The sequence below is a fragment of the Glycine max genome, chromosome 12 (assembly GCF_000004515.6).
Source record: "Glycine max cultivar Williams 82 chromosome 12, Glycine_max_v4.0, whole genome shotgun sequence".
Taxonomy (NCBI): domain Eukaryota; kingdom Viridiplantae; phylum Streptophyta; class Magnoliopsida; order Fabales; family Fabaceae; genus Glycine; species Glycine max.
In genome coordinates this window covers 22,276-143,737 of record NC_038248.2, presented here as the reverse complement: position 1 = coordinate 143,737, position 121,462 = coordinate 22,276, and the positions used below count along the sequence as shown (strand labels likewise).

At 33.1% G+C, this 121,462-nt stretch overlaps 14 protein-coding genes across 27 annotated transcripts in view; 6 read left to right on the top strand and 8 right to left on the bottom strand.

Moving 5' to 3' along the window:
- Positions 1-2,709: 2,709 nt before the first annotated feature.
- LOC100794623 (patellin-3) lies at positions 2,710-5,480 on the bottom strand. The gene is made up of 3 exons (XM_003540007.5): positions 3,664-5,480; positions 3,447-3,588; positions 2,710-3,355 (listed from the first exon to the last, which is right to left on the bottom strand). The coding sequence occupies exons 1-3, from the start codon at positions 5,085-5,087 to the stop codon at positions 3,101-3,103; spliced, it is 1,821 nt and encodes a 606-aa protein (XP_003540055.1). The 5' UTR covers positions 5,088-5,480; the 3' UTR covers positions 2,710-3,100.
- A 6,714-nt stretch (positions 5,481-12,194) lies between these two features.
- LOC100776720 (protein NRT1/ PTR FAMILY 5.10) lies at positions 12,195-14,712 on the bottom strand. Its single transcript, XM_003539974.5, has 3 exons — positions 14,134-14,712; positions 13,399-13,910; positions 12,195-13,146 (listed from the first exon to the last, which is right to left on the bottom strand). Exons 1-3 carry the CDS (start codon positions 14,479-14,481, stop codon positions 12,324-12,326), a joined length of 1,683 nt encoding a protein of 560 aa, XP_003540022.1. The 5' UTR covers positions 14,482-14,712; the 3' UTR covers positions 12,195-12,323.
- Positions 14,713-18,111: 3,399 nt separating this feature from the next.
- PM27 (seed maturation protein PM27) lies at positions 18,112-19,534 on the bottom strand. Of its 2 annotated transcripts, none has more exons than XM_006591858.3 (2): positions 18,674-19,534; positions 18,112-18,576 (listed from the first exon to the last, which is right to left on the bottom strand). In XM_006591858.3, exons 1-2 carry the CDS (start codon positions 19,496-19,498, stop codon positions 18,313-18,315), a joined length of 1,089 nt encoding a protein of 362 aa, XP_006591921.2. In that variant the 5' UTR covers positions 19,499-19,534; the 3' UTR covers positions 18,112-18,312.
- Positions 19,535-24,665: 5,131 nt separating this feature from the next.
- Positions 24,666-28,523, top strand: LOC100778133 (FT-interacting protein 7). The gene has a single exon (XM_003539897.4). It carries the CDS (start codon positions 25,259-25,261, stop codon positions 28,289-28,291), a length of 3,033 nt encoding a protein of 1,010 aa, XP_003539945.1. The 5' UTR covers positions 24,666-25,258; the 3' UTR covers positions 28,292-28,523.
- A 192-nt stretch (positions 28,524-28,715) lies between these two features.
- LOC100798865 (threonylcarbamoyladenosine tRNA methylthiotransferase) lies at positions 28,716-33,293 on the bottom strand. Of its 2 annotated transcripts, XM_003539854.5 has the most exons (11): positions 33,078-33,293; positions 32,955-32,993; positions 32,792-32,883; positions 32,374-32,623; positions 32,134-32,253; positions 31,966-32,041; positions 31,599-31,807; positions 31,413-31,521; positions 30,958-31,050; positions 29,825-29,985; positions 28,716-29,337 (listed from the first exon to the last, which is right to left on the bottom strand). In XM_003539854.5, exons 1-11 carry the CDS (start codon positions 33,222-33,224, stop codon positions 28,804-28,806), a joined length of 1,830 nt encoding a protein of 609 aa, XP_003539902.1. In that variant the 5' UTR covers positions 33,225-33,293; the 3' UTR covers positions 28,716-28,803. The 2 variants fall into 2 exon arrangements, with proteins under 2 accessions (XP_003539902.1, XP_025980565.1); XM_026124780.2 differs by having other exon boundaries at positions 32,955-33,290.
- A 4,109-nt stretch (positions 33,294-37,402) lies between these two features.
- Positions 37,403-41,278, bottom strand: LOC100801535 (E3 ubiquitin-protein ligase ORTHRUS 2). The gene is made up of 9 exons (XM_006591878.4): positions 40,714-41,278; positions 39,862-40,403; positions 39,668-39,793; positions 39,159-39,258; positions 39,005-39,066; positions 38,818-38,920; positions 38,507-38,657; positions 38,173-38,387; positions 37,403-38,045 (listed from the first exon to the last, which is right to left on the bottom strand). Exons 1-9 carry the CDS (start codon positions 41,146-41,148, stop codon positions 37,665-37,667), a joined length of 2,115 nt encoding a protein of 704 aa, XP_006591941.1. The 5' UTR covers positions 41,149-41,278; the 3' UTR covers positions 37,403-37,664.
- Positions 41,279-47,924: 6,646 nt separating this feature from the next.
- Positions 47,925-59,815, top strand: LOC100800092 (phosphatidylinositol-3-phosphatase SAC1). Of its 2 annotated transcripts, XM_006591876.4 has the most exons (17): positions 47,932-48,125; positions 48,197-48,401; positions 48,478-48,643; positions 48,717-48,945; positions 50,195-50,271; positions 51,514-51,546; positions 53,051-53,238; positions 53,344-53,441; positions 53,598-53,731; positions 53,847-53,978; positions 55,000-55,384; positions 55,499-55,620; positions 55,809-55,919; positions 56,071-56,283; positions 57,731-57,910; positions 58,497-58,608; positions 59,470-59,815. In XM_006591876.4, exons 1-17 carry the CDS (start codon positions 48,006-48,008, stop codon positions 59,716-59,718), a joined length of 2,754 nt encoding a protein of 917 aa, XP_006591939.1. In that variant the 5' UTR covers positions 47,932-48,005; the 3' UTR covers positions 59,719-59,815. The 2 variants fall into 2 exon arrangements, with proteins under 2 accessions (XP_003539820.1, XP_006591939.1); XM_003539772.5 differs by lacking the exon at positions 51,514-51,546 and having other exon boundaries at positions 47,925-48,125.
- A 538-nt stretch (positions 59,816-60,353) lies between these two features.
- LOC100800995 (pentatricopeptide repeat-containing protein At3g09040, mitochondrial) lies at positions 60,354-64,757 on the top strand. Its single transcript, XM_003540511.5, has one exon. The coding sequence runs from the start codon at positions 60,854-60,856 to the stop codon at positions 63,602-63,604; it is 2,751 nt and encodes a 916-aa protein (XP_003540559.1). The 5' UTR covers positions 60,354-60,853; the 3' UTR covers positions 63,605-64,757.
- A 3,453-nt stretch (positions 64,758-68,210) lies between these two features.
- Positions 68,211-69,199, top strand: LOC100819309 (NAD(P)H-quinone oxidoreductase subunit T, chloroplastic). Its single transcript, XM_003539638.5, has 2 exons — positions 68,211-68,656; positions 68,748-69,199. Exons 1-2 carry the CDS (start codon positions 68,325-68,327, stop codon positions 69,172-69,174), a joined length of 759 nt encoding a protein of 252 aa, XP_003539686.1. The 5' UTR covers positions 68,211-68,324; the 3' UTR covers positions 69,175-69,199.
- A 1,810-nt stretch (positions 69,200-71,009) lies between these two features.
- Positions 71,010-80,633, bottom strand: LOC100797084 (ran-binding protein M homolog). 2 transcript variants are annotated; one of them, XM_006591874.4, is made up of 10 exons: positions 80,115-80,633; positions 79,902-80,051; positions 79,733-79,819; positions 79,503-79,548; positions 77,307-77,383; positions 74,444-74,609; positions 73,208-73,276; positions 72,518-72,577; positions 72,101-72,187; positions 71,010-71,568 (listed from the first exon to the last, which is right to left on the bottom strand). In XM_006591874.4, exons 1-10 carry the CDS (start codon positions 80,477-80,479, stop codon positions 71,293-71,295), a joined length of 1,383 nt encoding a protein of 460 aa, XP_006591937.1. In that variant the 5' UTR covers positions 80,480-80,633; the 3' UTR covers positions 71,010-71,292. The 2 variants fall into 2 exon arrangements, with proteins under 2 accessions (XP_006591937.1, XP_006591938.1); XM_006591875.4 differs by having other exon boundaries at positions 74,444-74,606.
- A 3,923-nt stretch (positions 80,634-84,556) lies between these two features.
- On the bottom strand, positions 84,557-85,868 carry LOC100820550 (putative L18p/L5e ribosomal protein). Its single transcript, NM_001253083.2, has 2 exons — positions 85,626-85,868; positions 84,557-85,115 (listed from the first exon to the last, which is right to left on the bottom strand). The coding sequence occupies exons 1-2, from the start codon at positions 85,821-85,823 to the stop codon at positions 84,720-84,722; spliced, it is 594 nt and encodes a 197-aa protein (NP_001240012.1). The 5' UTR covers positions 85,824-85,868; the 3' UTR covers positions 84,557-84,719.
- A 4,866-nt stretch (positions 85,869-90,734) lies between these two features.
- LOC100807910 (immune-associated nucleotide-binding protein 9-like) lies at positions 90,735-96,022 on the top strand. Of its 3 annotated transcripts, none has more exons than XM_006591839.4 (6): positions 90,735-90,816; positions 91,286-91,548; positions 91,644-91,921; positions 93,266-93,430; positions 93,511-93,645; positions 95,591-96,022. In XM_006591839.4, the coding sequence occupies exons 2-6, from the start codon at positions 91,317-91,319 to the stop codon at positions 95,789-95,791; spliced, it is 1,011 nt and encodes a 336-aa protein (XP_006591902.1). In that variant the 5' UTR covers positions 90,735-90,816; positions 91,286-91,316; the 3' UTR covers positions 95,792-96,022. The 3 variants fall into 3 exon arrangements, with proteins under 3 accessions (XP_006591902.1, XP_006591901.1, NP_001242800.2); XM_006591838.4 differs by having other exon boundaries at positions 90,752-90,816; positions 91,306-91,548; NM_001255871.3 differs by having other exon boundaries at positions 90,753-90,816; positions 91,301-91,548.
- A 4,780-nt stretch (positions 96,023-100,802) lies between these two features.
- On the bottom strand, positions 100,803-116,564 carry LOC100799920 (uncharacterized). Of its 8 annotated transcripts, none has more exons than XM_003540264.5 (7): positions 115,519-116,517; positions 114,032-114,163; positions 108,882-108,951; positions 106,594-106,850; positions 104,287-104,409; positions 103,695-103,752; positions 100,803-101,311 (listed from the first exon to the last, which is right to left on the bottom strand). In XM_003540264.5, the coding sequence occupies exons 2-7, from the start codon at positions 114,116-114,118 to the stop codon at positions 100,854-100,856; spliced, it is 1,053 nt and encodes a 350-aa protein (XP_003540312.1). In that variant the 5' UTR covers positions 114,119-114,163; positions 115,519-116,517; the 3' UTR covers positions 100,803-100,853. The 8 variants fall into 8 exon arrangements, with proteins under 8 accessions (XP_003540312.1, XP_006591934.1, XP_040863444.1 ...); XM_006591871.4 differs by having other exon boundaries at positions 115,964-116,517; XM_041007510.1 differs by having other exon boundaries at positions 103,695-103,746; positions 115,519-116,516.
- A 3,570-nt stretch (positions 116,565-120,134) lies between these two features.
- Positions 120,135-121,462, top strand: part of LOC102670158 (uncharacterized) — a 5,595-nt gene continuing 4,267 nt past the window's right edge. Inside the window, exons 1-2 of the mRNA XM_041007518.1 lie at positions 120,135-120,248; positions 121,436-121,462. The exon at positions 121,436-121,462 is cut by the window's right edge and continues 48 nt beyond it. Coding sequence (XP_040863452.1) covers positions 120,135-120,248; positions 121,436-121,462 — 141 coding nt within the window. The remainder of the gene's footprint in view (positions 120,249-121,435) is intronic.

The following is a 121,462-nucleotide window of genomic DNA, read 5'->3' as shown; positions in this document are numbered from 1 at the left end:
GTGTCATCACCCTTTCCTTGGAGTTTTTAATAATGGACTAAAGCAAACTTCCAGTTGTACATAAATCAAAACCCAATGCATTTCAAAACAAAACCTAGCTGGGAATCTCTCTTTATATTATAGTAAGAGATTTTCAAATCCTTATCATTGTCTAACAATGATATCTTTCGTCAATTGAATCCCTCCAACTGCTAAAATCTTCGCTGGTCCAATGTTTTATTGTTTTGCAGATGTCGGGGACACTTTATTCTTATTTTCAAAAATTAAAATACAAAAAAAAACTTATTTGAATACTTTAATATTTTAAAGCTTATGTTTTCTTAATTTTTTTATTGAAGGAAAAAAAATTGAGAACATGTTTTTAATTATTTTTGCTCTCCTTAATTTAAATTTTATGAATTCTCTGTTTTTATTGTCATTGCCAATTTTCCATTGAAGTATTTTTAAGTTTTTAAACTTATTTTCAAAACAAAATTTATCAAGTAAAATTGTTAATAATTTCTTCTGTAATCTAAGTCTATAGTCAAGGAGCTCCAAATTTCTTAGCTCCATCATTTATTTGGATTGCATTCTTTTACACTTTTTTGTGAAGTAAAAAAATTTTATACATTTCAATATTTTTAGATTCATTAAATTATTCTCTTGGAAATGATTAAATCAACCTTTGGCATCGCTATTTCATCCTTTCAATTCATATAGATGAATTTGGTGATAATTTTACATTTGTGACGAAATAATTTAAAAAGTAAAAGACTAATGCAATAATATTTTAATAAATGAACAATTAATTTAGTGATAATTTTTAAATATAAAAGCTTGATAGCCTATCCAATTAAAATATATTTATTTATTTTTTATTTCTCCTAAAGGTCGTCGATGAGAGAAGGGTGGAATGCGTAATATTATAGATTTTAGTTACTGAAAGAATTGTTAAACTAGAAGGCTAATGCCAGAAGTTTTAATATGATTAAACCTCCCACCAAAGATTAATCCTATAGTCTATCCTTTAGGTCAAATTTTATGAAAATTCCTCAGAATTTCACTAGACAGCCAAAGATTCAAACTATGATGTCACAATTAAAAAATGTTAGAAGGCTAATTCTATTTATTTGTTTTAATTTAACATTTTATTTTAATTTCTTTTTAAAAAATAATGATAGAAATTATATCTTAATTTTTTTATTTATTTTACTACTAATATATTTTAAGTTTCTGATAAAATCCACTATAAATAATGTTGTGATAATTGTTAGTAGAAAACTTTCCTTTTAATTCTACTGGTTTAAGGGTCAAATTTCAGGGAGGCCCATTTCATGAAACGGTCACTGTGAACAATGAATATCACAACGGAACTCTGGTTTAGTTGGAAACCTTTTTTTAAAGAAGAAAAAAAAGGAGAGTTTGAATCCAATGTTGCTCGTAATAGTTTTGGCTAAATTACAATTTTGATTTATTTCATTCTTGATCTACAATTTTTTTTTCTCTAGATTTTAGTGTCTGCATTTTAAAAAATACATAATTTTAGTTAAATTTCAATTTTATATATGTTTTTTCTTTTATTTTAGTCCAATTAAATTTTAGACCTAACTTATTCATTTTAAAGAACTTGCTTATTTCTTGTTTTAGTTTTGTTTCCACATGGCTACGAGCGAATAGCGTCCAACCCTTCCTTAATGGCTATTGGATGTTTTAATTGATTTATCTTTGTATTCTATTGAATTTTCTTCTTGATTATTTTTTTTTATAAACTTTTTTATGCAAAACGTTTAATCATCATTTTTCATAATATAAAAGTTTAGGAAATAACTAAAAGGTGAACTTAATCATTAGAACCATTGGAAAATAACTTAGACTTCAAATATGAAAGTATGTTTTATCCCTTTAAAAAATCAATGAATTAACAAAGAACATAAGAGTTTAATTGATTATAACAATCACATAAGTAACGTGAATTCAGTTACATACATTTCTGCATTGTGAAAGAGAACAAAGATTAACTTAAGTTAGTTCACCTTCAAAGAAATATAATAAAATCACTTAATAAGATAGTTCACTTTCAAAGAAATATAATAAAATCACTTAATAAGATAGTTAACTCTGATAGCAAATAACTATGTGGATTATATTAGGGAGTTTTCTCATTTCAAACTTAAGTCGAAGTAGATGATAAGTCCTACTAATCTTGAGAACAAACAATATAAATCGTCACTAAATTTAATGTTAGTAACTACATTAATTATTATTTTTAATTGTGATGAATTAATTTAAGGAGATATTTGGTAGGCGGAAAAAAATTTCGTGCCTGAAAATCATAATTCATTAAATTCCTATAAATCATGATTTATAAGTATAATCGATTTGATTGGTTGTAAATATCTTTTAAGAATATTTATATAAATTTTCAGAGAATCAAAGATTTGAAAGTTTTACCTGTTAGAATAACAAGAGTAACGTAATATTTTTTAATGAAATACAAAAAAAATCAAAATTCTCAGGTTTAAATTTCCAGAAAATTAAAAATTTGTACCCTAACAAACGTCCCCAAAAAGAATATGACGGTAGTGAAAACTTAATGTCAATTCATCCCCTCTCTATGTAGATCAATGTAGCCTTCTAAACTAAATAATAATATGGAAGAATTAAGCAGGCAAAACTGGCAAGCAAAGCAGTAAATAGATTTTCAAGTATAACCCTTTAAGGAAAAAAAAATAACAGAAACAATGAAGCAAATTTGAATTATATACGGGAATAAGGAATACATGATCGCATTTAAACAAACTTTACAGGCATAAAAGTATATCACCATGCAAACAGACATTAATTGTTTCATGTACAAATGAAGCCCGTCCAGATAATGATCCCTCCTTCGCCCAGTCAAAGCAGCAAAGGTTTTATCCAATTCCAAAAACCAAATAAAGAAGACAGGAAATTACTGTAAGCTTTTAATGAAATAGCCCAAACCCAGACTTGAAACAAAATAATAAAGCAAATGAAGAAAAGAAGAACCCCGTATGAAAGAATTAAGTCCCTCGCCCCACCCACCAATGTTGTTGTGGTTGTAATGATGAATATAACAGTAACAGTAACATCCTTATTCAAGTTACTCTGCAATGGGTTTGGTCTTGGACCTGTAGAGGAGTTTCTTCTTCTTGGATGTTTGGTTGTCTATGGTGAGTACAATCTTGCCAGGTTCACCAATTTTGAAACCGTTGGTAAGAACGGTCTCATCAGCGGGAGCAATTTTCCTGCTCTTGTGTACTATGACAGTGTATCCATCCTCAGCGCTGGGCACAAATTCAGCTCCATAGCTGACATCCCAACCCACCACTCGGATTTCCCAAACAAGATGGCTTTTCTGCAACAACAAAAGAAGAAAAGATTGATCGGTACAAAACAACTATGTCATGAATGTACGGACGTGTAGGGGAGACCAGAGGATGACAGACCTCAGAAACAGGGAACTCAACAGAATGTTTGGTAGCGGGTTTAATAGTAAACTCCGTAACAGGGTAAGCAGAGGTGAATTCCTGTTCAGCCTCTCTGCTAAGACCACCGTATTGAACCGGGACCAGCTCCGGAGCTATATATCTGTAAGGTGGGATGAGAATGTTAGTGGAGAAAGGGTATAGATGAGAGAGAGAGAGAGAGAGAGAGAGACTAGACCTGAAAAGGGTATCAGCAGATTTGGAAGGGCCAGCAAAAACAAATTTACTCTTGGTCCTCTGTGTGAAGAAGGGACTGATCATCCTAGAAAAGGCAAGGTACCACCAGGGGACATTGATGAATATCTGCTTGGCAACGAACTCAGGGTAGTTGTCCTGAAGCAGTTGAAGGGCCTGATTGGTGGCCTGCCTCAGTTCCCTCTTGCCCAGTCCGGGAGAGTTCTTAAGGTCGTTCACCTGAACTATTGTCGATATCCCATTCGGAGAGAAGTCAAGGCTTCTAACGCTCTTCTCCAACGACTGAATCCTCCACCTTATGAACTTGTTCCTCTTTTCCTCGTCCAAAAACGTCTTGCTGTACAACTCCTTGTCCTCAAACTCCCCAAAGACGTTGTAGTACACCGGGTGCCCTTCTTTGTCGTATCCATCCTTGAACACCACCTTCTCCCAATCACTTCCAAGATCTTCCTCCACTAGACCCTCTATTCCAAATTCCTTTCTCCATCGCACCGTGTTTCTTATCATGTTCAAGGCCTCCTTCACCTTGAAATCCCTTGCCCTAAGAAACTTTAGCAGAATCACATCGCTCCTCTCGTCCCCCAGCAGGGGAATTCCCCATATCTCAACTTCCTCTGGAACAACCTCCCGACCTTTTTCTTCTTCTTTCACTTCACTTTCCTTCTTCTCTTCCCTCACTTCTACTTCCACTTCTTTCTTTTCTTCTGTCACTTCTGTTTCCTTCTTCTCTTCGATCACTTCCACTTCTTTCTTTCCTTCGGTCACTTCCACTTCCTTCTTCTCTTCCGTCACTTCAACTTCCTTCTTCTCTTCTACTATCACTTCCGCTTCCTTCTTCTCTTCCGTCACTTCAACTTCCTTCTTCTCTTCCGTCACTTCCCCTTCCTTCTTCTCTTCTTTCACTTCTGCTTCCTTCTTCTCTTCTGTTACTTCAATTTCCTTCTTCTCTTCCGTCACTTCCACTTCCTTCTTCTCTTCTATGACTTCAGCTTCCTTCTTCTCTTCTGTTACTTCAATTTCCTTCTTCTCTTCCGTCACTTCCACTTCCTTCTTCTCTTCTATGACTTCAGCTTCCTTCTTCCCTTCTGTCACTTCAACTTCCTCCTTCTTCTCTGCTGCTGGTTTCTTCTTCTCCGGTTCTGGCTTGGGAGCAGTTAGCTCATGGTTGTTGAGCGCTTCTTGAACAAGCTTCTTGAGCTCATCAAGGGCTTTCTTCTGCGCCTCGGGGAGGTCGCCAACCACGTTGGTCTCCTCCTTGAACGAAACCGACTGGGAAATCTTGTCTTCTACACCACTCTGGGCCTTCTCTGCTTCGATGTTTTCAGCTTCGGCTTCAGATGGTGGGTTCTCCGCAGGAACAGCGACCACTTCTTCAGCGGAGGCTGGTTTTTGGGGTTCCTCGGCCATGGATGATTGGATAGAAATAAAAATAGAAGAAAAGACAGAATGAGTTTGATTGAGGGTTGAGTTGAAGTTGAAAGGGAAGACAAGAGTTGCTTCAAAAAGAGACCAGACTCATGGGCAATGCTAGAAACCAGTCTGTCATGCCAGCAGATACACCACTTTGTGGGTCCCCCTTAATCATTTCTTTTTTCTTTCCCTTTCCACATTTTTAAACCAACCCACAACATTTACATTTTTTCTTTTACCAAATTCACTTCATAAATCATACTATATGTCATCCATTCATTATAAACTTCCATTAAACCAATCCCTGTTTTTGCATTTTCTTTTTCATTCTTCGATAATTACCTCTAGTTGTAAGCAAACAACCTATGCTCACCAAAGAATAATTTTATTTTAGTGGGGATCAGAATCAACTTTATTTTCAAAATAATAATATTCATAATATCAACGTCAACACAAACGTTCCATTGTCTCCTTTCCCAAGTAACATTGCTTCAAACGTTATCGATATTCAATGCCGTGTTATCATTAACATGATTTAAAAAAATATCACGGCCACCACCAACACCAATCAAACTTCAAATTGTGGAAAGGTACAATGTTCTCCTCTCCTCTGTCTGCATTTTAAAAAACCACCATTCCCATGCTTCACCGAACATAATTTCCTTCTTTTAATTTTCACCTGAACAAATAAAATTTCAATGCTCTAAAAGGTGCTTCTCTTCCTTCAAACACAGTATCTTTGCGCATTTGAAATTTTGTCAAAACCAAATAATTCAAATTGAAAATAATTAAATATAACAATTTCTTCAAATCTATTTTAGGTTCTGAGCTCGCCTGAACCTGACCACAGTTTTGTTCTTCTAGAAAAAGGTCTTATTACAAATAGTGAGAATAGTTCCTACAAGGACTTGTTTGGATGAAAATTCTTAAAACAGTTAAAAATAGAAAAACGAAAAACGTGTTTGGATTATTATGATAATCTGTAAAGCCTGTGCCTTTGGTTCAGTCCCGGCTGACCATAATATCGACGGGTTTGTCTGACCATTTGATCTTGGAAGCCTATATATGTGATTGAAGTTCAAGGTGAATCAATTAAGCCACTGCCCCCAAATGGTCAAAGAAACAGTCACTGTTCAATTTCAAAGTTCAGAAGCCATGCCAATGATGCCATGGTAAAACAAAAGTTGCAGAAAACGAAAGTGAGAAGGAAAGACCAACCAAAAGCAATTAGAATCTACTTTACTTGTTTAAGAAAACATATATTAAGTATGTAAAAAAAAATTCACTAAAGATATCTCATCATTAGTTCTTTTCGAGATAATGAGATTATTTAAGTGAATTTTATTTTTTTCTGAGATTTTTTTTATTAACACATGATCAGAAATTAAATTATGACTATAGCTTAAAGAATTTATCTATTTTAAAAAAACACTTTTTAAAATAAGTTAAGCAAAAGAAAATATGTTTATTTTCTTATTTTATCTATGGAAAATTTTCTGTTTTAGAACACATATACTGATAACCGATTCAAATAACTAAAAGAGAAAAAAATTATTTCATTAATCCAACATACTTTTTCTTCTAATGCTACTGAGTACTGACACTACACATTTAGTTGAAAAAAATTATATCACATTTAAAGTATTTAAATGTTTGAGGTATATAATAATAAGTTTAGGCACTTCATTTCATTAAGTTATGGTAAATAAAAATAAGTTCCAGACAAGCCTTTTGTGGGAAAATGTTCTGTCCACAAGCACAATCACCGTGCACCGTGGTATCTACTTTCGGAGAGAGATAATACAAATGTCTAAGGTGTGATAATAATATTGTATAGAGACGAGAAAACAAAACAAAAGTCTAAGGTTTGAGTAACGATGATATCCATTTTTAAGCTAAACCTATACACTTGAGCACTAAGATCTATAAATAAATGCCACAAACCAAGTTGAGACGTGTTAGTAAGATACTCTTTTTCACATATTTTATTTTATAATAAATAATAAATAGTATGTTATTGTTATTCATTTTAATAGCTTGTTAATTAAAAGGAAAAATTGTAATGCTACTTCTATATTTCAAAAAATTAACTTACGGGAGCAAGTTGTGATTAAAACCATAAAGCAGAATAGCAGATTAGAATCATTGACTTTATGAGCAATAGACTGTTAAAGATGGTGGGAACGAAGCTCAAGCATTCTCATTTCTCAGGCTATCTTTTCACTCCGCTTTTTAATAATTTAATATATATTATATTTTAATTTCTTCTAATACAAACAAGTCTTTTAAAGTCAAATTTCTCCTTTTCTGACTAAACATTATCAGTGTTTACTTTAAATTTCAAAGGATAAAATACAGATTACATAGGTTTTAAAAGTTGATCGTATGAATATATCTACTCTTCCTATATTTCAAAGGATAAAATACAGATTACATAGGTTTTAAAAGTTGATCGTATGAATATATCTACTCTTCCTATATTTCAAAATTTGCTATCTTAGTTATTAGAATTAATTTTAATAATTAATCGTTAAATTTTAAACATTAATTAAACTAAATAATTAACTAATATTTTCTTAAAAATTATTTGAGAAAAAATCAGAATCATAATCTTTAGAGTCAATGACACATTTTTTTACTATTCAACAATTAAAATTAACATTTAAAATTTAACCATTATCGGTTAAAATAAGCTTTAGAGATTAAGATAATAAATTTTAAAATATAAGAAGACCTGGATTAAAAAATAAGATGGAGGGTTTAGTGAAATAGATAAAATAAAAAGATAGATTTTACAATTAAATCCTATTAAAATCTATAAATTGATAATACGGTATTTCATATTATTTGACATATCTATGTTAAAATAAACTAAAATATTGCATATTTTAATCTATTAGAAGAAAATTATGAAATTTTAAAATAAAAGCAAATTATATATTTAAAGCTTCTTTCAAAAATGTAATTTACTTTTGATTTATTTTTTCAAATTTGATACTTATAAGTATTTTATTAAATATATTATAAACTCATCAGTTAATAAATATTAAGCACCACAAAAATTCTCATAACCTTTTTCACTTTTTCTGAAAATTATTTATCTTTCTAACATTTGGCGTCGTAAAGTTTTCTAATAAACAAAGATTATAGTTTTTTTAAGAAAAAATTTGTAATAATATTACTTTTCAAGGAGCCATAAATATTTATTTTTTTAAATAGCAGTTAGAATTGAATCAACTATCTTAGACATGATTCTATTTCTGCCTAAGTGTAACACAACATTACCAAAAAAACAAGTCTGATTGATGAAAAAGAAGATATGATTTTATTCTACTATATAGTATGATTTAATGACTTCGCGTATATCCAAATAATTTAATGAACTATATGCTTTTATTTATCGATCAACTATCGTTCTGTAAGAAAAAAAAAAATCAATCATCTGTCGTGTACGTAAACAAATACTACGTATAGTCAATTTCTTTTAAAAAAATTGTCTACTCCCCAATTTCATTATTGAAAAGCCTGAAGTTCAATTTGATTCTTCATATTTGTGATTCCGTTCACAGACTTTATATTAGTGTAATAATTAAAACAACTATGTATATCCTTTATAAAAAAAAGTATATGGAGAATTATTAAAAAAATAACGATTATTTATTTTATTATTAAAAATACATATTATCATTTGATTAAAAAAACTCTCGCGAATGATATGAAAAATGTGTTCTAAATTTTAACGTATTATTAATATTCTTATCCATTCATTAGCAAGACAAGATAAAATAAGAGGTCTTGATTTATGCTATTATACTAATTCAAATCTTATTTAAATTATCAAGTGATATAACTCAGTTAATTAAGTAAAATATGTCATTGTTATAAATTTTTTATTCTCACTTTGATTCTTACGTGTAAAAAAAATCATTTAAAGTTAATTTAGCATGTCAAAACTTTAAATTTTAAAATTAGTATCCTAAGATAAATTCAAGTTATGTTTTAGATCATCGACCTAACTTAATTTAATATTTTCTATATTTTTAAAATACGTACTTTTTGAATAGTGATTAACTGATAATAACTTTTCCAAACTTAATAAATAATATTTTACATAATATAATATTACTGTATATAAAAATTATTTACAAAAGTATATATTTATTTGTGCTTTATACTTTTCAATTCCATGATTTAGTTATTTATAATTTTAAAAATATTACGCTAATAAGTTGGTTTAACTAAATTTTATTTTATATATTATCTTTTTTAATGAATTGAGTTTAAATTAAAATAAAATAATCATGTTAAGTCATATGAGGATGAAAAGTTTGTCTCATAAATAATCGTACGAAATACACAAATTATGTTATTTTTTTATTTGTAAAAATTAAATACAAATATTGAAAAATTTATATCAACTCACACAATCTATTTAATCAAAAAATGAGGTTGGTACTACTCATAAAACAACTATATTGTTAAAGTAAGAATGAATAAATTAAAATAATACATATAATCTAAATCAAGAAGAAAAAAATTTCGCTGTGATTTTTTATGCTATTTTATTAATTAAAATTGAAATTCACTGCTTTTATATAAATTATAATTATAATATAAGATTTGTAGAGTAAGATTTTTTCCCTACTCTCTTATTTGAATACTGATTATATATATAGAGATATGCATTACGACTTTTACTCATAATCATCAAGAATAATAAGATATACTTTTCTTATTTCTAAGTAATTTTAATTTAATTTTAAATATAAATATTTAAATAATAAAAATATCATAAAATTAATTTTTTTCCTAAGAATATAATTGAATTATATATTTTTTAAGTAGTCCATATCATATTTTATTTAACATATATTTAAGTAGTAAATAAGAGATGTTTCTTAATCTACTTTTATATTATAAATTTAAATGTAGAATCTGGAAAGTGTCATTCTCATTCTTCCCACTATCATAACTATTTTTTTTTTATATTATCTTTCTTTTATCATTTAGATTTAGAAGTGTATTTCACATATTATTCCTGCATTTATATAAAAAAAAAACTATTTCAATTATCTCAAATTACCCTTTTTTTCTCTACTTGTACAATTAATATTCTTAAATGTTTATTCTTTTCATGTAGATCGATGTAATATGTGAGATAATGATATTTTTAGTTGTTGAATTTTTTTTTTCAAGTTTTCAATTTTAGTCTTAAAACTAAATTTTAACTGATATTAGTATCCGAACTTTTATCCATTAATGATTTTAGTTTTTATCATCAAATATTATTGTTAATGAATAACGTGACATTAATTAATTAATTAATTTATTATATTTCGTGACAGTTACCTTTCTAATGATTCAAAATTATCGAAAAAATAATAGAGTGTGGATAGATTATTTTAAAATATTTATTTATAAAAGTAATCCAAAATGATTCATCAAGATGAAAAGAATATATTTTATGTAGTATGGACACGTATCCCTAACCTCAATATGTTCTTCTGGAACAGCCTGTCATTGGATTATAATCTTGACATTATCATGATGCAACCCTAACACAGCACAGCCCTTAGCAGGCAACAAACAAGAGAGACATGCATTATTATATTATTACAAGGGAAGAAAGATGTATTGTGCGTCTGTCTGTTAATTAAAAGAGTAACTATACATAAATGATTATTTATTTTAAATATCGGGTTGTTAATGACAAGTTGAATGTTTATAAAATATTTTGTAATTTAAAACTCTAAAACAAAACAAGGGGGCTTTATTTGTCTTTTTGCACATAGAGTTGACATGGACCTTTCTTGCTTCTTGAAGCACCCCAAACCTATTGGCTGTCTCGATGGATGGATATTTTCTTTCTCTTTGGGTAAAATTATTCGCTCTAAGACAAAACCCAAAACGTCTTAAAGACATTTTAGAAAGAAAGAGGTAGGTTACTTGCCTAAGACTAATTCCCTTAAGCTTTGCTTGCATCATATATTGGACTTGATAAGCGTCCAATTGTAATGGATAAGTCTCAAATTAATAATAGAATCACACATTTTCAACTTTCGCTATCCTTATAATTTCCAAGTTTCTTCTCAGCTTCATTCAGAAATATTTCTTCTACAGCCACTATTGCACTCAGTGTATGCGTATCCGACTTCTCTTTCAGTATGAATCACTTTCAATTTGTTTTAATTTTAAAACAATATAACAATTTTAATCATACCTTTACTTAATCATCATCATAAACATAAAAGCTTTTTGTTAACACGCACGTTTATAAGATTTTTTTATAATCCAAATGACATTTACAGATGATTAGAAACGACTAAACGAAAGACTAATTATTTGTAACCTTATCAAAGTTGTAAACTATTAGGGTTACGTCGGCCTTCAAAAAATAATATATTAAGTAAACAGTTCAAACTAAGACTTGTAAAACTTAATAAACTCATCCACATAATCACATCCCTAATTAAGCATGATAGTTTATTTGCAATATTTTTTCATTAAATAAAACACTTTTTAATTATTTTTCTAAAATTAAAAAATTTTAACCCTTAAATCTTATATTTTAATTTATTTTGTTTCCATTAAAACAATTTTTTTAAAAAAATAAAATTTATAATTATTTGACATATTACATAAAGATACAAACACTTGTAGCTTACCAATATTAAGTTGGTGTAACCGAAACTTGACTTAAATTTTTTGAGGTCTAAATTTTGTATATGAAAAAAACATAATTAGAAAAAAAATTCAACTAAAAGTTGTTAGTTAAGTATTTCATAAAAAATTAGTTGTAGATAAAATTGATAAATATTTTACATATATAATTTTATTTTCATTAAAATAATTTTTCTTTAGATATTTTTAAATTTATAATTATTTGACATATTACTTAAAGATCCAGATACTTGTACCTTACCAATATTACATTGGTCTAAGTAAAACTTAACTTAATCCTTTTGAGGTCTAAATTTTATATATAAAAAATATATATAATTAGGAAAAAAAAACTCTATTAAAAGTTGTTAGCTAGGTGTTACTAAAAAATTAATTATTGATAAATATTTTACATGTATAATATGGGAAAAAAGAACCCGTATCTTGAACAGAATGCAAATGAATTGACAATTCCCCAGGTCCAGAGGTTTTTATACACAAATACTCGTACCTTATACAGAATATAATTTTTCATCCCATACAGTAAAGCTAAAATTGACAGAACCGGACAATTCACAATTCTCGTCTGATTCCTTGGTGATTGTAAATGTAGGATTTAGCAGAGCAAATGAACAAGGCCAATCCCATTACACTGAGTCCAGCAAGTAGCCAATAAAAGTAATCAACATGCGCCTTATTCAGATTATTGGCAAACCAACTGTCTTGTCCATCTTTGCCAGACAGTTTCTCTATCACAGAAATGAGAAAGCCACTTATAAAGCTCCCAACACCAAAGATGCTCAAGTAGAGAGCAAGACCCATGCTTCTTAGTTCATTTGGGACCTGGTCATAGAAAAATTCCTGCAGACCAACCATGGTAAAAACTTCAGAGACTCCGAACAAGAAATATTGGGGAATCAACCACCATATACTCATTGGAACAGTTGCATTAGGTTCATCAACAACACCAGACTCTTGAGCTGTTTTCAATCTTTTCATCTCAACAAGGGCTGCAAATACTATGGTAAATATGGATATAGATATTCCAGTCCCAATTCTTTGCAGCATTGTGATTCCTGAGGGTTTGCCAGTAATAGCTCTTGCCATTGGCACAAATAGGCGGTCATAGATGGGGCTGAACAGAACAATGGCCACAGTGACAAGCGTTTGAAGAGAAGCAGCGGGTATGTCAAAGCCAGGAAATATTGTTCTCTCCATAGTAATCCCTTGCTTGGTAAAGAACGTAGGAACTTGAGCAAACACCACAGCATAAACCAGAGTTGTAGCCCAAATAGGAACCAGCCTTAGTACTGCTTTTGCTTCTTCCACCTCACTAAGGCTACAACTCTCGTCTTCTATAGAATCCTCTGGCGCTAACAATGCTTTGTTGAGGAACCTGCCAATGTGGAGAACACTAATTAAATAGTTCATCAAAATAGTATTTTCAATGAGCTCGGCTAAATGTTGCTATTTATTACAATTTATTGCATAAGACTCTATAAAGGAAGTTGCATAAAGCATAAAAGCAAAACTCAAATTGGACTATAAGGGGGTATTCCATCATATTTGCTGCTTTAAGAATGCAAATAATTAGAATGACAGACTACCAAACAATTAAACAAGCAGAACTTAGCATTGTGATTCTTACTCAAATTGTTCTGCTTTGACAGCTGTGCTTGATAGGGTGGATCGGCGATTTCTTATAGCAGCAACAAATACACGGCCAATTCTGAGAAAGGGGCTTTTGCCACGCTGCTGAATGTTAAACCTGTAGGTCACTGTTCCAAGCATGAAAACAAGCAATGCAATAATCATGGCAACACAAGGAATTCCAAATCCAAGAACCCAACTTAGGTTATCTTGTATATAGTTCAAGATGGAAAGAGTTGCCATGCAACCTGCACACATAGTAAAATACCACCAATTAAAGAAAGAGCTTCTATCTTTGTACTCCTTTGGATGTTTTTCATCGAATTGATCTGCACCAAAAGCCTGAACACAGGGCTTATGTCCACCTTGCCCAATGGCGACCAAATAAAGAGAGATAAAGAACAAAACTATTTGCGACTGAGGAGAGCATGATTTGAATTCATTGCCAACCTGGCACTCAGAACCGGTGGGAGAGGGAAGCATAGCTGATAGTGTTAACAAGCCTAGTCCCTGTAATTCACATTAAGCCATGGATTAGCACGAAACAATGCAAGAACACATGATTCAGAATGAAAATTCGTTCTTTTTTGTAGTTTTCTTAAACAGTATTTTTTCGGTTCATAAAAAAAAAGAGCGTCAGGAAAATAGAAACAGATTAAATTAAATTTTTATTTGAATGACAGAGATGACATATAGTGTGTAAAATGGACTTACTAATAGAAAGGATAATTACCAAAATATAGATGAAGGAAGCGAGTATTATAGTGCGGTAGCGGCCGAGAAGAGAATCAGCAAGGAAAGCCCCAAAGAGAGGAAGCAAGGAAGCAGTTCCTGACCAGATATTAACATTCTCGGCGGCGGTGGCAGTAGTCTGATGGAGTGGGCCCGTGAGGTAGGTTATGAGGTTCCCCTGAATCCCATAATATGCAATCCTCTCCGCCACTTCCACACCTATGATAAACCCAGCGGATCTCCATGACCCAGATTTCGATCTCACCGAGGCTCCACCTCTGTAGTCAACAGCCTCCAGAACCGGAAGGGGACTTTCACCTTCAACCTCCTCCGTTTCCCAATTCTCCATCCTCCTATTCTTCTCACTCTTGCTACTAGCTTACCCTCATCGCATCTCTTCACCTGTTCAAAACGTGCTTGCTCTGTTAATTTCGGCAACCACGTTAAAGGGCAATTTCTTCTAAATTCTGATTAGTTGGACAGCATGACACACAAATACCAAATAGGAGACAGCATATTTACACTGATACCCTATAATTTGACTGAAGTAGTACTCCTGAATCATGTGGCAACTATGTGTATGTTATGTGCCTGTTTGATATGTCAGATAAATTAATTGAGTAAAAATTGATTTTTAACATATTTTTACATGTCTGATCTTAACTTAGAAAAAAATTTAAAACTAATTTTAAATTAAAATAATTTTGTAATTTTTGTGTTCAACCTAAAATTTTATATTGGATTTTATTTTTAATTTGATTTTATAATAAAAATATTTAAACATAAATTATATTACTTTAAAATTAATTTTTTTAACGTGAATCCAAACACACATATTATAATATTATATTATAGTATTTTATTCGATTGCTTTTCTAACTTATCAAAAAGAAAATAAAACATCCTACTCTAGAAGGAAACATAACTTAAACAAAAAGGAATTCACCTCTCAGTACACATGGTTGCAACTTGCAATTATATACTACTTTGTAGTCGTGTTTCAAAATTTGCTTAATGGTATGCACAACAGCACAAGTGAATAGCAAGAATGATGAATATATGACAAACCTTTTTTTTAGCTTGAGTAAGATTGAAGGTATCCATGACGAAATTAGTGAAAAGTGTCATAGAGTATATACTTCTTACACAGGTAGAATCCTTAAGGTACCGTTGAGTAGAACAGAATTATTATTTTTTAACAAATAGAATTAAGATTAAAATTTTGAATTAAACTATAGTGTACAAATATGAGATTCATACTAAATTTTATAACTTTTTTCTAATTTCTCTTCTCCTTTCACACAATTGAACACTCCCTAACCGTTCAATGCCCAAGTTCTTTTTTTTATGAGCAATGCCCAAGTTCTTCTCCTTCCACTTTATTGTTTTTTACTTTTTAATTAATACTAATATAGATAATAAGAACAGCTTATTTTTGAAAAAAAATTATCTAAAAAATCAAAGATAATATTAAGAAATTATAACAATTCGCACATCCTACTTAATCAATTAAGTAAAGATTCCTTAACATTTATTTTTAAATTGAATAATATTAAGTGCATGTTTGAGTATCCATTACAAATAAGTGTCCATAGCAAAATAAAGTTTGTAAAAGTATTCTTATCTTTCTTTTTTTTCTTTATGTTTGAAGTAGATCATTAGATTTGATCTCAAAATTTATACACAACAAATTAAACTAAAAATCAAATACACTCTAAATTTCAAAAAACAATATCATTGGATTTAAATTTATAGTTGTATTAAAAAAAAACACATTCAATTATCTTCTATCATTTATCATTAATGGATAACTTTCATATTGTAAAAATTTAAATTGTTTCTAGATATTTTTCAATAATATTAAAAATAAACAAAATTGTTAATATAAATTTTTTGACATAAAAAAAATCTGTCCCAAATTTATCCGGTGTTTTTAAGAAAGACAAATTGTTATGTTGGATGAAGTTTTTATCTTTAATAGTATGTTTGGTTAGAGAGGAAAGAAAAAACTTAAATTTAAATTGAATAGAAGGTGAAAAAAAACAAATCGTTTCCACTTCATCGTGCTCCGTATCTCCCTTTCCTTGGTTAGCTTTTTCGTTTGTTTAGCTTTATTAGAAAATTTTTACTTTTGCCGGAACCTTTATGATAGAGGGGTTTCAAAGTTTGTACATTTGATGTTTCTTTTTTTTCCCAAAGCCCAATAAAATAACTTGGTTCTTAGAGTCATCTGGTTTGTTTACCTCTAAATATATTAAGCAATGTCTGGTTCATAATCCTTCAAGCCTTGAATTGTGTTTCTCCAACACTTTTTTGAGCGTGAAGTCTTTCTCCAAGGTTAAGGTCAATGCTTGGACTCCGGTAATTTATGGTATTTAACAATTAACACTAAGGATCTATTATGGTCATGGAAACATACTTTCTGTGGGAGCTTTAGGATTGGCCTGCTGCCATAGGACCCTTTCGTTCTACCCACTATCATAGAGGTTTTGGGGAAGACAATGACGAACAAGCTTTAGGGAACTCTACTAAAGATCCATTTGTAATTTTGAATAAATTTTAACTAATAATAGGAGATTCTGTTGCTAGCATAAAGTGTAAATTTCTGAGTTCGAGACAGTTATGCAATGCCTGTAGATTTGTTTTTTTTGGCAGTAAATTAGCTCGCCGCTGTGTTTAATGTAGCGGTTGCTTTTGTTCTTGTAGCAAACAAATACTGCAGATATGTTAGATGAGGCTGTAGCGTATGCCAAGTTTCTACAAAAGCAAATTGAGGTACTCTCATTTGCGTGACTAGATTTATGCTTGTGACTTCATTTTCTCTGGTGTTTTCTCACACAATATATTCACGATTTATCTTGCCCCTGGGCTTGCTGCGACCAATCTTTCACGAATTGAGAAACTTGAAACATTGCAGGAACTGACAGAACACCAACGGAGGTGTAAATGCGTGGTTCAAGAGTAAATTGCTGATTGTTCCATGCAGTGCTTGGCTTATGAATTATCAGAATTTTTTATGTTCTGATGAAGATCAACCATACACTCTGGATGCCAATTAAACTTAATATATTCGGATAACTTAAAAGATGCATATATTATACATGTTGGGGGTGGCACTGCCAAGTTCGAGACGAATCCATTACAAACAGAATTACCTTAGAGTGGTATAATTGTATTGTAGTGTTGGACAACTCTTAAGATACACAAATCTGCAAAGTTAATTGCCACTTGGACTTGTCTTTTACATAGATATACACATAACCATATGTGGAATTTTTTATCACCAGGTTCTGCCGATATATAGCTGATAGATTTTTGCATTAGTCTATTCATTTGTTATTTTATTTTATAATATTAGCCATATTTTATTGGCATAAGTACTATATTTACATTAGACCAAACGCGGGTATATTAACATCATCCTAATTAATATACGAAACTTTCTAGTATAGAACCCCTTTCCGCAGCGTACTTCAACTAAGGTGTCTCAACACCTTCACATATACTTTCTCGGACTAAACAATGTAATTAGAAAAAACTGAAGATTTCTCCCTGTAATTAATTTTAAAGTTGTTTTTAAAACTAATTTTAACCGATTTTAAAATGAATTTTACTTCTTAAAATTAGTTTTAAAATTGATTTTCAACTAAATTATAATAACAAAACTCCTACTCAGATCCATAAAAGTTGCCTGATTAAAATATCGGGTTGAATTTAAATACTAAGGTTGAAGTAAGCCCATTTCGTATGTATAGGGTATTAAGGTGGTCTGTCTGAAACAAACAAGTTTTACTGCCCAAAGGAAATTGGAATTTGTCTCCCACCCGATCTTCAGAGGGAAGCAGAATCACAATCACCCAAGATGAGTGTGTTTACTTTGGTAATTAGAGTTGGATCCGATATAATCTTCAATTTCTGATGCATGTTTAACATTGTGCTCGTGGCAGGACCGAGAATTTTAGTATCCATTTAACCATGATTAAAGCAAAGTAACAAGAGTTTTACACTTAACACAAATTAAATACAGGGAGTGGTAAACACTGTATTGTTCCCAAAGCTAAAAGATACAAAAATCTAGAGACTGAAGTATTTGCAAATATCAACAAACATGATAGAAACAGAAAAGAAACACAGAAAACAAGTGATTAGTAGAAAAGACAAAAGGAACGTAGTATTTGGTTTAGCAAATATGGGGAAGTCGTTGAGCCAAATAAACGAGATGCCAAGTAAGAGACATGAGATTGAGGATATTGAGGAATGAGGAGTAGGAATTGAGTTTCTTGAGCTTGTCATTGAGCTTGATTATCCTTGTTCTGACTGCATCCTGGTCTGCGGTCGTGGAAGCTGGCTCTTTAGTTCTGCTACTCACATCTTCTGATCTGCCTCTTCCTTCCTCTTTTTCTATCTTTATCCTCTCGAACATCAACTGAATAAACCACAATTTCTAATTTCTTCAAGATATGTATAATTAATAAAAGTAAAAGTAGGGAGAAATTGGGAGCTATAGCAAAATGAAAGACGAGACAGGTTGATATGGGTACCTTGGTGGCCCGAGGCTCCAAGTAAAGAGAATTGAAGAAAAGTGTGACAAGGGAGGCCAGAAGATTATATGCTTGCAATAAGTCAGACTTGTTGGAGAGCAAGGTGTTTCTATGGGCCAAGACATGGGCGAATAAAGCGACCCCGATGCTATAAGACATGGCCCTGAAATAAACAGGATATATTTTACTCTGCACCACTGCAAATTGTTGCCTTGCCATAGCCCTGGACTGCACATAGCTGGAGATGAACGTAACCCACACACACATCCCATAAGCCGTGGAAAACCCCAACATGTTAGCCACCCCCATCAAAGAATTAAGGCTCTGCCTCTCCAAAGATCCTGCTATTAGACGCTTGAATGCATCTTTGGCGTTTGACACGTTACAGGCAATATGGTTCTTGGCTGTTTCTACAGTGTTTTGGGCGTATTCGTGGACATGACGGGCTTTATCATACACTCTCTCTTTGGTTTTACCAGCAACTTGGCGTGCTGCCTCCTTGTTGGCGGCAATCTCGTCCTTCTTCTCATGGATGACCTCTTGAGACTTCTCCATTGCATCCACGATTTTGTGCTTGCATTTTCCATAGGCGTCGCAAATGGGATCTTTAAGATTAGCATGCGTAGGTTGTTCTGGTGATATTGAGATTTTGGTGTTCTGATGGCCACCTTGGTCGTATTCAACCACGACAACTCTGTGCCCTTCTTTGACGATGGTGCTCGCTGCTGCCAGTGAAGTTAACACCAGACTCAGACTCAGCCCTATGACATTCATCATCATTGCTTCTTTTGTTTGCTCGTTGCTGTTTTTAGGATTCAATTCCATTTTAACAAGTCTGGGACTCGGTCACGTCGCATGCTCGGTTAGTATTACACGCCGCCACGTGTCATGCACCTTCTCCACGTGTCCACCTATCATTCTTCGTGTCGCCGTCACCACTCTACTCTAGACTCTACCGGATTCATTTCATTACACCCTTTTTCTTTTTCTTACAATATTCATTATCAAACAACTTTTACTCTTGCTTTTTAACAATTTCAAAACAAACAAATTTACGCTCATGCTACCATAAAGCATTCAAAATTTTTATTATTTATTTTCTGAATAAACCATTTTACTTTAGAAATATCATTTTTCCTTTATCTATAACTTTTGCATAGACTTATCCAAATTTTGTCTCTTAAGTGTAAGGTATCTCTATAGATTAAAGTTATGGGACTAATGTCTTAGAAAAGTAAAATATTAATTAAAGAGTCTTTTATCAATACATACTACTCTGATCCTATAATTAGAAATTGAACTCCTACTATATTTTAAAAGATCTAACTATTACTCACTTATATTTTTATCTTGAAGCAAATTAAGTTAAATTATAATGGGATGGGTATACTATCAGTCAATTATAAATGATTTTACAAAACAAATATAATAAATAGCCTCATAATATAGAATAATTTATGATTAAAAAAACAATATAAAAACTTTTATACTGTCAACATTCTAATGAAATTCATTCAAAATAATGAGTTACAATCACTTACAAAATTTGAAAATACTAACTCTTTCTACATATATATTATCACAACTAGATGCGACATGTCTAGAAACAATTAATTAGACATGTAACCAACTATTTTAGAACAATGGCCCTCTAAATATTTTATTATAACTGACAAAGAAGATTAATACAGACATCTGGCTCAACTGGTCCCGGGGACGTTCTAGTACTTTTTCCTTATGATAATGATAATGAAGCAGAGCCTCTTTTGATTCATAAAATCCTTTTGGTGAATCTTTGATTCATAAATCTAAGACTACTATATAACAACTGCAATGTTATAGCAGATGCCGGCTGCTTGAATGCAATCCTATTAACGAGACTTTGGAGTCGAGCCCAACAAAACAGCCCAACCCAGCAAAATATAATTCGGTCCATTACAGCGGTGATACACACGGGAAATATAATATAAAAACCATTTAAATGATTTCCCTTAATAATTTTTTAGTATTATATCATAAGTATGAAATATTTACTGACATTAACGATTATTATTAGTCTGTGCTAAAGAACTTGATTGATCGATTGATCACTATTAGTAAATTTTTTCTCTTAATTGTATTATTTTTTCCATTTATAAAACTCCATTCAAATGTCTTATTTAAAAATTCTGAAACATACAAGTATGATAAGTAATTGAAAGAGTTGAGAATGAGATTTCAATCCTTATTCCCTTTCTTCCGAGATGAGATGGTATCAGAATTATTAATGATTAAATAATCTAGAGTGTTTTTTATCCTCTTATAAAAAAGTTAAATCTAAGAAAAAAATATATATGTGGACTCATCCGAACTCTAATTAGAAAAAAAAACACGGTGGAAATACGACATAGAAAATCATTAATGTAAACTGGCGGTCCTTAAAAAAAAATCCCTACAGAGAAACAAACAACTTGAGAGAAAAAATAGACAAAAGCAAGCCTTTAAAAAATATAATATTTTTCACGTATTATTGCATTTATATGTAATGATGAAATATTATATTATTTAACGAGCTTAATAACGTATATAATTGTGAATATTATTAAAATTTGAAATTAGATGCAAGTTTAAAAACTTTAAAATTGTTTTTTTGAACACATATAATAATTATAATAGATTGGATGAAATTAACGTTTGATTGTATATAGTAGTAGATAGATATAATAAGGAGGAAGAGATGAGACCCAAAAAGCTGGCATGCATGTGGAGCTAAACCTATTCGGCTTCCTGATATTTAAGAAAGACGATACATCACTTTCAGAATTTCATTTATTCACAGTAATAACAGATTTTTATAAGAAATAAATTTCTGTTCCCAGCCTCAGCTAGCGCATCTATCTAAAGAAAACTAGTCTTAACTTATTATTGCAATTTGCTCTTATATATTAAACCCTCCAGTGTTTGGTCCCTTTGGCTTCTTTGAATTACTTCTTCCATCCCCATATAATTGGCCTTTGAGCCTTTGAGCTTTTACATTAAAATAGTTCGGGCCCTATTTAAAAATGACAATTAGTTCAATGATCTAATTAAAAAAGCTGCAAATCTTTGTAGCCTGTATTTGCATTCCTATAAATTCTAAACTGGTTGAAAAAACTAAAAATACTGAGCCTAGGACCTACAAAAGTGAAAAATAATGACCCGCAGAAGCCAGAAAGTTGGCTTGGAGATATTATTAATTTTTTAATTAGGTCTTTAAATTGTTGTTTTTTTAATTGAGTCTCTAAATTTATATTTATTTTCTAATTAATTTCCTGTTGAGTTATTGTTGGACCTAATTAAAAAATAAATATAAGTTCAAAAATCCAATTGAAAGAATTATTTTTAAGAACTAAGTAAAATGTGATAAAAGTTTAGAAAGTATAAAACCTTTTCTAAACAAATATATACACAGGTATATACCAGCAATTATAGTTTTTTTTTTAAGAGTACCAGTAGTTATATTTAGTTAATATAAATTTTGTCTAAATAAAATCAAATTAGAGAAGAAAGGTTTTTGAAAATTTGACGTAGTAAAATAGTTTTATATAATCGTGCATCTAACCACAGACTATTAATATTATGATACGTTTATTAATTTTTAAATAATTATTTTATAATAATTAATATTAATAATAATTTATGATTGGATAATAATATAAAATTATTTTAAGTAGATAAACTCATTATAGTATAAATATTTGTTACTAATTTTAGTAACTATATAATAGGCTGATGCTATATCTTTTTTATTAGTATATATACGCTGGTGGTATATGTTATTTTTTTTTATATATATTTATATTATATATAAGTAGAAAATGAGATTAGGTTTACTTTCAACGAATATGAAGAGTTAATTATCCCTTAATTTAGAATGTCTAATTTAATTAACTAGTTAAGCATGTATAAATTTTTAAATATTTATCTTCGATTCTTACATATATAAAAAAAATTGTGTGAGCTGAATAATGTAATCATCATAATGTGAGGTTTGCTAACTCTTTTTTAAAACTACATAAGTATAAACATTTATCATCATAGCAGTTATACAATGAATATGCTAGAATAAATTAATTTTATGATTTTTCAAATGATATTGATATAGCTTCTTTTTTTTTTTACTTTTTTAATGGATTATGTAACTGTTTCATTATTAAAAAAATAAATACAACAATAATTATATAAAATAAATTCTTAATACATGGTGGAATAATTATACAGTAATTATATATTAATTTTTTTTACAATGCCTATATTAAAATTTAAGCTACAAATACTTTACAAATAAGAATATCCAGTTTGAAATGCAAATAAAACAATAATGACTAGAATTATTTGCTGAAACTAATGTCTATTGGTATGGAGGACTTAAAACACTTCTGGATCACATGTGAATTTCTTTCTCTCTGTCAATGGATAGTTCCGTTTCCGTCGGCGATTGGAGCAATATTTGACTGCTTGAAAAGTTATGTCCCTTTGGACTTATCTTATAAATATAACTTTATAATTACAAACAACAACAGAGAAAGAAAGGAGAAGCACACAGACACGCAAAAGAATGTTATGGTATACTGCTTCTCCTTTGGCTTGGACGTGGACATAAACCTTAGCTATTAAGAAAGCTGGTCACTTCAGTTAATCACTAGTGTTTCTTGTACACACGTTAAAAAAACACCATAAATATCACTATTAACTTAAGTTGGGTTTGGATTAATAGAAATGTGATTAAATAAAATTCAATTATTTAAAATAGGATAACTTGAAGTATAACATAATGAAATAACATGTTTATTTCATTATTTACATGATAATTAAATTAGCTTGTCTTGGTAGGTTTCTCCAAAAAAAACTTCTAATAAAAAAAAGTTTACTTATAAGCTAAAATTAACTTTTGTATTAGTTAATTTATAAAACTTCTCTTATTTTTTAAAGTTATACCAGAGAACTTTAAAAAAAAAAAAGGTTTAATAGAGAGAAATGAGCCGTAAAAACCTTATTTTCAGGAATTAAAAGGGACAAAAAAGAATAAATAAAATATCAATAGAATATCTTAATAAAAAAGAATAAATAAAATATAAAACAAAAAAAAGAAATAAATAAAATGAGGGATAGACACCGTAAATGCGAAACCGACACGCACGTTTCCAAGTGGAAATAAAAAGGTTTGGGACCAGTATGAGTATGACAAAAGCAAACCTGCCCCCTCTCAAGTTTAGTTGATTCTGATTCAACATTTAATAAAGTTCTTTTATTTTTTAATAATAACATTGTAGTTAAACTTTTAGTTCTGCTTACTAGATTAACTATTTGAATTAAATTTCCGTGACTTGAGTTTTTTTATTTTTAATGAATTAGGCAAGGGTTTTGTGCTTTTTATTATTACAAATTTAAAGAAGCTTTTGGTTCTGTTTAGTAACCTCAGGCCAAACTGATTTAAACAGGATTTTTATATGGACTTATTAGAGTGAGTTTGAGTACAAATTGGAATCATGTTGAACATGACTCTATTAAAATTTTCCCTTCACTTTCAGGTTTATTACAATGTATGTAAAAATATTAAACAGACAATCAAATACATACATAATAAATTTGTAAAAATCAGGCACTGTGTATATTTTTTTTATTGATTATCATATGAAAACTGATAAATTGAAGGAAAAGAAGACAATCAAATGTTACATTTACGGATTACGTGCATATTTGAATTTCAGTTTTATAAAAGGAAAAGATTTAAATAGTTTTACAAATTTCATTTTAATCCAAAATTCTGGTTGGAGTTAAAAAAAAACAAACATGTAGATATCATCAAGCAGAATAATTATTTTGCCGACCTTTTGGACAAGATTCACAGGTTGGGGTGAGCGGGTAAGGTTAAGGACATCATCCCCAACACAACCGAGTCGAATAATGGATCCGCCTTAATTCCTTTGAAAGGGAGATATCCTATCAAAAGTGAAATCTGCTTTTTCTTTCAAAATTATTTATTTATTAAGCATTAACAGTGCTTGAATGTTTTCGTAGCTTCCATATGACCCACTATATTATTTTAATATCATCCACCTAAACTTTATCTCCATCTTCAACCCCACGTTATTATTAATCCAAAACCAACACCACCAGCATTAATATTTAACTCTAGAAAACATTTAACACCACCTCAGCCAGAAAAACAGGCCAAAAATGTGGTATTAATATACAGAACAGAACTATTATGTTACACATAAATCTAAAAACAAAATTAAAGAAGTAAGTAAATGTGTGCATGTTTTTGTTTTGGATGGTAAGTTGTGGGCGTCTAATATTCTCTCTCTAAGCAAAGAGACGTAGAAGTAGCCACTTGAATCTCTCCCCGGTAGAAAGGCACATGAAGGAAGGGGCCACCAAACCAAACCAAACAGCAATAGCATATGCCATTTCTCTCTGTAACAAAAGTTTCTGTCTTCACACTCCAAATGAGAAGCATATCTCATCACCAATCATCACTGCTACAGCTTACTCGTCTCCCTGCCCTGCCAGTGCCTTCACTTCACTTGCACTCTTTAGATCATAATTGAATTGAATTTGTTGATGATGAACAGACTGGTGGTAGAAGTTGTGGAGGCTAGCGACCTGATGCCCAAAGATGGGGAAGGGTCAGCTAGCCCCTTTGTAGAGGTAAAGTTGGATGAGCAGCAGCACAGCACTGAAACAAAGCACAAAGACCTGAATCCTTGTTGGAATGAAAAGTTTGTGTTCAACATCAATAACCCCAGAGATCTTGCGCACAAGACAATTGAAGTGGTTGTATACAATCACAACGATGGGAACCACAATAACTTCCTCGGAAGGGTGAGACTTTCAGGCGCCTCTATCCCTCTATCGGAGTCCCAGGCTCGTGTGGAACGCTACCCACTTGAGAAACGTGGCCTCTTCTCAAACATCAGGGGAGATATTGCTCTCAGATGTTATGCGGTGCATGATCATGCTGATGCTGAGGAACACCATCACCCCCAAGTAGACACTCCTGCTGCTGAGGAGGCGTATCAGGGCACTCCCTTTCAAGAAATAAACCCCAACATCAACATGGTGCTAGATGAGGAAAGCGTGGTTGGTGACGGGGACAAGAATAAGAAGAAGAAGATGAAAAAGAAAGAGAAGGAAGTCAGGACTTTTCACTCTATTCCAGCAGCAGCGAAGGCATACCCGGCGCCGGCAATGGAAACAACGCAAAGGAGGGTTGATTTTGCAAAAGCTGGGCCACCCAATGTAATGTTAATGCAGCAGATCCCTAGGCAAAATCCTGAGTATTCGTTGGTGGAGACTAGTCCACCACTGGCGGCTCGTTTGCGCTATAGAGGAGGAGGAGGAGGGGACAAGATATCCACCACCTACGACTTAGTGGAACAGATGAATTACTTGTACGTGAATGTCGTCAAGGCTAGGGATCTACCTGTCATGGATATAACTGGAAGCCTTGACCCTTATGTGGAAGTCAAGCTTGGTAACTACAAGGGCCTGACCAAGCACTTGGACAAGAACCAGAACCCTGTCTGGAAGCAAATCTTTGCCTTCTCCAAGGACAGGTTGCAGTCCAATTTGCTTGAAGTCACCGTCAAGGATAAGGACATTGGCAAGGATGATTTTGTGGGGAGAGTTATGTTTGATCTCACCGAGGTTCCTCTTCGGGTACCCCCTGACAGCCCCTTGGCTCCTCAATGGTACAGACTGGAGGACAAGAAGGGCCAAAAAATTCATAATAACGGGGAAATCATGCTTGCGGTTTGGATGGGAACTCAAGCGGATGAGTCCTTCCCGGAGGCCTGGCACTCTGATGCTCACAACGTTAGTCACTCCAACCTTTCAAACACCCGCTCAAAGGTCTACTTCTCCCCCAAGCTTTACTATCTTAGAGTTCAAGTAATCGAGGCTCAGGATCTCGTTCCTTCCGAAAAAGGAAGGCCCCCTGACTCCCTTGTTAGAGTGCAGCTAGGGAATCAGATGAGATTCACCCGGCCTTCTCAAATTAGAGGCACCAACCCTGTTTGGAATGACGAGCTTATGTTTGTGGCCGCCGAGCCATTTGAGGATTTTATCATTGTCACTGTTGAGGACAAAGTTGGTCCTAATGTTGAAATCTTAGGAAGGGAGATCATATCCGTCAGAAGTGTTCTTCCCAGACACGAGTCCAGCAAGAAGCTCCCCGATTCTCGTTGGTTCAATTTACACAGGCCCAATGCGGTTGGCGAGGAAGAAACACAGAAAAAGAAGGAGAAATTCTCAAGCAAGATTCACCTCCGAGTGTGTCTTGAGGCCGGCTACCACGTGCTTGATGAGTCCACGCATTTCAGCAGTGATCTTCAGCCATCCTCCAAACATTTGAGGAAGAAAAACATTGGAATTCTCGAACTTGGGATCCTGAGTGCCCGCAATTTGCTGCCCATGAAGGCCAGGGAAGGGAGGACTACTGATGCATACTGTGTGGCCAAGTATGGCAACAAATGGGTTCGAACCAGAACTCTGCTTGATACTCTCTCCCCTCGATGGAATGAGCAATATACCTGGGAGGTTCATGATCCGTGCACTGTCATCACAGTTGGGGTTTTTGACAACCACCACATCAATGGGAGCAGTGATGCCAGAGATCAGAGAATTGGAAAGGTGAGAATCAGGTTGTCAACTCTGGAGACTGATAGGGTGTATACTCATTTTTATCCTCTGCTGGTTCTCCAACCCAATGGCCTGAAGAAGAATGGAGAGCTTCACTTGGCAGTGAGATTCACTTGCACCGCATGGGTTAACATGGTAGCCCAGTATGGTAGGCCTTTACTGCCCAAAATGCATTATGTCCAACCAATACCCGTCAGGCACATAGATTGGCTCCGCCACCAGGCCATGCAGATTGTGGCAGCTCGCCTATCTAGAGCCGAGCCACCCCTTAGGCGTGAAGCAGTTGAGTACATGCTCGACGTTGACTACCACATGTGGAGTCTAAGGAGAAGCAAAGCCAACTTTCAACGCATAATGTCACTCCTCAAAGGAGTTACAGCTATTTGCAAATGGTTTGATGACATCTGTACCTGGAGAAACCCAATCACAACCTGCCTTGTTCACGTCTTGTTCTTGATACTGGTTTGCTACCCGGAATTGATACTGCCCACCATTTTTCTTTACTTGTTTGTAATTGGTATTTGGAATTACCGGTTCAGGCCAAGGCATCCACCCCACATGGATGCTAGGCTTTCACAAGCAGAAGCTGCTCACCCAGATGAACTGGACGAGGAATTTGACACTTTTCCAACAACAAAACCTTCAGATATTGTGAGAATGAGGTATGACAGATTGCGGAGTGTGGCAGGTAGAGTGCAGACTGTGGTTGGAGATTTGGCTACTCAAGGAGAAAGAGCTCAAGCCATACTTGGTTGGAGAGACTCCAGAGCTACATCCATCTTCATCATCTTCTCACTCATTTGGGCTGTTTTCATTTACATTACTCCCTTCCAAGTCGTTGCAATTCTAGTTGGCCTCTATATGCTACGTCATCCTCGGTTTAGGAGCAAGATGCCATCGGTACCAGTTAATTTCTTCAAGAGATTGCCTTCCAAATCAGATATGCTGATATGATGACCCGCTTCTGTTTCTCTTTTCTTTTTATCCATCATCCACCACCTAATAACGTATGAATAAACACACCTTCACCATTACAACACGTAAATTAAAGAGGGTACATCAAATATGTGCACATACATAGTACCCCTCCAATTTCATTAGCAAAAACACACTTTCATTGTATGAAAGTATATATGTAAATCCCAAAGCTTCAGTTTCAGCTATGAAAATAAATATTCTTCGTGCTCGTAACAGCTTTATTTAAATTACCTAGTGCTGTACTTCCTAATATTTTTAACCACGCAAAAAATAAATGGCCAGTCACGGTGAGCTATAACAAGCTAGTTCGTTCGTTCTCATAAATCATGCCCCAAAGGGTTTTCTATGAATCATATCATATATCAATACAACTGCCGTAAAACCTAAAGCAAGATGCGGATACATGTGAAAACACTTAATAAAATCCGAGCAATTTGTACAAGTCAAAATTTTGGAACGACAGATTGATTCGGAAAAACTAAAACCTTTTATTGGGACCAAATAACTCTAAACATAACAGCTACTACTAGAGCCATAATCGTCAAGATGCTGATAGATATTCCACCCAAAAGAACCTTATCAACGAAGTCCCACTTCCTCATGATTCCTTCTTGCTTTTTAACAGATCCCGAGGCAAGCTCACTCTCAACCGTTTTGTGCAGATGCTCCCGCTTCCTCAGCATCCATCCAATGAAATTTCTTTTGCTTTGGTTCTGTGGCACTGCACTGCCTCTTGAATTATCATTATTTTCGAGAGTACCCTGACCACAACAGATGTCATTTCCACAGGCACAATATTCTGGCTCTTCTGAAAATCCACCAGTCTTGGCTGAGTTACCGCAATCCTGATTAGGAACCAGCTTGTTTAGAGCTTTATTGTCACTTACAGGGTTCACTGTCTCAATTACATCCCCAAAAACTGACCACCTTCCCACGGATGTTATCTTAACCATAGCTGAAGTTCCCAGCATATTGTCTGGAGCAAGTACAAGAACTTGTATATATCCTTTTGTATGACCAACCTTCGGCATTGACAAATAAAATAATTAGATCCCTGTCTTTCAAAAAAGAAAGCCGATGAAAAAAAAAAAAAGAAACTGAAGATTTTTAAGTCCATGGAAAGAAGCAAGGCATGTTTGCAAACTAAACCAACTAGTCTCAAGGATTGTTTGTATTTTGAAACACACTAGACGATTATCAAAAGAACAGTTTAGCTTGGAAACAAAAAATTGTGCTATTCAATATTACTCTTGATAAATGGAATGGGAAAAAAAACAGACAGATTAGGAAAACCTCATATGACGCTTGCCCTAAACTTCTTTCTTTGGCACTTTAGCAGGTTCATGGCAATAAAAATATTCAATATTGAGATACCAGAAATCAGAGTTCAGGCTTCAGCCACAGCCACAACCATAAATGAATTGGATGCAACAAATGACATACTTTAATGGAATACATTTAAAAGCAACAAAAATAAATCATGATTCAAGATCTACTACGCTGTCTTACCAAGTGAACTCCATCAGATGCAATATCAGTAATCCAAATTCTTTCCACTTTGCCTTCCATCCCAGAGTATGGTGTGAAGGATTCAAAGACATTTGTCAGTTCACGGCTTCTTCTCTTAACCACATTACTTGGAACCTTTTTCATCCTTGCAGCAGGTGTCCCTATCATTTTGTAGTATTATTATTATTTGTCAGGGGTTAGGAAATTATTTTAAAATGAAAATAGAGAAATACCGTGGCATATGCATCTTATATAAATGCTATCAGACCTTTGGTAGTAATTTAGATGGTCTAATTTTCCAAGCACCAAAATTTAAACCAGGCGAATGCAAATTTCCCAACAGCTCCAATCCCACCCCACCCGACCCCAGTATTGAAATTACTTTTTTACCCCAACATCACAGCATGTTGCCTAAAGTTGCTATACGCTACTTAAGTAAACAGAGAGTACAATTTATCTGTGCAAATGTACAGTACACTAAATTCAGATGATTATCAAGAAAAGCAATTATCCAAAATCACCTAAGATAGAGAGATGGGGAGAGAAAAAATAGAAATATGCAAATCACAAATCATGTATCAACTATCATTAATCAACAAAAATACGTCTTTTTTTTTATTTGTTCATAACAATTAGAAAAGATGTTATTGACAAAACAATAGCTCAGACAAGCACCTCTCAGCAGTCATCCAAAAGGATTGTGACCCTTCATACTGAGTTAGTAGCATACAATAACACCTAGAAAATGGGTAAAATGAAAGATGGAAGAACCAAGAACTTCTAATTGCTGCTTAACGCATATATTAAGACTACAATTATTAGGAGCACTTTTTGATCGAAAGAAACATTCCAGTACAATTTGGGGTTGTGTTTCAGTTTACAAGGCTGTCACAAGTGTGGGGTTTGGGACGGTCAGAAATACAGAACCTTACAAGCATGGTTGCAACTGGTAAGGCAGCAACTACCCCCCACACCCCTCCAAAATAAATAAGAAAAACAAACACAGCACCCTGTGGATCTAAGACATCATAAACTTACTTTCACAATGTACTACAGACTTGGTACCTAGTTTGATTTCATCCTTAAAATGATGTTAATTGTTGCATTCAATATTAAGTTGTCAGATCGCAAACCTGGTCGAGGATAAAATTGTGAAATATGAACTTGAGGTAACTTGTACTCTTTAATAAGGTTGATAGTTTGCAAAAAATCTTCATCAGTTTCACCTGAAAAGGCACAAGAAATAAGTGTTACTAAGATCAAGATCAATGTTTGATACATTCCAGACTATCTATATGAATTCCAAATCATTTCAATCACATAGAGTATAAACATAAAGACTAATTGAATATTGTTTCACATTTCCAGTCCATAAATAACACCCCAAGTCCCCAATTATAATGTCAATTTAACATGTCATTTATTATTAAATTTTATAAGAATCTCATGCTTAGATTACAGCGACATGTTTTCATACAAAATGAATCATAATTTCAAGAGTTATTTTACACAAGACATTTATTGCTCAAAATTATGCATGTCAGGAAACGGTATGTAACAGAACACATAACAAAGATCATCCGCTAACCAGGAAATCCACATATTATATCAGTGGCAATCTGCATCTCTGGCACAAGCTCAGTTAGAGTATCTACAACAGTCCTGAACTCGCTCACAGTATATTCTCGATTCATTGCCTGATACATTCAGATTAGTTAATATATTATTTAGCATATTATTGTATACAATCTTATCAATAATTTTTATGACTTACACTCAAAATGGTATCACTTCCAGATTGAACCGGTACATGCAGAAAAGAGTAAACACATGGATGGCGCAAAATCTCAGCAATCTCCTTCAAGTGTTCAAGTATATATGGTGGATTAGTCATTCCAATACGCAACATTGTGCTTGCATCAGCTGGTAGTTCTGCTACTAAGGCATTCAATAATGTTGGAAGATTGACACCAATGTCACGACCTGTAAAACATCATAACCCAAGAAAATAAAACCCACACTCAATTTTATATCATTTTGAACAACCTGAACTGCTTTGAGGTGTACACATAAGATCAAGTCCGCAACTATCTTAAATTAGTGAAAGATATTGAAGGACTCCAACCAACATTAGAAATTACCATATGCTCCAGTGTCTTCACTGCTAAGCCATATCTCTTTAACCCCTTCAGATATGACAGATTTTACACGCCCAACCTTCATTAATTACGGATTAATATATGTAAGCAAACTGAAAATATATAGGTGATCCCCAGCATACATATATAGCTGACTGTGATAGTACTTACAAGGCTATCAATTGTGTAACTTCCTAGGTGACCCCGAGCATGCTTTGTCTTGCAATAAGTGCAAGCACCTAAACAACCAACATTAATAGGAAGAATCTCAACAAACTTGTTCTTCCTTACCTGTTACAGAAGAATTATGAACCCCCAGAATAATTTGCAAAATCAAGTTAATTTAGAAAACAAAAAATATACATGATAATTGGGATCCATAGGAATAATAAAATAAGTTGGAATTCAAACCTTTGGAAGGTCAAGTGCTGGCAATTTCTTACGGGTCAAAAGACGCACTTCATGACCTTTTAAAGTCTCCTCTACAATTTCAACAACACGATCGATTTGCTGGACTCCAACTATGCTGATTCCTTCGAGCTCTTTCAAATCCCGACTTCCTTGAGGGACACAACCAGCAACAACTAGTGGTTTATTTGAAGATTTTCCTTTCGATATGATGGTATCCATAGCAGATTGACTTGGGGATTTGACCGTGCAACTGCAGCAATGAGATTTTGTTTTCATAAGTATAAATGGTTATGCATTAATGTAATTGTTTGCTTAGCTAAAAAAAGACAAGTCCAATTCCTCTAATGCGTCCATAGGCATAAATCACATAACCTCAGGAGCTAAAGTGTATGTGTATGAAGTAAAGAGAGGGACTGACGTGTTGATGAGCCAGAGATCTGCATGGTCAGGATCATCGCTCAATGAATAGCCAAAAGCAGAAAGCTGACCAGCCATATATTCACTGTCACTCTGTTCAAATCAAAGATGAAATCGTAATAAATTCTAAGATAGGATAGGATGTAGAAGGGGGCAGCACTTGCCTGGTTATGAGAGCAGCCAAAGGTCTTTATGAAGATAGTCTGTGCAGAGGGAACAAAGAATAAGAAGAAGAAAGAAGAAGAAGAAGAAGAAGAAGGAGGAGGCAATGAGGTAGGGAAGGGTACCTGAGTGCCAGGGATTGCAGGTGAAGGCGAAAGCGAAGAAGAAGAGAGTTGATTCCGCTTTGTCCCCACGCCAACAGCCGCTGCTAATGGCAAACGAAAGCCCGGTGGAGTTGCACTTCCAATCAGCAAATCCTCAATGTCCTCCATCCCCTCTCCCTCAGCCCCTCTTCTCCAAACAAAACGCTTTATATTAACACTGCTCTGCTCGCCCTACAAAACCTATTTTCACTTTTATTTCTTTCTATTTTCTTATGGATCTTTCCTTCTGTACCAATCTTAATTTTTTCCATAATATTTCTAGTCATTTTAATCCTTACATGCTATGAATAATGCTATTATTATTATTATTAGGAACTGTATTTTTAAATTAAAAGTAAAAAAGAAAAAACAGTTGAAGAATGTAGTTATATATTTTGGAGGTTCACAAAGAAATGAAAACAATTATATATTGAAAGATAATTTAAAAATGAGAAATATGTATATTAAAATCGATAGTTTTTTTAATTATTATTAGTAGGGGAGTATTTTGTATATTTCTCTGTTTTTTTTAAAAAAAACAAATAAAAGAGGGAGAGAGAAAAAAAAAGTAAGTTAATTAAACTATGAGAATGAACAGCTAGTTATATAGTATCTTAATAAAAAAATTATGAATAAAAATGTCTAACAAAAATTATTCAAATATTATTATTAACAAAGATTGCAATATAATCTTAAATAAAAGGTAATCAAATTGTAAATGATTCATCCTAATTCAAAAGAACTTTCATTAAACAATCATATTATTAGCAACAGCATTAAATTATCACGAAATCGAATGTATTCGAACTTGGGCTAGATTTTATTAATTATTAATACGTATCAAGAATATTTTACAATTTTGATAGTAAACACTACTACGCATAATAATAAAATAAAGAGGACTCTGTCAAAAAAAAAAAAAAAACAGAGGAAATTCACCAGGAGTTAATAAAGGAAATTCACCAAGAGTTACTAAATGGAATTGGTGGAACTTGTTTAAATCGCATTTACGGTAAGTTATGAGTACTCCTTTTGTGCGTGCTTAGATTAATTTGTATTACTTTAAACAAGCATACATCCATTTTGTATCTTTTGATTTTATTTTTTTATAATTTATGTTTCTCTTTTCTTGTTAACTAACTTCCCTTTTGTTGCAGTACTATGCTATGGGAATTGCTCCGGTTAATGGTAGTGAGTAAACCTCAGTCAGCAGCTCCTGCTCCGGTGTATCATCGACCACTTCAAAGACAGGAAAGGTCAAGGTTTATAATTTTTCCTCGTTAACACACCTCAAACCTCACTTTGCAAAACACTTGTTGACGTTTACCTACCATTGCCTGTGTTAAGCAAACGTCAATAAAACATTGGCGCCTGTATGTATGGTGGTAGTAGGATCAGTTGTTTTCCTGTTATACTACTTTTTTGTTGGAAAGAAAACATTGTCTGCTATGTCACAACCAATGAAGATTAATTAGAATTACAGGAAACGGCATTTTCTTTTTCTCTTTAAATTAAGATAATAGTTTTCTTGTCTCTTATAATTGCTTCATCTGTATCTATTTCTTTTATTAATAATTGTTTCATTTGTATCTATAGGTGTATTCACATTCACACAATAAAATGGAATGGTATATTATTTATTCCTTTCTCTCTCATCTACTTTATGCACTACAAGTTTCCAGTCTTTCATTTCACCACCCTAGACCTAGGATATTTCTAAGGTGGGAAACCTTTGAATGTCTCCCATCATGGGAGAGTCTTTTACTACCGCCGTAAGGTTTCATTAATTTTAAATCAATGCAATTATTATTTTTCTTTCTTCTTTTATCTTTTTCTTTTCCTTTTACTGATTTGTCCTCAAGGCTTTCTTCCCACTGAGAATGTTCTCACTGGCCATCAACTTGCCCACCACCACCTCTTCTCGTGAACCACCGCACTCTTAACCGGTTCCTTTTCGAGCCCAAACCATCGTCAAAATTCATCGTTAATCTCTCACCATCATTCGTCGGTTTGATGAGCATTATCATCATCAAAATTTTGCTCGGTTAGGTTAATAAATTGTCCAATGCAGCAAGTTTTCTTTCCAATAAAAGATTTTTTGCTCGTGAAATTATGCCCGGAAGATAATTAGACCAAGAAATATGGATCTAACACAGCACTGCTCCACTGTGGGACAATAAAATTGTTACCTGCATCATAAACACGGAAAGTATGAAATCCAAAGGAAGTGGATAATCTAGTCTCTTGAAAGTTGAAAATAATCAGAGCATGATATTGTGTAGGATGAACATGAGTGCGCCCTTTATATGACTAAACGCTTATTAAACCAATACAGATCCGAAGCAGCCAAGAGTGTGGGAGAAAAATAGCAAGTTGGGTACCTTAAAAGCCAGCTAACTCCAATCACTGGATACTGTCAAGAAATCGTCATTTTCTTCACTCACATAAGAATAGCTAAATATGCCGACTGACAAGCAAATAGACATCTATATACTACATAATAATGTAAGTATAATAATTAAGCATTCCCTTCTACTTTGGTGAACCACAAAGCAATTTTTCATGGGAGCATTGGTACACATATCCTAAATTTTAAAAATCTTAGAATCATAAGTTTACCTGACATTAGATTGAAAATTTTAAAAACGGAAGTGAATCGACATATTACACCCCTTTGAGTTTTTAAATTGATTAACTGTCACTAATGAGGAAATAACACCCATTTGCCCTAGGTACTTTTGCAAACCCTACATGGAAATTTGCATAAAACAAATAATGAAAAACTATTGGTTGATAATAGGAAGTACCTTGGATGAAGCAACATATCCCAGAAGGGTAGCCAGCCAGATCGGGTGTACTACAAGGTGAGGAGGCAGCTAAAGCAAACGTAAGCCCGGCCAGGTACGCTTGCACATCTAAGTGTAGTTCCTTCACGTAAAATGTTCTGCATTAAAACTAAAGTCAAGAACTAAAGTCAGCATAAGAGCATAAACTAACTGGATGGGAAATTGGCAGCTGCTGCACGTGGATCAAAACTGTCAAAGAATCAGGGGAGCCATTATTCAATGATCAGCAAATTTTTCTTAAAAGTGAATGACAAATAAATATAGTAATATGTCTACTCAAGGAACTTCTATAATGGATTAGCTTTAAAAACTTGTTTTAGTGTGTCTATGCTCTAAAAAGCATAAAACTTAGAAGAATGTCTTGCAAGCACGCATAGTAAATTGAGCATAATAAACACATCTTGTTGGCTACACCACACAATTTACCATCCAGAGAATCCAAAAAGAATTATTGATAGAGAGAACTTGAGAGCCATTTTGATGTTCTATAAACAAGAACTCACAGGGTCACCAACTACCCACGGAAGAAACCATGAGGTAGAATCTGCTCCGATGCTCCCAGACTTAACAGCATATCGTCCTAACCTGTAGAAGATAAAGTTAGTGTGGCTATTGAAGGTTACGAATGTGCCAAGTTCTGGCTTACCACTTGTAAAGTGAAAGCCAAGGGCTGCTTATGATGCTTCTCTTTGTGATGTCCAAGTATCAGAACGTGAACACTAGATATTGTTTATCCTGATTTCATTTTCACATCTATTGCCACCTTTCAACACACCAAACCCTGAAATTTTCCCGCTGACTACACCAACACCGAAATGAAAGATTTGGCACTTAGACTCTGCCTCAACTTACAATTCCATTGAAACTCATTCCAACTTGGGATTAGGGTTAATACGCAATAGCAAGTTTCATATTTTTAACTTTCAGAATACAAATTAATGGATCAGACTAATCAGCATTTAAAAATTATACTGATCCTAAAATGAAAAGGGTAGTAATATTTTGATATCTTTCAGCTCATGTGTATTATAAACGTGTTTGTTCTTTATTGATCTTCGTGAGAAGGATAAAAAGTAGCCGTTCAAATTTCCCGGCACCACAGAACAAGCTATTAGGAACCGAATAATTCTGAGTGCCAAGAACTTCATGCACTTGATCTATCATCTTACAGCAACTTCATTAGTCCAATACCCAAACAATTTTGGGTTGAGAAATCTCACCAAGCCGCACATTCTTTCTAATAATTATCAGGCTTTATACCACCTGATATAGGGAATTGCACAAGTCTCTATGGGCTGAGATTGAATCACAATAAACTTGCAGATAATATTCGCACAAATCTCAAATATTTGTCTAAAAACTCAACCGTGATATGTTAGGGAGCAGTTATCACTTATCAACAATCATGCTCATACCAAAATATAAACACTAGAGATGAAGTCAGCAAAATAACTCAATAGATACTAAAAAAAAGGTCTTTGATTTGATTTGGTTTTTTTAAGGTCTTTGATAGTTCCATTTCCCATAAAACCATGAACATTCACAAAAGGGTGATAACAAACTAAGAAAGTAAACTAAAACGAAAAGAGTATAACTTGATACAATGATAGTCCTTATAGCATTTCTAAGACTAATACTGAACCATCAGCAAAATAAAGAGAATCATGTTGCAATCCAACAAGCTGAAGGTCTAGTTGTTAAAATTCCTCAGTCTATGAAGATTTCATTGAGGATGGAGAGGACTTGATGAAGAATCATTTTCTTCATGCAATTCTTCCTCTGTTGTTTTGTAATTTTTACCTCTTTTTTCCATTTTATCATCAGGCGATTGATTTCCATAATCACCTTTCTTTCTCTTTCCATTGCACTTCATTGCTGGATCTGGCTCCTTATTGGTGGTATCTTCAAGTTCACCAACATCAGATCCTTCAGGTAGACCATTCAACTCCTGCACAGAATTTTTGTTTCTGGAGTCAGTATCTTCATCCTTGCCAGCACCATCATCCTGTAATCCATCTGCATCTTCACTTGACTCCACCGATTCTCCAATTTCTTCGACCTTGGCTTTCAATGACTCAATTGCACTCTTCAAATCTATGTCAACCTGTTATACAAACCCACCAGCAGACCAGACGACTTTATAATAAATCTAAGCTGTATTCTTAGCACAGAGACTTAAGGAAAGCATAATGGTAAATTGGTAATTTAGATCCCAGATATGACATGTGTACCTGAATGTTCTGAAGATAATCAGAAATGTCAATAGAACAAGAAGGACATTTCATCACATTTTTTTGGGACCGAAGTGTTCTCCCACCCTTACTTCTCTCCTTCACAAAAGCCTGACCAGCAAATTCACCTTCCAAACAGGACTTGCAGAAGTTATGAGCACACGGTGTTGTCACTGGTGAAACCATAACCTCCTTGCATATCATGCACGAGAACCCTGCAGGCACAAGAGAATGGTAAGATATGAACGTATTAATGGATATCCCTAAGAGAGAATATCAACCATTTAATTGAAAGGTCGAATGTTGAACATTACAGAATATATTATTAATGTACCTCTCTGCAATTGTTCCTTGATTGACTTAAGTTGGAATTTCTTTACTTCTTTATTTGACTTTGCCCTTGCTACCTCTACGGGTTCAACATTTTGTACCTTTTGTCTGCTGGGAGGCGGTGGTTTCTTCCATTTCCAACGAGAATCCTCCTCCTAAATAAATATTAAATATATTTAAAAAATTCTAATTGTATTGTATGATCTATATTTTAGATGTTATAACCTTGTACACATGTTGAGAAGAAAAGAAATGAGCATCCAATGTATATACAAGTATTTGAAAAGGATAATGGACTACTCGATAATCACTCACATCAAAATCCCAAGATGGAGATTCGGTCCTTTCATGTATGACTGTAGCCTTTTTCAGCTCACGAATGACCGGCAAGGGTCTGGGCCTATCTCCATGATCATCACTGTGTTTCCATTTGAGATAACTTTGTAAATAGAATGCCAAAAGATGTTGCATCAAATGTGCTACAGAATAGAAGAATAGATACCTTGTCCAAGGGGCAGGTTCATTGTCACACCTGACGAATAGATACCGGCAAACTTTGAAACCCTAGTTAGGAAAATGTCATCAGATACTCAGCATGAATTCAAGCAGCAGGCAGGTAGGCAAACAAACGATATCATAAAATTGCACATATCTACCTGCAACCCTGCTATCTGCCAGCACTTTTCAATTCTATAAATTCCATCGTACCGCACACCAGTCTCAGGGGCATATGAGGATCGCTTTTCTTTGTGAGATCTGCGCCAGTGTGTAAAGATGACAGTGTGAATTATTAAAGTTCCAAATATATTGATTTAATGAAAGCTCTCATGTTTAATTGAGCAAGGTAGCCATATATATGAAACAGTTCCAACCAAATTTAGCCACGGATAATAAGACCCAATGATCGGTCAGGTTGACCAGTTGCAGTTAGTTCATAAATAAATAGTCATGCATTTAGAATTGAGATATCAATTTTGCAAATGTGCATTAGCAATTTAATGAAAGTTGATCATGCTGAAAAGTTAAATGAGGAATAAATCTTATGCAATCCAATATTATCTAAGCTTCAATAAGTAAGAAGTAATAAGTGGCGCATAGCTTTAATTTTTTCAATTGAACTTGAGCCAAAATGAAGTAAGCAGAAAAGAATGGATGGTGAGGTAACCTGACAACTCGAACGGGATAACCCTGGAGACAGCTAACTTGAAGTGCACGGTTGTATTTCTCAAACTTCTGGTCAAAAGAGTGACTCTTGTTTGTGCGTTTGTTGCCGCTAAGATCCTTACCGCCGCTGCAAATGCAAATGCAAAGAGTGAATGAGAAAGTAAAAAGAAATGGTAGAAGGTAGTAGGTAGCTACCTTCCGGTGTAGAGAAACCATTCTCCATGGTCCTCGTCATCAACATAACCACCAGAAAGAACAACAGATTGTGCACCGCGGTCTGATTGTCCAGCAATGCCACCCACAGGGACGAAGTGAGCACCCCATTGCCTGCATTCGAGTCTGTCTCTCCAGCTTTCACCTACCAGCAGACCTTGATTCCGCAGAGGGTCATTCTCTGCCGTGATTGGACCAAAATGATCCGTAGGCACTGTCACGAATATTTTACCGCTAGCCGCATTGGCACGACCACTCCTCTGTGCGCGTTCAGTGGTGAATGGCTCATCAGGTCTATCTTGATTGTGAAGGAAATGGTTAACACTCCTCACTCCTCCTCGGCCACTACCACTACTGTTTGAAGCCTGCCTCGCCATTCGTATTGCAAACACCAGTGCAGAATTGATACGGGGCTGGCTTGTCATCTTGGCCGGAATAATCTGCCGGCATTTGGCACAATTCCTCTTCCCTTGCCGAACCCATTTCTCAAAGCACTTCAAACAGAAACTGTGCCCACACGGACTCTGCCACACCACACCAAACATTATTAATATAATAATAGAATCCACCACAACGCAATTAATTTATTTACTCCACACACCATACATACCATGAACGTGTTAATGAATTAAATTAATAGAGGAAAGAAAAAGTAGAGTGATGTGAAAGGGATCTAGCTAGGTAGGTTGTGAGTGAATTATTGTAAACCTGACATTGTTTTCCATTCCCAGATAAAAAAAAAAAAAGAGTAATGAGAAAGGGGGGTAATGGTAGGCCGCAGGAATGAAAGTGATTGGCGTTACAAATTAAATAATGAGAAGAGAAAGAACGAACCGTGACGGGTCTCTCCGGTAACTGGATACAGATGGAGCAGTTGAGAGATCTGGAGAGAATATCCGATAAGGATGATTTATTCTCTTGTTCGTCGTCGTCGTCGTCGTCTGCGGGAGCCTTTCCAGTCAAAAGCTCTTGACGTTTTCGGGCCTTGTCGTGTTGGGTGAGAGAAGCGTCATTTTCAACGGCCAGCATTGCAGCCACCAGTTGGTTGCGGGCGGGAGCGGGGACTGGTGGAACGTCAGAGTCCAGAATGGAACAATCAGGGCATAGCCATCGTGCGGTGGCGGACAGAGTGGGTGGAGGGGCGAACAGGCAGGGCACGTGCCAAGGGGTGTCACACGTGACGCATAACAGTCTCTCTTCTTGCCCCGGCAAGCCCTTGCACACCATACACGCGCCTTCGCTGTCACACGGAAGCTGCTGCATACTCATTCTGACTGAGTGTTTTTAGTTTGGTGTTTGCCTTGCCTTCGCTGGTTTTTTATATTACAAGAGAGAGAAAGTGAGCGGGTTGTGACAAGAGTGAGAGTGGTTTTGAATTCAATATGCCCTTTCATCACCTCACGCATCTACTGTCCTTCAAAATAACCTATTTATGAATAATCTTAAATCATCACAATACCCTTTTACTCTTTCACCCTAATAGGCAAAATTTTAAATTTGATTTCTATTTATTTTATAATTGTAAATTTGATCCAATAATTTAATTTATAAATTTAATTTTTTTAATTTTTTGCAGTCTTATTATTTGAGTCCATCCCCAAAATTAGAGTTGACTATTAATTGTTTGTTTTGACCATTACGTTTATATTGGGTGTTGACGTTAATTAGGCATATAATATCTAATAAAAGTATAATAAGTGACAATCAATATTGATAAGTTGCCCTTAATGTTCAATTTTAAGTTGATGCCTGAAATAAAAGGATTATAAAGAATTAAATGACTAAATTCATGAATTAAATTATATAGGAATCAAATTTGTAATTTTAAGACAAGCAGAGAATCAAATTTAAAATTTTACCCTTTTTTATCATTTTTGTCTCTACGTAAATCAATAATAATTTTGATTTTTAAAGAGTCTAAAAAATTTTCAAAATCATCTAATTCATCATATATAATAAATTTATTAATTTTTAAATAATTATTTTAAAATAATTCAAATATGATAATCAATAAACATTTAACTTATTTCAAATGTGTGTGTGAATTGCATTCAATCATGTCATATGAATGCTAAAATGAATAACAAACATTAAACAATGTGTAGCCTTGTTTTGTTTTGATTTATGATCGTGATAAACGGTAAAGTATTGTATGTGTACAATAAATGAATGACTATTAATGCCTTATTATTTTACATTAAAAATCACATTTTTATCCCAACAAATTATTTTGTAATGTATTAAATATTAATTATTAATAAATTAATTGTAAAGTTTTATTTATCTGCTTGTAAATAAAGTAAGGTAACATTTCTCTCTTACTCTTGTCATAAACAAAATCAAATAAGAGAATTTTCATTTCAACTTAATAAGCATCCATTATTAGTGTAAAAGATTTTGTATTATCAAGAAAAAGATTATTTTATATGATTTTTAGAATAATTATTATAAAAATTATAAACTTGTTATACACATCAATTTATAATTAAATGATAATATAAAATATATTATTTTATATAATTAATCCGTCTATTATTTGTTCTTCCTATTCTCCATCTCTTTCTTTTTCCTATATTTTAAGCCAAACGTTGTAAAATTCTGCAATAATTAGATTGTAATAAGCATACATTATTAGTGTAGAAGGTTTTATATGATCAAACAATAAAAAAAATATTTTAATTTTTAAAATAATGTCTATAATATTTTTATGAGGGGCATAAATAATTATTACCTTGTAAAAATATTTTCCCCTTTGGTGTGAATCTTGGATTCTCAATTCTTAAAACGTTTTTGTGGAAAACATAATTAAAAAATGATTCTTGTAAATGTTAAATTCCTAAAAATAATTTTTAAAATCGTTACGCCGTGAAACTTTTTAAAAAAATCTCCCAACCAAATACCCCAAAGTAATGTTATATTCTCATATTAATCTTTTAATACTTTATAAATAATATATTAAATATATTTGATGTATTCGAAACATAAAAAGCATTAGATGTTTGTCATATATAAAGTAAAAGAATCAATATTATATATTTTTAGCTTTTTCTCGACCAGCCGTTTGTTTTGTTGTCTTTTTCTATGATATATATTTTTTTTCTTTTGCGATGACAGATTAGCATTTAAAATGTTGAAATTGAATATTTTAAATATTTAACAACAATTAATGACTGACTTGTTTTTCATTGTTTGTTTGAGATAGTTCAAAACATGCCTCATTAAAGAAAATAATAAATAATTTTTTATTAAATTAAGAGCATAATGTTTATACAATACTAATACAAATTTTTTATACTAACAACAATTTAAAAATCATTTGAAGTTTTAAGATTTTTTTTCTCTAAATCATAAGTATTTTTCATAAAAAAAATTATATTTAAGTTATATATAATCACTATGAAGGACAACTAACGACCATTTTAAAATTACTTTGAAGTTTAAAGTTATGATTGACTTGGTGCGTCTTCTACCTACATAAGATCATTTTTAAGTTAAAATTAAAAATAAGAATTTTAAAATAAAATAAAATAAAATTTATCTTTTATCTTTTTTAAAAAATAATTAGAAGTTCCTTTTAAATTAAAAATTATTTTATAAAGTTTTTAGAATTGTTTAATTTCACTTAATACTCGTTATCTCATTCAATTAAAACATATTATAAACCAAAAAAATATATATCATGTGAAACTAGCTTTATTTACAAAAAAAATTATTTTAACCATAAAAAAATAAAACAAACAAAATAAGGAATGAGTTACAAAGAATGAAAAAAGTATGGATGTTCATAAGTTTGGAACCAACACGAGAAATCAAACTGAGCCAATTTCTTTGGTTCGAATTTTAATCTAATATGATCTAACTTACCGATCAAACTCAATGGTGATTAATTTGTGTATTAGATTTGTAATTTAAACCCAAACCAAATCAATAATGTAATTTTCTCCATTATTAAATATTATGCATAGCAAGAGACTCAATTAATCTAAATCAAACCAATATGTTCTTAATTTGATTTGGTTCAGATTGTAAAAAAAATGAAAAATCTAAACAAATTCAAACTAATAAAAACTGAGTGGTTCAAATTTTATTTTTCTAAACTTTGATCGAAATCGTTCCTTAAAAAAAAAATACTTTCATCTAAACAAACTTATCAACACCCTAAAAAATAGAGTTATTTTGAATTGAATTTTAACATTAATATCAATTAACTGAACACCGTTCCATCACGTCACCCACTTATTCAATTCCCTTCCTTTTTATAATAATCATTTATGACTGTTTTAAATGACCATGCTGCCTTTTCTCTTTTTCCTTTGACCAAAATATGATTTTACTTCCTACTAACTCTCTTTTTTTTCACTTTTACTAGTATAATAACACGTGTCTTGTACAAAAATTAAAACTATAATATACAAATTTTGATGTTATTATAATTTTTTAATGTATTTTTCAATTTAATATCAATATAACTTAACAATTTTTTACATAAAATATTTATGAATATTGATATAAAGTCAAATCATTTTATATTTACAATGTCTTATATCATTTTAATTTGTGTTAACGAGAAAATTTCTACATTATTAATATTCAAATTAATTTGTATTAATGAATTTTTTTATACATTTAATATTAAACGTTGTGAATAACTAGACATTTTGAACAATTGTTAGTTTTCTACATTTAACATTCAAATTAATGAGAAAGATGGTATTAATGTGTCAACGAGAAAATTTTGTAGATTTAATGTTCAAATAATTATGAATATTTGAACATTAGACATTGTGAATAATTAGACACTTTTAATTTTTATTAATGAGAAAATTTTCTACTCTTTTTCAAATAAAACTATCATTTTTTTTTCTACATGGAAAATTAGACATTGTTAATATATATTCATTTTGTGAAAATAATAAATATAAATTTCTACATGGAAATTTTCTAATATTATTTACCTTAATTTAAAATATTTTTCATTTGAATATACTATAATATTTAATCAAAATATATATTAATATTATCAACTAATTTGAATAAAAAAACAATATAGATTGATTATAAGTATCATAATTAATTCAAATTAAAATATATATTCCCAATTAATTTTTTATATAATTATATGTTTATTAATTTAAAAATAGTTGCATTTCCGTAGAATAAATTAAAATATATCCTAATTGAAATTATCCTAATTTATATAATTATGTATTTTGATTTAAAAAATAGTTTTACATAAATTTTTTATTAATATTAAATTGAAAAATATTTTCTTAATAATATTAATATCATTTTTCATTTTAAAAGAGTCATTATTTTTTAAATTTTTTAAAAAATTGAAAATTAAATAAATACAGATATTTATACTAAATACAAATATATATTAAAAATATTTAACTAAATTGTAATGCAGTTTTTTACTCTAAAATTTAAATAATTTTAAATCTTTGTTTAGATATTAATATGCTTTGATGTAAATTTTATTCATTTGAAAAAGTTAAATTTATTCTATTCGGAGATTAAAAATATGAATGAAAACATATTAAGATTTTGAAGTAATACATAAATCATATATTTCTTTGGTGAATTAAAAAAATTATTTGAAAATACATTAATATTTAAGTCATAAATATAAATATGGATAACCTAAAGTAAAAATACACCATACAAAAATACCACGGCGAAAGACAACACAACATGCAAAAATGAATATTTTACGTCAAAGCATATTAATATCTAAATATAGATTTAAAAATATTTAACTAAATTGTAATGTTATTGTTCACTCTAATATTGTCCTTCTTAATTCCAGTAGTAACACAAGATTTCTTCAAATGATGATAATTTCTCGTAGTTCTTTTTTAATAGTATAATAAAATCAACATAAAATTAATAAAATCTTCCAATAAGAATCAACTAATATTAGTGGTATCAACTAATAAAATTAACATAAATCATTCCAACGTATATTATTAGTATCAGTTAGTAAAATAAACATAAATTTTGCAAGATTTCTTAATTTAGATTTAATATAAAATTGAATTGGAATATCCATCAGTAATATCAATTAATTTGACTTAGTAATATCAATTCATAAAATTAGCATAAATCTTGCAATTTTTTTTAAATTTTAAATATGATATAAAATTGAATTAAAATATATATTAATATTATAAATTAATTTGAATAAGAATATATAGTCTGGTTATTAATTTAAATATTCAGGTCGCAAATATTTAAATATGATATAAAATCGAATAAGAATATATTCGAGTAATATAAATTAATTTGAATAAGAATATACAGTTGTGTTGTTAGTTTAAATGTTCAAATCACAAATATTTTATTGATCATAGTTACCTTAATTACTATAATTATAATTTTTATGAGCTAAAAAATAAAATAAATTTTTTGATAACATTTTGACAAAAAAATATTTAATATGGTGATATCACATGACATTCATTTACATAGAAAAATCTTCATTTATAATAATTATTTTTATCCTAAAAATTATATAAATGATTATTTGCAATTAAATTATAGTATAAAATTACTTATATTATTCTTGTATGATCATTAAACTATATTTTTTATAGCTTTTGTTTGCTACTCACCAAAGCATTCATTACATATTTAATATTTCTTGTTTCACTCAAGCACATTTGTTGTGTTTGAAGGTTTATTTTTATTTATTTTTTATAAAATTAGCTTTTTAGTCCCTCTAATATAATGGTTTGTTTTCATTTTGGTGCCCTTAATTTTTTATTCCTATTTTAGTTATTATAATTTTTTATATTTTAATTCCTATAATTTTTTCTTATTTGATCTTAGTCCTTTGATGAGTTAGACATCTCCTAAATTTAATAGACAAAACCTAAAAACATAATAAAAGCAATATATATATATATAATAGAAACCAAAAAAAAAAGTCAAAACCAAAAGTTATTTAAGTGAACGAAAGACGAAATTGGTTAAGTTTTTCAAAAAAATAATTCAAAACAAATTTTTAATAATGAATCCATTATGATTAAATGGTTAAATTTTATTGGACGGTGAAAAAAGATTTTACACTAACTATATTTCCTCTTAATATATTTTATGAAAACTTCAATGCAAAAAGTTGAATTGATAAAACTAAACGACCATAAAACATTGTTAAAGGTGTAAGTTTACCAAGTTTAACATTTCACATCAATTAATATTGTCCTTGTATGCATAGACACAATGATTTTATCATGATTAAAACTATTAAGCTATGACTAAATAATATGTTTACCAATTCAATGATCCACTTTTACGAATAGGACAAAATTTAAGTACAGTAACTTTCAATTAGAACTTGATATTAACAAGTCGCACAATAAACATTAACATTAAAGTTCAAATGATCGGTAATACTTTGAACACACATCCATTGAGAGAGTTTGAAGTCTCCTCCCTACCTTTCAGCCCAAATCCTTGGCAATCAAAACATCTACACGACGCAATGCAAATATCGAATCCAGTGAAAATCCTCCAGATTTTGAAGCAAAAGCAATTTCCCATCATATATTATGTTCGTGTTTAAATATATGATTATTTTTTTAGTTATCTTTTATATAATTATTTTTTATTAAAATATCTTTAATTGCTTTACAATAAATAATATAAATTAAAAAGATAAATGTATTTTTCTTATAAGAATCAAAGATGACTAATACATGTTAATTAATTGGATAAAAAGTAATTAAATAAAAAGAGAACGATAACGAATCTCATTAATTTTAAGGGTAATTGTGAAAAAATAATATAAATTACTAATAAAATGTTACTAATTAAATTGACCTATTTTCTTAAATAGTGGAATTGGTTAATTAAGCTTGAAGCTTGAAGGTAATATATTGCTATAAATTAAAATATAAAATAATAAAATATTTAATTAATTTAAATAAAATAATAATATTAAAAATAATTGAATTAATAACTTAGTACATAATAATTTATTAAAAGATGATTGGCTTAACGAGGATTTTAAATTTATCTGTCTCTTATAAATTTTCCAACGTGCCTTGTTCCCATCCTTATGGTAGCGGAAGAGTATTTATTGAAAGTTGAAAGAAAACATAAGGCAATGGATTGGGTATGAGATGGTGAAATCCGGGAATAGGAATATGGAATCAACCGCAAAAGTTCACCCTTCCAATGATCCTGAACTCGATCCCGACTCTTACGCCCTCGAGAAGTTCAGACTATACGAAACCAGAGCGGTAGGTAATTGGATTTTGTTATTATTCATCCATTCATCACCAAATCGAATATTTTGTAATTGGAATTGCAGAGGTTTTACCTGATCGGTAGTGATCGGAACAAGAGGTTCTTCCGGGTGTTGAAAATCGATCGGTCAGAGGCGTCTGATCTGAATATCAGCCAAGACCCCGTGCTGTATTCTCCCCAGGAAATCAAGAGCTTGCTTCAGCGGATTGCTGAAGGTAACAGGGCCACTGGCGGCCTCACTTTTGTCGCTAAGGTTTTCGGGATTGCCGGTTAGTACTAATCATTTCTATTCTATTCTATTCCCCTGCCTCCCGGAATCATTTATCTTTTATACTTCCTCTCCAGGCTGCATCAAGTTTCTCGAGTCCTACTATTTGATTCTCGTTACCAAGCGCAGACAAATTGGTTCTATTTGTGGCCATGCAATCTATAGCATCAAGGAGAGCCAATTGATAGCGATTCCGCATGTTTCAATTCAATCTGATTTAGCCCACTCTAAGACTGAGCTCAGGTCCAACCCCGACTACTTATAACTTCTTCCATTCCTAAACAACACAAATTAACATTACCTCTTCTTACTACAGGTACAAAAAGCTTTTGTCTAGTGTCGATTTGACCAACGATTTTTTCTTTAGTTACACTTACCCTATAATGCAAAGTTTGCAAAAGAACGTCTCCTCCAGCTCCAGTCAAGAGGGAGGGATGCCATATGATAATATATTTGTTTGGAATGCCTATTTGACACAAGCAATCAGATCAAGATGCAATAACACCATTTGGACCATAGCTTTAGTTCATGGTCATTTTAGGCAGGTTTGTTGCTTCCTTTCTGCTGTCTGCTATTCATCAATGTAAGCTTTTTTGGACCATGCATTTTCATTAGATCCATGATAAGATGAACATTGTGTGAACTTTACAATTGTTGGAACTTGGGATAGAATAAACACGTGGTTGGGTTCAATAATCAAATAACAAAATGCCTTCATTCTCCCTGTCTTGGTTTGATCACTTGGATGAGAATGAGGTTGGCAGATACACTGTAGTCCTTGCCACCAATTCTTCTATTTCTTTTGCAGGTTTGTCATTCATCAATATCTTAGAGTCTATATCTCACCACACCACCGTTGAATCTTTTCTGAATTCAATGGCTTGGCTTACTGCTTAATCGTATGATAATGGCCTGGTAAAAGTTTGTTTCTGTATTGACCAATTAGACAGAATTTCAGGTTCCTGTATTATTTACTTTAATGCAATAATTACTGCCAAGTGCTGGGGTAACAGTGATGGCTGAGAACAGAATACATTATTGGTTGATGGGATGGGATGCAGTTGATGGTAATTGGAAGAAATGAGATTTGTCAAAAAAACTTGTCTACTCTAAAACTTATTTCCGTAATAACTCACCTTAAACATATTTTTTAGAAATATTGATTTCAAAACCATTTTGAAGTCATTTTTTATGAATAAAAACACAAAAAATGGAACCATACAAACCCTTGGCTTTCTTGACTATGTTTGTCACTTCATTCAGTTGATAGCGGGATTCGGTCTTTAGATTCCATTAGGGTGTTTTCCTGTAAATCCCATTTCTTGTGCCTTATATTCACTTTCCAACAAATAATCACAATTTTATTTTTAGATTCAAATATGAATTCCGTTAGAGAGAAAATAGGGAAAGTACTACCATATGGTTATAATATATGCTCCAAAATTTGCAAAGCAAGAAGGGAGGGGAAATAATCAATAATGCAGCAACGCTTGGGAGATTTAGTTCATTGACTTCATTCAATCATGCCTTTTGATGTAAATGATCTTCTATGCCTCAGAAGAGCTATCTAAGTGTTTCATTTCAACAATTTGTTTCCTTTTGGAAATATAATTGGTCCACATGATTATATAGTTTCTATTTATACAAATTTAGATTTAGATACATACACATACAGATATGCTTCGTTGCCTTTCCCCCCCACTTTTATCATGTGATTTTGTTGTACTGTCAATTAGTTTTACTATCCACAGTGATTGCCATTGTATAACCAATTTAGGATTTTAAAAATGGCAGATTCGTCTATCAATTTTTGGGAGGGACTTCAGTGTTTCCTTGATTTCTAGACGATCAAGACATTTTGCAGGGACGCGGTATGTTCTTGTTTTGATATTTCATTCATGTTCCACTTATTATACAATTGATTCAGATGCCATGAAATAATTGTGATAATTTAAATTAGATAAGTATTCTCTAAGTTTTCGTGTTATATTTTAATTTTGTCATTAGAACTGTTCTGTTAAATTTGTAGCCACATATGATTGTTCTTTTTAAATATATAATAACTTAAGATTGCTCCTCCTCTCTCTCTCTCTCTCTCTCTGTGATCGAAGGTTAAGGGAACTATTTTTTTTTTTTGTGAATTGTTAATGGAACAATTTGGTACACTGAATATGTTTCCAACTTCTCATCTTATTATTGAAGCAGTTTTCTATGGGGTTTGAATGACTAGACCACTGCTAACAATAGTGGTTGATAGGATGGATAATAGTTGTAGTTCCTTCAAAAGTGAAAAAAATACTCATTAGAGACCAAGTCAAACCATATTATAAACTGCTTTTGGTTTGTTTTGTTAGATAAGGAAGGATATTCTAAATTTCTAATGTTTGAAGATTGTACTGACGTAGGGTATCCTTACAAGTCTTAGTCCTTTCCTACATTTGATTATAAAGAATTTAAGTTGTCTGGTGTTTATGCTCTTTTATCCAAATGATTACAGAAATGAGTAAAGAATTTCTAGCTTTCATTTAGATTTCTAAAAACATGAAAGTTTGGAAGGATGTTTGACTTCCAAAGTTTCAAAGCTAGAAACTGGGCAACCACAATGGAGGACAATCAAGTTGAGGAAAAGCTGTTGTAGTATAAGGATGAGAAAGAGGATCAAGGGGTCTTGCTTTGTGGACCATTGAAGGATTTAAGCAAAGACTGTAAAAATTGAATCTGCTTGTGTATAAGTATAATAAATTCTCCATGTATTAGATTAATTGATTTTATCCAGTGATAAGGTTAGAAATTCCTTGTGAGTCAATTTATAAGGATTTGATTCTTCAAAAATCATAAATATGTTGGTATGGGGAGTCTAATCAACCAAAGCTCATCACATGAAGGCTGTTTGTGCTAGGTTGACTTCTTATGGGCTTTTAGCCTTGATGTCTGAGCATCTAAATACCCAAATTCATTGCACGTGTGTTCCACTTCAATGTGCAATTTGTATAAAACACATATCATGTTCTAAGTGACAAATTATGTTTGTGTCTTTCAAACTCAACGTTTTGGATAGCATTTATACAGTAAGTTTTACCCCCATAGGCAATTATTTGCTGTGATTTGTCCAGGGAAGGATTGAAGGAGGAGGAGCAACAAACCAGGTTAGCTTCTTATTCTCTCTTTGCGATGGATACCTCTATAAGGTTATCCTTTATTGGAGAATTTGGGAAGATTTGCTTTGTTCCTCATTCATGTTAGACGCATCATCATCATCTTTCTCTCTTTCTTCTTGAGAGAATATTCTTAGTTTCTTTCTTTCTTTTCATGATTCTTTGCTCTTGTTTCTCACCACCTTTGTCCATCTCTCATTTAAATGGCTCTGTTTTTCCTATATGTTTCACATTCCTAGTTATTCTGAAATATCTTGTGTTTGAGACTGCCTTTATCTGATGCCATCTCAGTCATTGCCTTTGAACTTGTGTATGATTTATTTTTCACCTTCTCATTCCCCTCTGATGATACATATTACACAACTGTTTTCTTTTCTCCTCTTTTGATTGGTCTCATGCTCCTTTCCATTACCTTGATCTGTTTATCACAACTGTCTGTTTTAAAGGAACTTGAATATTGCTCTTTATTTATGCTGAAGGTATGTTGAATTGTTTTGAAAAGAAATGAGTTCTTTTCTCTAAAAAAAATCATTTCAACGTCTTCCTTGCGGGGTAAATGTGCTTTGGAAATGATTGGGAAAACTATTATTACTGTAGTCCACATTCCCCTTCTTTCTGTAGACCTAGGTTTCATTCTTAGTTTTAGATTATTTTTTTTTCAGTAACCCATTGTTTCCTACTTGTTTACCAAATTTCTAAGTGGTTTGTACTTTGTAAAAAAGGTGTAGCTTTATACTTCCTAGCAAAGAATTTAAACTCATGATCTCTGCTTAATCATTAAGTCTTAAAAAAGTTGCGTAGATTTGGGGGCCTGTTATTTTGATTCTCTTGCCTAACTCGGTTTATCATTCCTCTATTTTTTTCAAGTTGTCCTTTTTTGCAAGGAGAAATTATGGTGTGCAATTGTTTAGGCTGTGATGCTGGTAGTAGTTGTATATATTTTGTATATTTGACTAATTATAGGCTTTGCATTGTATGGTGTCATTTAATGTAATGATTAGTACCGTATTTGTTGGTGTGCTTTGCAAAGAATCTCTTATATGTTGAGTTTTGTGACATTGGATTGTTTTTCCTAGAGCTTATCATTATTGTTATGGCAGGGGAGACTTCTACTCTATAGTAAATAAGTTTCTGCAGAAGTATAATTTGTTATCATATTTTAATTGTTCTCTAGTGTTCTATTCTATATATTTTACTTTTTTACTGTGGTTGCTGAACAAAAGCTTTTTCTATTGTGGCTTATCATCTAGAGCAGAGAGTCCACTGTACACTATTGGTTGAACATTTGCTTGTTGATGCTTGTTTTCTTCATATTAAGCAGATTTGTGCTGGTTGGATTGGAATATATAGCAGTGATTAAACATGACAATATTCTTTGATATCAGGAATTATCTGTATTTTGCAATTTGCAATGATATTTGGTTTTACATTGTGTCTATCTGGCTAAAATAATAATGGTTGGATTATTTTTCTTTGTCATGAATTGTTTCTGCAGGTACTTGAAAAGGGGTGTGAATGATCGGGGGAGGGTTGCTAATGATGTTGAGACAGAGCAGATTGTCCTTGATGAAGAATCAGGCTCTTGCAAGGGAAAGATGAGTTCAGTTGTGCAAATGCGTGGATCAATACCACTTTTCTGGTCACAAGAAGCATCAAGATTTAGCCCCAAGCCTGATATAATTTGTATGAGAGTAGTTGAGATTAATATTTATCCTGTTCATTGTTAAATTCTATGCTGTTATAATACATCTAGCTCTCTTTTGACGCCCCCCACGTTTTGACTTCCAGTGCAGAGGTATGATCCAACATACCAAGCAACAAAATTGCATTTTGAAGACCTAGCTAAGAGATATGGCAATCCAATTATTGTTCTGAATTTGATTAAGGTAATTCCTCATATAAAAATAGTTAGTGCATTAACAAATATGAATTTACATGTTTTTTTTATTCCTTTCCCATTTTTTCTTTGCATTAATGAATTGCTTCTTTTATAAAAAGATAATTTATACTTTCTTGTTACTCATCTAAATGATGAAATACAGACAGTTGAGAAGCGGCCTCGAGAAATGATGTTGAGGCGTGAATTTGCAAATGCTGTTGGGTATCTGAACCAAATTCTACCAGTGGAGAACCATCTTAGATTTATTCACTGGGATTTTCACAAGTTTGCAAAGAGGTAAGCATGTTACGCTTTATCTTTTTGTCTCACAGTAGCAGTCTCTTCATTTTTTTTTTTTTGCATTTCAAATTTAAATCTGACTATTTCCTATTCTTCTCTGTCATTTTCAAAGCAAGTCTGCCAATGTTTTGGCAGTTTTAGGAGCTGTAGCAAGTGAAGCGCTTGATTTAACTGGTTTTTACTACAGTGGTAAACCCAGCATCATTAAGAGAGCCAACAAGAGCAATCAAACAAGCACAGGGAGGTATGTCCATCATTGAAATTGTTACTTAACATTAAAACAGTCTTTTTCTTGTTTCTTCATGTAAGTTTTAGTTGAACCATAACTCTTAACTTGAAAGAAAGCAAAGATATGAAAAATGCAGGGATCTGTGACCTTTTCCCCTTCATAACTTTTGTTATGAGGTTTAACGACATGTTGTTCTAGAGACAGACTCGCTGTTATATATGCTCTTTCCACAATTAGAGGATATAGAACTAGTAGTCTCCATTAAAATGATAAAATGATTGAATAAGCTCATATCCTTTCTTTTCATTTTTTGGATCTTATACTTAAGATTTCCTGTGTTATCTATTTTTGGATTTTGAACTAGAAGATTGCTTTGGATAATCAGTTTTCGATGACTGAGGGGAAACTTGATTTAACCTGTAATGAATAATGATGATTGCTGGCAATACTGAACTGCTAGGTCTTAGTAGCAAGGCCACCCAAGAAATAATAGCATTATACGTCTTAGTAGCAATGCCACCCAAGAAATAATAGGCATTACACCAGTAGTCAACTATCTATGTTATCTCTCCTATTAGGGCCTTTAAGCCTAGGCTCCATTTTGGGGGATAAGATGTAGTTTAAAACTGTAATTTGATTCTGGTTTTATATTTGTATTGCACAAGGATTTATAAAGTAAATTGTAATTTTACATTTAAGTCTATGTTGTTGATTAGATGTATGATTTAGATTTTATAATAACACATAATATTGTTACCATAACTTCAAACTTAAATGCATAAATAATTCAATGAGTATTTTATTTTGATGGTGGTAAGGTAACAACACTTGTGGCTATATCAGTAGAGTCTCTACTGGAAAAATGGAAAATGTTAGAGATTTAATATAAAATCATTGATGCCAGTGTTATTTCCAGGTGATTCTTATTTTTACTGAATATTATTGCAGTTCTATTTTATAATTGTAAAGGTGCAAGATGCTACTTTAGAGAAAGGAAGTTCTATTTTTATTTTCAACTCATTATGTATTTTTATAGGGATACTTCACTGAGAGATCTGAGAGCTAGTTCTGTGGATCTTGTGAGGATTGGGAACAGTAATGAAATGCTAAATTCTGTGGTTAATCAAGACAAAGAGACTGACATGAACCATAAGAATAAAAAAGATAATTTTGGTAGTGATGCACCACATTTTCAGAGTGGAGTTCTCCGTACTAACTGCATTGACTGCTTGGACCGTACAAATGTTGCCCAGTATGCATATGGTCTTCAAGCTTTAGGACGCCAGCTCCATGCAATGGGTTTGACTGATGTTCCAAAAGTGGATCCTGATAGTAGTATTGCTGCAGCTCTAATGGATATGTATCAAAGTATGGGAGATGCTCTTGCCCAGCAATACGGTGGCTCTGCTGCTCACAATACTGTATGACATATTTTGTGGGATTCTAAATTTATGTAATCTGCTGACTACTCTTGCTTATTTGCATCTTCTTCTGCAGCTGTTGTGATATATGTAACATATTTTGGTGGATGACAGGTGTTTCCAGAGAGGCAGGGAAAGTGGAAAGCAACAACACAATCAAGAGAATTTTTAAAATCCATAAAACGATACTATAGCAATGCTTACACAGATGGTGAAAAACAAGATGCAATAAACTTGTATTATTCCTTCCACCTATTTTATCTCAATAGTTTTCTTTTCCTTTCCTAGATGGAATTCATAGTTCATCTTTAGTAAGATTTTATATATTTAGGTTTCTAATGTTCAAATACTCGTCCCTTAATTAATCCTGTCTTGAATAAATAATAAATAATTTTAAACATTTAAGACATTGTTCTATTGCCAGGTTTTTAGGTTACTTCCAACCACAGGAAGGGAAACCTGCGCTCTGGGAGCTGGATTCAGATTATTATCTCCATGTATCTGGGATTGGGGATGATCTAATTCCTGAGAAGTGGTGAGTCCTCGTTAAAATGGCTGGTATTAAAATCAGTGGCGTGCTTCTATGATACGTTACATTCGGCATTGGTTTTCTCATTTTTGTATTGCATATATTTTTTATTGTTTATTTTCCCTATCAATCTTCAATTTCTTCCTGAATTTTGCAGTTCTGAACCAAATCTCAGTTCTTCTGGAAGAGGTGGAATGATATTCACGCCTATACCAGCTTGCAGAGAAGACTTCTCTCGCATAAAGTTGACATCATTTGACAAGTTAATTGAAAAGACCTGTAGTACAATTAAAAATGTAAGACTATGCCGTGAGCCGGATCAGAGACCAGGTGGGGTTTCTGGAAACAGTGGTGTAGCACCTGATGCAGCGTAATTTCTCTTTTCTGAGTTGCTGTTTAATGATTTTACTTCTGAATTTTATTTTGGTTTAATTACTCTGCAGCGTGATAGAACATTATGGCGGAAGTTGATCCATGTAGCCGACCCCACCTAGTGGGATAAGGCGTTGTTGTTGTTGTTGTTGTTGTTGTTAATTACTCTGCAGGTCCCTGAACTTTTACCAAATTTTTAATTATGTCCCGGGAACTTTTTTCCCCTTTCAATTGGATAAAAGTTCAAGGACCCAATTGAAACAAAAAAAGGTTCAGGGACATATTTGAAAATGACAAATAGTTCAAGGACCTAATTAAAAAATTGTGAATCTCTCCAAGCTAGTCTTTTCACCCCTGCATGTTCTAAACTTGTTGAAGAACCTAAGAATACTGAGTTTAGAACCTGCAAAAGTGAGAATACAAGCCTACAAAGGTGAGAATACAAGCCTACAAAGGTTGGTAATTTTTAATTAGGTCCTTGAACTTTTTCATTTTTAAATAAGGCCCTGAATATTTTTTTTCAATTAGGTCCCTGAACTTATTTTTTTTAATTAGGTCTAACATGGACCTAATTAATAAATACATACAAGTTCAGGGAACCAATTGAAAGAAAAAAAAAGTTCAGGGGACCTAATTAAAAAATTTAGTAAAAGTTCAGGAACCTGCAGAGTAATTAAACCTTTTGTTTTCCTTTTTACTGATTGCTGTCCTTTTCTCATTATGCATATGTAAATACTAGAATTTTTCCTGCCATTCCATTTAAAACCAGATTCATGTAGCTTTGCTTCTTGTTGATTTAAGACAACAGTTGCTTATATTTGTCTCTTCTTTCCTGCTTCTTAATACTTGCTTCACTGAGATTTGTTGTTTCTGTTATTTTTTCAAAAATTGAATTAGTCACATGCTGTATTTCCTGTGCTTTACCTTATGTCCCTTCAACTTATTTTTATCTCAATGCAGAGTTGTGTACTACATAGTTTTTCTTTGGTTGTTTTCCGCTTGCCTCTTATATTTTGTAATTATGGACAATTTGCAGTGTGTTTGGCTAAGATTTTCAAAAAACTTTGATTCCCAATGCACTTTTCACACTTTTTCAGTAGCATTTATAGGAGTTTATTATTCCTTTTGCTCAACTCCCACTGGCTTTGAACAACATCTAATATAAACAAACCATTAATTAGTTTGTTAATTTCAGTACCATGATTGGTAGAAGATAATCTCTCTTATCTGTAAGCGTAGAGTCTTCATTTCTAGATCAATGTAAATTTCTTGCTTAAACTTAGTTGCTGTGTCAGCCACCCCTTCCACCCTAACCACATATATTCTCATTTTGGATGGGAAAAAGTGGGCAGAATGTCTGACTAGTGTGAGTAGCAAAAGGTATTCTGAGCTGTAGGTAACTTGAGGTAATTTTGTTGAGTCACTGATTGCCTGCTGATTCCCAGTGAGATACAGCTCAAAAGCCCAAATTGGCTTTTCGGCCAGAGAAAGTATGAAGAGGGTTCCTCTGCTGCAAAAGTTGCTTCTTGTGAATCTGACGTTGAAGGATCTCATGCTAATGGCTTTTGTGACTTGAATTGGCTTTCCTCTGGCAATGCTATGAATGAAGAAGATGTTTTCCAAAGGTATGTATCTCAAAAGTGCATCATCCTTCCAAGACTTTGATGCACCTTCCATTTTATGCTTTGATGTTCAGTATCCCATTTGGTCATTTTTCTATTGGCAAACATTTTCACTTTAGGTCACCACTAACCCATTTGTATGTTTACTTAGGGCATTGTGATTTGTTAGCTTTAGACAGAGCTGAGATATGCTGATTAACTGACCAAGCTTAGTGCATTTGAATCTGATTTGTTAAGTGGAGCTAGAGCTGTTAATATTTTAAATGGCCACATATAATTCTAAACCTAGTTAATTTTCTGCAATTAGCAATAACCATGTCACAGTTGATTTAAATTATGATTCATGAAAGAATTTCCTTTAAAAGTTTATTAAGTGCAACTCTGGGTCTACTATATTCAAAACTACCAGAAAACAAAATTGTTTTATTACCACTAAATATTCCTCATTGGTTGAGAATCCTGTGTTGTCCGTTTGGAAGTATATGACCACTGTAGACAGTCCCACATTCTTCATTCTCATTTTATGCTTTTAGTTTTTTCAGTTTACAGACGATGGCATGATTCTCCTTTTATAATCTTGATTTTGTAGGTACCTTACAATGACCTCAGCAAATGAGGCCAACGGTTGGTATGGAGGTAGTCTCCTTGGTGATCAAGATGAAAACAGTGAGATATATGAACATTATGCAGAGTTATGTCAGGTATGTAACTTAACATGAATAATGATAATGCACACACTATTATGAATCTAGACTTAATTGAAGAAACACTAACCATTGCTTGCTTCAAAGTAGGCACTATAATAGAGGTACAGACCTCTACTTTAGTTTAACTACCTGCTGGGTTAATTGGTAATGTTTTTAATAGGAACTGAAACTTCTATTGAAATGATATAGAGAAGTCAGAGAACTGAGCTTTGATTACAATGTAATGAGCAAAAAATTGTGGAAACTGTAGAAGAAAGAAATATCTAGGAGAAGAGAGACTGTTCTGCCCAATAGCAATTGTCACCTAGAACGACAAAATACCCCCCTCTCCCCTCCAGACACGCTTTTTTGCATGATTCCACGCACTTCGTTACCAATGCTCTTGTGACAGCTGTCCATTCTTTAGAAGCCTCCACTGCCTCTCAAACAGAATTCCTATTCCTAATTAAGCACTATTCCTTTTCTTCTTTCTCTAGTAGACATTATCGTGGGCCCATCAGTTGTCTTTAATTTTTTTGTTGCAAATCGTGTTGGTGGGGGTAAAAAAACAATTGTGTGACTGATCAACCTATTGTATACTGTACAGACATATGAAAGGATCTTCTTGGTCTTGTCGTAATGGGGGGCATGGTGAAGAATAATAAATCCAAGGTCTGACTCAGCATCGAGTTCTAGCTGTGCAACCCAACATGCAAGAAATATATAAAGAAAGAAATAAACAACTAAATATGAAATGAGGCAGACAGATAAAAGAATAATAAATCTACACTAGGACGTCTTGTGTTATTCTTGTCTATGCATGTTTGCTGGTAAAATGTAGTTTTTACCCTCACCATCCTTGGCATATATATGCAGGGACCTGCCTTGGAACTTTTCCAAAATGACCCTGATAGGGAGCAACACTATGCAGATGCTTTAAGCACGAGTTCATATGAAATTGTTAATGATGCTGCCGTTGCAGCAGAAATGGAAGCAACTCTAAAGGAGTATGACCAAGTTGGTGCTGACCTTGGGATCATTCCCAAATCTTGTAAATTCTTTGCTGATGATCCGAGCTGGCTGACGAGATGGTTAACTGGGGACGAAAAAGTACCAAGGATATGATGGGACATTATTTTGACATGTGTAATTTGAACACTTATTTCTGTACTATTTTAACTCGCAGCTCCTTATACGAAAGTCATTGTTCTAAGTTTTCTAATCAATTGCCTGGCCTTAGAAATTTGCTTTTTTTTTTTTAAATGCATTTTCTCTCTCTCTCTCTCTCTATTTTCCCTTGATTAGTTCCTATTTTCGGTCCTATAATTTCACAAATTTTAGATTTTTGTTTCTATACTTTTCACTCTATTTAGGTTTTAGTTCTTACATTTTATTCTATTTATGTTTTGATCCTCATAATATAGCCATTGGTTCCACTGATTGGTCTTTAAAGGGCAAATATTTTGGCATGTTATTGATAATAGGGATTAAAATCAAAATATTTAAAACTTCAAGACGAAAAATTAAAATCACGGTAGACTTTAGCACTAAAATATTATATATATATATATATATATATATATATATATATATATATATATATCTTTTATACCTAAAAATTAAAAGGAAACAAATATTAGAGCTTGTTGGACTTGATTTTTTTTAATTTTATTTGGTTTAAATTTTTAATTAATAATTATAAAAAAATTTGCTTTAAAGAAAAATATGTATATTGTTTTACAAAGGAATGGTCATTAACTTGAGCTAATTAAGTATAATTTTTTAATCAATAAATGTTAATTTATTAGTTTTTTTTAGAAATGTCAATTGAAAGAATTCAAATTCGATTTCTCATCACTCTCTTCTTTTTTGTTCCTTCACCCTTTCTTAATCATTTGAACAACCTTATATTTCCTGATAATCAAGTATAGGTATACCTTTACAGGGGTTTAATTTATTTATGAAGACATTTTTGGAGGGAAACCAAGCTTGTAGTTGTGGGAGTAAGGGATTGGCATTGTAGAGGATGAATGGAGTCTATCCACATGTGTAAAACTTAGATAATGTAAAAGAATACATTTATGTGTGAATAAGGTTATAAATAACGAGCTTAATGGTTAGTAGTAATGATGTAAAATAATTTTTCGTTGTGAGGCAATAAAGTCTAAGAAATTTACCGGGAAGGAACATGTTTGAATTGAAAGGAACCGCAACTTGATATGTAATTGGAATTAGAAAGAGAGCAGAGAAGGGGATATAGATGCGCGTGGCAGCTGGAGTGAAATGTTTGTTGAGAGTCAGACAATGGAATTGGAGAGTTCAGGGGACGAAGCATTACTCTAGCGAAAGGGTCCTTCAGTTTTATGCTTCTTTCATGAATTCAGGGCATTCCCCTGACCAATTCACTTTCGCAGTCACTTTGTCCGCTTGTGCAAAACTCCAGAATCTTCATTTGGGCAGGGCAGTTCACTCTTGTGTAATTAAGAGCGGCCTTGAATCCACCTCCTTCTGTCAAGGCGCTCTTATCCATCTCTACGCCAAATGCAACTCACTCACTTGTGCTCGCACCATATTCGCATCTGCACCATTCCCCCACCTCCACACTGTTTCTTGGACCGCTTTAATCTCTGGCTACGTTCAAGCCGGCTTGCCCCACGAGGCACTCCACATATTTGACAAAATGCGCAACAGTGCTGTTCCAGACCAAGTGGCGCTTGTCACCGTCTTAAATGCTTACATCTCTTTAGGAAAGCTGGATGATGCCTGCCAATTGTTTCAACAGATGCCCATCCCCATCCGCAATGTTGTCGCATGGAATGTCATGATTTCTGGTCATGCCAAGACAGCCCATTATGAGGAGGCTCTTGCCTTCTTTCATCAAATGAGTAAGCATGGGGTCAAATCCTCAAGATCCACACTCGCAAGTGTTTTAAGTGCAATTGCCAGCTTAGCTGCCCTCAATCATGGCTTGCTAGTTCATGCACATGCTATTAAGCAAGGTTTTGAATCCAGTATATATGTTGCAAGTTCTTTGATCAATATGTATGGTAAGTGTCAAATGCCAGATGATGCACGCCAAGTATTTGATGCTATATCTCAGAAAAATATGATTGTCTGGAATGCCATGCTTGGAGTTTATTCACAGAATGGCTTTTTAAGTAATGTCATGGAGTTGTTTTTGGATATGATATCTTGTGGCATTCACCCAGATGAATTTACCTACACTAGCATTTTGAGCACATGCGCATGCTTTGAATATCTAGAAGTTGGCCGCCAGTTGCATTCAGCTATTATCAAGAAAAGATTTACCTCCAATTTATTTGTCAACAATGCGTTGATAGATATGTATGCTAAGGCTGGGGCTTTGAAGGAAGCCGGCAAACACTTTGAGCACATGACATACCGAGATCATATTTCCTGGAATGCCATTATTGTTGGATATGTGCAAGAAGAAGTGGAAGCTGGTGCTTTTAGTTTGTTTCGGAGAATGATTTTAGATGGTATTGTACCTGACGAGGTATCTTTGGCCAGTATACTTAGTGCTTGTGGAAATATTAAGGTACTAGAAGCAGGACAGCAGTTCCATTGCCTGTCAGTTAAGTTGGGTCTTGAAACAAACCTTTTTGCTGGAAGTTCTCTTATTGACATGTATTCCAAGTGCGGGGATATCAAAGATGCACATAAAACTTATTCTAGCATGCCTGAGCGGAGTGTGGTCTCTGTGAATGCTCTGATTGCAGGATATGCTCTAAAAAACACAAAAGAATCTATTAATCTTCTTCATGAGATGCAGATATTGGGACTGAAGCCATCTGAGATTACATTTGCAAGCCTCATAGATGTTTGTAAGGGTTCTGCCAAGGTAATTTTAGGCTTGCAGATCCATTGTGCTATAGTGAAGAGGGGTCTTTTATGTGGTAGTGAATTCTTAGGGACCTCTTTGTTGGGCATGTATATGGACTCACAAAGGCTTGCAGATGCAAACATTCTTTTCTCGGAGTTTTCTAGCCTTAAAAGCATTGTAATGTGGACCGCTTTAATTTCAGGACATATTCAAAATGAGTGCAGTGATGTGGCCTTAAACTTGTATCGAGAAATGCGTGACAACAATATCTCACCTGACCAAGCAACATTTGTTACTGTTCTTCAAGCTTGTGCTCTCTTATCCTCGTTGCATGATGGTAGAGAGATACATTCTCTAATCTTCCATACTGGTTTTGACTTGGATGAGTTAACCAGCAGTGCCCTTGTAGACATGTATGCAAAATGTGGGGATGTAAAAAGTTCTGTTCAAGTTTTTGAAGAATTGGCTACTAAAAAGGATGTGATTTCTTGGAATTCAATGATAGTTGGATTTGCCAAAAACGGTTATGCAAAATGCGCCCTGAAGGTCTTCGATGAAATGACTCAATCATGCATTACCCCAGATGATGTCACATTTCTTGGAGTGCTTACCGCTTGTAGCCATGCAGGGTGGGTTTATGAGGGTCGTCAAATTTTTGATGTCATGGTAAATTATTATGGCATTGAGCCCCGAGTAGATCACTATGCCTGCATGGTTGATCTTCTTGGTAGGTGGGGTTTTCTCAAAGAAGCTGAAGAGTTCATTGACAAACTTGAAGTTGAACCCAATGCTATGATTTGGGCCAATTTATTGGGTGCTTGCAGAATACATGGGGATGAAAAAAGGGGACAGAGGGCAGCTAAGAAACTTATTGAACTAGAACCCCAAAGTTCTTCTCCATATGTACTGCTTTCTAATATGTATGCTGCATCAGGAAATTGGGATGAAGCTAGATCTTTGAGGAGAACAATGATAAAGAAAGATATCCAAAAGATTCCTGGGTGTAGCTGGATTGTAGTCGGGCAAGAGACAAACCTATTTGTTGCGGGTGATATATCGCATTCTAGTTATGATGAAATTTCAAAAGCATTAAAGCATCTGACAGCACTAATTAAAGACAACAACAGATTCCAGGACATTGTAATTTCCTGGGTTGGTCAAATTTAGTTATTCAATATGATCGGAAGTCAAGTGATCAACTCAGATTTGTTTCTTGACACAAAAGAACCTTACATAAAGGAAATAATCATAAAGGATGAGTATGGATTTATTGTTGTTTTTTGGTAAACAGTAGCAGTATTATTTGCAGTCAAAGATGCTTGATAAGTAGTCTTTTTACTCTGGATATTTATTGCTGTGAACAATATCATGGAAAATGAGAACTATAGAAGACCAAAAAGGTACTGTCATATGGCAATATAGGCGTTTCTTCTAGAATCTGACTTAGAACTTGGAAGATGTGTTTTCATAAAGCGCTACAGAAAATGCACAATTAGAGGAGGATTTGAAAGATTTTTTTTTTCTTAAATATTTGTGATACAGTAATATCTTGTGGACTGAACTTGTTTGGTGGAGGAAGGTTCTGCCAAGAAGTTTGAAGCTTATGAAAGGAACCATCCTCATGAATAGTAAATTGAAGATGAATTATAGTGATCAAGGCACCATAATTTTATCTTATATTACAAGACAAATGTACCACTACTCTGCATCAAGTATCTTGTAGATGCTCTAAGATACATGCGCATGCGTACAGACTAACATTTTCTAGAGGCTGAACTTTTTATGGCAAAGCAGTCTTGGTAAGAGAAATTTTTAGGTGTCTAAGGGAAAAGAGTTTTCCCTTGCTATGTGCTATTGAATGTGTATCACCTTATCATATCGTTGAAAATGTAGTGGATTGGATTGGATATAGATATAGTGACCCACATAACTTAGGTGGTACACATTCAGTAGTATAGAGCAAAAGAAATTTCTTATTCCCAAAGTAGCTTGAAGTTTCTCCTTGTTTTATGTACGTCACAGATGGTGTTGGAAGAGAAAACAGCTTTTATTACAATTTATCAAAGTTTTGGTTTTCAAGCTTGCTTGCGGTTATTGTAAATGGTTCTAAAGCATTACCAGACTGAGTCTCAAGTGTATTAGACGACCCTATATATCTTTTCCTTTAAATTGCTAGTAAGTGTGTCACTCTATTGGAAGCTATTGGCTTCTATTGGAAGTTGGTGAAAAGAAATGGGATGCAACATGATAGAATCTATTTTATCCAATTCTATCCAATATTCTCATTTTCTTCCCTTCGAATTTGGGGTATGATATGGAATCACTCTGACAGTGTTATAAGGCTTCTCCTTCCATCCATCCACATTCCAAACAACGGTATGGAAACTTTATTCCATTTTGATAAAATATTCAAATAATGATATGATTATTTTTACTTTATTATATTCCATTCTATTTTACCTATTTATTTTTAGTTAGACTCATATTTAGATATCCAAACATAATCAAAGTTTCACGGTGTTATGTCTAATTTGAATCCAACAACTGAAAGAGTTTCATTACTTTACCGGTTTACCTCATCTTACATTGTATGTGGCGTATTTTCCTGTTGGTGAGATGATAATAAATGTGACTGTATCTTGGTTAGTTTTTCTCATCATTTCCCATTGCTATATCTTCCTTTGTGGAGTTCGTTATTGAATATGAGTAGTCATTGCATTTCAAGTATCATGGCCCACTGCTGATCAAAAAACAAAAAAGTATCATGGCCCACACTTATCCATTTTAACCAAAAGCAATACTTAATCACTTACGTGGGATAAACCTTCTTTTCATATATATATATATATATATATATATATATATATATATATATATATATATATATATATATATATATATATATATATATATATATATATCTCGCGTCTTACAGGGAGAGAGTATATATATATATATATATATATATATATATATATATATATATATATATATATATATATATATATATATATATATATATATATATATATATTTCACGTCTTTCAGGTGAAAAGTTTATCATCCATAAATTTAATAGGTGGTTTCAACGTTTGTGCGCATGTTTCTGAGGAATTGTTCTTCGTCAATGTTACAGATATATTTGTTTATTTCCTTTCGTTTGTCTATTCCAGAATGTTGATTATATAGTTTGCGTAGTCAAGTTTGTGACTAGGGCAGGGACAGGGGTAGCTTTTTTTTTTTTTTAGATAAATAGGGACAGGGGTAGCTGTTAAGTTACTCCTTAGTGTGTGTTTGGGAAAAAGTTATGTTCAACTCAATCAACGTTTTTTTCAATCTAACACAAGAGCTCAAGTTTCATGCATAGGAAAATGCAAATTGACGTTTGGAAGCCTTGAAATGGAAATCCAAATGCACCCTTAGTTATGCCTTGTTTATCTATTATGAGCTACCCCTTAAAGAATTTGGCCAAACGGAAGTCAAAATCTGACCAAAATTTTACAAATGGAATTAGTCTATGCAATTAGGGATGATAATGGTATTCGACTCCATGGGTACCACAAAAATTACTTATGATGGGTAAGATAAGGGTGTTGCTAAGTGCACCCAGCATAGAAAACTAATTTTTCAAAATGCCCTTCATACGGATTACGTGATCCGTACTCATACGGATCAAGTGATTCGTAAGTGTTTTTTTTTTAAAATTTAAAAATATATTTTATGAATTAATTTAAAATTAATAGTCTAAGCAGGAGTCAAACTTGTGACTTCCATATTATTATTACAACACTTTAACCAACTAAACTAATAAGTCAATTATGATATAAAATAAATAATGTTGTTATATATAACAATTAAATTTCTAATGTATATTTAATGCGCATGTAAATTTAAATAATAAGTTTTGTGACAATTAATTTGATATAACTTATATGATTAGCTAATCTGTATGTTTTTTTAATTTATTAATAAATTAGTTTTTTAAATAGTAAATGTTTTTTATTTATAAAAGAAATACGGATTATATAATCCGTATGAGTTATATCAAAATTAATTGTCACGAAATTAATTATTTAAATTTACATTAGAAATTTTAATGTTATATATAACAACATTATTTATTTTATAACATAATTGACCTATTAGCTCAATTGGTTAAAGCGTTATATGGATCACATATACATATAACATATAAGTTATATGTAATCGATATGAAAGGCATTTTGGGGAATTTATTTTCTATGCTGGGTGCACAAGTAATATTCTAGTGCACCTAGAACACCCATAAGATAAATATTCACTTAATGGATATAGGATAAGGTATGGATAACTACTCACAATGTTTTGTTTTGGGCAGCATATAAGTTGGCTTGGATGCATCCATGTCACTCTTATTTACACATAACATTCACACAAATATCAAATGTTATAGATTTAAATTTACTAGAAATTATTAAAAATCACAAAATATTATGAGTTCTCCCTTCTTATTTAATGAGTCACACTCATTATTTTGTTATTTTAAATAAATTTCAACCAATAATAAAAAATTTGTTTCTAAATTCTAATAAATTTTACTAATTAATAAATTGAAAAAAGAAAAAAATTAAGATAGATTTTATCTTTCATATTTTTGGTCTCTTTCTGTTATATTTCATCTTAAAATCAATTGGGCTTGGAGCGTGAACAATAAGGAATGAATAATGTGAGAAGTCTAACTCAACCCCAAAAGCTAGTTCAAGGGGGTTGGGGTTGCTCCTCACTTATATATTATAATATAGGATTATTTTTAGTCGATGTGGGATTTGGATTATTTCCAACACAAAGTGATGTTGGGAAAGACCGAAGTCCCACATCGGCTGCCTCACTCCTTGTAACCAATTAACATTAAGTGAAGTTGTACAACAGATATATCTGCACTTATGTTTTTTCTTTAATAAGAGTAATAACCATGTAGATTAATGCTTGTATAGAAAACTTGTTACATAATATTTAGTTTTCCTTTATTTCAAGTTAGTATTAAAATATATCCTCATTTCATTGTTGGGTCGCTAAGTTGTCACACTTCAATTCATTGTCTTAGGTGTGAGGAGAGTATTTAAAAATCTTTTTAATTGCAATCACTCATATCTTTCCTTAATTGCAACTTATAAGAGGTTGTTGTAATTAGAAATAGTTATCTTTAGAAAGGTTGAATAAAATATCATAGAATGTACCTATAAGATATCAACTTTCAAGTAGTTAAATTTCATATAAACTATAGATATATTCAATGTAAGAACTTATAAAACTTAGAAATATGTCATCCTATAAACTAATTGATTTTCTTGATAAAATTGTATTTTGTAGAATTTATGATTTTTGTATTAAATTAATTTTAAATATTTATAGCTTTCTATTTATAAAATACCCAATTTTTTTTAAAAAAGTTACATAAACTTATTATACATCACTATCAATATCATATATAATAAAAAGATAAAAAAAAATGAGAGAAATCTATCATATGTGAAAAAAAATAAAAATACTTTTGTAAAATTTTACCGTAAATAGAAAAAATTAAAAAAAATATAATAAACGTTCATGACAAAAAGAGAAGAAATATAAAATTTTTAAAAAAGTTAACATTTTGAAGAACACTACTACACGTCGTATATCTAAAAATTATTAAAAAAAACTAATTTATCAAACAAGTTTTTAACCGATTATAGAAATTAACTGAAGTGTGTTGGCAGGTTAACTTTATAAAGTATAAACTAATTGTAAGAGTTGAAAAATTAGATTGGTGAATTGAGTTTGGAAGATGGTAGATAACAAGGCAGAGTTTGAAAGCTGAACCACAGAAAATGGAGAGTGAAGGCAGACCACGAATGAAAGGTATTATGATATGGTGGAAGAGACACAAATGAAAGGTATTGTGGTATTACCGCTCTGTTCTCCCATGGCAGCTCCTCTGCAGGTTGTATTATACGGAAATCAGCCTCACCCAGAAGCCAAGTTTTTGTTTTTGAGGAGTACTGGTCGTTGCACTAATTTTCAGGTTCACTCCTCTCGCAGAGCACCCCCTGGTGTTGACACCAGAATCCATTGGGAAAACGAAGATGAAGGTTGGATCGGAGGTACCAATACCAAACACCAACAAACCCACAAACCCAATAACATGTTACAGGCTGATGACTTTCCAGATCTCCTCTCTGCTTCTTTAGGTTCTCATTACGAGTGAGTCACTCTCTGCTCTGCTCTATAACTAACTAACTAGTTATCTTTTCCTGACATGATGACTCATTCAAATATCAATGGACACTACCAGATTCTTAGGCGTATCACCAGATGCGGATTTAGAAGAAATTAAAGTTGCTTATCGGAAACTGTCAAAGGAGTATCATCCCGACACAACTTCCCTCCCTCTCAAAACTGCCTCAGAAAAGTTCATGAAATTAAGAGAGGTTTACAACGTTCTTAGCAATGAAGAGAGTCGGAAATTCTATGACTGGACCCTTGCTCAAGAGGTTGCAAGCCGCCACGCAGAGAAGATGAAAATGAAATTAGAGGATCCTCGCGAGCAACAACTCAAGAACTGGGAACCTGTTCCAGACATGGTTGACCGCCTTGGTGGAAGGAATATGAAGCTTAGTGATCAGGCAGTTTCTGCCATCACTATTGATCTTTTCATCATTGTTTTTGCCATATGTTGTATCATATATGTAATTTTCTTTAAAGAACCCTATTACTACTAATTAGTTAACCAATTATAACACCGTATATGTTATACAACAGAATCAATTACTAATATAAAACATTTCAAGATTTCTCCACAATGGGAAAACCATAACATTTTTTAGTTCCTAACAATAGTAGTAGAGTAGCACTAAGTTTTAAAATTAGATAGAATTAATTTTGAAAGTAAGAAAATTTCCTCTCTTAAGTTGAGTCTAGAATTTCTTATTGACATGCATTCCCAGTAAGATGCACGTAAAATTTATTCTAGCATGCCTCAGCGGAGTGTGGTCTCCATGAATGCTCTGATTGCAAGATATGCTCTAAAAAACACAAAAGAAACTATTAATCTTCCATGAGATGTAGATATCGGAACAGAAGCTATCTGAGATTACATTTGCAAGAGTTCTGCCAAGGTAATTTTAGGCATGCGGATTCATTGTGCTATAGTGATTTATGTGGTACCGAATTCTTAGGGACCTCTTTGTTGCGCATGTATATGAACTCACAAAGGCTTGCAGATGCAAACATTCTTTTCTGAGTGTTTACTAACCTTAAAAGCACTGTAAGGTGGACCACTTTAATTTCAGGACACACTCAAAATGAGTGCAGCGATGTGCCCTTAAACTTGTATTGAGAAATGCATGACAACATTTGACTTCGAGCTGGTGCTCTCTTATCCTCCTTTCATGATGGTAGAGAGATAAATTCTCTAACTTTCCGTTCTGGTTTAAACTTGGATTAGATGATGCCACATTCCTTGGAGTGCTTACCGCCTGTAGCCGCGCAGGGTGGTTTTATGGCAAACTACTACATGGCATTGAGCCCAAAGCATATTGTTATTGTTAGAAATATTTTGTAAAATAAATAGTGAGAACTCGCAAAGAAATTAACAATGTAGAAAAATAATCATTTAAATTCATAAATTGAGAATGCCTATGTATATAGGCTTACAATCAATCTGAAATTCCTAAACAATCTAATCTTCTATCTTAATTATTTGAAATTTAAATTAATTAACTTAAACAAAACATAAAAAAAAACAAAATCAACAACAATAACAAAATCATCATCAAAAACTTATTCAAAATTCAAGTGAGACAATATCTCAAATCTAACTGTTAAGCTTCCACGGCTGATCTTCAAGGTAGGTGGGGTTTTCTCAAAGAAGTTGGAGTTAATTGAGAAAGTGGAAGTTGAACTCTATGCTGTGATTTCGGCAAATTTATTGGGTAGAACTGTCATTTTGGCCCTAGTCCCTGGGCCAGTCTCACTTGAGTTGAAAACTAAACTAAATTAAATTCAACCCGGTACTTACACATGCACTTTTTTTACCAGTTCTCTCATGGTTTCCACAACAGTTCCTGCTTGATAAATTTATAATTGATGAATTTATGTACATGGTTTCAATGGAAAAACAGGAGAAAAAAAAACATAAATAGTTTAATTTGTAAATAAACATGTACTTGAGGAATTTTCAATCCATGTTTGAACCATGTTATATCCAAAATAATATAGGATAAGCGCAAGGATTCGAAATTTCCTAATCATGGTATAGTGCCAAATTTTAGAATTAAATAGAATTAATTTGATGTTAAAAGGAGCTGATTGTGAAAGTTTGCTAAAAGTTTCCCATTGCCACATCAAAATAACCCAAGCTTCCCCTACAATTGCGTTTCTGAATGGTCCGGATTCAACGCACATTCAGTAGATGTAACTATCATTTCCAAAATATTTCATTGAATCACAAATTCACAATAATAGGACGGGCTAACGGCGCAAGTGATTTACTCTACAATAATATACACATTTGCCCATGCTTCCAAACATGCTAACATCTATCTATCAACAAAAATTTCAACTTGAAATCATTGCTTGGTTCATTTTTCCATTTCCATTGTTTTAATGATGACGAGGTTACAAACTTGAATGTAGAGACACCTCTCCCCCATCTTGACAGGAAATGAATAAGCATGCATCAAGTAAATATAGGGGGACTCTACAGTATACGAGAGACGCTAAGATCAATTTTGCACTTGGCAATGTTACAAATCCTGGGGCACTATGAACAGCGGCGTAAGAAATCAATAGACATATGAACAGTAGCATAAGAAGATCGATACACATATCATCTAGCACTAGCCTCTTCTACTACTGCTAAGCACTCTCTGAAGTTGGAAAGCTTCTCCCTGCTCTCCATTCAGGGATCGCCTCACTAAGCAGCAAGCAGTAAGCTGTCTAAGTAACCTCTCAAGATAAGAGTGCAAACAATGTTTTGAATCTTTCATATTAAGATTTGTGGACAATATCATGGCATTTACTGTGTCAGCTACAACTTCACGCTGAGAGTCTTTTAGAAGATAACCTACGGAGGATTCCAGAGGCCGTTCATATGCCAGCAAAGCAACACAGTCCTACATAATAAACAATCCAGAGGCAATTTTAAATATCAGTTAAAACATACAATTATAGTGGACCAACAAGAAACAGATGATATACACAAAAAACTATGATCCCCCTCTAATGCTTTAAAGCCAATAACGAAGAGGAGATGAGATTTTTGCTCATGCTAATCTAGTGCAATACCAGATTAGATGAGAATCATTATATGCTGAACGCAACATATAAGCAAACCCCTAAGAAATTTGAAATTAGCAACAGATACTAGTGGAGTAGTAATAATTTTAAAAAGGCTTGAATATAAATGTAATCATTGTAAGTTCACACTTTTTCAATTTTGATCCCTATAAGTTTTTTTGTTCATTTTTAGTCCTGTAAGTTTACATTTTTCCAATTTTAGTCCCTTTAAAATTATATTTTTTACATTTTTAGTCCCTATACACTTGCGCTTTACGGTAAACTTACAGGGACCAAACTTAAAAAAGCACAAACTTATAGCGACTAAATTCATATTTAAGCCTTTTAACTGTTGATAAGAAAATTCACCTGAACTAAATCCTTAAACACAGGCAAGTCATAAAAACTTGACAATTCCATCCTTCCATATTTGACAGCCTCTTCAAGTGCTCCAACCTAAATATCTCATATAGACATAAAATATTAATAAATTATTCAACTTCTGTACATTAGCTGGGGATTTTAAATCAAAGCTAAGGCCATCTAAAAGACATATTTGACATTTTGAACAGAAAAAGACGAATAAATAATGTCAACTGAGCATAACTAATAATTAACAGAGTGCCAGACATGGAAATTAACAGCCTAAATCCACATTTATGACTAGTACAAATGAAAACAACAATCATTAAAGAAAAACATAGTAACAGATATACTAATGAAGTACGGGAATAAAGTAGGAAAGACTTCCGATAGTTACAAAAATAAACATTGAAAGAAATATACCCGAACTAATTCGATAAATTTTTGACAATGAAGCAGAAAACATGTAGCTGATGTATTGTCCTGCAATAACCAAACTTGATTGTCAAGACTCGAGAAGTATAGATACAATGACAGAAGATTCTTTACACAGGAAAATGTCAAATATAAAATTCATACATAATTTGATCACTGTTATTTAATCCTTTAAAAAAGGAAAAATAAATTAGATTATGACTTGAAGAACAAAGTATTTCAACATGAAAATCTTGCTCAACTTGGCCATGTATTGTCACTTTGGATATATGTAGAAAAACAACAATGACAGGAAAGAACTAGTCCCAACAGCTAATATCCACATAACCACAAATTCTTGTGCAAATAAACTTGATTGCATTATATCATAGCATATAAGCAAAACTTCAATAAAATCAGAAAGAGTGAACAGAGGAAAATATATCATAGCATAATCTGTTTTATGTTATGATTCAAACTATAAAACAGAAAATGACACAATTAACAATTTAAGCACAACATAGCATTATCACTTATAATTACCATCAAAATTACTTCTATACAGAATCAGTTTAAATCAATTTTCATTGCGATAGCAAACATGATTGCATTTTTAATCAGCTCAATTGGAGTTAGCCTTGCACCAAAACAGGATATGCACAACTGTGACTCTGAGACAAGCATAAAATGAGAGCCCACCTCAACAATCTGTGGATACCATTCACGTAATTTACCAAATGCAACATCAATGTCCCCATTCCTGATTAGCTTCAATGAAAAGAAAAGAGGTAAGCCAAAGTTTGTAAATCAGCAAGTGTATACAGTCAGGATATCATACCAATAATAATAAAACAAAGGACAGCACCAAAACTACAGTGTTTATCAATAACAATACCAGAAATAGGAACTTGAATCTGTCATATAATATCTATATCCATTAATTTTTGTGAAAATATGAAGGACCCACTCCCTTAAAAATGATAAAAAAAAGGGCCCCACAGAAACATTGACAATGAAAATATATCATAATTGAGAATTACAGAACATTCTTCAGCAGATAAAAGACACAAACATAAAGATTGCCTTGAATATATAAGGGCATTTGGTTTATTTTCTTTTTTAGTTTATATGTTTTCATTAATAATAGTTACAAAAAATATATTGTTTTCTATTTTCAAAATGTTATCAAGAAGTTGATGAAAACAGGCAAAATTATTTTCACTACTACAACATCCACTGTCATCTTCCTAGTTCCCATTGAAAACAAAATGAGAAACTGAACAAGACTATAGATCCCAAATTCAATATTTTTTTTCAGTGGCAACACAGGCAAGTGCCATGAATGACTCCAAAAGATTGAGGGTTTTATTACTGAACGAAATTGCCAGGGCAAAATAGAAAAACTAATTACAGTACTATATAAAACCGTAAAGGGAAACAGTCCCCCTTCTGCAACCTGTCATATTTGTGCATAGGATCATCATTTAAAGCATCATCACCATCGTGTCAGTTCACGCAAGTGTATATAACAAGATAAAGTTTACTTCATTCCTTTCACAAAATTTTGAGGAGAGAAAATAGAAAGAAAACAAGGTGACATTTCCAAATTTGCCAAAATTGAAATTAAGAATCTTAATTTGTATGTTTGCAACAAATAAATATTTGAGATATAAATCACAATTCTTAATTGAATTGGAATTCTAATGGAGGATTCCAACAACATCACAGCGATGTGGCCGGTGTCAGTAACAATGATTACTGGCAACAATGGTAACCAGAGTATGCCAACAGCAATAGTTTTTTAAGCAAGCAAGTGACATAGATAATGAAAAATAAAGCATGAAATATTGAATTAACTTTTTCATTAGTTAAAAGGTTCTAAGAATTGAATATATAATATAAATTAGTTATTTTTTAGTTCCATGGATAATATACCTGTCGTAAAGTCTTTCTATGATTCAAGGCATATGTTATTTCCTGCTCATCAATTCCACTTTCTTGAGCTATGTATATAGGAGGAACAGTACTTTTACTAGCCACATCAAATGAATTCAATGTATCTTCATAGCCATAGTGTAGCAGGTAGGAGCGGACAATTCTGCTAACAAAAAAAATATCAAAGTTGAGAAATATCAATCACATATTTATTATTTTTCTTATTTATATCGGTTCTCATGAAAACCATGGATGTCACATACTAGGTTAGACAGATTAATTGCAACCTTCCTAAACCATGAAAAGCTGCAGTATGCAACATTAGACAAGTAAATTAGTAAACCATACCGAGTTTCTGCTGTCTACATTGAATTTCTCATAGGACATTTGTTGAGCTTAATAAGAGTTTCAATCATGTTATTACAATTAGTGGATCCTCTATTCTTGTAGTTATGTTTGTCAGTTAAATTTATCTGAATACAATACAATAACAGATCCATTAAAAACAAGGTAAAACTGTTGATTGAAGACTCATCTTCATATGTTTTAGTTTTCATATTTTGCATGCCAAAACACGTTTAACCACAGTTCATATACTCAAATTATGGTATTCCACTACCCCATTGTCTTTTCTTCTCTGTTCTCTTGCCTACTCAATCTAGTAGATCCTCTATTCTTGTAGTTATGTTTGTCAGTTAAATTTCTCTCAACACAATACAAGATTGGATCTATTAAAACCAATAGGTAAACCACAGTTCATATATCAGAACTACTCAATCTATATTTTATGGTATTCCTCTACCCCACCACTCTCTTCTCCCTTCTCTGGCTAAAACTCACGAGTCATGAGTACTGTTTGCAATTGAAGAATAAAGCTATAACTCACCCTACTACCAATATAAAACCCCTAAAACCTATGATATATTCCACATTTTCTTTCAATTACCCTAACTATAAGTTTACAACCAAGTACCCATTATAGCAATTAACAAACACTAAAGTCATGTTTCATATTCTAGCAGCTAGTTTTTTTACATCAAACTCATCATGGCAAATGGCAGTTCATGGTGGCAAGCCAAAAATCCACCCTAAAAATACAGTGGATGGTGTTGCAGCATATGGCAAAAGCAAGGCGACTACATGTAATACATCCATAACAAAAAAAAAAAAACTGAAGGAGCTAAATAAAACAAAACTTATGTCAAGATTGGTGAACTAAAAATATCATAATTCTTAAATACTGAAGACAACATCATAATTCTCATTAGTTCACTATAAAAATGGGAGGACGGAATGAAAAAGACCCATAAAAAAAGTAACTAAAGTTCTGTTTGGGATGGTTTTTATATTTAAATTTTTAAATACTAAAATATCAAAAGAGATGAGACAACTAAACTTGAAACTAGAAAATATTTTTTCCTTTTTCTAAAAGTGAGTTAAAATGGTTTTAAAATTCATTTAAAAACCATTTCAACCCCTTTTTATCCAAAAAGGTTTTGTTTTCAAATTCAAGTTTAAAAACGAAATATATCTTTCAGAGAAGAAAAGATTCTAAATGAAAATAAAAACTTAATATTGTATTTCTGAAAAGTTAGTTACAACAGAATAGAGTACAGCAATTTATAGCTGACAAGAGACTCCAAAAGTAACTAGAGTTTACTAACTCTGAGTGTTCACAACTCTAGCACTGAGTTTGCAATACTCTAATAGAAAACAAAAGCTAGAAATTATATGCTACATGGTATCTTGTCGAATTTCCACCACACCATGGGTTCCATTTGACCACACCAGTTATATTAGCCTAAGCAGTTAGATGCAGACTCAGCATTGAGTCACACAGTGTACACCTATATAAGGTCTCCTTCTCTGTACTCTCATATTAGTCATATCATTTACGTTTTTCTCTCTGTCTTCTCTTTCTCTTTTTTCTGAAATATATTATGGACAATCTGTTACAGCATTTGCTCTAAATAACTAACATCGTTATTTTAATGAAATTATTAATATCTGCAAAAAAGGATGGGAAAAAATAGCAAGACCACTTTAACCTCAAGCTAACAGACAATTTTATTTAATATAAAGTAGTTAGACAGTGTTAAAGGCAAGAAAACATAACTTAAACGGCCAGGAGATTAAATTAAACAAATGACAACACATTTAACAATTAACACCAAGAATTTTCCCATTCTTGACAGAAGAAGATAACACTTAAGAGATAAATTTGAAATGAGAAACATAAATCTGCTTCCACAAACACTGGTAAATCTATTTTATACAAGTCTAAAATCTCTTAATAATCATTTTTTCCTAGGAGAAATTGAACTTAAAAAAATGGTTTATTGGCATCTACTTTAATTGCAAACTAATAACTGCATTTTCATTAACCAGGAGTATATTCTCATTTGTACAACTACACCAAGAGAGCTTGAATTATTAATACCTTTTAGCGTTATCAAACTTTAAACTTCAGTGGTCACAGCTTCCAGCACTAAACCTCTAAGAACCACTTGGTTTCAGACACTCGATTGTTAAATTTACAGCCTTGCTGATATGATGAGAAGACCAGAGCACCCAGACAATCATTTGTAACAGAGATAAATTTGTGGGCAATGTAATAGAAATCTATATGCACACAAACTCTTGGGCAATTTGTCCTTAGTCCTGTAATCTTACCCTGCTACTAACTAGTAACTACAAATACAGACCCAAGAAAGATCCTAGATATTAAGGGCATTACGAACTCCTAGTAAGCTTTCACCACCTAAGGTTAAAAAAATTGGTAATAAAGAACAAAATCAATTTAAATAAAATGCATGGAAAGCAGAGTTTAATACCACGGTTAATTGAAGGTATTTTTTCTCACCCGTAACTGACATTTGGTGGCACAGAAATTTCCTCTATTTTCAGTTGCTGCTTCATTCTTTCTTGTGTTTCAAATTCCTGATCCAATAATATAAGTATTTTAAAAAAATGATAAATAAAAGTAAATAGCATATGTATTTTATGAACTTGGTTACTTTAACAAAAAGGTCACATGCATGACATTGATATTTGTGAATGTAGTAAATCACATTGAAACAGTTTAATCTACCATTTCATCCAAGTACCATCTTAGATGTGTAGTATGATAAGGTTATTAAAAGATCATGATTTCTCCTCAAAGTGCTTACTATAGAACCTCTTATGTTTAGACTAGCACATAGTTTTTCACGTTTAAGGATATTATACTTTTTAAAGGAAAAACTTCAAAATAGCAGCCCAAGAACACCAGCTGAGACAACACAGCTATTCTAATTCATCCCACCATGATTGCCAAATTGTGAATCAAATCACAAAGACTTGTTTATGAAATTTGAATAAAAAAATATCATGAACCATAATCAATTATTAAAAATAGCATAAAACTAATAGAAAAATGTAATCTGATTATTAGATTGAAAATACAGGGAGAATGAGAGATAAATATTATATACCTAGGCTAAGTCTCTGACTGCTGAGTCAGCAAGAAACTAAATCATAAATGAAAAACTAACTGTTACAGAGAAACTAAACAAGATTACAAATGAAATTACAATGAAAATGTATACTCTAAAAAAAAAGTTTTCCACATAAACATTATAAACATCTAAATCAGAATAATATAAATATAAGTACATTGAAAATTTTCAAAAATATAAATATTATATTTTAAACAATACATTAAATTCATGTTTGCTAGCATAGTATAGTTTATGGGGAATAATATCACATAATAAAAAAATTTAGAACATCTAAGCTTCCCAAATATCACCAAAGGGCATGTTTATTTGTCCAACCAAGATTCCATGCTTAAAAAATTATTTCTTGGGGCACAAATCTAAAAATTGTGAGATGGAAGGAAGAATTTCTTTTTTCCCCTAAAAACACATGCGTGTTCAAGACATAAATGAAATCCAAAACAAACTGGCACAATGAAACCACATCAAAATCTTAGCCACCAAAGTCATTGCCATGAACACTCAAGTTATCATTAGTCCCACCTTTATACCCTCCATCCACACTTGTTATCAGCATGGTTATCCAAATCACGATTCAATTCTTAGAATTATATATAATATATCTTTAGGTGTTTGGGAGGCCTATTAAAGTATACTCTAATGCTAAACATACCAGATTTGTTGTGTGTTCAGTATGTTTAGAGAAAAATCATGATGTGTTGGTGGGGATAACCACCAAACACACACACAAAAACACATACAGAAAAAAAAAACTATCCAAACCAAGACCTTGGTTGCCAGACCTAGGTTAACTAGCAGTATCATTGTTCATATCCTCCCAATTCATTATCAATTCCTTGCCTTATCATCTCAATTCGGAGTCTCCTTTAATTCCTCAGCCTCAACCTTTCACACTGTCTCCAATATTAAGGATGAAGACAACAACAATGACAAAAAGAAAAGACAACATCAACATGGAAGTAGTAGCAAAAAAAGTAAACGAACATGTATTGCTACCAAATTGGGATTCTAGCAATTCCGGAAAATCAGACCACAAATCCAACACCAAAATGAACCAAGAAGAGATATGTATAGGTAAGATGCAGAATTGCATCAAAATTAAGCGATTCTGATTACACTGATCCCCATGATACTAAACCTAAACAACCCATTTAACATAAAAGTTAAACATGTACCATCTTAATCACATAACCCAAGTCATAATTTGTTATTTCCCAACTGTTTTAAATTCTAATCACCAATTTCTCACTGAAGAAGAAAGATCAACAGGAAAAAATTTAAAAATGAAACAAGTAGTAATGTTTTTCTAATTCAAAACTCCAAATATTTTCAAAGAAAAAATGCTGAAGTATTTACAAGTGTGTCAGCTACATTTGGTCAAAATCCTGCGCTGCTAAGGAGGTGTCTCACCATTCTCAGTTATTGAAAATGCACAGAAGAAAAGAAATTGCCAGAAGGGCAAATAAAAAAGTGAAAACTAAAATCAATATTACTGTATTGTAACAACTAACTAGCATCCTAACCGAGGGATGAATAATAGGGAAAAAAGAAAAGGTTCTTACCTTTAGGTCAAAAGTAAATGGTTTCTGCCCAAAGTTGACATGCACCCTGTCAGAGATAAATGAAACACACTCCTGAAAAATTAAACACCTCAAGTAATGATAAAAAGAATGTGCTATTTGAAAGAAAGAGCTAGTAACTAGTGTTGGCAATAAAAGTAAGGATTCAGATACAATGAAAACATGATTGTGGGCACTCAAATAAGAATGCAATAGCAGTAAAAGTGACATACTCTTCGTTTTGGCTGTGAACAGCAACGGTTGGAAAAAGGGGGCCTTTCATGTCTTTGTAAACAGAGCCGACAACATGGCCATTCTTACTGGCATAGAAGGAATGCTAATAATTTAGAAAAATAAAAATAAAAATAAAATAAAGGAGGAGTAGGAGTAAGTGGTGTATACGTGAAAAAAAATTCCTGGGCAGCATAGTTAATTCCGGCACCAACTACGTCTCCGGATGTATAGGTTGGGCCAAACGGCTCTCCCCCCTTGCCATGTCCACGGTAGAGCAGACCATCATCGCCGTGATAGCCGCAGCTATTGGCCTCCCACCTAACAGGAATTTATAGGGTTAGGGTTGAAAGTGAAAGAAAAGACATTAACTCACTCACTCACCCTGGTTGTCTTCGCATCTTGAAGGTCTCGGAGGTGAATCCAATGGCTATCTGGCCCTTAACGCCGGCATCCTTGACATGAATCTCGAAATAGTACATGAGGCGCTTGGTAGGAGCAGGCTTGTTGGCCTGAATGACACCGACGTCGTGGCCGTGAAGGTTGACGCTGGTGTACTTTACCGACAACTTGTCCGTGGAAACCACGACGAAACCACCAGAGCTGTTAATGGTGTTGAGCTCCCTGGGTGCCTCTTCCTCTTCCTCTTCCTCTTTCATCTCCCTACCCCTGCACGCCTCCAAGAAGTACAGTCCCAGATCTTGATCTTCAACATTTCGCCTCCTGCTGTTCCCGTTACTCTCACTCATCGCTATATCACAAACCCTACCACCTCTCTTCCTTCGAATTCGATTCTTACTCCACCACAACACCTATTCTGTTCTTTTCTTCAGATTAAAATTAAAGCGATTACCCTCTCCTATTTATTAATTATTAAGGATTAGATCCGTCGGTAAAACCATTATTCACACCTCAACTTAATCAAATAAATAAATAAATATACCGATCATTTAAAAAGGTAAATCTAAAAAGAAAAATATAGACTATGCATTGATTTCTAATTACGGTTATAAAAAAAACTATTTGCATGATAATCATTTTATAAGTCATATTAAGCTCAAATCTAAATATTTAATTTTTAAATAGACACATTTATCTTTTTTTTAATATTAATTTAATTTAATAAAAATAGTATTATGAGATTTTAACATAAATTTTAGAGAAAATAAATTATATATTAATAATATGATTTATTTAATTACAAATTATTAGATATGATAAATACTTTAATTTTTTACATTAATTATATTAAAATTATATTATTTTGATTGTATAAAATCGTTTAGTATTATTTGTGCATAATTATTAAACTCTGAATTTTAAATATTAAAAATTTAAAAAGATGTTGAAAATATTTGAAGAACTTGTATAAAATTTATTTATACTTCAAATAATTCTTAAATTTCTTGAAAATTTTTATTTATATATTTTTTAGTTCATTTCAATAATTTTTGTCATCAAATACATTCTTATATTAAAAAAATTGAAAAATAAGTATTTAACCAAATTATTTTTATAATTATAGAAATGCACCCTCATCCATTGATGGGATAAAAAAAAATCAAGGGAAAGAAAAAAATATAATTGGAGAAAAATCTTATCTTAATCATAAGAAAAAAGAGAGTCAGATATTACTCAACGTCCAAAATCAAATTGTCTGACACAATGTTTAGACTGAAGAAGCAACCAATATCAAACAAACAAAGGAGCATGATTTGGGCACTTCTTTTTTTGTTAGCACACCCAATTTAAAAAAAAAAACTTTAAATTTTTAAAATATCCTCGTTTATTCATTGGAAAAAATTATTAGAAAAAAGTAAAATGAGTTTTTTCATAAATTTGTCAAAAGAAAAGTTTATTCATAATTTAAGAATTGAGTTTATATTTTCTATCTCAATATTCCATATTCCCATCACTTACAAATTCAACCTTGAACATGTCCCATCCTTGACAAGAGCAGCAGCAGGGAAGCACACAACCCATCCCTCTAACCAGCATCATTGCCAAGTGTAATTCTAAACTCAACTCACCTGCCACCCTTGAATCATCTATTATCATGTAGACTAGCAGAAATGATTCTTAAACTAACATATAATCGATTACGCCTAATATTATTTATTATGCATAATCTATTAAATGCGTATGTTATAAAAATGTATGTTTTGTGAAAAATAATTCAGTCAAACATGGAGGTGAAAATTTTGTTAATATGTAGAGTCATTTTGTTAATGTTATTTGTAATGATGTAGGTGATATAGGGAAGTTCAAACCTGAGTGCTTGTTCGGCTAAATATGCCTGTTATTGACTTGTTTATAAGTCTACTTCTTGAATGGCCCAGAAAACTAGTCTGAGTAAGGTTGATCAAAATTGTGCAATTCACATGAAACCCACTTAAACTATTTACAATGTATTTTTCTTCTGGGCTGCAAAAATTAGATTTCATGTTAATAAAAAAAATGGTTAACTACAAATATTTGACCAAACATAGAGAAATAATTTTGTCAAAATCTGTAGCCAATCGAATGACATAAATAATAAAATGAATTGTAACTTTAGAATAGTTACAATTTGAGCTTGACTATCATATAAGCACTGGAAGAGCTTATTTGAGCTTGACTATCATATAAGCACTTAAGTAGATTTTTGGTTAAGCTTATGTATGTGACTTGTGCCCTCATGCGATATCTTCTTATTGAACAAGTCCTTTAATTAAATTATTTACCCAAATGCAACCTTTATACGTCGTCTTGAGTTGAGTTCTTGTGTAAGCCATGCTAAATGGGTAAAAAAGGATATAAAAAAACAAAATCTTTTATGCTTGATTGAGCTTATCTATTCTAATATATGATGCCAAAAGTTGGATTTGGTGTTTGATCTCAGCCACCATATGAATGTAAGTAAACTTTTTTAATTGAGGTACTTATGAAAATGCTGAGAGCATTGAACTTATGATCAGGTACCTATCTAAAAATTTGTTCTGACAATTCCAACTAGGCACGGCTTCATGAAAATACCCTTGCTTTGATCTTTGATTCATCGGAGTGTATGCTGTTAAAATTGTCATTGATTAGTTGAAGTAAAGTATAGCTATACTGTAATGAAATGCAGCTAAAATGAATCTGGGTATATGTTTATCGCGTATCTATTTGGAACTGTCCCAGTATGATTATCTGGAACTGCATTTGAACACATATAGTTCTTGTGAATTTTTGTCTTAAAACTGATAATTGTTAAGCAGTTGGTGGGGGATGCTTCCAGGAACATGGGCTTATGTTAGTGCTGGTGCTTTTGGAAGAGCAATAATTGTGAGTTTGCACTTGTTTTTCTCCCAATTCTTTTTTACTCTTGGTTATTCAATCATCATTGGAATTTTTTTTGCCTTTCCATTAGATTCATGTTTATGTTTTCTTCTTTTCATCTTTTTCTGTGTTTGTTTCGTGGGAGGGGTATGAGATGATGAAAGAAATGGATGATGCTTAAAGACATTTTGACAAACTGTTAGGTATTGTTTCTAATGAAAATATTACTGGAATTTCTATTGGCAGTTTCATGAAAGCTTACTACAACGCCAGTTTTAGATAACTTTGGCAGAAACAAAGGAAAACTGAGAAGGTTAGGGCAATGAGGAGGATGCAATTGGTATATTCATTTTATTTGGGGGATTAATATGGTCAGTGTCAATCATGTGTTGTAAGATCAGATTGTTCTGGGCTCTAGTTTATGAAGAAACCATTGCTGTTGATATTAGTGGTTGCTAGCTGATACTTTATGTTAGATGACATCCATGATTGCAAGAGATCTCTTAGGTGGCGTTTAGTATATGGAACAAGGTTATCAAATCGAGATTTGAATTGTGAATCATTGACCTATTTTTTGAATCGTGAATCATAATTTGTATTAAATGTAAGATTCAAAGACAATGAAAAATTACTTCAAATATATCATATAGATGATATGTGAACTAGAAATAGTTAAAACAAGTCAACTAGAAGTCTTGTAAACAAAAAAGAAGTAATTTGTGAATTTGTGAAGCCTTTATTTTAGAAGAATGCATGCATTGAATGAGTGAGTGACAAATAAAGTAGTGAAATAATCAAATATGATGAGCAAGGGCGTTGGCCAGTCGTGTATGCTAAACGAGCTTTCCAATTCTTCCAACTTTTCTTCAAGTTTTTTCTTCCAGTTATTTCATCAGTTTTTCAATTATTCAGTAAAAATTACAAGGATATTAATTTCTTCACTATTTCATAAAAAACAACAATAAAATAAAAAATTACAATCATTCTTAATTAGAATTAACTATCAAATTAACTCAAATTTCAGTTAGTTATTACTGAATAATTGAAAAAAATTAAAATTTCCACTGCGCAGTGAATTGTGTTAGAAAGACTATATTAAAAGAGTATTAACAACATTTTCCATCTTACTTCCGCCAAAAAAAAAAACATTTCCCATCTTACTATTTATTTTAATATTTTTTGAATTTTTATCAAATAAGATTTAAATTTATATAAAATTGATTGAATGATAAATTTAGAAAATTAAAATAACTGAACTCAATTTTTTTTTCTTCAAAGCAAACCCAATCCTTTTTGCAAATCCAGAGTGTTAACATAGGCAAAACCCCAAAAACCGGAATCCTTTATTCTCTCTCACCTCCTTACTATGAACAACTAATGTGTTTGAATAACACCAAAAACCAATTCTATCCCACAGAATCATGGTAATGTGTTTGTTTGGCATTTTACCTTCACCATGAATAAAAAAGAAATTGACTCAGCTAATTCAAACACACTATAAATCAACAATCAAATTGGGCCTGTACCTACCAAAATAACTCAACACGAAAACATAAAAACTAGAACAATTTAATTCATCAACTAGCAAATTAATGCACAAATGAAGCATAAACAATCAAATAGAATTCGTAACAACCCATGCAAGGAGACTGGCTACATTAAAACAGGCTAATTTGATAGGAAATGAGCTCAAGCAAAAATAATCCCGTTTTCCTTAATAGTATCAAGAACGATCCCTAGTCTGCCTTCAATCCTTTCATCCTTTCTAGGTTCATAGGCTACTGCATATACATCAGCTTCCATTGATCGTTGAGCAATAAGGTTTCCAACAACTCTACAAGCGTTATGATCTATCAAGGATGGAAGGGAGTTTCGAAGATCCTTGGCGTTTGTGGTAGCAACACATATCACTTTGCTGGTTCCTCGGTGTACCACTTTTGCATGAATAAATCTTTTGGAGAAGAAAACATTTAATAAGAATGGTCTCATGTACATGTCTGTCCTCTGCTTCCACGATTTCCTGTTAGGTTTCTTTGCAGCTTCACCTCGAGATCTTCGGGTCCAGGCAGCTCGAATGAAGGAATCCTGCAAATGCAAATGTAAATGTCAAGGAAAGAATATTAAGAACAGAACTGCAACTGATTTCTTCATGTCCAAAATGTTTAGATTTCATAATTCAAAAAAAAGAAATCAAGTCCAAAGGTATTAAGTACAGGCAATTCAGTGCCATGATTACAGCAGGTACAACATAGGAAGCATCACGCATCAAAATTATCTTTCTGAGACAGAGCTATGTGATAATGAATGTGGCAATTGGAAAAAGGCCACTAGCCTTGGCTTTGGAATGAAAGGTAAAAAGGTGCGTTAAAGAAAGCGTGGAAACGTTAGGTTAGGTGTGAATATTGTTACCGTGAAAGAAGTTTAGGTTCCTCTTTCTACAGTATTCTAACAGTAACAGAAGGAGAGATGAAAATTGAGTCTATCCATTCATTCCCATATCATCTCACCGTTTACTTCTAACCTCAAATCAGACAGACTAAAGTGAATTAGAAGCGATAATTAAAAAGATAAAGGAAGGAAAGCAGTTACACTTACATCGGAACGTGAGGGATTGGGAGGGTTTATTCCGGAGGAGCGAGAACGAGAAGCACTTAAAGTTAAAGTGGGAAATGAAGAAAGCCATGAAAATGAAAGCGAACCAGGAATGGGAGTGCCAGTGCGAGACGGTGGAAGTCGAGGCAGCGGAGTCGAAGAGGAGAGCGACGCACATGCTGTTGCGGAAGACCAACCCATCTTCCTCTTCCTTACTCTTAGCCCTTTACTTTACTTTTCTCAATCTTTTAGCTTTTATTTTATTTTTGGATAAATAGTTTTTTTTCTTTCTTAATCCTCATGTTGAGAAAAATGAGCTTTGCATTCCAATTAGTAAATATTGAGCTCAATACGGAAGGGGATAATACAAAACACCCTCCCCGTACCCTAGTTAGCAAATACTAAAACATCAATTTGGTCTTCAAATTATATTAAAAAATTTAACTTGATCTCCAAAATTTTTAAAAATTCAATTTAATGTTTAAATTATTTTAAAATAGACCAATTTGGTCCTTTCCTACTAGGATAGCAAATTCCAATGACTTTTGTTTACAAAATAGTGGCGATTAAAAACCTTTAATGTATGTGTCCTAACAATATTGTAAACCCCACCCCACCCCCACCGGTGTTGAAATCCTTCACACCACCACACCTCTTCACTTGTGTCTAAACCCCACACCTCCACCACCGCCACCATGTGTGGTGCAACCGCCATTGCCCTCGCCCATAGTTGGTTCTCGCCGTTAAATTTGTGAACTTGCTTTAGCTTAGGGGTCTGACACTCACTTCGTTTCTTGCTTGGTTATGTGCCTCCAAGAACTCCAAGAGTAATCGGGTTGTTGTAAGTTCTATATCTGATTTTGTGGTTTGATTTTTTATTTTGATTATCTTCTATTGTTGGTCTAATTTTGTTCAAAAGTCAGGATTTGGGATGGATCGTGCGATGTTAGATTTGGGTTTGTATGGTCATGGTTGGATGTTGTGGTGGTGTGAGACAGCATGACAGTGGGCGGCAGACCTGGGTGGGTGTCAACATCTGGGTGTTGGTGGTGGATCTAGGTGGGGTCATGTGATGTTAGATTTGGGTTTGTATGGTGATGGTTGGGAGTTGTGGTGGTGTAGGGTGGGGCGGCCGCGGGTGGCGAACCTGGGTTGATGTCAACATTTGGGTGTTGGTGGCTTATCTAGGTGGGGTCGTGCGATGGTAGATTTAGATTTGTATGATGATGGTTAGGAGCTATGGTGGTGCGGGGTGGGGCGGCTACGAGTGACAAACTTGGGTGGGTGTTAACATCTAGGTGTTGGTGGCATATCTAAGTGGGTTTGTGCAGAGGGTGTCGTGTTGGAGATGGGTGGGAATTGTTTTTGTTGCTTTTGTTAATAACAAATATAAAGTCTTAAAGAATGGAAGAGAATGCACGGTAAATTGAGACTACATTAATCAAATATGAAGTAGTGTATCAAACATAAAAAAGAACTGCTAACAGGGAGATAAAATTACTAATAGATCATACCTAAAGAATAGGACTAAAATAACTTTATCCTATACATCAACATGATTTTTATTTTTTCTAAAAAATAACATAAAAATATGATTTATCATAGTTTGTTAGATAGTTCTTACTGTCACACTTTTAACACTCTTCCTTAACTTTGGAACTGCAAACTCCAAGCTTTTGTCTCAAGAATTTAAATCTGGCTTTTGAAAATGCCCTGGTCAAAAGTCAGCACTTTGATTCTCTGTTTCGCAATACAGTAACTTCACTTCTTCTTTCCTTTGAACTTCTCTTAGAAGAAAAAGCTTTATCTTGAAATGCTTTATTTTGCCATGAAACACCGGATCATTAGCAATTGAGATTGCAGCTTGGTGGTCCACAAAAAATTGTGTGCTTTCTTCTTGTTCTTTATGCAAATCTGTCACGATTTTCTTGATCCAAAAAGCCTGATTCACTGCAACAACAACAGCTACATACTCTGCTTTTGCAGTTGATTGAGCTACAACTTTTTGCTTTTTAGAACACCAAGAAAAACTTCAAAACCAAAAGAAAAACAGTAACCAGAGGTGTTTCTCATGTCATCAATACAACTTGCCCAATCACTATCAGAGTATCCATGAAGCTTAAAATTATGAGAATGAGAGTACATCACACCATAGTCTAAAGTGCCTTTAATATATCTAACAACTCCTTTGGAAACTTGAAAATGTACTTCACTAGCACAATGCATGAACCTTGAAAATACACTTACTACAAACAAAATGTCAGATCTGGTTGCAATAATATACATTAAGCAACCAATCAAGCTTCTATAATGCATTTCATCAACTTTATCAACTCTATCATCCTTGCTAAATTTCTCATTTTGGTTCATTAGAGATGTAGTGCTTTTGTAGTCCTCCATATGAAACTTCTTGAGTATTTCCTTTGCATATTTCTTTTGGCAAATGAAGATTCCATCATGCTCTTGTTTCACCTCCGTTCCCAAAAAGAAACTCATCAAGCCAAGGTATGCCATTTCAAATGCTTTAAGCATTTCAGCTTTAAACTCCTTTATGAGTTTCTCATCATTTCCTGTCACAAGAAAATCATCAACATAGACAACAATAATGATTAAATTTGCATCTACCAACTTCACATATAATGCAGTCTCACTTGGACTTTTGACAAATCCAAGATCTTGAAGATTATCATCTATCCTGTTGTACCAGGCACTAGGAGCCTATTTAAGACCATATAAGGTCTTTTTCAATTTTTAAACTTTTTCCTCCGGTCTATCATTAAAGTATTATTCTTATGTTCTCATTCTTAGAGTCATCAAGTACATTATTCTAATGTTGACTCTAAAACAACTTTATGCTTATGCTATCTACTCAATGTAGCCTTTGATAGATCTTCTGAGTAAGACCTTCTTGTCTTTGCAACATAGTAAGATTGAGATCTTCAGAGGGAAGCACTAACTTCATTAATAGATGTGCTTCTTTCAAATATTGTAAAGCTTCTCTCTTGGAAGCATGGTTGAGACATTCATTTTAAGCTTGTTCTAAACTTATCAGAACACTTGTTATGTTCTGCTCTTTGTATATCTTTCATTTGCAAATATGTTGGCTTGTATAGTTTTCCTGCATTTGATGTTGTGCTTTGAGATAGTTCTTTGATGTAGATGGAAAGCCACTGAATGTTATTCTTATAGGAATACTTTGATGAGATGACATGACAAACTTGTATTCTAAACATTTTGGTGTGAGCTTGTTGTAGCATGTTATGGTCACTACTGTTATTTTTTTTTTCTTTGACCCTTTGAGAAGCCAAACTAGCTTTTGATGTCTTCGTGAAAGTTGTTGAGAGTTCTATCTTAAGCATTCAGGTACTAGTCTTATGTCATTTGGACCACTACAATATAAATGTTAACTCATTAGCAAGTGCACCAAATTTTGTCTCAAGTAGTAAAATTTACTTGAAAATCCGAGTATCGAATCCACATAGACTTTGTTTGTATTTAAGTTGATGTGTACCCAATTTGTAAGCAAGAGATAAGGAATTGTAATGGAAAGAACAAAGAAAGAATTATAAAATAAAAGACAAGTAAAATAACAAGATAAAATGCAAATGATAACTTTAGAATTTAAATATGTTGGGATCTAACATGCCTAACCCCCTGATGCAATATTAATATGTTTCTCTATTTAATATTATTCTAATTTTCACCGACATCTACTAAAATACTCAATCCCGATCCCTCATGATAAAGAACTTAATTTATCTATTTCCCTTATAGAGATAGAACAATAAATTGTATGAAGTTTGGAGATGTATGCATAGACAAAACAAGATCAGTATATTCCTAACAATGAGTTGTTTAGATACTCTTTCCCATATTTATAGAAATTAAACTGTTCCGAATGTCTAACCCCTAGATAGACTTTAGTGTATTCGATGAAGAACTATGAATCTCGATATGTCTTTCTCATTTAATTATTATAAATCTAAAATATAAAACATATGTTCACAAAAATTATTCATTATAATATTTAATTATAATACAATTTATATAATAAAAATATTTATTTATAATAAATTTTAGTTGTATAAAAGATTTTTTTTATGTGCAATGCATAAGCTAAATATATGATAAATAATTTATTTTGTGATATCAAAATACTTTATTTTATTTTGTATATGATAAATATTTTATCTATAATTATATATAAAAGGAATATAGTGTTTTGATGTATTTTATTCCTATAATTAGATTTATAAGTTACTATTTTATCCCTATTACTATCTTTACAAACCACTCATTAACTTCTATTTTTTTCTTCTATTTTTTTAAAAATATGAAAAAATTAGTTAGGCACGGAGTATCTATTTTTTCCTTAGTATATGATAGAATAAGAAAAATATTTAAAAGTATTTTAATTGATTTTTTTAATAAAAAACTCTCATTATAAATAATAATAAGTGTTTCTCTCTCTCTTGCTAAAAGCAAACATCTCCATTGAAAACTATGAAAAATAAGTATTTTTTATGTATTATTCTCTCCATCCTATTAAAATTGTTGTCCTAAGTTACACAAATAAATTAAAATTAATAAATAAACAAAAGAAAATATTTTTTTTACAAAATTAACTTTATCATTATTAATTCATTTATCTTTGTAACCCATATAATCAATATCATAAGTGGAAAAAAAATTAATGTTATAGTGTAAAGTTAAAACACCAATTATTTTAGAATATAATTTTTTTATACGATAATTATAAAATAGAGAAACACAGAATTATCATTTCCTGCAGGTGTAAACATGGATGACTAAGATAAGATCATTTGTGTATTTTTTTTTTAATTATTGAGATAAATGTTCATTATATATATACATGTAAAATTATAATAATAAATATTTTTATAACTTATGTCTTTAATTTATGATAAATATTATAATATAAAATTATTTTTAATTATTGATATTTTAAAAATAATATTAAAATTTAATATAAAAATAAAGATAAAAGTGGCATATTAAAAAGATTAAGTAAAATCTTTAAAAATATTACGGTTGAAATTTGAAAACAAAATTCCTAAAAACACTCTTAGTTAACTATATATATATACAGAGAATTATCGTTTTCGTGCTGTGTTTAGTGTTTACTCTGTTCTTGTGTTTGCGTTGCTTGGAAGAGGCTCTCCCTACACTACAGGTTAGAAAGTCTAATTCTACCTTGTGTTCTGGACATCCATGGCGATTACTGTATTTAATTATCTTTCTTTTTCCTTGACTGAGCATGGTTTCTATAGTTCAATTTTGTTTTAAACCTATACTATTTCATCATTTACATGGTATCCCTGCTTGGCCGAATAAATTTAAACTGTTGCCTCTAAGATGATCTATCCTTTTGTTTTAAAATATTAATCAAACACGACTTTCACAACAAGGGAAAGAAACTCCTGCCAGGGTCTGCCATAACCCGTGTTTTCCTCACGCGTTTGATTGAAGGGAAGAAGGAAGAATTTTTTAATTTTTTCTCTTTGTTTAAAAAATTTAGAATTGAGAAGAGGAAAAAAATTTTATGGGACTAAAATTCCTTCCTCCATTTTTTGTCCCCCTTTTAATATGGGAGGATTTTAATTTTTTGGACTGTACTGATTAAATTACTCTAAAATCTTTAGTCTCATCTTTATAAGGGTAGGAAGATTTGTGATGGGTGGAAGTTCTATTGGTGATGACTGGGAGCTCACTTCCTCATCTAACGAGGGTCGGACAGTGGTCTTAGTTGGACGAACTGGCAATGGCAAGAGTGCAACAGGTAATACCATTCTTGGAAGGAAGGTCTTCAAGTCAAGGGCTAGCTCCTCTGCTGTATCCACCTCATGTGAATTGCAGACAACAGAATTAAACGACGGACAAATTGTTAATGTTATTGACACCCCAGGTAAAGGCATGGTAACGTATTATTTAAGGAGTGTTTGTGATTGTATTGTTTCTTGGAAACTTTGTCACATCCATCTGACGTACAAAGTTTCACAGGATTATTTGATTTGTCTGTCGGATCTGAGTTTGTTGGTAAGGAAATTGTCAAATGCATTGATTTGGCCAAGGATGGGATCCATGCTGTCATTGTAGTGTTCTCGGTTAGAACACGCTTTACTGAGGAAGAAGAAACTGCTCTTCGGAGCTTGCAGACATTATTTGGAAGCAAAATTGTTGATTACATGATTGTGGTCTTCACTGGAGGAGATGAATTGGAAGAAAATGCTGAGACACTTGAGGATTATTTAGGCCGTGAATGTCCAGAGCCTTTAAAGGTTTCTATGAACATTACAATCTAGATTGAATGCATTATTTTTTCTATTCATTAGATTTTTAATCTTGTTATAAGCTGTTATTGTGGGCTAGTTTTCTGGTTAAGCTGAATCATGGGCTCACAAATCTTTCAGCATATTATATTTTTAGGTCAAAACTCTGGTAAATTCATTTGGTCTTTGTGGAAATTTTATATTTACCAATTGTTTGTGTTCCTTAGAATGTGGGTTTTGACCTAACTCAACTCCAAAAGCTAGCTTATAGGGTGAGGGTTGTCCTCACTTATATACTCTATCTTGGTCTTATCTCTAGCTAATGTGGGACTTGTGTTTTCTCCAATACACCTCCTCACGTCCAACACTTTTGGGCTTGATGCATGGATAACATGGTAGGTGACTATTTGAATGGATCTAGGAAATGTTTTGATACCATCTTAGAATGTGGGTTTGGACCTAGCTCAACCTCAAAAGTTAGCTCATAAGGTGAGGGTTTCCCCTCACTTATATACTCTACCTTGGTCTTATCTCTAGCCAATGTGGGACTTGAGTTTTTTCCAATAGTGTTGCACATGTGTACATCCAATCTATTTTTTTTGGCAGATACATCCAATTTATTTACGCTCTCAATAAATGGATGACCTAAAACTTTAGCATGCATTATTGAACTAATTTTCCTAGTGTCACAAATCATTACACATGTTTGGATAGGCTATTTTTTATTTTATTTTTTTATAAAAAATGTATTTTTATTACGTAGCTTGTTTTAGAGTTTTTTTTTCCCCACAAGCTACTTTTTTAACTCTGAGAAAAGTAATAAAACTGGTTTTATTTCGGGCTATTGTGTTTTTTCTTCCCCTAAAACTTATCTAATTATAAAAAAATTAAATACATTTTTCTTAAGAAAATCACAAACATGCCTAAACCCCCATCTGATGCCATGCGGAGATTTAAAACTTATATATGCAGAAAGATTGGTGCAATCTGCTTAGTTAATTGGCTTGTCTTTGTCATCTAGCTCTTGTTTTATTCTGGCCATCTTGTATTTGTTATGAACTTTCTTATTGGTATATCTTATGCAAAAAGATAAGGATAGTCGAGTTGCAGAATTCTTTAGAATGCTTCACTTGCCTTCTTTGCATGTTGGAATAGTTCTTAATGTATCATTTTCCCTGGTTTTAATTATTATCTCACCTGGCTATCATTTTCTGCTTCTTTTAGTAGTATAAGATTCTGCTGTCCTGACTGAATATATCTCGGATTATAGGAAGTCCATCTGCCGAATCTCAATGGGAAATTCCTAGTTTTGTTTTATCTTTAACTAAAATATTGAATTTAACTATACTGTAGGAAATTCTTGTTTTGTGTGACAATCGTTGCGTACTTTTTGATAACAAGACTAAGGATGAAGGGAAGCGCTTTGGACAAGTTCAACAACTTCTCTCTTTTGTAAACACAGTTCTATCACGTAATGGTGGACGACCTTATACAGATGAGTTATTTACACAACTGAAGGTGAAGGTTTTGCAAACTTCAAATCTTGGAAAACATTATATGATAACAGAGAATTCATCAATTCATTCCTTTGACTGCAGAAGGGAGCAATGGAGCTGCATAACCAACAAAGAGAGGTTGATTCTTTAAAAGGATATTCAAAAGGAGAGATATTGAAGTTTAAAAAGCAAATGCAGCAAACATATGATGACCAATTAAAGCGAATTACTGAGATGGTACCTTTTATGTCCATGTTTTTTGATATTAACCATTTTATCTAACTTGATGTCATTTAACTTATTTTTTTTTTAGTTAAACATGGTGATATTTTCTTTCATGTTATTGAATTTTCCATGTCAGCTTCACATATGTATTGCCGCGTATTGCATATAATAAGAAATTTGGGTGAATTAAAATCAGCATTTACTTAGTATTTAAACTCACCGAATAGTTGCATTCATTCAGATAAACTATTCTTGGTGTTTTGACATGAAGATGTGATCTTAAGGGTCTAATATTTCTTCAATCTTGTTTAATATCATAAATTAAGTTATGGGGGACGATCTTGTTTTTTCTGTTTCGTGGGACATAGTCTCAGACATATACATTATCAATGGGCCTTGTGAATTTGCGACAGGAATAGAACAGACTTGTACATCAATTGTTAGTCATGTAATGTTTTCATCCACTTGTATAGGTTAGGCATGAGTGAGCTCTTAATGAGGAGTTTAGAGGGTATATTCCAGAAGGAATAAACAGTAGAGGATTATTTATAAACGGTTCCAGTGGTAGTAAAGGAGGTTATTTAGTCAAACAGGGGAAACTGTAATGGGAAGACATCTTTTGGGAAAATAGCTGAAGCTGAGACATTCTCATTTGAGAGAAGGGGACACCCCATGCAAGAGGGGATTCTTTCTCTTGTAGTCTACATTTCTAAACACAAACACCAATCTTTCTACCTTTTCTTTCTGTTTTCTATGTTAGTTTCCATCTTAAAATCAATTGGCCTTAAGTGAAGTTTCCCAACAGATATATAAGCTGCATTCAAAGAATTGAGGTAGGCGATGTGGGACTTCCTAACACCTACCTCCACAAATGCTTGCCAGAACAGGTGAGCCTACTACAATAGGCGATTTACCAAGATGGGCTATAAGTTCTAAGCCTCTGATACCATGTTATATTCCATCTTAAAACCAATTGACACATTAAGTGAAGTTGTCCAACAAATATATAAGTTGCACCCAAAGAATTAAGGCATACGATGTGGGACTTCCTAATGTTCTATTCCTTTGAATTCTTGTCATGCCTAATCCAAGAGCCTATCAAATATCATTATATGAATTGACCTTGGGTTAAGATGGTAAAAGGACACACTTATGCAATGAATGATTTGAAGGTCTACATAGATGTAATTTCAGGGATTAGGAATTTGTAGGTAAAATCTTGGTATTCTATCTGTGGGTTTATATGATGATATCTGCAAGATGGATAGGAAAAAAGGGGCTGAAGCTCTGTCTCTGTCTCTTTCTTTTTCTATTGGATTGGAAGTGGAAAGGGGGGAGGGGGGGTTGGAGGTGCTAAGGCAAGATGTATTTGAACATCAAAATTTTAAAAGAATGGGCACCTTATCTCCAACTTCTACTCAAGTAGAAGGGGGAAGCTGTTGCTATCTTGTATAGCAAGAATGACAATGTCAATCTGATATGATTAATGATTTTTGTTAGATTTTACAAATATGGGACGCCTAGAATGTTTGTGGTAAGGCCTGTTACACTGATTGGGGGCATTGGAATGAAGAAATAAAATCCAGAAATATAAGCTTTATCAATCTTTGTAAATGAGAATTGGATAGGATCATAGTACAAGTTAGCTGAAATTGTTAAAGGGGGTGAGCTAATGGAGTTTCCTTTTTCCCAAGGCTATGAGATATTTTAACCACCAGTTGTTGGTTGTTATGGGGAAGCATATACGTCTGGCTAGGATTCTTTTGATTTTCAGCTTGCCTGTGGCTGTGCCATTATTCTTATGCATTCTACTTTTTGGTGTTCCAAGCTTGTACACTTGAAGAAGGTCCTGACTCCCACCAGTACATGTGGCAAAGCACTGGACACAGTTTTGACATAATAAGTGGAGCATTACCCCTAATATTTTTGTTTTGGAATAATTTATATGGTTTTGTAGGTTGAATCAAAGTTGAGGGAGGCAACTATGAGGCTTGAGCAACAATTGGCAGAAGAGCAAGCTGCAAGACTTAAGGCAGAGGAGAATGCAATGTTAGCTCAAATGAGATCAGATGATGAAATACGAAAACTCAGAGAACATCTTGAGAAGGCACATGAAGAACTTCGCAAGCGAGGTGAAGGTCGTTGTGCCATTCTTTGATAGTAGCCACTTCATACTTCAAAGAGTTTATTTATGTTATTTTTCTCTTGGATCGTGACATCAAATAGCTGTTGCATTTGCAGGGTTAATACCTGTGTAAGTGCCATGACTATTATGCAATTATTTTTATTCCATGTTCACATCATGCATTATGAGATTGGAGATATTTTCTAATCTGGTTTTCATACTTGTCCAGTAATTTCAATACGAATTTTAGTGTTTTCTGTTGAATTGTAGTGTGACTTCAATTAGTATATTTCTACTATTTGATAAAATCAACCGTATTTTGTTTTCTGTTATTGATTGGTTAATTTCTTAACTACTATAAACTAGAAAACTTGCTAATTGCTATTTTGATTGTGAGCTGCTGCTTCTTATAATGAGATTTTGGTTGTAGTCTCTTGCTATGTTTGGTTTAGTACGGGTAAATCTGGTTGTGAATCCATGTTAAGAGTCAAGCAAATTGACTCAATTGAGATCAAGTAAGCAGTATCTCATCTTGTTCCTTTCTGCAAAAGCTTTTGTCCTAACAGCAGATTTTGCCAGGCCTACGACTACGAGTATTGGAGCCTAGGAGAACATCGAAAGTAAGGCAAGATTACTGTCATTTTAAAAGGGAAAAAATGCTATCGTTCTTATGGTTTTCTATTTACTTACACATTCTTAGGAATAGTAATCATACAATTTATTATTTTTTTTTATCTTTTATTTTATTATACTTTTTTTTTGCACCATTATATAATTAAGAGATTTTTTATGCTATGATAGACAATTTTTAAATAAAAAAATTATAAGGACCAAAAACAAAAAATTAATATTATAAAAATCAAAAATCTATTTAAGTCATTTATAATTTTCATTTTCACAATAAGTAAGAGTTTTCATTTAATATGTCCAACGTATAACGTATAAGGAAGATATTAAAGTAGATAAGGAAGATATTAAAGTAGATCATTGTGACATATAAATTATTATACTACTGCTAATGTTATATATATTTTTTTATCATCGTTTGTTGAATTATAACTGTATATTATCTTGATTGTTTGGGTCAAATTTGATCAAAATTAAACAATGCCAAGATAATTAATTTATTCATATTTTGACATTTTTAAAAACATATATTACATTATTTTTTATTTACATAACAAGCGGTTTGATAAAAAATTGATTTCCATAAAAAGTATCAAATAAATTTTTATATATGTATTGTTGGTCCTTTGAGTATCACAATTGTGCGATATGAGTCTTTCAACTTCCAATTGGGTCCTTTAGGTATTACAAATGTGTGATTTTAGTCTGTTAAGTTTTAATTGTGTTAATTGGGTCTCTTAGGTATTATAATTGTGCTATTTTAGTTTCTTTTGTCAATGGTAATTTCTAATGTGACATTGATTGATGATGTGTTACTCATGATAACATCTTGCTGATATGGTCGCTAATTTAACATGTTTATGAGATCCTTGATTTAAAATGTGCAATTTTAGTCTAGCAAGTTTCATAATTGTGTAAGTTTAGCCTCGAAATACAATTTGGTGGGTTATGTTGTAGACAAAATAGAGAGAAAAAAAAGATTAAAATTGTATAATTATGAAATTTGACAAATTAAAATCCACAATTATGAAAACCTAATAGAGTAAAATTACACATTTATGAAACTTGAAATTAAGATCAGACATACCAAATTCAGAAACAAAGCAAGCATGTTAAATCAATGACCATATCAGCATGATATCATCATGCAAATTTCATCTCAGGTGACATTAATCATTCCAACCAAAAAGGAGAGACTAAAATCACAATTTCATTACATAGAATACCCAATCGGAACTTATGGAACTAAACTTGCACATTTGTGATATTTCGAGAATTCAATTGACACATTGAAACATAAGGGACTAAAATTGCACAATTAGAATGCTTGAAAGACCAAACGTGTAATTAAGAAAAATAAAGTCTTTAAAAGAGGGTTAAGGGCGTGATGAGTTAGCATTTTGCTAATACTAATGCTCAAGAAGCGTGGCTATAACTACATTCATCGCTAAAAATGACATCCTGCCATAGCTTAGAAAATAAAAATTGTCAAATGAGTAGACTACCAGAAATAATGACCCAAAAAGCAAACCAAATCAGTGCTACATACGTATTGAAAAAAAAACAGGAATTTTTTGAAATTTTTCCTAGATGTACCAAAAAAATTACCAAAACATATAATTTCCTCTATTATTTACACCAATATGCAACTTTACTATTCACAATGTAAATTCGGGTTGAGGGGCCCGAATTTAGACTGTGATTTAAAAAAAAATTGAGTTTCAACGTTGAGTATTCAGGTTCCCAAACCTGAATTCTCAATGTGCTTTTTCCTTTTTTTAAAAAAAATTACTAAAACATACCACTCCTCCATTAATTTATAAATGATGTGAAATGAAATACATTGATAGTACAAAAAAATTAATTTGCTTGACTTGAACTTTTGGGACAGTGGGAACACCTATTTTTTGAATGACGTGTAGATTGAATACCATTTTGGTTGATCTCTTTCTCTCTCATCCATATTATTTCGTATTCTTGTAAATTTTGATCGACCTTTTTTATTTCTTTTCATGACTGAATTGACTCATAATTGTGATTTTTCATATGATGGTTAATAATCATGATGACGCATGCTTACTAACAGAACATTGTAGACTCTTGACGTTGACACATAATCCAATGTATACACTGACATGTGCACATGACATACGTAACTTTTGAAGTTTTCCACAATAACATGTTCTTTGATTCAACAATGAATTTTCACATTTGACGCCTTTCTCTTTTTTCTCTTCTCTCGGCACCTCTCTCTCTATCTCAACAAAATCTAGTTGAGGTGTAACTTCAACTATTTCAATTTTAACAACCGCGATCCAACATCAGACGGCAGCTACGTTATTTTCTTTTCTATCCCCCTCCTCTACCGTACTTACCTAATTTGTTAACCACTAAATTTTTTGTAATTTCTAACTATAATCAATCAATTCTATAATAACCAGTTAGTTAAAAATCTTTGCTTACAGGATATTCCCTCTTAGTGTCTACAAATTTTAGATACTTTTATCATTTTTTAGTTTTTAAACGTTTACTACTTTCTTTTAATAATTACTCATTACTATCATCTTAGTTATTTTTTGTTAGTATTATTTTTTATTTTTTAACTTATAAAATTTTCTCCCTTTTTATTTTTATTTAAAATAGGTAGAGAGGCACGTACCCTATTAATTATAAAAACTAATTTATTATGTAATTTTATATTCTTTTGTAATGGTTATGGTTTGGGTATAGTAATCATTTTCCATATGTGATTAATTTTATTTTATTTTATTCATGCAATTTTTCTGGCTACTTCAAGTTATATTTCTGCCTACTTTATTGGTCTCAAATTGATTTATTTTATATTTGAAGGTATAAATTATGGTATGCAATTTTTCTTTTAAATGTCTCCTTTATTTATGAGTATTGATTGTGAAGTGTGGCTGTTTGTAATGTTTTCATTTCCAGAAGAAGAGAAAAATATACATAAAATGTGTAGTTATGTATATGTTTACTTCATGATATGATTCAATAGGACTTTGCTATTATTGTACTTTTAACAATTATAAATACCTAACTGTTATTACAACTTTCTTTGTTCTTTTAATCCTTTTACATTGTCATACTTCTACTTTTATTAAAATGTTAACTCATTTATTTTTTGGTAGCCTAAAAGAAAGAGAAATTGGGGTTCTTAGAGCAATTAATGGAAAGTAACACATGAGATTAACTATCCCATGTCTTCTCATAATTGTAAAAAGTCTTATTTTTTTCATGTTTTTATTTTTATTTTTGTTAAAATGTATAGAATTGTTTTTCAATGTTGCTTTTCAATTTTTGTTTAACAAAATTGGTCAAAGTATTGTAGATTTTGATTGTCATGGAAACATGTAAGACGTCAAAATCTCATACTTTCAAGATGTAGTTGACATGTTATAAAGTTATGGGGAGGCAATTGGCCAACAATGCTATATACAAAATGTTCAATTCTCATAAAGAATACACCTAGGAAATTTGTGAAGATAAAGGGCAGGAAGAAATTTGCCGCTTTGCATTGTTTTTAGTTTTTATTTTTAATTTTGACTATTTTAAGTTTTTTTTTATAAGATTCAATGTTATGAATTATTGACATTAAGCCAAATTAATATAAAATCTACCAAAATTTATGAATTATTGACATAATCATTTTTTTAGTTCAAATTCAAGTTCATGATACAATTAAAGTATATTTATTATAAATACTTACTATTACAATAAAAAATTGTGAGAAGAATAAATTCTCATTAGTTAATTTAATACAAAAATTGTGAGAGAAAAAAATGGCCAAAGCCCAATAATTACCAATACAAGTCCAATAACTATTCATTATATCATTTTTGTTAAAGTATACTTTTTAATGAATGATTGTAACAAATAACTAATCTTAATTACTAGAATTTAAGAAAACAAATTATTTAAAAATAAAATCAATTGTTAGGACAAAGATAAATCTTAAAGTTATTCTTGGAGTGAGTTCTTCTCTCCTCTAAATGAGGGATCAATTTCCTATAAAGTTACTTCTCATTCTCACCTTTCATTTTTTTAAAATCTAATAATTATAATAAGTAATTAATCTTTAAACATTAGATTTTAAGAAAATGATTATGATGAAAAATAACTCTTTTAACGTTATTCCTCATCCTTATATTTTTTTTAAAATCTAATGATTATAATAAGTAACTAATCTTAATTATTAAATTTTAAGAAAATTAACAATGAGAATATAAAATTACTTTAAAAGAGTTACGGGTAAGTTAATCCCTCCTCTTTTATTAACATTGTATTACCATGAAAAATCCTAACAAGAAACAATGCGCAAAATACCAAAGCGAAAATAAGAACCAACTACATTTCAAAATCAGCTGCACAGACACGTAACTATCTACAGCCGAGAATTATATTTGACGAAAAAAGCTATTTATGCTGAGGTCAAACATTGATTACAGAACAATTATTTGCATGGTGCATGATGTTGTGAAAACTCCCAAGAAGGCTGTTTAGTATACGATAAAGGCGGCACCCTCAAATTCAACACATCCCTTAACCATTTAATCCTATTCACAAGTTCCTCCAAGTCTATGATTGCAGCTTCTACCGTATTGGAAGACATGGAATTCAGACAAAGGCTTCTGTCGCTCCTCTTCTTTGTGGGATACTCATTATATCCACCATTGATGGTAGCCTTTTCCGAATTCTCAATTGATGCATCCATTATGTGCGGATTTGAAACGTTACTTGAGAAACAAACACTTTCAACTTTACTACCAGACTCATCAATCTCCATATCATTTCTAGCATTGTTGCATTGCTTTCTCCTCGCAGTGGATCTTTCTGGACAGTCTTTCAAATTTAAAGACAAAGGAGAAGAAACTGTCCTTGCCATATGCTGGCCAACCTTTACTGTTCCATCTGTATCATGGATGTTCACCACACCCCAGGAAATAGCAAAACAGGAGGAGGTTAAACAGCAAAAATAGCTCTAGATCAAATGAAAATAATAATGCAACCAGCAGAGCAAAGTGTAAACTGAGTAACCAAAGTCTATAAATTTCCGCAAGTGTATGGAAAGGTGTGAAGAACTGGGAGAAAATGGGAAAATGACCACTGCAGAGAACGTTCCAAGGGAGGAATTGGAGTTTATTGGGAGAGTGAAGAAGTGAATTTTGGCATGATATCAGGATTGGGGACAGAAAATAGAGGGGAAAAGAGAGAAAGAAAAGGCAGACAAAGTTTGAGCAAGGAAAGGATTGGGGCAATTGTATTCTATTTTGGAGAAAGTGAAAAAAGATTGTCATCTTGGAGGCATTGAACTTTGTCTTTTGCAGGAGTTTGCTTGATCAATTCAGTAATCTCTTCTTTACCTTTATTTTACTTGTCTTTTTTTAGGATGCCTGGGTGGGGGAGAATTTGAGTCTAAATATGGGGGGTGACAGGTCTTGTGTGGTGAGTAACAAAGGTTCCTTATGTTGAAGAGACCTAAGCCTTGTGTGTGGGAGTCTTAGTAAGGATAAGTGGTTTGAGTCTAGAGTGAAATGGAAGGGTGGTCATGGAAGGAAAGTAAGGTTTTATAGATGACAGGGTAGATAGTTGGATATGGGAAGCAGATCCTATGGGCTCCTACAAGGTCAATTCTGCGTATGCCGCAATTACTGATGCGAGAGAAGGTGGGTTTAGTGAGGAATTGTTTTGCAAGATCTCGAAATTGGGAGTCCCTCCTAAAGTGCAATGTCTCATGAGGAGAATCTTTCATCATAGCTTCTTGCCATTGAAATCTAATCTGACCAAAAGAAGGATCATAATAGATCACATGCTATGCCCCTTTTGCCATTCACAGGAAAAATCACAACAACATCTCCTCTTCACTTGTCCTGCATCTTCTCAGGTATGGAACACTTATTACTCTTGGCTGAATGAACTGACTGTTCTACCTAGTGCAACAGCTCATTTCTGGCAAAATATGGGGTGTGCATCATCAAACAGAGAGAAAAAAGTCATGACGTTTATGTGAACTGTTGTGGTGTGGAATATTTGGAGGATGATTGTGTGTTCAAACAAGCATCTTTTGATTTTGATAAGATCATGCAGGATATCATATTCTATGTCTGGTTCTGGTTAAAAAATATTGCAGCTATCAATATCTGCTCGTTTTCACAATGGTAATCACATATTGCTACTGGTCTGTTAGATACTATGGGTGGTTGATTGTTTGATGTAATGAGACGTAGAAACAGAATAGATAGAGAAAGAAAGAGGAAAAGAGAGAAGAAACAGAATTGAGAGGATAGAGGGAAAGAGAAGAGAGACAAAGAGGTCAAGGAAATGTGCACCGCACTCTGATTATCATTCAGTCTGTCTAAAATACAACAAGCCTGTCTTATTTATAGACAACACTACCTAACAGCCATAAAATAACAGCAGCTGAGCTGACTAAAACTAACTAACTGGCATCTTTTTCTTTTTATATTTAAATATCATATTATGTGGTGGTTAATGCTCTAAATGGGATTGCCTAAACATAGAGATGATTCTGGTGGGGAGGACAGAATTCATTCTATTCACTAAATCTATGGGGTCATTCAGGGTTGAATTGATGCCGGCACGATTATTTGGGGTGCGATATCTGATTTTTTGGTTGGTATGTATTAGATTATTGTGGGGTAGCAGCTCTGGCACAATCCTTTGTTCTTCCATGAGTTGCGTACAGCTACACAAAGGAAACCTCTACGGAGGTTATTCCATATTTACAGCATTTTGCTTTTAAATATTCTGTAACCATATGTGTGGCATATGCAGGATTTGCTAATGAACTTCTTTCTTTATATTTTTGGGTATAACTTGTACCTTTTGTTATTATAATTACACATCAATGTACAAGTTTATTTGCTGATGAAATAATAATTGTATTCTGCTTTCAGCAGGATCCCTATTGTTATTTTCTGCAAATTTTTGTCTTGAAAGACGGCTACCTCTGCCAGTGAGGAGGAGTTAGGTATCCCTATTTTCATTTCCTAATTTTGCAAAAGTTTTATCAGGTACACCCGAAGGATAAACAGCTCCTTTCCAGCTAACCAAGCATTCAGAAACAGCTTGAATTACTGGATTCAAAACAAAATGGGCCAATAACGATAACCTTATTTAATAGAAAAGTGAGGTCACTACACCATTTAACGAGCCAGAGAAGCAAGGGAGGAAAGGCTAGCCAAATTAGTCTTCAATTCAGAAACCTCATAGTTTTCATTCAAAATTTCAAATGCAAGAAACCAAAAGAGTATATTTTGATATATTGTTTTACCTGAATTTGCTGGATTCATTATACGAGCACAAGGTTGCCTGCATTCACCACCCTGCAACTTTGGCAAGGAAATTAAGTATTGATAATGCAAACCGAGATATCAAAATGATTTCTGAAAACCTAAACAAACTTTTTGCAGTATGAAGTCAAAATGATCAATGCAACAAAGATTGAGACACTTAAATATACCAATGAAGCCATGACAAAACTTACATGAAGCAATGATGTTATCATAGAAGGTGTACTTGCATAGGAAAAGTATATTTCCAAGGGGACATCCATTTTTAGCAATAGAGTGATTTTACAATCAGATTTACAAAAATTAAGAACTGAAACTAATATTGAAGACTAAAAAAAGGACATTTTCCACTGTAAGCAAGAAATATCGTATAATTTATGAATGTATTTAGTTTTTGCACCAAATTTAATATGCACAAAGACAAGACAAATGTGAGATTATAAATATACACAAGAGGCATAGGCACTGTCTAAAATTTAGTTATGGCACAAAATTTAACCAAAGAAAAATATCCATGTAAGCAATCAATTTATAAATACAGAGACAAGTCAACTTATAGGGTTGAGTACACACCATAGGCATAGGAACAGGCACAGTCCAACCTTCTTCTGGACACCAGTCCAAAGATGGGCGCAGATCCTTGCTTAATGCATCATAAGATAACCCTTCACCCATTGGAGGAGGTAGCAAATCAATCTAGAAAGACGCATAATAAATATTAATTTACAATGCTCACATAATACTATTTTTGATAAACTGAGAGGAAAGTAGAGAGATAACAGAGAAAAAAGGAGAAGAACAAAGCTGATTTTATTGATCTGAAAAACTGGTTAGAGACAGTTACAATCCAGGTATTTATAAACCTCTATACAGCAGAACTAATTTAACTAACTCTAACAGAAAGCCAACTAACTCTAACAGAAAACACAACAAAAATAACTATAGCTAACTCTAACAGAAATCTAACTAACTTTAACAAAAAGCTAACCAACTGATCCTATTGAGGTGCAGTTAGCAAAAGCTAATAGCCCTTACAGACAAAATACAAAACTGTTTTTACATTTATACATTGGCATATACTGATATACTAAAATACATCCTGACAAGTATTGTTCAAAAAAAATATAAAGGAAAAGTTCATTAAAAAAAGAGGGGGTAGGAAACAACTTATAGTTGGGTATGTCATTCATATCTTGATAAAATTGGAAATAAAATGATAGATGACAGAAAAATTGAGAGGATAGAACTGAATGAGCCTTAAAACAAAAAGCACTACATAATGGTCCATTAGATTCACATTCAATAGTCAACACCCTTTGATATGGATCAAACAATGTCACAATTTTCAATCGTAAATCATATCTGTTAGAAAAGCTGCTTATATCTGTTGTAAATCTTTTATAAAACTGTTTCTGGTTGTATTTAGGCCCTAAGCTATAGCTTCTTTCCTCTCATGTAACCCTGTTCAGACTTGTTATATATATAGGGGTTTGCTAATGCACTCACACCATTTTTTTAGTATGAGTACATTAGCAATCAACACAAAAAATTTTAACTAAAAAATCAATCACCTCTTTTATTTTTCAAAATTTAATGTAGGGATATAATAGTAATTAAATCTTTAACTTTCTAAGAAAATAAAAAACTCATTTCTCTTTCCTCCCCCACTTTTTTGTCTCTTCTCTCATGTCACTCTCCTTTCTAAGAAACCTATTTGATCGCCAAGATGGCATCTGTTGGTTTCTTAATGTCCATGGCAGCTATGCAGCAGTGGCCCCTTTATCAGTTGGACATAAAAAATGCAATCCTACACAGTGTTTTAGCTGAGGAAGTCTATATGGAGCAACCTCCTGGGTTTGTTGCTCAGGGGCTGTCTAGTGTTTGCAAGTTATGAAAAGCCCTGTATGGTCTCAAACAGAGTCCGAGAGGAAGTCTATATGGAACAACCTCAGGATACTGTGTCCTAATTAGTGGGAATCTCGTTTCTTAGAAGAGCAAGAAACTTAAAACTATGGCCAGATCTGCAGAGGATGAATACCGAGTTATGTCTGTTACTACGTGTGAGCTGATTTGATTGAAGCAACTCCTTAGTGAACTTTCTATTAAATTGGGTCCATGAAACATATGTGACAACCAAGCAGCCTTGCAATAGCATCTAATTCGATCTTCCATGAACAGACTATACACATTGAAATAGACTGTCACTTTATGCAAGATAACTTTTGGAGAAGTCACCACCGGCAATTCAAATGATCAGTTGGCAGATATCCTTACCATGCCACTTAGAAGGCCAAGGATATCCTACATTTGTTCCAAGCTAGACACATATGATCTATATATGCTCCAGCTTGAGGGGGAGTGTCGAGATATGATTAGTTTCCCATTGGAATATGATTTGTTTCCTAATTTTCATTTACTGTTTTCAATGTAATTTACTTTGATTGTATAATCCCTATAATCAAGGGATCTCTTTATCTTTTGTATTCAATTTTGATTATTATAAATAAAGAGCGAAGGAAACACTCTCCTCATGCATTCAGATCAATCTAAGTCTGATATTCAAGTAGGAAAAAGTATAAAAGAACACAAACAAAATCTCACATCGACTAGTGATATGACCAAAATAGTTATATAAGTGGGGGTAACTCTCACCCTATGAGCTAACTTTTCGGGTTAGGCCCAAACCTAAAAAAGAAAAAAAGTAGGCAAAGAATTAAAGAGAAAAATTAAAAAAGAATGCATGATCTTAAGTATGAATAGGATAAAACTAAGAAATCTAATAGTACCAAATAATTTCTATTCTAGCAGTTATAGCTCATTAAAAATTCAAATGAGATATTCAGTATAAGTAGACAACTTAAAGACAAAAATAAGTATTACCTGAACTTTATCATTTCCCAATATTTTGGTCACACTTCCAGACCAATAGCAACCATCTGCAAACCAATCTACCAAGTCCCCAACCTTCCATATGTTATTAACAATAACAATCACTTCTGATATGGTATTCACATCAAGCTTTTCACTTTCATAAGAAAGAGTAGGAAATGAAGGTCGCAGCATCAATTCCTTGTTGAAGCCCTTTGACTTGCCAATATTAGTTAGAGGCTTTTGATACAACTTGATCCAACTTGGCTCTGCAAACAAGTAGTGTAATAATTGTAACTTCAAATGAATTATTACCCTTGCACAGGTAGTTGGATTTCTCCATTCTTGGCAGGTTTGCGACAAAATTCAATCACCTGCGCACTTAGTTGTGCCAATACCACTTACTTTTGAGTAAAACTCTGAATGATAAAGGTGGTGTTGAAAAGCATAACAATTGCAACAGTTTTTAGTCCTTTTGAAATTTCTGAATTAAATGTGATCTATATTTTTTTTTGCTCAGCAAAAATAAATATGATCAATATATAGGAGTAGTAATCATCCATTGTAATTATCTGAGTAAGAAATAAAATTTTAGCCATTTCCTTTCAAAAATCATTCAAGTTTTTCAAGTTGGTACCAGAGCTCCCAAATCTGGGGGCTTTGCTTCCACATCTCGAACCTATCCTCCTTCATAGTTCATAGAGGTGTGCTTTTGGGGTTGCCTTAATTGCACCCACTGTTCTGTGTCCAGAATCTGTGTACTAGGAGTTTCTATTTTTTTTTTAATTCAGTAGCATCTCTAGCTCCTAGTCCACACTCTACTTGACATTGTAGAGTCAGGCACCGAAATATAATGCCTTAGGCTAGTAGTTAAAATTTGTAATATACCATTGCTTAATAAAGTTAAATGAGTTTCGTTCTTGTTTCGGTAAAGCTCAAAAATACATTCCTTACTTTCTTTAGATTGTTTATTGTAAACCTTTTGAATTTGTTATCAGTGACTTGTGGGGACCTACACCTATAGAATCTTTTCATGCTTATCTTCACTTTTTAATATTCATAGAGAAAATTGTCAACCCTTCTTGTCTCCCCACCATTGCATATCCAGACAAATCAGGATTAGAGTTCAGACCTTTTTCTAAGGCTCTTACTGGGTGACTCAGAAATCATTCAGACTCACCCTCACACAAATCAGTGACACCACCAGAATGGCTCAGCTGAGCACAAACACAAGCATATAAACAGGCTTGCCCTTTAAATTTTAGGATCATAAATTGTTTCCTAGCGCTGCTTTAGATTTTAATAATCCCTATACTATATTGTTCAATTGAACGCTGTGTTTCAAATTTCTCAATTTTCAGTTGTGCTTGTTTTCCTTTCCTCAATTTATAACCCTAAGAAACGGTCCTATTACTCTAAAGAGATGTAGTTTCTTGGAATATTCAGCATCACAGAGGTACAAGTTCATGACTTAGGGCATAATTTGTGGCCAAAGATGTTATCTTTAATAAGCATTCAATTCCCTATCCTAACCTCTTTCTCACCCCCTGACCTAATTTTGTATCCCCATCATAGATTCCACTAAACACTCTACAGTCTACACACTCCTCACACCAATCCTCCAACAAATTCCCACACCTCAACAACAACAACATCCCCTCCTCTTCTTTAGCCACTCCAGCTCAAAGAGCATTGCCTCATCCATGATCCATCTTGCCTTATCATCTCCCAATGCTTAGCACACCCATTCCAACCTACAAAATTTGCCCTGTATTTAGACAACCAAACACTTCCCATACACATACCCGCTCCAAATCTAGAATATGCAAAACCAAAAACAATGATACAAGCCCTTACGGATCCCTATTGGCATTTGGCAAGCAGCCTTGCAATTAGAGTATGAGAATCTGCAAAGTAATGCTACAATATAACGTCCTTAGTTCCTCTTCAAGCCCATAGACAAGCAGTAGGATGCAAATGAGTCTTTAGATTCAAGGAAAACCCAGATGGCAGCACCAACAAATACAAGGCTTGACTGGAAGCAAAGGGATTTCACCAACAGCCCAGCTTTGACTACACTGAGCCCTTCTCTCTGGTTATCAAACTTATGACAGTTCATATAAACCTCAACATCATCAAAGAAGGAATGTAAAATATTGAATGACTCAACTATATTACACTCAATCAAGAAAATAAAATGTTTAAATCAACCAAATTGCATAAGAACATTCATATAACTTTATTCAATAAATAAGCTAATGGAATTCTAGTTGAAAATTTAAAACATAGCAAAAACATACTTTGATCAGGGTAGTCAATATACTCCAATAGATGGGATATGACAGCATTTTTTGTGCGGATATCTCTAATCTGAAATAATATAAAATAATTTCAGGCCAAAGTAAAACCAAATACAAAGTTTAATGCTCAATAAAATGGCAGACACTAGTTTATATAATTTCAGAAAGACTAGCAACAGTACAAATGTTTAACCAACTGATGCATACAGGGGGATTGGTGAAGTCTGCATGAAATTATTCTGAGAACCACAAGTTTTATTTAATAAAAATAACAATGGAATTGGAAGGGGTTTCACTATTAAATAAAATAGATTTTCACTTAAAATGATCCAGCATTAATCAGATGAAAAAATTCCTGACTTGAATTCATAGTTATTTAATTTAGTATCCAACTTCGTCAAAACTAGACCTATTAATGGAGAGGATATGTAAGTAGTATTTAATGCTTACAGAAACTACACTTCTTAATAATTTATATTAATGAATTTAATTTCTTTAATGAGCTATTGAGCTACATTAATACACCAAGAACAAAAGCTAATAAGGGACTAATTAGAAAGCCGATTCCTTATTTGAATTCATAGTTATTTTATTTAGTATCCAACTAAGTCAAAACTAAACCTATTAATGGAGAGGATATACAAGAATTTAACACAGTTACTTGACTAGTTTTGTCATAACATTAGCTAAATTTTTCCACATGAATCACATACAAAAAGTGCTCCTGTTATTTTCTTCCAAGGAATGACAATATTTCCACTCTGGACCAGCCTTGTTAGTAGTCTGCAATGATCCTTGACCTGAACACTACAAGAATCATTGAGAACAAATAGAAGAGTGGGAATATTAGAGTATAACTACTCTGATGGGCTCTCTTGTTGCCTCTACCACAACTCAAGCACCAGCTCAGTGGTGCGCACCATTCTGGACTCCATCATGCAGGTTCCCACCACAGTTTGTCTATCTTCAATTATACCAAACTTAGCTTCCTTACACTTCACCCAACCCTTTGCCTTTGAGTTCTACATGTTAGGCTGCTCCTCAGGCTTATCTCACCAGCACTGCTCAATCTCCCTCACAGAGCTGGTATCTTGACTTTGGTGCATCCCACACCATGTCACCAATATGTCTCAAAACATTCATCAGTTAACTCCTTTTGAGGGTCCTGACCAAATTACTATTGGTAATGGTCAGGGACTTAACATCAATTCAGGTGTCTCTACCTTTCCCTCTGTTTTAAAACCTAATTTGTCTCTTGTCTTAAATAATCTGCTGTTTGTTCCCTCAATTACTAAAAAACTAATTAGTGAGTCAAATTTGCAAAGACAATGATGTTTTCCTTGAATTTCATTTTTCTTTTTGTCTTGTTACATCACAGGACACTAAGGAAATACTTCTTCAAGGGTTAGTGGGACATGATGGTCTTTATCAATTTCCAACTTTACAATCTTTGGTGCCTCAGACTCCTCAGTCTGTTTCTGTTAATAAAAGTACTTCTGTTGTTCCTATTGTAAATACAGCTTGTAATTCAATTTCCTTTTCAACTTGGCATTCTAGACTAGGACACCCTAGTATGGATGCTATGAAAATTGTCTTTAAAATCTGTAATATTCCACCAATCAATAAAAATGTTTCTGATTTTTCCAATCATTGCTGTGGTTGTAAGTTTCATAGACTTCCACCTTCTTGATCTAAATCTGTCAATTCAAAACCCTTTGAACTCATATTTACTGATTTGTGGGGTCCTGCACATGTTCCTCCTCCTTAAGGTTTTAAGTATTACATTACATTTGTTGATGCTCATGGTAGGTTTACTTAGGTATACTTAAAAGTAAATCAGAAACATTGGAGATTTTTAAACAGTTCAAAGCTATATTCAAACTCAGTCTAATCTTCCCATTAAAGCTGTCAATTCAGATTGGAGTAGAAAGTTCAGACCCTTCACCAAGTTTCTCAATGATCTGGGAATTTTGCACAGATTGATAAGCCCCACACCCATCACCAAAATGGTGTAGTTGAAAGAAAGCATTGGCATACAGTGGAGCTTGGTCTTACCTTACTCTCTCAAGCTAATATGCCTTTTCATTATTGGGACCATGCCTTCACTTCAAGTGTTTATCTTATCAACTGATTTCCCTCCTCTTCCATCAACAATGAAGTTCTCTACCCAAGCTTATTTCAGAAATTACCTGATTACAGTTTCCTCAAGGAGTTTGGCTGTTCTTGCTTTCCTCTGCTCAGACCTTACAACAAGCACAATCTGCAGTATAGGTCTCAGTAATGCATCTTTTTGGGCTACTCTACCTCTCACAAAGGCTACAAGTGCCTTGCTGCTGATGGTTGAATATACATCTCCAAAGATGTAACTTTTAACAAGTCCAGTTTTCCCTACAAAACTCCTTTTACCAATCCCTCATTACTCACCTCAGAAACACCTAACAACCTCAACTCTTACTCTCCCAACACCCTTACAACCTACTTTACATCCTCCGACCACTAATACTATTCATGATTCTACTATCCCAACACCTCTTCTAACACCACTTCCAACACATTTTGACAGTCAATATGCTTCACCATCTTTACCAGCTAATGAACCTGAACCATCCATTCCAATCTCAATGAAACTTCATCAGTCATTGATACTATTCAATTCGACCCTCCTTCACAGCCTTCCATTGTTAGACCTGACAGTGTACACTCCATGTGTACTCATGCTAAATCTGGGATTGTTAAGCCAAGACTCAACCCTATATTACTTCTCACTCATCTTGAGTCCAAAACCACAAAATCTGCCCTGAACAATCCCACATGGCTTACTGTGAATATGATGCTTTACTCAGAAATGGCACTTGGACTCTAGTTTACTTGCCACCTTCAAGGAAAGCTATTGGCTGCAAATGAGTCTTCAAGATTAAGGAAAATCCTGATGGGACACTCAATAAATATATAGACAGGCTTGTTGCCAAGGGTTTCCATCTGAAGAATGATTTATTCAATGGAACCCTTCAAGAGGAAGTCTATATGACTCAGCCTTTGAATCCTCCAACAAGCAGCTTGTGAGTTGACTGCACAAGCCATTTATGGCTTAAAACAAACTCCCACAGCTTGGTTTGATAAACTAAAATCTACTCTCCTACAGTTTATATTTTCCTCCAGCAAGTGTGATAAACTAAAAGCTACTCTCCTACAGTTTATATTTTCCTCCAGCAAGTGTGATCCTTCTCTTTTTGTCTATTCTGAGCAAAATTCTGTTGTTTGCATCCTAGTCTATGTGGATGACATCATGATAATTGGAAGCAATTCCAATCTCATTCAGTCCCTTGTCTCCAAACTGAATGCTGTTTTTCCATAAAGGATCTAGGTGATTTGGATTATTTTTTGAGAATAGAAGTCTGAACTCAACCAAAACCAACATGGAAGAATCAAAAACCTATTTCTTCTCCTATGGTTGGAGGCTGCAAACTGACTAAGACAGGTTCTGAAGATGTCTCTGACCCTACCTTATATGGGTCTGTTGTAGGGGCACTTCAGTATGTCACAATCACAAGACCCAAAATTTGCTTTTCTGTTAATAAAGTTGACCCGTTTATGTCTAAACCCTCTGAACAGCACTGGTCAGCTGTCAAGAGGATCCTAAGATATCTTAAAGGTACCATATCATTGGGATTAATGTTCCAGCCGGCTTCCACCAAGCATCCTTTCTCCATTCATGCCTACTGTAATGCAAAATAGGCCTCTGATCCTGATGACAGGAGGTCCACATCTGGTGCAGCTATCTTCCTTGGTCCAAACTTAATTTCCTGGTGGTCCAAGATGCAGACTGTTGTTGCAAGATCCAGCACTGAGGCTGAATATAGAAGCATGACCTTAGTTGCAGTAGAAGTCACTTGGATTTTGTCTCTGCTTTCTGAACTCAAGGACTCTCATGCTTCTCCTGTTATTCTTTGTGACACAAGTACAGTGGCTTTGGCTCATAACCCTGTTCTCCACTCTTGAAGTAAACATATGGAGTTGGATCTGTTTTTTGTTCGAGAGAAGGTGCACACTAATCTGATTCAAGTTGTTCACATTCCTGATGTTGATCAGTGTGCAGACATCCTCACAAAAGCTCACACCTTCCACCTTTTCTGCCTACAGAGACAAGCTCAGAGTGCTTGAAAAGCTTTCAGCCAACCCCTCATGAGCTCGCGGGGGGTATTAGAGTATACCTACTCTGATGGGTTTATTTTTCTTTTGTTAGTACTTAGTACAACAGTTGACAGCTGTCATTACAGCTGCAAACAACTGTATTAACTAACTAACTACAGTTATTTAGTTACTCAGTTCTGTTATGTTTGTCAAGCTGTATATAAACCGAGCATGTATTGATTAAAGAATTAGGTTGAATAATAATATCTTCCTCACTCTCAATCACTCTCTTTCACAAAACTCTATTAGAGAACCACTGATCCTAAATCAGAAAGGACAGAACAGAGAACAAAGAGAAGTAGAGACTTAGAACACATAGGAATAGATAGACACACAAAACAAAGGAGTAGAGTGTATCTTACAGAATATAGAAAAATAGAGAGAACAGACAAGGAAACAGATGAAATGATTGGAGAAAAAGAAGAAAACAAAGAATGAGACTCAAAATAGACAGGTTACCAAAGAAAACCAAAACAGTTGTTCACAGCAGAGTCTGTCACAAAATTTGGTAGAAGTGTTCAATCAAAGAGGTCTCATTCAAGTCATGGGTTTGAGTTTGCAAAAGATGTGAGAACACTTGTAGTAACCATGTTTAAAGAACATTGAATGCAAGGGAATAGTCATCGAAGTCTGAACAATCAGAATCTGTTGTGTCAAAAAGAAAGAATAAGTACTGCTTTCCCCACCATACCTCTTGCTATCACTGCAGCAGCCATGAGAATTACACGATGCCATAACCATATTATAGTATATTGTTAGAAAATGGCAATTCCGCAGCTTCTGTTTAACAATCGATAGAAAGAACCACAAATAGCTGGTTTTTACTTTTTACTAATGCACATTTGATAAAAGCGTCTCATAAGAAGCCAATGCCAATCCAAAAATTCTCTTCTTATTTAGGTTGCTATGCTTTGCACGTTATCACAATAAAAAAAATTTAGAGAAGGAAGAATTTATACCTTGCATCTAAACCATGCACCGCGATAACCACCTTGAAAGCATTTTGACTCAGCCAAATCCCCAACTTGGAATGGAAGATCAGGCATCTTTATGTATTTCCACTTTTATAAGACAAAAATCTTTATATAAAGCTGCAAAGATTATTATATGAGACAACTGTTAACCAATCATGTTTCAGGTTTTCGGCCCTTCAACTTAAGTAACATAGCAGACTGAACTCTTGATAAAATAGTGAACAAACAAACAGGACAACAAAATAATAAAAAAATATATAATAACACTAAATGTGAAAAAATAATATAATTATTTATAGGTTAAAATACCATTAGAGATAGAGAGAGAAAGTATGCAGAGAGAGAACAATGACTTTAACAATGCACAAAAAATAAAGTAAATTAGTTTTCAAAATTAAATCTTGATCAAGTCTGGAAAGTAGCTTTCCATTTTCTTTGAGAACACAACAATGTTAAGATGACAGGCAAAGGATAAAGATCCTCAATGCCCCAAGCATCTTCAAACCTTGGAATAGCAATACCACATAACCCAAATTAAGCCTACAAAAGGATCAAGACAAACAAGCATTAAAAGAATGACAACCTCATAGTATGTGCTGTCAACCATATCAACACATGGAGAAATCTATGAAAAAAGGGAATTCATATCCACCCTAATTTACATTTTCTCTGAACTGATTTCATCAGTGTAGTTAATCCAAACTTGAAAGGGGACTCAGGGATGATAACTGATCAGCTACAGACCTATGGCTGCCTTAGTTAGGTAATAGGTACAACATTAGGGGTACACACAGCTCAGGTTGGATCTGGTTTTGAAGAGAATAGAGTCCAAACAAATCAAATGAGCTTGGTTTGGATTGCATCCTACTAGCTTCCTTTTTTTAACACAACCCAAGCGGGCAATTGCGTTATACACATTGCAGGATTCAATATTTTTTAAAATTATAATTCAGATAAATGTCCTTATTAGGAGAATGATCATCAACCTCAATCAGTTGTATCAAATCATGGCCTAGGAGAACCCTCAAGACCAAGACGAAGAAAGCATATAAACCATCAATGTGGGTGTGAATCGTGTGATACCCAAATCATTTTTCACCCAATTGAAATAACTGACAGGCGAAGAGTAATTAGACAGGTATAACAGCTAGAGCCTTGAAAATTCATCTTAACATGTCAATTTGAAAACTTTTGTGTTCAAGGATACGAGAGATTAGGTTTGGGTAGGGAGAGAACTGTAAAATGGACAGTTTTGACTGAGAATCATCAACAATGATTAAGGAAAATGACGATGAAAAATCCTAAAGAAACCTGATTCCCCGAACATTATGCAGGAAATTAATGAAGGTAGACGAATAATGTTGATGAGTAAGAACTGCATACTAGATTCTTGGGTGGACTTGTATAGGACAGAACACATGCACACCATGTACAATAGCAACGAAAAACTTAAGGAAGAAGAGAGAACGCACCGACAAAGCCGCTGGAAGTGTCCAGGTTATGGCATGAGTCACAACTCATGATAATGTCGTTTGTTCAAGCAACGCAGGCTATCGTGCCCACCATGGGAAAGTTAATTAAGAACGTTAGATCTCTTTACTTTTAAATTAATGGCCAAGATTTTTTCATTTTTCTCCCTTTTACCCGGTTTACCCCTCCTTCTTCTACATTTTCTTCTGTCAGAATTTAGAAGCCACAACACCCTTCCCTTTCGCCGCAAACCAAACCACCATCACAACTGCTGTGGGACTCAGCTTTGTTCAAATATTATGTTACATTCATCTGTCATTGCAATTCGTTCGATCCAAAGCAAAACAACCGAAAAATAAAGGCAAAACCAAATAGTAACATATTGATCTATCCCTTTGGTTAAAAGATGAAGATTTCGCAACCAAGTCAAAAAGGGATCGAGAAAACCTGAAACTGAAACGCGTTCGATCAGACGAAGAGGGGACTCTCTTTCGGAAACCAAAATGGGATCGAGAACGGGGTTCTATCATTCCTTCCCTCTTTTCTTTTCTTTTGTTCCACTACCGCAGCAAGCACCATTCTCCCATTCTCTCTCCTTTGCCGTCGACAAGGACGATGAAGAGGGCCATGGACAAGGAAGACGAAGACGCCAATAATGACGTTCTTGTCACTTAAGGGTTGATCTCGCAAAAGATTTGGAGTAGAGGGGCAGCGCTGAGTTGCTAGGCGAAGAGGTGGAGAGGAAGAATGGGCAGGACTTGGAAGGTGCGGTGAGATCTGAGAGAAAATGTCGAGCTAACGGGTTCCAGGGATAATATGAGAAAAAAAAAAGAAAATAAAGAAAAAAACATCTAATTGTACCAATAAAATAAAATGGATTTAGAGTTTAGTGATTAGGATTTAGGATTTAGTGTTGGTGGTAGGTTGTAGGTTTAGTCTGGATTTGCTTGTGGAACTCACTATCAATCATTCACTTTCAACTTCTTGGGGTTCTCTTTCACCACTCTCAAACTAAAGAGCTGAAATGATTTATTCTGATTTTAGTGATGTTTACCAAACATGCTATGAAGTAGTATTTAAAGTATTAAAAATGCTGAATTATTAATTTATTCCTTTTGGATGGTTGAGATTTGTGAGGGGCAATGAGAATATTAATTTTGTTATATAATGAATTGTTTATAGATTATATGTTGAGTATACCATTTTAACATTCACCCTAAGATCTCACTTTTGCCCAACTTCCTCTAAACTTGAAACCTTTATTCTTTTATACCTTGTTGCCCAACGCGGCGATGCTACCTTCGTGCTCGAAATATTCGCCAAGGTTGACTCTCACCTAACAATAATGTCATTGTTTCCTTCTTTATCTTCCTTGTTTATGCCTTTCTTCATCTTCCTTGTCGACATCGAATGTGAGAAAATGGGAGAGTGGTCATTGTTGTGATGGTGGAAGAGAATGAAAGAAAGGTAGAAGAAGGATTTGTGAATCTTTTTTCACATTGGAAGGATTTGTTAATTGAAGATTTGTTTCTCGCCACTAAAGATCGTTGATTCAATGATCCTTTTTGCAAGCTTGTGCATTTGGTTTACTCATTTTGATTTTTGATTTATGACTTGGTTGCATTCATCCGTAGGGCATTTGAAAGTTTGGTTGATGTTTATGATGTTGGATTGCATAAGTGGTAGTATATTTTTCTGTAATAAGGAATCACTGATCGTGTTAGAATCTAATGTAGAAAACTCATGTTGCGGGTTAGTTGTTAAATTGTAAGGTGTAAACTAAAGAATAATTTTTAGAAGTTGGGGTTAAGAGTATGAGGCACACTATACACATGAACAAATATATTAGATTTTGTGAAGAAAAAAATTAATGAGCGTTGATAAATTAAGATCAAAGCAACATTGTTGGATAAAAAATTAAACAATTATATGCCAATTTGAAACACCTTATGTTGCCCTTATATCATAAAAAGCAAAAATAAAATAAAACAAGAAGACAAAAAAATGAAAAACTAAAAAATGCTATTGCTACTGCCTTTTTCATATATACAATTTTTTCTTCCATTTTGGGCCTGACCCATTTTTTCAAAAAAATAGTCCATAAAATAAATATCATTAGTCACACCTTCATTTACATGCACACCCCACTTTTTTTGGCATAACACAAATGAGGTAAAAATTGCTATTTACACAATCTTTTTTCGGTTTTGCTCTACTTTTTTTATTTATCATTGTTTAGTTAGTTAGTAGTGTACTGTAAATTATTGTCTCACTTATTTATTTTCCCAGGTTTTAACCCTGCACCCTTAATTACTAAGTGTATTCACCGCTTTTGTTTTTTCCCTTTCTATTCTCATTCGATTTATTTATGCATGTTTCATTTATTGATTACTTAATGCTACCTTAATCACTTTGAAACTCTATGTTAGTACTCTTAAATACACGCTTACATTCTGTGCATTTCATGTTGGCTCTCCAACTTGCTTGACTTTGCAAAGTTTACCAAAAACCTGAAATCTTTTTCGCATTTCGTGCACTCCATGTTGGGTCTCTGACCTTATTGGCTTCGCAAAGTCTGGTGCAAACCCGAAATCCTTTTTTACATATTGTGCAGTCCATGGTGGGTCTCTGACTTGCTTGGTGGTGTTTCAATAATGTGTGTATAAAATTTCATGGAAGCCATGTTAAGTCTCCAACTTGCTTGACTTTACAAAGTAACCTTGGTATTCTTCCTTTTCCCCACAAACAAATAATCACTCAATTCTCATTTTTTATCCACAAAAATTGCACATTACTCAAGATTGCTTCAAGGTCCAATGCCTTAAGATCTCCGTTGTTTTCTTAAAATTCAATGTTGTTTCAAGGTCTAACGTGTTAACGACTCTTTGTCACGCAATTAAAATAAATATTTCAAAAAATATATAAATTCAACCCAACACACAAATTATTTTCTACCCAAAAAACTACGCAAGTCTAATTTCATATTGAGAATACATAGGAACGAGGGCATACCCATTGTGTACCTAAAAAACTAAAAAATATAAAATTCCCTTTTTTCCTAAAATATAAAAAATCTTTTTTTTCTTCTGAATAAACTAGAAATATAGCAAACATAACTTATGTTCTTAAGGGAAAATAAATAATTTAAAAATCACTTTATTTTTAACACACTTGAATAAAGGTTGTTATCTTCATGACAGGCGCATGGGTGCTAACACCTTCCCCATGCATAAATGACTCCTGAATCTTTTTTCTCAAACAATAGACCATTCCTTATCCTTTTTGGTTTTCAGACGTTTTCCTTAAATAAACATTGATGACTACTCCCATGGTTTTCCTTTTTGGGAACAACTTTCTTATCTTTTTTTATCGCCATCCCATCGTGACCCACATTGTGACATTAGGGTTGATGGTCATGGTTCATGATTTAGTGTCTGGGGCCAAGGTCTAGGCTATAGGCTCTATGACCTAGGGTTTATGATCTAGGGTTTAGGGTTAAAGGTCCTCAAACTGTAAATCATTTCTTATCTTTTTTTGTTTTTTCGACGTTTTCCTTAAATAAACGTTAGTGGTAACTTCCCCAATTTTCCTTTTTGGGAACACTTCTTTTTATCTTTTTTTATCGTTGTCTCGTCGTGACATACAGTTCGACATCAAGGTTAAGGGTCTAGGGTCTAGGGATTAAGGTATAGGGTTGAGGGTTAAGGGTTTATGATTCAGTGTTTAGGGTTTAGGGTCTTTCATGTATAGGGATATCCCTTTCACAACATATATGGGAAAAAGTGAAGATTTTGAGAGAAAAAAATCAAAAGAATTCAATAAAAAACAATTGTGTATCTCATCGTTATTTTTTTGTATTTTGCCATTTTTTTATCTGTCTATGGTGGGAGAGCTTTCAATGTTTCTCATCGTTGCATCCACATTGTTTGGAAGTTGTAGTAAATATACCCATGTGTGTTTTGTCAAGTTCACTAACCAACAATTTTGAAATGCATAACTTGCAACAAAAAAATAAAAATCTCCATTTCACAAGGAAAATTGGGGAGAGGATAATACAACACTTAACGTTAAGAAGTGAAGCACTAGCTGTGATCTCAAGTTTTCAGGTCAGCTCCCAATTGTAGTTGGATCAGATATCTTGAGGCAAAATATTAAAAGATACAGGAAGAAGGTAACAATAATAAATATAATGTGTTAGTAATGCTTCTCCTATTTCTTTCACTATATGTAAAACTAAATAGAAAGAGAAAAAATAGTAACATCAACTTAAAAACTGATTTTAAGTATATAAAAAAAATGATGTCATCTGTGATTTCTCTGATTGGGTTAACGCATAGTTCACATCCAAAGAAATAGAAGCTTTGAGCTACATCTTTTGTCATCTGTGGGCTATTTGGCCAAAAAGAAATATTTTGGTTTTTGAGAACACAAAAGGCAAGCTCTGCAGCAAACTTTGGCAGTAGTAGATTCTTTATTTTATCATGAGGCTGACACAAATTCTGATCACAATGAGTCCTCTCAAGAGGTAAAGCAAAGGTGGACTCAAAGAGGAAGCACTCGCGCGGCTTCAGAGGATGCAGAGTCAAGGAATGGAGTATTTGAGCCCGATGAGGTCACCATGGGGATTGCTGTTCTCTTGTACAAGAGGCCGGCGAGTTTCGAAAAGCTCTTTCTTGAGTTTTTCAGGAGATGGATAAGAGGTGCACCTTTTAGATTAGGTGTGGATGATAAAGTAGTATCAGATACCAATTTTTGTTTAAGCTCTCATACATATGCTACCTTGATTGACACATATGGGAGGGGTGGTCAATTTCGCGCAGCATGTGAAACTTTTGCTAGGATGATCAAACAAGGCAGGGCCTTGAATACAGTTGCACTCAATACTTAAACATACCGCAAATGATTCACTTGTATGGAAAACTGTGGACATTTACGACAAGGTTGTTTTCTGTTTCCGAAAATGGGAGAGTTTGGTGCCTACCCGACACTAGGACATATAACATCCTCATTTCTCTTTATATTAAGAATAATAAGGTCTACTTGGCAGCTAAACATCTTGCAAGGATGAAAGAGGCCTTCCTTTAGCCAGATGTTGTGAGTTACCGTACCCTCTTGTATGCATACTCCGGCAAGGAAAATGGTTCTCGAAGCGGCGCATTCCAAATCTTATCTTAAAAAAATGCATGAGGCAGGACTTGCGAGTGACTGCGTCCCATATTGTGGTGTGATATCCCATATTGTGGTGTGATATCAAGCTTCGCAAAGTTTGGCCAATTGGAAATGGGAGAAGAATTATACAGGGAGATGCTTGGATATGCGCCTGATGTCATTATTTATGGTGTTTTTATCAATGCTTTTGCTGATGCAGGAAGTGTAAAGAAGCCATCAATTATGTTAACGAAATGAGAAAGGCAGGATTGTCAGGGAATCCGGCTATATATAACTCTTTCATAAAGTTGTATACTAAAGTAGGCTACCTGAAAGAAGCACAAGAAACATACAAGTTGCTTCAATTATCGGATGAAGTTCTTTCTTTATTTTCCTTTAATTGTATGATTGATCTGTATACTGAGAGACTTATGGTTGAGCAAGCAAAAGAGATATTTGAGAGCTTGATGAAGAATGAAGTTGTAAATGAGTTTTCATATGCAATGATGCTATGTATGTATAAGAAAATTGGAAGATTGGATAAAACATTCAAATTGCAACGCAGATGAGAAGGACTAGGATTCTTGACTGATATATTGAGTTATAATAATGTTCTTGGCTTGTATTCTATGGATATGAGGCTAAGGGAAGCTACAGAGACTTTCAAGGAAATGATAAAATCTGGCATTCAACCAGATGATTTTAAAGTTACCAACCGACTATTCTCATCATTTTATGCTCATGTTTTAATTGTCATCTTTTTTATTCAAGGTTCTTCTTGTGTCAGATATTAAGAAG

Bases quoted from the DNA above. Each gene is read 5' to 3' on its own strand.
- LOC100776720 (XM_003539974.5), bottom strand. From the start codon at position 14,481: ATGGAGAATTGGGAAACGGAGGAGGTTGAAGGTGAAAGTCCCCTTCCG. The intron at 13,911-14,133 runs GTAATTATCCTT...TGTGAATTACAG, and splicing joins CTTCCTTCATCTATATTTTG to GGACTAGGCTTGTTAACACT. The intron at 13,147-13,398 runs GTAAGAATCACA...CCACATTGGCAG, and splicing joins GTCAAAGCAGAACAATTTGA to GTTCCTCAACAAAGCATTGT.
- LOC100778133 (XM_003539897.4), top strand. From the start codon at position 25,259: ATGATGAACAGACTGGTGGTAGAAGTTGTGGAGGCTAGCGACCTGATG.
- LOC100820550 (NM_001253083.2), bottom strand. From the start codon at position 85,823: ATGGGTTGGTCTTCCGCAACAGCATGTGCGTCGCTCTCCTCTTCGACT. The intron at 85,116-85,625 runs GTAAGTGTAACT...TTGCATTTGCAG, and splicing joins CCAATCCCTCACGTTCCGAT to GATTCCTTCATTCGAGCTGC.
- LOC100807910 (XM_006591839.4), top strand. From the start codon at position 91,317: ATGGGTGGAAGTTCTATTGGTGATGACTGGGAGCTCACTTCCTCATCT. The intron at 91,922-93,265 runs GTTTCTATGAAC...ACTATACTGTAG, and splicing joins AATGTCCAGAGCCTTTAAAG to GAAATTCTTGTTTTGTGTGA. The intron at 93,431-93,510 runs GTGAAGGTTTTG...CTTTGACTGCAG, and splicing joins AGTTATTTACACAACTGAAG to AAGGGAGCAATGGAGCTGCA.
- LOC100800092 (XM_006591876.4), top strand. From the start codon at position 48,006: ATGGTGAAATCCGGGAATAGGAATATGGAATCAACCGCAAAAGTTCAC. The intron at 55,621-55,808 runs GTATTATTCCTT...TTCTATTGCCAG, and splicing joins AAACAAGATGCAATAAACTT to GTTTTTAGGTTACTTCCAAC. The intron at 56,284-57,730 runs GTAATTTCTCTT...GCTGATTCCCAG, and splicing joins GGTGTAGCACCTGATGCAGC to TGAGATACAGCTCAAAAGCC.
- LOC100798865 (XM_026124780.2), bottom strand. From the start codon at position 33,224: ATGGAGGACATTGAGGATTTGCTGATTGGAAGTGCAACTCCACCGGGC. The intron at 29,986-30,957 runs GTTTGCGATCTG...ACAAAATGATAG, and splicing joins ACAATTTTATCCTCGACCAG to GGACACCTGCTGCAAGGATG. The intron at 29,338-29,824 runs GTAAGACAGCGT...TCAATGCCGAAG, and splicing joins CATCTGATGGAGTTCACTTG to GTTGGTCATACAAAAGGATA.
- LOC100799920 (XM_003540264.5), bottom strand. From the start codon at position 114,118: ATGCCTGATCTTCCATTCCAAGTTGGGGATTTGGCTGAGTCAAAATGC. The intron at 106,851-108,881 runs GTATGTTTTTGC...ACTTGTTTGCAG, and splicing joins TATTGACTACCCTGATCAAA to AGCCAAGTTGGATCAAGTTG. The intron at 101,312-103,694 runs GTAAAACAATAT...TCCATGATACAG, and splicing joins AATGAATCCAGCAAATTCAG to ATGGAACAGTAAAGGTTGGC.
- LOC100800995 (XM_003540511.5), top strand. From the start codon at position 60,854: ATGCGCGTGGCAGCTGGAGTGAAATGTTTGTTGAGAGTCAGACAATGG.
- LOC100819309 (XM_003539638.5), top strand. From the start codon at position 68,325: ATGGTGGAAGAGACACAAATGAAAGGTATTGTGGTATTACCGCTCTGT. The intron at 68,657-68,747 runs GTGAGTCACTCT...GGACACTACCAG, and splicing joins TCTTTAGGTTCTCATTACGA to ATTCTTAGGCGTATCACCAG.
- LOC100797084 (XM_006591874.4), bottom strand. From the start codon at position 80,479: ATGAGTGAGAGTAACGGGAACAGCAGGAGGCGAAATGTTGAAGATCAA. The intron at 80,052-80,114 runs GTGAGTGAGTGA...AATTCCTGTTAG, and splicing joins AAGATGCGAAGACAACCAGG to GTGGGAGGCCAATAGCTGCG. The intron at 77,384-79,502 runs GTAAGAACCTTT...TTATTGGATCAG, and splicing joins CATTTACTTTTGACCTAAAG to GAATTTGAAACACAAGAAAG.
- PM27 (XM_006591858.3), bottom strand. From the start codon at position 19,498: ATGGAATTGAATCCTAAAAACAGCAACGAGCAAACAAAAGAAGCAATG. The intron at 18,577-18,673 runs GTACCCATATCA...TGAAGAAATTAG, and splicing joins TGGAGCCTCGGGCCACCAAG to AAATTGTGGTTTATTCAGTT.
- LOC100801535 (XM_006591878.4), bottom strand. From the start codon at position 41,148: ATGAGTATGCAGCAGCTTCCGTGTGACAGCGAAGGCGCGTGTATGGTG. The intron at 40,404-40,713 runs GTTCGTTCTTTC...GTGGTGTGGCAG, and splicing joins TACCGGAGAGACCCGTCACG to AGTCCGTGTGGGCACAGTTT. The intron at 38,658-38,817 runs GTGAGTGATTAT...ATATTTATTTAG, and splicing joins CTCCATCTTGGGATTTTGAT to GAGGAGGATTCTCGTTGGAA.
- LOC100794623 (XM_003540007.5), bottom strand. From the start codon at position 5,087: ATGGCCGAGGAACCCCAAAAACCAGCCTCCGCTGAAGAAGTGGTCGCT. The intron at 3,589-3,663 runs GTCTAGTCTCTC...CCCACCTTACAG, and splicing joins TCTGCTGATACCCTTTTCAG to ATATATAGCTCCGGAGCTGG. The intron at 3,356-3,446 runs GTCTGTCATCCT...TTGTTGTTGCAG, and splicing joins TTGAGTTCCCTGTTTCTGAG to AAAAGCCATCTTGTTTGGGA.